Source organism: Hylobates moloch, unplaced genomic scaffold (genome assembly GCF_009828535.3).
Source record: "Hylobates moloch isolate HMO894 unplaced genomic scaffold, HMol_V3 SCAFFOLD_9, whole genome shotgun sequence".
Classification (NCBI taxonomy): domain Eukaryota; kingdom Metazoa; phylum Chordata; class Mammalia; order Primates; family Hylobatidae; genus Hylobates; species Hylobates moloch.
In genome coordinates, this window is record NW_026652284.1 from 54,314,379 (window position 1) to 54,458,557 (window position 144,179).

The 144,179-nt window shown below is 41.7% G+C and overlaps 3 protein-coding genes and 1 non-coding gene across 11 annotated transcripts; 3 read left to right on the top strand and 1 right to left on the bottom strand.

Annotated features, from left to right (window-relative positions):
- Positions 1–4,936: 4,936 nt before the first annotated feature.
- ELOC (elongin C) lies at positions 4,937–30,659 on the bottom strand. 7 transcript variants are annotated; one of them, XM_058444294.1, is made up of 5 exons: positions 30,199–30,238; positions 28,885–28,940; positions 18,052–18,105; positions 14,219–14,362; positions 4,937–5,364 (listed from the first exon to the last, which is right to left on the bottom strand). In XM_058444294.1, exons 3-5 carry the CDS (start codon positions 18,053–18,055, stop codon positions 5,174–5,176), a joined length of 339 nt encoding a protein of 112 aa, XP_058300277.1. In that variant the 5' UTR covers positions 18,056–18,105; positions 28,885–28,940; positions 30,199–30,238; the 3' UTR covers positions 4,937–5,173. The 7 variants fall into 7 exon arrangements, with proteins under 7 accessions (XP_058300277.1, XP_032615754.1, XP_032615753.1 ...); XM_032759863.2 differs by lacking the exons at positions 28,885–28,940; positions 30,199–30,238 and adding an exon at positions 30,574–30,659; XM_032759862.2 differs by lacking the exons at positions 28,885–28,940; positions 30,199–30,238 and adding an exon at positions 30,406–30,509.
- A 3,799-nt stretch (positions 30,660–34,458) lies between these two features.
- On the top strand, positions 34,459–43,476 carry TMEM70 (transmembrane protein 70). Of its 2 annotated transcripts, none has more exons than XM_058444524.1 (4): positions 34,459–34,785; positions 37,053–37,158; positions 39,447–41,563; positions 41,653–43,476. In XM_058444524.1, exons 1-3 carry the CDS (start codon positions 34,576–34,578, stop codon positions 39,911–39,913), a joined length of 783 nt encoding a protein of 260 aa, XP_058300507.1. In that variant the 5' UTR covers positions 34,459–34,575; the 3' UTR covers positions 39,914–41,563; positions 41,653–43,476. The 2 variants fall into 2 exon arrangements, with proteins under 2 accessions (XP_058300507.1, XP_032615757.1); XM_032759866.2 differs by having other exon boundaries at positions 42,695–43,471.
- A 6,063-nt stretch (positions 43,477–49,539) lies between these two features.
- Positions 49,540–87,550, top strand: LY96 (lymphocyte antigen 96). Its single transcript, XM_032758453.2, has 5 exons — positions 49,540–49,719; positions 62,889–62,978; positions 68,413–68,541; positions 85,253–85,305; positions 87,427–87,550. The coding sequence occupies exons 1-5, from the start codon at positions 49,608–49,610 to the stop codon at positions 87,523–87,525; spliced, it is 483 nt and encodes a 160-aa protein (XP_032614344.1). The 5' UTR covers positions 49,540–49,607; the 3' UTR covers positions 87,526–87,550.
- A 26,742-nt stretch (positions 87,551–114,292) lies between these two features.
- On the top strand, positions 114,293–114,400 carry LOC116813943 (U6 spliceosomal RNA). The gene has a single exon (XR_004371067.1). It is a non-coding gene; the product is annotated as a U6 spliceosomal RNA (small nuclear RNA).
- The last annotated feature ends 29,779 nt before the right edge of the window (positions 114,401–144,179 follow it).

Here is a 144,179-nt window from a genome sequence, read left to right on the forward strand (position 1 = left end):
ACCAATTAAAAAAACCTGAGGGTGAAGGAACCAAACTACAGAATAAGGAGGATGTAAACTGAATACTCCACAGGGCATTAAAAATTCATCTTCTGTTTTCAGCTAGAGATCCACAAAGGAGATAAATCATGTATGTGCCTAATTCAGGATAACTTACCACATTAGTACATGAATGCAAAATAAGTTGGAGGTTCACCTGGCATTAAATATATTGGTATGAAATCATAGCATATAAATTTTCCTTTATATCAGCAGTTACTGACAACCAGAGCTAAAACAGGATTTTCTCTCTATATAGCAGGCAATAAAAACAACTACAAGAATTCTAAATTCATCTAGCTGATATATTTAGTAACGACTGTAATATTTCATGCCTAATCCAGAGGCAGCAAAAAGCCCCATTTTCTCTCTAGTTCATAATTCTAATCTGACATCTGCAGTGTTATACAATTTTAGGCTTAAGCAACATCCACAAACACAATCTTGTTCATTAATTTTTTTTTTTTTTTTTTTTGAGATGGAGTCTCACTCTGTTGCCCAGGCTGGAGTGCAGTGGCGCAATCTCGGCTCACTGCAAGGTCTGCCTCCCGGGTTCACGCCATTCTCCTGCCTCAGCCTCTCCGAGTAGCTGGGACTACAGGCGCCCGCCACCACGCCCAGCTAATTTTTTTTGTATTTTTAGTAGAGATGGGGTTTCACCATGGTCTCGATCTAATTTTTTAAAAGTTGGTAAACATTACCTTACAGATAGATGTGCAACCTCCTAATTCTATAGATGTAAAATGGAGGCCTAGGGCCTTGTTCAAGGTCACATGGCTATCAACACAAGATCCCTGACTTTCTCACTCTCAGGTTGGTACGCTAATATACCACAATATTTCTAGGCTAATAAATATTTGTTTAAATACACCATGGCTGGGCGCGGTGGCTCATGCCTGTAATCTCAGCACTTTGGGAGGCCAAAGCGGGTGGATCACAAAGTCAGGAGATCGAGAAGACCATCCTGGCCAACATGGTGAAACTCCATCCTGTTAAAAATACAAAAAAATTAGCTAGGCGTGGTGGCACGCACCTGTAGTCCCAGCTATTCGGGAGGCTGAGGCAGGAGAATCACTTGAACCCGGGAGGTGGAAGTTGCAGTGAGCCGAGATCGCGCCACTACACTGCAGCCTGGCGGCAGAGCGAGACTCCATCTCAAAAATAAATAATACACCATTAGGTTTAATACTTAAGAGTTAAGCCTAACAGGAATATAAAACCTTACAACAAATATGACTGGCCTGGGAATAAACCAGATTTATATATTGCAAATAAAACATAATACACAAAAGATTACTGGCATCTCTACCAGACATTAAGTGTTCTATCAATATAATCTATGTAAACACTCTTCACTTTTAAACAGCAATTTAAAAAAGAATTTATTTTTTTGAGATGGAGTCCGTCTCCCAGGCTGGAGTGCAACGGCGTGATCTTGGCTAACTGCAACCTCCACCTCCCGGGTTCAAGTGATTCTCCTGCTTCAGCCTCCCAAGTAGCTGGGATTACAGACATGCACCACCATGCCTGGCTAATTTTTATATTTTTAGTAGAGATGGGGTTTCACTATGTTGGCCAGGCTGGTCTTGAACTCCTGACCGCATGTGATCCGCTCACCTTAGCCTCTCAAAGAGCTGGATTACAGGCGTGAGCCACTGCGCCCGGCCAAGCATTTTTTTTTCAGAGACAGGATCTTGCTGTGTCACCCCGCTGGAGTGCTGTAGTGTGATCTCAGTTAACTGCAACCTCCACCTCTGCGGCTCAAGTGATCCTCCTGCCTCAGCCTCCTGAGTAGCTGGAACTACAAGCACATGACACTGCACCCAGTTAAGTTTTGTATTTTTAGTAGAGATGGGGTTTCACTAAGTTCACCAGGCTGGTCTTGAACTCCTGGCCTCAAGTGATCCTCCCACCTCAGCCTCCCAAAGTGCTGGGAAAACAGGCATGAGCCACTGCGCCTGGCCATTAAACAATAATTTTATATTATTTCTTAGACTATGTGTACTATTTTCAAATAATGATAAGCTTAGCAAAATTACACTAAGATGACAGCTCCATGCACAGTAAGATGTCTCTAAATGTATTTCTCTGTTAGCATGAGCTGAATTTGCCACCTAAGATAAATTCTTTTTCACGGTATCAACAAGTATCTCTCCACTTTCTAAGCAGAGAGATTAGCTGGGTATGGTGACTCACACCTGTAATCCCAGCAGTTTGGGAGGCTGAGACGGGAGGACTGCTTGAGCCCAAGAGTTTGAGATGAACCTGGGCAACAAAGTGAGACTCTGTATCTACAAAAGATTAAAAAGAAAAAATATTAGCCAGGCGTGGTAGTGCATGCCTGTAGTTCTAGCTACTTGGGAAGCTGGAAGGATCACTTGAGCCCAGGAGGCCAAGGCTGCAGTGAGCAGTGATCACACCACTGCACTCCAGTGTGGGCAACAGAGCAAGACTCTAAAAAACAAAATGAAAAAAATTAAATTAAAAAAGGAAGATTATCTTGATAAAAACTGCATGAAAGCAATTTAAAAAGCATAACCTAGTGTAAAAATGAAATAACTGAACAATACAAAGAATTTTGTGGTAATTTTTTTTTATGCAGAATATAGAATCTGCACATAATTTGAAAAGTAAATTACCAAGTGTCAGAAAACTGTTAAGATTTCGGTGTTGTATCTTAAATTTAACCAAGAAAAAATTTCTGATATTCAAACACATGGCAGAAATGTCCTGAGGCAAAGTTTAATGAATCCTCAGAAAATTAAGGCTAAAAAAAATAAATAACGCTAAAATATAGAAAAAAACAGAAAATTAAGGCAAAAGAAAATTAAGGCTAAGAAAAATCAAACACCAAGTGTTCATCATACCTTTCAGTCACCTCAGCCTTTATTAACATGCAAGTACCATGTGCTTCAAGATATACAGGCTTGCCTAGTCTTTGATTCAGTTTTAATGTCTTGAGGTTACTTCTGATTCCAACACATAAAATTACCCATAAAAACTGGTTAAACTTTATTTCTACTTTTCTTTGTTTGAGACTGAGTTTTGTTCTTGTTGCCCAGGCTGGAGTGCAGTGGCACGATCTTGGCTCACTGCAACCTCTGCCTCCCAGGTTCAAGCAATTCTCCTGCCTCAGCCTCCCGAGTAGCTGGGACCACAGGAGCATGCCACCACACCCGGGTAATTTTTCTATTTTTAGTAGAGATGGGGTTTCACCATGTTGGCCAGGCTGCTCTCAAACTCCTAACCTCAAGTGATCCACCCACCTCAGCCTCCCAAAGTGCTGGGATTACAGGCATGAGCCACCGTGCCTGACCTTGACTTTTGAAATCACCATTCAGGTTTATACTTGGCATTATTTGTCACCAAGTGGCAGAATATAATTCTTGTACTTGATAAATAATCTTCTATACTAAAATATGTACCAGTATAGCTTAAGAAGTTACTAAGGCGGCTCTGGGCACGCTGCCTAGAAGTTAGCCCGGCTCTGCAAGGAGCAGCTTAAAAAAAAGTTACTAAAAATATATAATTTATATTTAACTTCTTTCAATAAGCTGGAATGTATAATGTTTAGGTATAAGAGGAAAAATTACTTTTATGTATGGTTTTTGCAGTTTCCAGAAAAGCTGGTCCATATTAGGCCAGTCTTTTTTTTTGAGACAGTCTCGCTCTGTCACCCAGGCTGGAGTGCAGTGGTGCGATCTCGGCTCACTGCCACCTCCACCTCCCAGGTTCAAGCGATTCTCATGCCTCAGCCTCACAAGTAGCTGGGATTACAGGCGTGTGCCACTATGGCCTAGCTAATTTTTGCATTTTTGGTAGAGACGGGGTTTTGCCGTGTTGGCCAGGCTGGTCTCTAACTCCTGGCCTCAAGTGATCTACCCGCCTCGTCCTCCGAAAGTGCTGGGATTAAAGGTATGAGCCACCGGGCTCAGCCATATTAAGCCAGTCTCGAATAAGCTTAAGACTTAAGTTTATAGACCCTATAATGACAACTTTGTTCTACCTCTGAGATAAAGACCATACTAAACCCATCTCCAGTGCTTCTTTTCCCATGCATAAGGAATGATGCTGTCATATTTTTTCAAAAATTTTTTTGGCTGCTTAATAGTAAAGCTGAATGAGCTTGATTTCAGTAGAAGACCCACTGATTATACGTATATTTATTGGGACATATTTTAATAGAAGATAATTCATGTAGGATATCTTCAATGCATTATAAGGTTTTCACTGTATCTCTTCACATGTTATTCCGTAACATTCTAATTGGATGGAGAAAGACTGGAATAGTTCAGAAAGGTGTAGCTTTTAAGATCTGAATAAAGTTAATAGTGAGTCTTTTAAAACACATTTAAACAACTGGAAGTATAATCACAACAAGGGACTATGAAGGAAGAATAAATATTGCAAACGACGCTTTATAGTCAATGCAAATACAGTGCTTTGAATTACCTGAAATGTATAATGCACAAGAACTCTAAGTCATGTAGTTTACTTGTTGACCATCTGGCTACAGTTCAGTTTCTTCTGCAAAAGCTGTACCTAGTAACCTTCCAAAATTGTTTTTAAATAAAGTTCTTAAATTGTAGCAATAAACAAAAGGACAAAGTACACTTAAAGAATACTGCAGTTTATCAAAAGACTTAAGAAATTTCAACTTATACTTGGAGAGTTATAAAAATCAATGTTCTGGCTAAGTTATAAACATGTTTATAATGCAATTATTTGCATAACTCTAGTAATGCTAATGGCGGCTATAAGGTTTCTAAAAAACCACTAAAAATACTTAGCCTCATTATTACCCTGTAGAACGTATTCATTTACACCTAAATTTCAGTATTTACTATATCATCATTGCTGATTTTAAGTCACATTCAAAGGATAAGGCAAAACCACCTACGAATTGGCATATTTGTTTATTTCTCAGTTTGTGAAAATGTCCTTAATTTGTTGATGTAGCAAACAAATTTCAACTTTGATTGCTATGCAAAAAAACAGAAGATAATCTGCTTTGCAATGAACTTTATATAGTTCAACTGCATACAGGCAACATGCTATATATGAAAAAGTTACTAACTGAACTACAGGTATTAAATACTGAAAAGAGTTAACAGTTTATTATAATTTATTTTATTTAACAATCTAGGAAGTTCGCAGCCATCAGCAGTTCCAGTGCAATTTCAGGTGCAATTGGGAATTCAGGAATCTCGGTGGAGCTGTTAGTGTAGCGAACCTTGTACGTAAAATACATGCATACTTTCGATAGCACATGTGAAGGTATCTCTCTAAAATTGACCTCATTGGTTTCGTTCTCAGCAAACTGACCTGTAAAACAAAAGAATTATGTATGTTATTGGCTGAATTGTGTCCTCCAAATTCATATGTTGAAGTCTTAACCCCTTTTACCACAGAATGTGGCTGTATTTAGAGATAAGTTCTTTAAAGAGGTAATTAAAAAGAGGTCATTAGGGTGTCAATCCAATATGATTGGTGTTTTTTTTTGTTTGTTTGTTTGTTTGTTTGAGATGGAGTCGTGCTCTGTCACCCAGGCTGAAGTACAATGGCGGGATCTCGGCTCACTGCAACCTCCACCTCCCAGGTTCAAGCAATTTTCCTGCCTCAGCCTCCTGAGTAGCTGGGATTACAGGTGTGCAGCACCACGACCGGCTAATTTTTGTATTTTTAGTAGAGACGGGGTTTCACCATGTTGGTCAGGCTGGTCTCAAACTCCTGACCTAGTGATTCACCCACCTCAGCCTCCCAAAGTGCTGGGATTACAGGCATGAGCCATCGTGCCCGGCCATGATTGGTATTCTCTTTTAAGAGATCCAGACAGAGATGGGCACAGAGGGAAAACTATGTGAAGACAGGAAGAACATGGCCATGTACAAGACGAGAAGAGAGCCTCAGAAGAGACCAACTCTACTTTCAACCTCTATACTCCAGAATTGTGAGAAAATAAAGTTCTGTTGTTCAAGCCATCCAGGGGTGGTACTTTGTTATGGCAGCCCTAGCAAACTAATCATCATTAAAATAACCTCAATTAGCACCAAATGAATTATGGAATTCTGATTTTTTTAATATTAACATAATATTTTTTTTTTTTTTTTTTTTGACACAGAGTCTTGATCTGTTGCCCAGCTGGAGTGCAGTGGCATGGTTGCGGCTCACTGTAACCCCTGCCTCCTGGGCTCAAGTGATCCTCCCACCTCAGCCTCCTCGAGTAGCTGGGACCACAGGTGAGCGCCACCATGTCTGGGTAATTCTTGTATTTTTTGTAGAGACAAGAGTTTTGCCACGTTGCCCAGGCTGGTCTTGAACTACTGGACTCAAGTGATGCCGCTGCCTCAGAATCCCAAAGTGCTAAGATTACAGGCTTGGCCACTTGCACCTGGCCAACATTAAAGAAACCTTTACTAAAATAGTACTTGAGGGCCGGGTGGGGTGGCTCACGCCTGTAATCCCAGCACTTTGGGAGTCCGAGGTGGGCGATCACTTGAGGTCAGGAGCTCAAGACCAGCCTGACAACATAGTCAAACCCCGTCTCTACTAAAAATACAAAATTAGCCTGGCGTGGTGGCGAGTGCCAGTAATCTCAGGTACTCGGGAGGCTGAGGCAGGAGAATTTCTTGAACCCAGGAGGCGGAGGTTGCAGTGAGCCAAGATTGTGCCATTGCACTCCAGCCTGGGCGACAAGAAAGAAACTCCGTCTCAAAAAAAAAAAAAAAAGATAGTAAATTGAGATCCATCAAGACTGAATTTTAAAATTCTAATTCTCTCCCTGTGGGTTGGAAACTTAAGTGGCTTTTCCTAAGAACCCTGGTGGTATGACTGGTGTGCAGGATGAAAAAGTAAAATCATTTTTAAAAAAGATCAATCCAGGCAATCAAGTCTTTATGGATCATCAGGATCCCTGTGTTGTACTGAACTGCCATGTAAAAATAAAGTCAGAGCAAATAACAGGTTTTCTGATTTGGCATTTCTGAGAATTAGTGAATATATAAAATCACTTGAATCCAGGAGGTGGAAGTTGCAGTGAGCTAAGATCATACCACTGCACTCCAGCCTGGGTGACAGAGCAAGACTCCGTCTTAAAAGATAAAACAAAACAAACAAACAAAAAACCTATTTAAATTATTTAACTGTTTACCTAAAATAATAAAATACTACTTAAAAGAAATGGGCTGAGCATGGTGGCTCATGCCTGTAATCACAGCACTTTGGGAGACCTACTTGTAGTCTCAGCTACTGGGGAGGCTCAGGTGGGAGGACTGCTTGAGCCTGGGAGTTCGAGGCTGCAGTGCGCCATGATGGCGCCACTGTACTCCAGTCTGGGCAACAGACAGAGACCCTGTCACAAACAAGCAAGCAAGCAAGAAAGCAAAAGAAACATTTCAGGAAAGGAATTCCATTGTTTCCTCCTTCAGTTTTTCAAAATATGATCATGTTAATGAGATCTCTTCACAAGACATTTTCCTTTGTTTAACAGCATTTCATAAACAGTTTTTCAGTCATTCTTCAAAATTTCTGTAGCTACACAAAGGTTGTATCATTTAGCCTTTACACATAGGGATAAAATATTTTCTTAGCAGTCTAGTACTAGCACTGTGTGCTGAATATAAAAGGCATTTCACATCTACAAATATACGTTGAGAATATAGTATTTTAAAATACTAAAATATATACAAAATGCCTTTTATATATCTGTTGGTTGGGGGTACACTGTAGTAGGGAGAAAGGAGTACAGCAGGACTCAGCAAATAATTCACAACAATGAGGTAAATTTTGGTTTGCCAATAACTAGAACTCCTTTTCTTAAATACATGTCTGAAATATTGCCTATAGGCACTTATTAAGACTTTGATACTAGACAAACATCAGTGATTTTTCTAAAAGGTGAGATTTATATAACATAAAATTAACCATTTTAAAGTGTACAATTCAGTGGCATTTAGTATACTTACAATGTTGTGCAACTGTCCCTTCTATTTAGTTCCAAAACATTTTCATCATCCCAAATTAAAACCCGGTAATCCATTAAGCAGTTATTCCTCATCTTCCCCATCCCCCCAGCCTCTGGCAAACACCAATCTGCTTTCCGTCTCTATGGGTTTACCTATTCTGGATATTTCATATAAATGGAATCATACAAACGTGACATTTTGTGTCTGAGTTCTTTTACTTAGCATGCTGTCGAGGTGCATACGCACTGTAGCATGTTATCAGTACTTCATTCCTTTTCATGCAAACAGTAGTTTGAGGCTGAATGTTTTCTGATCTTTCCAAGATAAAAATCTCGTGTTTAAAGATCAAATTTATAAAAAGCAAAAGCTCTTTGTTTCTAGCCTGCTGTTATAAAATAAAATTAATTTTTAATTAAAATTGTTGGCATTTGTGATTTTTTTTCCCCTTAAAGTACTTCCTTGCATTGTCCTGTGGAAAAGCCCAAAAGCAACTCATCAGATTCATCAGAGCCATGTTGTGTGTGTGTATGAGGAGTTGGGGGTACAATTCAACCAAGGAGCAATGAGTATTGTTAGCACCCAGATTGGGGCCCCCAAAATACCATTTTCTACTAAAACAAAACAGGGATTTTTTGAGAAACAGCTGTTTTCGGGATTGAGGAACAATGTTCATAACACGCCTAAGAAATCTTATTACAGAAAGTAGTATAGCTATTCAAGACTAACGGAGCCATGTCAAAAGGACACAGAAGCTAACACAATGTGGCTCTTTCTGACATAAAAATGAAGCAAATGGAACAATCTGAGCACCAGTAAGAATGACTGCAAGACTCAAAAACATGAAATATAAAGTCATGAGTTCATGATGACATGCACTCAAAAACAAAAACAAAACACTCTTTACTACCGGATGATGCTGAAGAACCAATTCATTACTCTGAAAAATTATATTTAAAAGGAAAAAAATCAAGTCTTTATCGTCTTTCCCATATACACTGTATTTCAATGTAACCAAATAATATAGGAAAATTTTAGCTAATAAATGCAAAAAATTTTACAGAATTGGAAAGTCGCTGTTTTGTAATCTCAAAGTAAATCACAATGAATGTGATTTTTTAATGGATGAATCAGCCTGACAACCTGGAACCCACTGATCAAGCCTGACACTGCTAAAAGACGTGATACAACAGGAATACAAGAGTGCTACCTACAAGGTATCCTTTGCTTAGAAAAATGTATCAGAGTCTAATCAAGTCTCTGGAATTTTAACTATGAGTTTACAGAATAAAACTCAAATATAATTCAATATGAAATATGGACAGCATACAAATGACCTTGCTTCTCTGTAAAATTAATGGCCTGCCTGGAAATAAAAGAAAAGGTGCAGGGGAACTATTGCAGATTTTGCAAGTGAAATGGCACAACATCAGGCATGTGCTTGAAATACTCCAAAAAAGTAGGGATAATGACACAATTTAACATTGGCAAAATAGGCTGGGCATGGCGGCTCATGCCTGTAATCCCAACACTTTGGGAGGCCGAGGCAGGTGGATTGCTTGAGGTCAGGAGTTCAAGAACAGCCTGACCAACACGGTGAAACCCCATCTCTACTAAAAATACTAAAATTAGCTGGGCGTGGTGGCGGCATGCCTGTAATACCAGCTACTCAGGAAGCTGAGCGAGGAGAATCGCTTGAACCTGGGAGGCAGAGGTTGCAGTGAGCTGAGGTTGTGCCACTGCACTCCAGCCTGGGAGATAGAGCAAAAGACTGGCAAAATGTTAATAACTATTGAAGCCGGATGATGGGCACATGGAGGTGTATTACACAGTTCTCTTTACTTCTGAGTAGGTTTTAAAATCTTCATCGTAAAAGCATAGAAAAAGAATTGTGGCCACACACAGTGGCTCATACCTGTAACCCCAGCACTTTAGGAGGCCAAGTTGGGAGGACTGCTTGAGCCCAGGAGTTCAAGACCAACCTGGGCAACATCACTACAGAAAATACAATTTAAAAAAAGGTGCATGCCTGTGGTTCCAGCTACTCAGGAGGTTGAGGTGGGAGGACTGCTTGAGCCTAGGAAGGCTTGTGCCACTACACTCCAGCCTGGGCAACAGAGCAAGACCCTATCTCAAAAACAAACAAAAAACCTCACAACAACAACAACAAAACAGACAAAACCAGAAAGAGCTGCAAGGGATCCCAAATAGCCCAAACAATCTTGAAACAGAAAAAAAAAGTTGGAGGCCTCATACTTTCTGATTTTGAAACTTCCCACAAAGCTACAGTAATCAAAACAGTGTGGTACTGGCATAAGGACAGACATATAGATCAATGGAATAGAATTGAGAGCCCAGAAACACACATATCTACAGTCAACTGATTTTCAACAAGGGTGCTATGGGGAAACGGTCTCTTCAATAAATGGTAGTGGGATAGCCACATGCAAAAGAATGAAGCTGATCTCTTACCTCACAGCATAAACAAAAATTAACTTAAGACCAAAGACCTAAATTTAAGAGCCAAACCCAAAAAACGCCTATAAGAAAACACAAGGGAAAACACAGGGTTAGATTTGACAACAGATTCTTATATATGACACAAAAACCAAAGGAAAAATAAATCACACTTCAAAATTAAAACTTTAGGAGGCCAAGGTGAGTGCATCACTTGAGGCTAGGATTTTGAGACCAGCCTGGCCAACACGGTGAAACTCCACTAAAAACACAAAAATTAGCCAGGTGTGGTGGTGGGCACCTGTAATCCCAGCTATTCAGGAGGCTGAGACAGGAGAATTGGTTGAACCCGGGAGGTGGAGGGTGGAGGGTGCAGTGAGCCAAGACTGCACCACTGCACTCCAGCCTGGGCAACAGAGCGAGACTCTGTCTCAAAATAAATAAATATATTAATTAATTTAAAAAATAAATAAATAAAAATAATGGTGGCGGGCGCCTGTGGTCCCAGCTACTCGGGAGGCTGAGGCAGGAGAATGGTTATGAAACTGGGAGGTGGAGCTTGCAATGAGCCGAGGTTGTGCCACTGCACTCCAGCCTGGGCAACAGGTGTCTCAAAAAAAAAAAAAAAAAAAAAAAATCTACGGAATGGGAGAAAATATTAGCAAATCATGTATGTGATAAGGGTCTACTACTGAGAATTAATAAGGAACTCTCACAATTCAACAACAAAAATACAAACCACCCAATTCAAAAATGGGCAAAAGACTTGAATAGACATTTCTCCTAAGGAGACACAAAAATGTCTAGGAAGTGTATTAAATAATGTTCAACATCATTAGTCATTAAGGAAATGCAAATCAAAACCACCAGATAGGCTGGGTGTGTTGGCTCACGTCTGTAATCCCAGCACTTTGCGAGGCCGAGGTGGGCTGATCACTTGAAGCCAGGAGTTCAAGACCAGCCTGGCCAACATAGTGAGATCCCATTTCTACCAAAAATACAAAAAATTAGCTTGGCATGGTGGTGTGCACCTATAACCCCAGGTACTCAGGAGGCTGAGGAATGAGAATCGTTTGAACCTGGGAGGTGGACGTTGCAGTGAGTGGAGATTGTGCCACTGCACTCTAGCCTGGGTAACAGAGTGAGACTATCTGAAAAAACCACCACCACCACCAAACAAACAAAAACCCACCAGATAACCATTTCACACCCATTAAGATAGCAGTAATAAAAAAAAGACAGTGGCCAGGCGCAGTGGCTCACGCCTGTAATCCCAGCACTTTGGGAGGCTGAGGCGGGCGGATCACCTGAGGCCAGGAATTCGAGACCAGCCTGACCAACACGGAGAAACCCCCGTCTCTACTAAAATACAAAATTAGCTGGGCGTGGGGGCGCATGCCTGTAATCCCAGCTGCAAGAGAATCGCTTGAACCTGGGAGGTGGAGGTTGCAGTGAGCCAAGATTGCACCATTGCACTCCAGCCTGGGCAATGAGAGCGAAACTGTCTCAAAAAAAAAAAAAAAAAAAAAATACAATAACAAATATTGGCCAAGATGTATACAAACTGGAACCCTAGGACACTGTTGGTAGAAATGTAAAACAATTCAGCCATTGTGAAACAGTTCTGTGGCTCCTCCAAAAGTTAAAGAGAATTGTCATATGATCAAGCAACTGCACTTCTAAGAAGACTCCCAAAAGAACTGAAAGCAGGTATTCAAACAATTATTTGTACACAAATGTTCACAGAACTATTCATGGTAGCCAAAATGTGTCAACAACCCAAATATTTATCAACTGATGAATAAATAAATTGTGGTGTATTCACATCTGGCTGAATGGAATATTATTCAGCCATAAAAATGAATAAAGTGCTGTGCATGCACCACATAAATGAACCTTGAAAACATGAAAAACAACAAAAGCCAGACACCAAAGGCCATATACTGTATGATTCAATTTATACAAAATGTCCAGAATAGGTAAATTAGAAAGCAGACTGGTGGTGGTCAGACACTGAGGGTAGAGAATGGGAAGGGATAGTGACAGCTAATGAGTATGGAGCTTGCTTTTGGAGTAATAAAATGTTTTGGAACTAGACAGAGATGATGGCTGCAAAATACTGTGAATGTAGTAAACGCCACTAAATTGTACACTTTAAAACAGCTGCTTTTACATTATGTGAATTTTACTTCAAGAAAATAATTTTAAGAATAGAGATTTGCACTGGGTGTCGTGGCTCACGCCTGTAATCCCAGCACTTTGGGAGGCTGAGGCAGGTGGATCACGAGGTCAGATCGAGACCATCCTGGCTAACACGGTGAAACCCCGTCTCTACTAAAAGTACAAAAAATTAGCCTGGTGTGGTGGTGGGCGCCTGTAGTCCCAGCTACTCAGGAGGCCGAGGCAGGAGAATCATTTGAACCTGGGAGGCGAAGGTTGCAATGAGCAGAGATCGTGCCACTGTACTACAGCCTGGGCGGCAGAGCAAGATTCCGTCTCAAAAAAAAAAAAAAAAAAAAAAAAGAATAGAGATTTGGAAGGTAGCAACTTGTATAGATAAACTTTTTATCTAGCTAGGAACACAAATCACCAGTCCGTGGTTAAAAGGCTAAGGGCCGGGCACAGTGGCTCACACCTATAATCCCTGCACTTTGGGAGGCTGAGGCAGGTGCACTGCCTGAGGTCAGGAGATCCAGACCAGTCCGAACAATATGGTGAAAACCCTGTCTCTACTAAAGACACAAAAAATTAGCCAGGCGTCGTGGCAGGCGCCTGTAATTCCAGCTACTCGGGAGGCTGAGGCAGAAGAATCTCTTGAACCTGGGAGGCGGAGGTTGCAGTGAGCCGAGATGGCACCATTGCACTCCAGCCTGGGTGACAAAGTGAGACTCCGTCTCAAAAAAAAAAAAAGGGCTGACTATGGAACCTAATGTAGGGGAAATCAATTCAGTCTTGTTGAAACTTATAGGATAAATAACTGAAAACAGAAAATGGCAGAAATCAATTTTTTTCCCAGTGCAGCATAATCATGCAAAAGGCCAGGCATGGTGGCTCATGCCTGTAATCCCCTCACTTTGGGAGGCTGAGGCAGGCAGATCACCTGAGGTCAGGAGTTCAAGACCAGCCTGGCCAACATGGTGAAACCCCATCTCTACTAAAAATACAAAAGTTAAAGCCGGGCGTGGTGGCTCACTCTTGTAATCCTAGCACTTTGGGAGGCTGAGGCGGGTGGATCATTTGAGGTCAGGAGTCCGAGACCAGCCTGGCCAACAGGGTGAAACCCCATTTCTACTAAAAATACAAAAATTAGCTGGGCGTGGTGGCGGATGCTTGTAATCCCAGCTACTCAGGAGGCTGAGGCAGGAGAATCGCTTGAACCTGGGAGGTGGAGGTTGCAGTGAGCCACGACTGTGCCATTGCACTCCAGCCTGGGCAACAGAGCAAGACTCTGTCTCCAAAAAAAAAAAAAAAGTTAACCGGGGTGGTGGTACACACCTGTAATTCCAGCTAGTCTGAGGCAGGAGAATCACCTGAACCCAGGAGGCGGAGGTTGCAGTGAGCTGAGACTGCACCATTGCACTCCAGCCTGGGCAACAGAATAAGACTCTGTCTCTCTCAAACAAAAAAACAAAAACATAATCATACAACAGTGTTAGAAGACTTATTCTCTCTCTTTAAATGCTGAATCATTAATTCAACTTAAAAACATCCATCAAACATTAAAAGTGAATACATGAAGAAAAAGACAGAACTGTGCTTACCTGGGCCACTTAACATGGCTTTTATCGTGCCTGATGTTAATGCATGTTCTCTTTTTACAATAAATTCATGGCCATCAGATGATATCAATTTGACATACATGGCATCAGGGCCTTCACACCCACCATAGGTTTTCTCCTCTCCATCTAAAGTAAAGTAGTGAAACAACTTTTCAATCACACAATGTACTAAAACTAAACAGGTTTGGCTGGGTGCAGTGGCTCATGCCTGTAATCCCAGCACTTTGGCAGGCTGATCACCTGAGGTTAGGAGTTCAAGACCAGCCTGGTCAAACAAGCCTGTCTCTACTAAAAATACAAAAATTAGCTGCGCGTGGTGGCGCACACATGTAATCTCAGCTACTCGGGAGGCCGAGGCAGGAGAATCACTTGAACCTCGGAGGTGGAGGTTGCAGTGAGCTGAGATCACGCCACTGCAGTCCAGCCTGGGCGACAGAGCAAAGCTCCATCTAAAAATAAAAATAAAAATAAAAATAAAAAATAAACAGGTTTATTAACAAGGTTAATATTTGAAGAACTCACATCAGAAACATTTCTGGAAGGTATTATAATAGTCACCAAGACATTAATAGTTTTTAACTCCTTGTTTTATATTTCTCTATCAACATCTTCCAATATCAGAATAAACTGTAGATTTAAGAATGCTACTTCAGTGAAAATTCACTAGTATTTTTCAAGGAGGTATTAACAGTTGTTTTGTAACCAAAGCAGCCCATTCAAATTTGAAGACTAGGACAAAATATTTAAATAGTATGACTTTAATTCTATCACCTGAAATATTCATTTTTAGAAATAAGATTTATAGCAGATTTATAAATCAGTGTTTATATGCCATGTGAGCTCGACTTCCTTTGACAAGCCCTAAGTTCTAAAAGTTAAGACTTCTTTTACTCAGCATTTCACACTTGATGGTTAAAAATAATGATCAAGTACGTATTTACGCCAGGCGTGGTGGCTCACACCTGTAATCCCAGCACTTTGGGAGGCCAAGGCGGGTGGATCACGAGGTCAGGAGATCTAGACCATCCTGGCTAACACGTTGAAACCCCGTCTCTACTAAAAATACAAAAAAAATTAGCTGGGTGTGGTTGCAGGCGGCTGTAGTCCCAGCTACTCGGGAGGCTGAGGCAGGAGAATGACGTGAACCCAGGAGGCGGGGCTTACAGTGAGCCGAGACTGCGCCACTGCACTCCAGCCGGGGCAACAGAGCAAGACCCCGTCTCAAAAAAAAAAAAGTATGCATTTAAACAATACTCAGTTTAAATGCATGCATTAAAAGTAATTAATATGGACAAAATATTGGTCTTTAAAAAAAACCCAAAGCTGATATGAGGAGACAGAGGGCACAGATGTTACTCTGCTACCGCCATTGCTGCTGTACCGGCTTCAGTCACAGTAGCCAGATATATATAGAGTAAAAGTTACATATGCAAGTAAGAATCTCCTTAATTTTTACAATTTTGTACTGTAACAGAATTTTAATTTTTATAATTATTAACATGTGAAATAAAATAGCTTAAGGTTTATTCTAAGAACTTAGGAAGCCCTAGAAAGAAGGATGAAGCTGAAGTACTGTTCAGCCACAAATATCCATTTGTTAAACAATTAATTCAGAAATCTCTAAAATTAAAATTAATATCAAAATCACTCACGTGCTCCCACTGCCAAAAATGTTTAATTTGAATCAAATCACAAGAAAACAACCAGACAAATTAAAATTGAGGAATAGTCTTTGAAGTAGAAAACTATTTAAAGGAGACTAAAGAGACAAGTTAATGCAGTATGATCATTTAAAAATTTTATCTATCCATCCATCCATCCACCCACCCACCCACCTATTTATTTATTTATTTTTATTTTTTGAGTTGGAGTCTCACTCTTGTTGTGGAGTACAGTGGCACAATCTCAGCTCACTGCAACTTCCACCGCCCAGGTTCAAGAGGTTCTCCTGCCTCAGCCTCCTGAGCAGCTGGGATTACAGGCGCCCACCAACATGCCTGGCTAATTTTTGTATTTAGTAGAGACGGGGTTTCACCATGTTGGCCAGGATGTCTCGAACTCCTGACCTCAAGTGATCCACCTGCCTTGGCCTCCCAAAGTGCTGGGATTACAGGCATGAGCCGCTGCACCCGGACTACTTACTTATTTATTGTTTTTTTTTTTTTTTTTAAGAGACAGGGCCTTGCTCTGTTACCCAGGCTGGAGTGCAGTGGCACAATCATGGCTCACAGTAACCTGCAACTCCTGGGTTCAAGAGATCCTCTTGCCTCAGCCTCCAAAGTAGCTGGGAAATAGGCGTGCTTCACCATGCCTGGCTTTGGTCTTTGTTTTTTAAAAAAGGGCTTCTGTTCCATGTAAAACTTGTAATAAATATTCATCTATGTTATGTCATCTTATGTTATGTAATAAATGTTCATCTATGTTACATCGATTTAATTCTCAGACCCAGCCAGGACCCTAAGAGGACTGAGATGGAGTTTTGCCAACTCTACAATATGAACACACACACATATACACACATGAAAGCAAATTTGGTAAAACGTTAACAATCTGGTGAAAGCTATGTTAGTATCTTTTTTTGTCTAATTTTTCATAAAAAGCGGGAGGACCCATAAAGATGTAAGTAGCTTCTAAATTACAGACTACTCAAGCATATAGATTTTTAGCAGTTTTTGCCAACCTCAAAAAAGAAAAATAAAAATGGTTATTATTTCAATTTATGCTTGTAATATTTTTGGCAACAGAAACCATTTTATGTTTGTCGGGAGAGTTTCAAATTTCTTAAGGTAAAATCACTCACTAAAAATCACAAATTGGGGTTAGCATGATATTATTACCGATCTGCCTGTCAGGAATACAGTCATGCATTGCTTAACGATGGAGATACCTTCCAAGACGAGAAATGCATCATGAGGCAATCTTGTCATGATGCAAACATCCTAAGAGTGTACTTACTAAATCTAGAGTGTACTTTCACCTAGGCTATATGGTGTAGCCTACTGCTCCTAGGCTACAAACCTGTACAGTATGTTACTGTATGAATACTATAAGCAACTGTAACATGATGGTAAGTATTTGTGCATCTAAACACAGAAAAGGTACAGTAGAAATATAGCATAAAAGAGTTAAAAAGGTATACCTGTATAGGGCACTCACCATGAATGGAGTTTGCAGGACTGGAAATTGCTCTATGTGAGTTGGTGAGTGAGTGGTGAGTGAATGTGAAGGCCTAACACATTGCTGTACTACTAGAGACTTCATAAATAATGTACACTTAGGCTACAGTGGATTTACCCGTTGCCCAGGCTGAAGCGCAGTCAGGCAATCATAGCTTATTTCTGCCTCGAACTCCTGGGCTCATTCAAGCAACTCTCTCGTCTCAGCCTCCCAGGCAGCTGGACTATAAGCGTTAGCCACTGTACCCAGCACTATTTTTCTTTATATCTTTGTTCTATATGCTTTTTTCTATTTTAAAAAATTGTAATTTTTGTTCTTTTTAAATTTTTTTGTTAAAAACTAAGATACAATCACACATTAGCCTAGGCCTACACAAGGACAAGATCATCAAGATGTCACCATAGGCCACAGGAATTTTTCAGCTCTATTATAATCTTTATGAAACCATGTCACACATGTGGTCCAACACTGACTGAAACATCATTATGCAGGGCATGACTGTGTAGTAAACGTAAGCTGTTGATGTGGTCAACTAATTTCAGTCTACTGAAATTTTGTGTTCACTGAATTTTAAAGATCTTTGAAACAAAGTCCAGTTTCTACTAGTTACAACATAAAATTAATTATCTTTAGCTTACCCATTTTGTTCTTATGAAATTCTACTTTGCTTCCCCAGGAACTTTAGTAGTTTCCTGAAAATATAACAATATCATATTAAGATTAATGTTGCAGGAGACAAGTTTTCACTCACTGTTATTTAATGTCCTTGGTGTTAAAAGTTTAAGAACTCTCCCTCCTGGTTACATTATGAGCTCACCATTCTACAGCAAAAACACTGCACTTTTATAAAATCAATTGAAGAATACCAAAATGCTTTGTGAGCTTGATCAGCTGGCACTTTTGAATCGGAGAAAGATTACTTAAAATAGAAACATAACATATAATCATTATAAATTGACTGGGGGTGGGGTTGTTGAAGAGGTTGTAAAGTGTGACATGTTAAAAGTAACAGACATGTAAAAATGTTCATCCATTAAAATACATACACAGAACATAATTATCAAGAAAAAACTGCCATGCTGAGGTGTTGTAAGGCAGAGGTCCTTTATTCTTTTTCTGGATAAAGGCCTCTGTCGAAAATCCAAACAAAACTATGGGTCCTATTGTATAATAAAGAATTTGGCTGGTTTTTGATCCTCATTTTGAGAGGTGGCCTCTAAATCCTTGGAATTTCCCTAGTGATACAAGTCTTTGCTATTCTTCATGGGTCCTGGTAGTTTATGTTAACCAGGTAACTCATAGTGGGCCTTTGGATAGTTTAAACTAACAAAAGGACTCAGGACAGAAAGCTTTGAGGTGACTTTTTTGATATCAACATGACCTCCAGTTGGAGGGGTGCTGAAGACTGAGCTCAGCTTGTTGCTTATGACTCATCAATCATGTCTACAGAATGAAACCCCAAGAAAATCCCTGGACACCAAAGCTCAAGTGAGCTTTTGAGGTTAGCAATGCTCTGTACACCTTGCTATGGTACACATGCTGGAAGGATGATGCATACTGACTTAAAACAGTGAGGACACAGCAAGTTCTGGATCTTGTATTTAGTACACAGTGGTAGACAATAAGCAAATATTTGCTTGAATGAATGGCATGATATAACCAAGGACATGAAGTAACTTCCATGAGAATAAAAAAAGACAGGGCTGGGTGCAGTGGCTCACACCTGTAATCCCAGCACTCTGGGTGGCCCAGGCAGGAGGACTGCCTGAACCCAGGAGATTTGAGACCAGCCTGGACAACATAGTGAGATCCTATCTCTAAAATAAATAAATAAATAAGAAAAAAGAGAAGTCTTGCTCTTTACTTAGATAAGTACACATACATGTTTTTATGCTTCCATCTCTTCCATATACAGGCTAAGTTTTGAAATTTAACAATAGTTAAAAATGTACAATTTTTTGAGAAATTATAAATTTGACAAAATAACATGATTGCTAAAGGAAATGGTTTCACTTTCTCAGTAATTGCGTTTTAGTAACATACTACAGTATTTATTCAGAGGATCTAATTCATACTGATACTCTTATTTACATCATTAACAGGAAAAAAGCATTTCCTAACTATCGTGCTCCAAGAAATTCCTGACAAATTTTAGTTCTGGCCTTAAGAGAAGGGTCAAGAAAATGAACCATAACACTTCAACGCATAAAAGGAACTTGCAGGTAACCTCTCTAATGCCTCAGGTTTGAATAATGTCATCCATGTAGAGAGGATAAACAATTTGTTTCAGGTAGTGACAGAGCAGGAGCAGAAATCAAATCTTAGTCTAAAACACTTGCTAAGCATGGAGAGATATTCAAAGTACCATCTCTTTTTTTTTTTTGAGAGGGAGTCTTGCTCTGTTGCCCAGGCTGGAGTGCAGTAGCCAGGGTGCAGGCTGGAGTGCAGTAGCACTAACTCAGCTCACAGCAACCTCTGCCTCCCAGGTTCAAATGATTTGCCCGCCTCAGCCTCCCCTCAAATGATTTGCCCGCCTCAGCCTCCCCTGCCGCCTCAGTCTGTCACCGTGCCTGGCTAATTTTTGTATTTTAGTAGAGACCAGGTTTCGCCATGTTGGCCAGGCTGGTCTTGAACTCCTGACCTCAGGGGATCCACTTGCCTCAGCCTCCCAAAGTACCATTTCTAATTTGAGATAAAGCAGAGAAAACAGGCAGCATTAACAATTAAATCTGATGAACATTTTGCAGGCCTAATACGCGGTAAACACTGTACTAAATGCCTTACATACATTATCTTATTTATTTGAGACAGAGTCTCACTCTTTGGCCCAGGCTGGAGTGCAGTGGCGTGATCTTGGCTCACTGCAATCTCTGCCTTCCAGGTTCAAACCATTCTTGTGCCTCAGCCTCCCGAGTAGCTGGGACTACAGGTGCATGGGACCATGTCTGGCTAATTTTTGTATTTTCAGTAGAGACGGGGTTTCACCATGTTGGCCAGGCTGGTCTTGAGCTCCTGACCTCAAGTGATCCACCCAACTCGGCCTCCCAAAGTGCTAGGAGTACAGGTGTGAGCCACTGTGCCTGGCCTATCTTACTTAAAAACAACCCTTCCACAAGGGAATTATTCTGATTTTAGAGATGAGAAACACTGGAAGAGTCTGCTACTTGCTAAAGGCTTCTACAGCTTAAGTGGCAGCATTAGGATTTAAACCTAGGTAGGTTTGACTTCACAGCCCACATTCCACTCCTTCCATTATTGCCTACTACCACAGTAAAAAATTCTGGCTCCAGTTAAACTTAATTGCCACAATTCCCAACAGCTACTGATGTAAATCCTCAAATAGTTCTCTAAAATTTAAAAATAGTACTGTCATTTTATGATACTACGCAATTTAAAAATTCATGAAAGCCATTATTATTTTCTTTTCATTATACTGCTTTGTAAATACTCTTTTAAAAAACAAAAAAAGAAAAAATGCTAGAAAGCTTGAAGTACAAGAATTTCAAGGGCCAACTCTTCTATCTGGAAAATCTCTAGAATAAAACATTTAGGATGTTTATTTAACTAGCAGTAGCTAAGCAACAATGCAAAGTCACATCTTAGGAGCCCTTTGGGTAGCAACAGTTTCTCTACAGAGTTAATGTAGTAAATCAATTCCATCATTTTATACAACAGAGATTAAGGAGAGGAAGAGGAGACCCACCCTTTCTCCCAATATTGAAAGGGAAAATCAACATTAAGAGTTAAAATTCCTAATTCTTAGGTAGAAGTTAGAAATATTTAAAATATGATTAAGTGTGGAGCTAATCCATAAGTTATCTAAAGAAATCTAAGTTTGAGGAGACAAAAATTTCAGCCTGAACATCTATTCCATGACAGAGCTGAATTCTGGAAATATGAATTGGGCAGGTAAAAGCCAGTCGTAGGGGAACCGTTGGATTGAGAATAGTTCTAGGCAGAAGAAAGAGCATGAACAATGGCCTGAGACGTCATTATGCTTTTAGGGTGTTACATATAAACATTAATCTCTTAAAGTTTTTTTGTGTATGTTTGTGTTTAATAACAAATACTTAAAAAATCTAGGTGAGCCTAGGGCCTACACTGAAATTAAGTGTTGAATCTAGTATCAGTGAATATAAGATATTTGAATAGCCCATCCTTTCTTTGATTTGAAATATTACCTTTATCATATTCTATATTGCTACATGAATTTCTAGACTTATATTCTGTACAGGAATAGTTGGGTAAGTCCCCATTTTATTCTCACATGTTTCTTGTTTGGTCTACTTTTAGGTACTTTTAAGTTTCCATTATGCATGCCATCGGTTTTACTATGATATTTTCTGAAAGGCTATTGCTGGTGTTGCTAAAAGCTTTAAAATGTCCTAAGTTGATTTTGTACCCCGTCATTTTTTTTGCAGAACTGATATTAGTTTTAATAGTTTTTCAGTTGGTTTACTTGAATTACCTAAGTAGATAACAGACACTGCTGCAAAATCTGTTCTTTATATCTTTTTGTCTTTTTACACTGGCTATTTACTTGGATAAAATAAGGTTAGAACAGATCACTCCCAAAAATACACTACAGATTAAAGAGCCAAATGTAAAAAATCCATGAACTCTGGAAAATAGCAGAAAAAAGAATACAACTAGCTTAGACAGGTATAAAAATACTTGATGGGGCTGAGTGTGATGGCTCACGCCTGTAATCCCAGCACTTTGGGAGGCCGAAGGGGGTGGATCACCTGAGGTCAGGAGTTCGAGACCAGCCTGACCAACATGGTGAAACCCCGTCTCCACGAAAAATATAATAATTAGCCGGGTGTAGTAGTGGGTGCCTGTAATCCCAGCTACTCAGGAGGCTGAGGCAGGAGAATGGCTTGAACCCAGGAGGCGGAGGTTGCAGTGAGCCGAGATTGCGCCACTGCACTCCAGCCTGGGTGACAAGAGCGAAATTCCATCTCAAAAAAAAAAAAAGTATTACATATGGTAGTGTGGATTGCAACAGGTAATCACAGTAATGTCAAGTGGGTCCCTGGATAGTGAATGATGGTTCTCAGTTATTTATATTTTGGTGGGCTATAGTTGTTTCATATCAACTTATAAATGGCAAAAAAAAAAAAAAAAAAAAAAGATAAGCACAGATTTCCTGAATCCTTATACTTGAAAAGTGAGTCAAAGTGTATGGCGAGAAAGGACAGTCTCTTCAACAAAGGAAGCTGGAACAATATGCATATGGACAAGAAGCTCACTGTTAAGCCATACACAAAAATCAATTTCAGATGGTTCGCAGAATTCAACTTAAAATGCAAAATAAGGCTACTAGAAGAAAACAAATTATTTTCATCCCTCACTGTAGGCAAAGATTTCTCAGCAGCCAGGTACAGTGGCTCATACCTGCAATCGCAGCACTTTGGGAGGGAGATCACTTGAGGTCAGGAATTTGAGACCAGCCAGGCACTCCAGCCTGGGCGACACAGCGAGACTCTGTCTCAAAAAACAAAACAAGACAAAACAAAACAAAAATCTCAGAAAAGATGCAAAAAGCACAAATTGTAAATGAAAAACTTGATAAACTGGATTTCTCCAAAACAAAACTTCTGTTCATCAAATACCATAGCTGGGCACCGTGGCTCACACGTATAATCTCAGCACTTTGGGAGGCCAAGGCAAGCTGACTGTTTTGAACCCACGAGTTTGAGACCAGCCTGGGCAATATGGTGGTGAAACCCCGTTTCTATAAAAAATAGAAAAATTAGCTGGGCATGGTGGTGTATACCTGTAGTCCCAGGTATTTGGGAGGCTGAGATGGGAGAATCACCTGAGCCCGAGGAGGTTAAGGTTGCAGCAGGCCATGATGGTTCCACCGCATTCCAGCTTGAGCAAGAGTAAGACTCTGTCTCAAAAACAAACCAAAAAAAAAAAAGAAAATCCTCAAAAACCAAAAAGAAAAATGAAAAAAAAAATGAAGCCACGAACTGGAAAAAAATATTCACAACGCATATCTGACAATGGATTTGCATCCAGAATAAATTAAAAAATTCCTGCGTGTCAATAAAAAATCCTATTAAAGTTGGGCAGAAGAATTGAATGAACACCTTAAAAAGTGCTCAACATTATTACTTATCAGTGAAACACAGAACTGCAACGAAATACTACTATACAGCCACCAGTATAGCTAAGATTAAAAAGACAGTGAACATTAAAGGCTGGAGAGGATGTGGAGCAAATGAACTCTCATACACTGCTGATGGGGAGTCCATCATAATAGGAGAATGGATAAATAAGCTGTGGTATATTCATACAGAGCAGTACTATTCACAAAAAGGGATGATCTACTGATACAACATGGAAGAATATAAAAATATTACACTAAGTGGGAAAGCCAAACAAAAAAGTATACACTGTATTATCCGATTTATATAAAATTATAGAACAGGCAAAACAAACCAAGGGTGATAGCTCAGCAGGTGATTAGAGAGCAACATTCTGGAGTGATAAAAATGTCTTGCTATACATTTGTCAAAACTAAATGGTACAATTAGCATTTTACCGTATGTAGGTTATATTAAAGCTAGAATTTTTAAAAAATGATAGCATTTCTGAAGTTTATTTTACCTTAACTCCAAAGATATCATCACTCTAGGATGGTTTTCTGCCTAATTAAGCTTTTGAAAGTGACATTGGTAATAAAATTAACCCAAATTTTCTAGCTATGCAAATGCTAACAGAGGAGGAGTAAGAGTTGGTCGTCCCAAAGAAAGGAAATATGAGACTACAAATCTCCAACAGAAGATCTGTTAAGTGAACAGCTATAAAAGGAAAGTAGCTTTTGATCTGGGTCTTGATGGGTAGAGGTATTTTTACCAGGCAAAACTGGAAAGAGAGGGAGATCCAGGCACAGTGAACAGTATGACCTGAGTCAGACAGCGTGGGGCACACAATTTAACTTAGTGTTGTTGGAAATCAGTTTACAAATTCATTCATTCAATAAATATTTACCAAGGGTTAGTATACTAGATGCTCACCTAGGCACTGGGGACAGAGATGAACATAACAAAGATTCCAACCGAATGGGAAGAATGGTGGGGACAGAAAACCAAAACAAAATAATACATACGGCATGGCGAAGAACTAACATTAACAGAGATCTGAAGAAAGCAAGGGAATGAGTCACGGATATCTGAAGAAGAGCTTTTTATGGAGGGAGAATGGCAAGGAGACCAGTCTGGCCAGAGGAGTGAGTCAAGAAGAGAGTGTAGGAAGATAGGAAAAGAGGTGAGAGTTTGGGAAGTTGGACTTTATCAAAGAAGGGAACAGTGATACATAAGGAGCACACATTGAGATACTGACCAAGCCATGGGTCTTTTTTTTGTTTTTTTGAGACAAGTTCTTGCTCTGTCACCCAGGTTGAAGTACACTGGTGGCGGGGCTCCATGCAGCCTCAACCTCCTGAGCTCAAAGGATTCTCCCACCTTAGCCTCCTGAGTAGCCTGCTACCAAGCCCGGTTAAAATGTTTTTTTTTTTTTTTTTTTTTTTTTTTTCAGTAGAGGTCTCCCTGTGTTGCCCAAGCTGGTCTCCAACTTCTGAGCTCAAGTAAACCTCCTGCCTTGACCTCCCAAAGTGCTGTGACTACAGGGGTGAGCCACCACACATAGCCCAGGACGTGGGTCTTGAATGCCTAATATAATAGTAAACAACACTACAGAAGAATGTATTCCTTCTTTGCTACATTACCCTGTTTCATCACTCCTATCTATCCTTTTGCTGCTTTCTATCATTTCTGAAGACTTGATTTCAGCCCTCCATGTAATGCAGTGCTTAAAATCAGTCAACTCCTAGCTATGTCACTGTGGGAGAACTAACCTACATCTTTCCTTGCCTAGCTTCTTCAACAGTAAAATGAGGATAATACAGCATCTACCTCACAGAGCTGTTCTGAATAATAAATGGCTTTACATATAAAAGCACTCGAATACTGCCTAGCACACATTAAAACATTGGCCATTATCCTATTTTTGAACCAGAGGTTCATTTCTATATGTATCGTGGGCCTACCGTGTGCCAGGCACTGCTCTACATGCTTGGGAGGAATCTGTGGACAAAATAAATCCAACAACCTCTCCTCCACCCGTATCCTGGAATTTACATTTTTAGTGTGGGGGTTGACACACTAAAGGGCCAGAAAGTATTTTTCGCTTAGCAGGCCGTAAGGTCTCTGTTACAACTACTCCAACTCTGCCACTGAGTGCAAAAGCAGCCACAGACAAGATGCAAACGACTGAGTGTGGCTATGATCCAACAAAACTTTATTTATGGGCAAAAAAAGGTAAATTTTATATAATTTGCTTTTTTTTTTTTTTTTTTGAGACACAGTCTCACTCTTGTTGCCCAGGCTGGAGTGCAGTGGTGCAACCTTGGCTCACGGCAACCTCCACCTCCCAGGTTCAAGTGATTCTCCTGCCTCAGCCTCCCGAGTAGCTGGGATTACAGGCACGCATCACCACCCCTAGCTAATTTTTTGTATTTTTAGTGGAGACAGGGTTTCAACATTTGGTCAGGCTGGTCTCAAACTCCTGACCTCAGGTAATCCGCCCACCTTGGCCTCCCAAAGTGCTGGAATTACAGGCGTGAGCCACTGCATCCGGGCTATAATTTTCATGTTATAAAATACACATTTACTTTGAATTTTTGTCCAACTATTAAAAAATTTAAAAACCATTCTTAGCTTGCGGGTAGTATAAAAGCAGGTAGTGGGCCAGATGCGGCCTGTGGTTCTAACTTGTTGACTCTGTTCTAGCAGGTTCTTAATCTGCAGTCCCCCACTCCTCGAGGTTCACAGATAAGCAGCAGAATCCCAAACCTTTGAATCTGTAAGCACGATTTTGTGCCTATGTGCAGTTCAGAGTAAGAGGCATGAGAAGGTCCACAGCTTTTATCACTTATCATAAATTAAGAACTAGCCCGGTTGAATGAAAATCAATGGCTACCTTATATAGACCCGAACCCATCTCCACATCTGAATTTCTACTCTATTAGACATTTCTATCTTGAGACTCGGATAAATTAAGTGACAGGACTTCTATTTCTTCATCTTCCAAATGAGAGAATTGGACTCAATTATGTCCAGAAGTCCATTCTGGCTCTACTATTTCAAGACTAAATCCATCTGAAATTCATCCTTCCCAGACAATCACCTGTAACTCAGCTCCCCATGTTTATTACCCAGAGTTGCCCTCCCACAACACAGAACTTAAGGGCTCCAGAGCACTGCATGTTCTGTCTGTCTGCCTCACCCCTGCAAACGACCTAATTATTCTCTCAAATAATATCTCCAAACCCCCTTGTTTCAGTTTTTAAATTATGAGCAGATATTCCCAACATATGTGTATTAATCATAGATTCTACATATTATAATTAACAGAACCTTTCGAAAGATAGGCTAAAAATAAACTGAAACCAATCACTTCAGTTGCCTTGTCTATCTTCAGCATTCCTGTATTTATATATTTTGTCCACCCTCCTATTTCAAATATTGAATAAAAACTGTCCTTCCTACTAAAGGTCAATCTTTCCACTTAAGCAATGATTGATATCCCCTCACCTAGCTAAAGACTCTGCTATGGCCATTATTCCCATCCACACACCAATCTACCATCTACTTCTTAACCTATTCTGATCAGCCCTTTGGCCCACCAGTCCATTTTAGGAGTTCTTAACAAATTTCAACTACTTCACTTGGTCACATGGTCAATTTTTAATCCTCATTTAGCAGTGTTTCATACAATTGCCTACTCCCTCCATCTTGAAACGTTTCTTCCTTAGTATTCCAGATGTCACACACTCCTGGCTTTTCTGCTTCCATTACTGTATCCTCCTCTTCTGACTGGAGTGCTCCCAGTCATCTACCTTCTTCTCCATTTAACATTCTCTACTTGATGTCCTCCAGACCACAGGTTATCATCTATAAAATATGACTCCCAGATCATCTCCCTAGTTTTTCTCCTGAGTGCCAGTCGTGAATATCCAACTTTTCTACTGCACATATTCTCAGGTGTCTACTAGTTATCGAACTAAGTCCCATATAGAACTTCTGATTTATCAGTCTCAGAAACTGATGCTCCCTTCGTCTTCCCCATTTCAGTACATGCACTGCTGTTTACCCAGATTCTTGGAAAAGTGATTGGTTATTCAAAAAACATTTTTTTTTGTTCGTTTTGTTCCTGGGAAGAAAGCAAAACCCATTTGGCTCCAGCTTCAAATTACATTCCAAATCAGACTACTGCTCACTTTCAACTCTACACTTCTAGTTCAAGCTACCATATCTCAACTGGACATTTGATTTACTTCCCTACTTACCACTCTGATCTTGTCTCCCACCACTCTTCTTCACTAAGCTCCAGTCACACTGGCCTTTTTGGTATTCCTCGAAATCGGTCAAGTTCACTCTTACCTCAAGGTCTTTGCATTTGTAATTGCTCTTGTCCGAAAAGCTTTTACATCCTCATCATTTACGTCTCCAGGTAAAACATCAACTCCTCAGAGAGGTCTTCCTTCCCTGATGATCCTACCAAAATTAGACACCCCCATCCCAGTCACTCTAACCCTTAACCTTGCTATATTTTTTTCACATTTATCACTTCGTGAAACTATACTCGCTTACTTACACATATCCTTTCTCTCCTCAAGTTCCTTGACAGCAGGCCTAGATTAGTGCCTGGCACTTAGTAAATGCTCAATAAATATTTCTTGAGTGAATGTACTATCATTTTCCTAATCGCTGAGGCTTGAAATTCAGGCATTACTGGATGGGCTTCTTCTTACTTAATAACAGAACAATAAAGAATTTAGGATAGCAGTTTAGCTGAAATGCATTAACACATAAATATGACCACAGCTGGCCAGATTTGGTGGCTCATGCCTGTAATTCCAGCACTTTGGGAGGCCACGGCAGGAAGACCACTTGAGCCTCCAAAACAAAAAATTAGCTGGGTGTCGTGGTGGGCACCTATAGTCCCAACTACTAGGGAGGCTGAGGCAGGTGGATGGTTTGAGCCCAGGAGGTTGAGGCTAGAGTGAGCCATGATCGTGCTACTGCACTCCAGCCTGGGAGTGCAGAACTGAGTGAGACTCTGACTCAAAAATAAATATAAGCATAATAGCAAAGATTTCCCTGATTATTTTCCAGCACTAAAAAATCTACCAAAAAAACCAAGATAAACATTTTAGAAGATTTAAACAATTAAATATCACTTTAGAACTTGATGTATAGGACTGACTATAACTTCTGGCTGTAAACTAGTGCCTATTATATTACAGACTTACCATCTGGCAATGCATACACGTATATTTTTTGAATGGTAGTTATCAAATTTCATATTTAAGAAAAAGAGAAACAGTCACTTAATATTAAACAGGGACCCCAAATCATCATTGGCAAGACACAATAAATATCCATTATAGTACGTACCACAGTTGTTTCCTTGCCATTGTATCTCCAGAATGAATAAATCCACATGTAAACTGCTACGTTTCAACAACATGATTATAATGTAAATGAGATCAGACATACGTCATTTTAGGTCACTGAATAGAAAAGGAAACAACTTTCGGGGATCAAAAAGCAAATATGGAGCCGAGCGCGGTGGCTCACGCCTGTAATCCCAGCTCTTTGGGAGGCGGAGGCGGGCAGATCACCTGAGGTCAGGAGTCCTGCCTGACCAACATGGTGAAACTCCGTCTCTACTAAAAAAACAAAAAAACAAAAAAAACCCGAAAAACCAAAATTAGCCGGGAGTGGTGGTGCGCGCCTGTAATCCCAGCTGCTCCAGAGGCTGAGGCAGGAGAATGGCTTGAACCCCGGATGCGGAGGTTGCAATGAGCCGAGATCAAGTCACCGCACTCCAGCCTCAGGACAGAGCGAGACTCTGTCTCAAACAAAAAAAAAAAAGAAAAAGAAAGAGAGAAACAAAAAAGAAAAAAAGCAAATATGGCAGTTAAAAAGTGAGAAAGTGAGGTTTTAAGACATTAAAGAATTTCAAGGCCAGGCGCGGTGGTTCATGCCTGTAAATCCCAGCACTTTGGGAGCCCGACAGGGGGCGGATCACTTGAGGTCAAGAGTTCCAGACCAGCCTGGCCAACATGTCGAAACTCCGTCTCTACTAATAATAGTCAGGCGTGGTGGCATGCGCCTTGGTCCCAGCTACTTGGGAGCCTGAGGCAGGAGAATCACTTGAACCTGGGAGGCAGAGGTTGCAGCAAGCCGAAAACGCACCACTGGCACTCTAACCTGGGCAACAAGAGCAAGTCTGTCTCCCCCGGCCCCCTAAAAAAGAATTTCGGTTTTCTACACTAAAAGCAATGTGGAGTAGAAATGCTCACTCTAAATGGCACAAACTCCACAGTTATATGTTACTAAACAGATCTCAGTTCCTTAAGAGAAACTCAATGGGCACAGTATTTCACACTAGATACCTCCTTACAGACAAGACTGGACGGGCAGTAGATGCACGAAACCCCCAACTCATGAAGTCGAGCACAGATCACCTAACAAGTTACCCAGAAGGTAAACTTCTCGGGTACTGCAGCTAGAAGAAGCGAGAGACCTCTCCTTGGGCTAGGGACTGACTTCAACAAAATAACTAATCTGAGCAGACACGAGGAACAAGCAGAAAGGAAAAGCGACAGGGCTACCATGCTCCTAACTCCACCCTCCCGCGCTCAGCCTCGAGAAGGCCCAGTCTCGTTGGCTGCTGCCCCTCCTTCCACCTCTTTCCAAACCCACCGAGCGGCGCCAGGAAAGGTCCCGCCGCCCTCTTCTCCCCTCCCCCAAAGTAGGGGCTGGGGAGGCCCAGGGAGGTTAACAGCTTCCGTTCCTTCCACGCCCAGAAGGGAAGGGGTGGGAAGTGGGATTGCGAGCTCGTCCCGTCTCGGCCTCCCTCGCCCTCCACCCTTACCCGGAGCTCCGTTTCCGCCCCAGCCCGAGACTCACTCGTCAGTCCCGCAGCCACCGCAGCCGGGTCCCCGCGTACTGCCACAGCCCCTATCCCAGGGCCGCCCCCCCGCCCCCAGCTGCCTGCTCCGGTGGGTTCCGGGGCAGTCGAAAGAATTACTTCCGCTGGGTCAGAGCCGCTTTCTGCGACGCGCGGGAGATCCGTACCTGGTAAGGCGAGGACGCAGAGTGTGTCGTCCACTTCCGTCTGGAGGTAGTGCGTAGCGCCCTATTCTTTTCCCCTATAGTAGGCCAGCCTATTAACGCAACCGGCAAATTTCGACCAATCCGAGTCTAGTTCTTCTGGATTCCCAGCATGCAGCGCAGACCCTGATCCAATTGCTGTAAAGACGCATCCTTAAAGAGGCTCTCGGGAGTCCGGGAGAGCACTGCATTCTGGGATTTGTAGTTTCTCTGGTGGATACTGTCGGCGTTGGGACCGAGGCAGCCCTGCATCCTGGGACTCGTAGTTTCTCGCACTGCGTGTTAAGATTTTGGTGGTTTTAGAGATTGTCCCTGCCTCTCATTTAGGGGTACGCCTGGAGGTGGGAGACTGCTGAGGAAAGATTGAAACGTGGGAGGACAGTTTCTTTGCTAACGAGATCATGCTCTTTATGAAGCAGCATCTGTCCCTGGTGAAAAGTTGCTGTGCGTGCTGAACAGCCAGCACAGCAACGACTAGCGCAATCGGCTGGCCTCATTTCCTCTCTTCCTGGTAGAATTCAATGTTAACTGAAAACTAACCACGCCCCCCAGTCCACCCCCGAGGGTCCTGCCTCTGCCTCTGCCTCTGGGTTAGCTCAGCTATCCTGGATACCGAGCTCACGCACAGAAAATCCAGGCGCCTGCCAACACCGTTACTCAGTTTTGGGGACCTTCTTTCTCATTCCACGCCCCGCTTCCCACCCCCCGCGTTTCCTATGGTAAGATATACAGGCATCTTTCCAGGAAGGCTGAAACAGCTAAATAAAGTTCACCTACCGTTTTCCAGGAGTGTGGCATGAAGAGAATGTATGTAGGGCCAAGACAACATTACAAGTTGCTCAACGAGGCACTTTGTGCGCTCAAAAAATAGATAACAGGCTATCTGGAGTTTGTTGAACTAACTGAGGACTTGCCAGAAAGGCTTTTTTTTTTTTTTTTAATTTAGTTGATTTGGTAGATAAAAGACATTGGTTTTTTATAATTAATTGCAATAATCAAGGAGATTGTCTTGGATAAATTTTTCCAAGCCTTTACAGAAATCAGAACAAAGATTTTTGGCTGTAATGGTAGCTCGAAGTAGAGTTTGGTGGGGAGGACAGGCATGGAGGTGCAGATGAGGAGGCTGTAGGCCCCTTTTCTTTTCTCTTTTCTTTCCTTCTTTTTTATTGAGAGGGTGTCTCGCTCTGTCTCCCAGGCTGGAGTGCAGTGGCGCAATTTCGGCTCACTGCAGCCTCCACCTCCCAGGCCCAAGCAATTCTCGTGCCTCAGCCCCCTGAGTAGCTGGGATTACGGGTGTGCTCCACTACGCCGGGCAACTTTTTTCTGTGTTTTTTTGTGAAGGCGGGGTTTCACTATGTTGGCCAGGCTGGTCTCAAACTCCTGACCACAAGTGATCTGCCCACCTTGGCCTCCCAAAGTGCTGGGATTACAGCCGTGAGCCACTGCGTGCGGCCTAAAAACATCCTTAAAATCATTCTAAAATCCCATTAGTTTATATTTAACAAATGTCTCTAACTTACTGGAACTGGAAAATCCATCTAACATAAATAACAATTCTATGTAAATCTATGGTACAGAGTTTTCAGAATATAATCTCATTTTATCTATTTAGAAATTTTGAGAAATAGATCAAACGAATGTTTTTATTTTCATTTACTTACAGTATTTGTAGGGGGAACAGCTTTACAGAAGATAAAAAAATTTGAGTTCTCTCAATATAGTTAAGAAAAACATTTTTATATGAAAATTTTAAATATATCAGCAAAATAATAGAGTGAATATTGATTGTGGATGAATTACCCTAAACAGAAGAATTTTTAAAATGTAAATAGGCCGGGTGTGGTAGCTCAGGTTCATCTGACACTTTGGGAGGCCTAGGCGGGAGGATCCCTTGATTCCAGGAGCTCAAGACCAGCCCGGGCAACAAAAGGAGACCCTGTATCCACTAAAAATACAAAAATTAGCTGGGCATGGTGACGTGGCCTGTAGTCCCAGGTACTTGGCAGGCTGAAGTGAGAGGAACACTTGAGACTGGGAGGTCAAGGCTGCAGTGACCTTTGATGGTGCCACTGCACTCCAGCCTGGGCGACAGAGCAAGACCCTGTCTCAAAAACAAAATAAAAGGCAGGCACAGTGGCTCACCCTTGTAATTCCAGCACTTTGGGGGGCTGAGGTGGGCGGATAGCTTGAGCCTCAGGAGTTTGAGACCAACCTGGGTTATATGGTGAAACTCCATCTCTACTATTAAAACAAATATTAAAATAAAAAGAAACAAAATGTAAGTAGAAGCTAACTTTTATAAAATAAAGTTATCCATATAGAGGTATTATCATTATCTCCTTCTGAATACTCCCCCCAATAGACAGTATTTGGAGTTGCCAACATGATCATATTGTTGTATTGATTTATTTTTATTTTTATTTTTGAGACAGGGTCTAGCTGTGTCACCGAGTGCAGTGGTGCAATCAGGGCTCACTGCAGCCTCAACCTCTTGGGCTCAAGTGATCCTTCCACCTCAGCCTCCCAAGTAGCTGGGACTACAGGCAGGCACCACCATGCCCAGCTAATTTAAAAATTTTTTGTAGAGACAGGGTCTCACTTTGTTTCCCAGGCTGGTCTCAAACTCCTGGAATCAAGGGATCCTCTCACCTGGGCCTCCATGTAGTATTGGAATTGCAGGCGTGAGCTCCCGCCCCTGGCCACACATTATTTTAGACTATGAATTTGTTCCTCTCCAGTGCAAATAACATGCCAAGTCAAAAACAGTTATAGTTCTGCAGTGGTAAACAAAAGTGTGTCTCTATTACTAAGATGCTCATCCTTCAAGACTGAGCTAAGTGTGAAGCCAGTCTGAAGACATTCTGAGGCAAAATTAATCATGTTCTTCTTTGTACGGCTGTGGCATTTGTTTGTTCTTTTTTTGGAGACACGGTGTCACTTTGTGGCCCAGGCTGGAGTGCAGTGGTGTGGTCTTGGCTCACTGAAGCCTCGACGTTGGGCTCAAGCAATCCTATGATGTCAGCGTCCTGGGTAGCTGGGACCACAGGCACACACTTACCATGTGTGGCTTATTTTTGTTTCAGGTTGGTTTTTTTTTTTTTTTTTTTTTTTTGGTAGAGACGGAGTCTCCCTGTATTGCTCAGGCTGGTCTCAAACTCCTGGCTTCAAGAGATCTTCCTGCCTAAACCTCCCAAAGCGCTGGGATTACAGGTGCAAGCCACCACGGCCGGCCACATTTTGTATATTGCGGTGTCTCAATTATATTACATTATATTCTAGCCAATTTTCAGGTGTTTTCCTCCACTATTTAAGCACTGTGGATTCCTAGTTTAATCTAGTATTTTGTATCCTTTGCTCCTAGCTCAGTCCTGGCAATAGACTCAGTACGTCTTTAACAAGTAATGAATCAGTGTGTATATGGATGTGAATGATTTCTGAAGACAAATCTGATAACACCTATCAATATTACATAAACAAATTCCATTTATTTTCCTCAACCCGATGATTCAATTAAATTATCATTCATTTTTGTTCAAATCGTATATTCTTCCTTCTGTGCCAACAGGCTAGAATCATTTTCCGCAAAGGAAACAGTTTTTAGTGATGTCCACGAGAAAAAAAAAAGATTTAACCCTGGCTTCTGGGCTTTGTCATTCTCGTACAGCCCTCTGCCCCTCCACACTGTTACAAAGAAGGTAAAATTCTAGGAAGGAGGAGCCGCTCAGCCGAGGACAGAGCCGCGGACTCCCAGCTCAGCTGGCGGATAACGCGCGCTGGCGGATAACGCGCGCTGCCGGGAAGGCGGCAGGCGGGCGGTAGATTCTGCGCACGCGCGGGCAGCACAGCTGCCCGTCAGGCGTCCCGGGCTGGGCATGCACCATTTGTGCCGCAGTCGGGTGGGAAGCGGTGTCTCGTAGGGGTGGGCTCCTGCAGGTGGGGCGTCCGCAGCCGCTCGTCACCCGCGGGATGCTGTTTCTGGCGTTGGGCCGCCCGTGGGCGGTCGAACTGCGTTTCTGCGGAAGGAGGACTGCATTGTGTGCGGCCGCCGTGCTCCGAGGTCCCCGGGCCTCTGTCTCCCGGGCGTCCTCCTGCAGCGGGCCTTCGGGGCCGGTAGCCGCCTGGAGTACGGGGCCCTGGGGAACCGCGCGCCTTCTCCGGCGTCCGGGCCGAGCGCAGGTAGGGCGTCCGAGGTCTGGTGTCCCAAGTGAGGCGGGGAAGGCGGGACGTCGCGTCGGGCCTGGGGAGCCCCTGCGGCTCTTTGCGACCTCTCCCAGGTGTCCGTGGCTGGAGCGCGGGAGGAGCCCCCTCTGCGGGGCTTGCAGAAGTAGCCGGCCGAGGGCCCCGGGGTCCTCAGCCTCCGCAAGTCCAGGAGAACGGCTGGAAAGTGCTTACTTTTATGGTGGTTTCAAATCCAGAGGGTTTGTGGTGACAACTATATGTAGTTCCTTTTCTGCCCTTGAGCAGAAGCTTAGAAGTGTTAATTTGTAAAAAATTGGATGCAGCACCTGGAAATAGAACCGAAAGACCCAGGTTAACCTGACTTTGAGCTTGTTCTACTTTTATGAGGTGGCTGTACTTTTAAGAATTTGGTCACTGGGAAAAGGGGGATGCAGATGTTAATTCTTTTATTTTGATCTGAAAAAATTGTTTTCTAATTCTACTCTGTAAAATATCAGGATTGGCAAACCTGGTTAAAACTTGGAAGAAATGCTTAAAATGGAAATTGGAATCTAATTACATTTCAGCATTGAGGAATTAGGCATGCCTTTTACATTTTGAAGTGTATACACTGTGAAACTCATTTTCAGATGTTTGGGGAACTCTTCTGTTCCCTTGAAATTTGATGTAGGATTTCAAGTAAATTTTATTTCTTTTTTTTTGGAGGTGAAGTCTTGCTCTGTCACCCTGGCTGGAGTGCAGTGACGTGATCTTGGCTCACTGCAACCTCTGCCTTCCGGGTTCAAGCGATTCTCCAGCCTCAGCCTCCCCAATAGTTGGGATTACAGGCGCGCTCCACCACACCCCGGCTGATTTTTTTGTATTTTTAGTAGAGACGGGGTTTCACCGTGTTGGCCAGGCTGATCTTAAACTCCTGACCTCAAATGATCCTCCTGTCTCGGCCTGTCAAAGGGTTGGGATTACAGGCGTGAGCCGCTGTGCCCAGCCAAATTTTATTTCTTGTCAAGAAATAAAAGGACCAGGGGATACACGGTATTTACAAGGTCTTTAGAGAAAGAATTGATCTCTTTAATACTATCATATAAATATTTTAGAAGTATTTGTAAAAGGCCTGGAGTTTAAATATAATCTGAGTTTGCGGAGTATTTAACTTAAATTATTTTAGTAAAATTAAATTTTATTTTTTAGAGATGGGATCTTGCCATGTTGCCCAGGCTGGCCTTAAACTCCTGGGCTCAAGTGATCCACCTCAGCCTCCCCAGTAGCTGGGGCTATAGACGTGTTCCATTACACCAGCTAAATGTATTTATTTTTTGGAAAGGTGTTGCATTTAAATAGAATGGAAATGATGTCCTCATTAACAGTGGAATAGAAGAAACTGTTACTATTTTTACTTCTTCAAGGTCACACTAGACCTAGAAACCTGAGAGCTGGGATGCAAAGCTAACAAACTCCAACTCTGCAGTTTTCTACTTGTGACTAGAATTAAGGCAAGCCATTCTGTCAGCCAACTGATTTCTTTAACTCTGTAGATTGGGAGAATTCCTTATGTCACCTCATGTGACAAGTTCTCTTCATTACAATTTTATTTTATTTTTTTGAGACAAAGTCGCGCTCTGTTGCCCAGGTTGGAGTACAGTGGTGTGATCTCGGACCACTGCAACCTCCGCCTCCCGGGTTCAAGCGATTCTCCTGCCTCAGCCTCCGGAGTAGCTGGATTACAGGTGCCAGACACCACACCCGGCTAATTGTTTGCATTTTTAGTAGAGACGGGGTTTCACCATGTTGGCCAGGCTGGTCTTGAACTCCTGACCTCAAGTGATCCGCCCACCTCAGCCTCTCAAAGTGCTGGGATTACAGGCATGAGCCGCTGCTCCTGCATTACAGTTTTAAGAATAAACTTAAGCTGGGCATGGTGGCTCATGCCTGTAATCCCAGCACTTTGGGAGGCCAAGGTGGCAGATCACTTGAGGTCAGGAGTTCAAGACCAGTCTGGCCAACATGGTGAAACTCCGTCTCTACTAAAAATACAGAAATTAGCCAGGTGTGGTGGTGGGCACCTGTAATCCCAGCTACTCAGGAGACTGAGGCAGGAGAATTGCTTGAACCCAGGAAGCAGAGGTTGCAGTGGTGAGCCGAGATGGCACCACTGCCCTCCAGTCTGGGAGACAGAGCAAGACTCTGTCTCAAAAAAAAAAAAAAAAAAAAAAAACTTAAAAAAATTTAAGAAGGTTGGTCGACTATAATGATCCCTGTTTCAATAGATCCCTGTTTGTTGGGAAGGATATGTTCGATGCTTACATACGCCGTCTGACAAATCAGAAGATGGAAGGCTAATTTATACTGGCAATATGGCCCGAGCAGTGTTTGGTAAGTAATTGGAGGTGGGGGTACTTACTTTGTTTTTTTCTCTTTTAATTGTAAAAATATCCTTACCGTATCTTACTTGTTGTTATGGCATCCCTTAATGACAAGACGTAAGGAAAATTGGATTTTCATTTTTTTTTCTCGAGGTGTGTTGATAAGATGTAGAGACCTTTGCATTTTTAGATTTTTATTTGAGACAGAGTCTCACTCTGTTGTCCAGGCTGGAGTGCAGTGGCATGATCTTGGTTCACCATACTCTTCGCCTCCCATGTTCAAGCAATTCTCTTGGCTCAGCCTCCTGAGTAGCTGGGATTACAGGTATGCACCACCACACTTGGCCAATTTTTGTATTTTTAGTAGAGACAGGGTTTCACCATGTTGGTCAGGCTGGTCTTGAACTCCTTACTTCAAGTAACCTACGCACTTTGGCCTCCCAAAGTATTGGGATTACAGGCGTGAGCCACCATGCCCGGCCTCTATTATGTTTTAATATTTGGAAGGGGTAACTTCCCCCCATTGCTTTGTTTATTTTTTTATTTTTTGCTGCTTTTGTTTTTCCAAATAAACTTTATAATCAACTTGTTTAGGATCTCAACTTTATTTTCCAAACAGATGGTGTTTTTTATTAGGATCATATTAAAATTATAAATTAAAGGTAAGGTAAATTTACATTTTAAGTCATTTTTTATTGTGGTTAGATAAACATAAAATTTTTCACTTTAATCATTTTGAAGTATACAGTTTAGAAGCCATTTTTTAAAAATAATTTTATTTTTTAGAGACAGAGTCTCTGTCATCTAGGCTGGAGTGCAGTGGTGTGATCATAGTTCCCTGCAGCCTCACTTGTGGGCTCGAGTGATCCTCCCACCTCAGCCTCCCAAATAGCTAGGACTACAGACGTGTGCCACTACACCTGGCTGATTTTTTTTTTAAGCTAGTCAAATTTAGCAGTGGGGGCATTGTATACCAACTTCAGTGACACCAATGTTAAGTTCTGATAACTCATTACCATCAGACCAGCCTTGGCTAATTTAAAAAAAATTTTTTTCTAGAGACAGGTCTTCCTATGGTGCCTAGGCTGGTCTCAAACTGGTCTCAAGCAGTCCTCCTGCCTACGCCTTCCAAAGTGCTGAGATTACACGCATGAGCCACTGCACTCTGCTAGAAGTCATTTATTTTTAATCTTTCTAAGGTAATAGGTAAAAATGGTATCTCAGTGTTTTATTTGTATTTTTTATTATTTATTTATTGAGACGGAGTTTCGCTCTTGTTGCCCAGGCTGGAGTGCAGTGGCACAATCTGGGCTCACTGCAACCTCCACCTCCCAGGTTCAAGCAATTCTCCTGCCTCAGCACCCCCAGTAGCTGGGATTATAGGTGCATGCCACCAAGCCTGGCTAATTTTTGTATTTTTAGTAGAGACAGGATTTCGTAAGGTTGGCCAGGCTGCTTATCTCATTGTTTTAACTTGAATGTCTTTCCTTACTAAAGAAGTTGAATACCTTTCCCATATGTTTCTCTTTTTTTTTTTGTTCTGAGATGGAGTCTCGCTTTGTCTCCCAGGCTGGAGTGCAGTGTGCAGTCTTGGCTCACTGCAGCCTCTACCTCCTGGGTTCAAGGATTCTCCTGCCTCAGCCTCCTGAATAGCTGGGATTACAGGCACGTGCCACCATGCCCAGCTAATTTTTGTATTGTTAGTAGAGATGTAGTTTCACCATGTTGGCCAGGCTGGTCTCGAACTCCTAACCTCAAATGACCCATCTGCCTCAGCCTCCCAAAGTGCTGGGATTACAGGCATGAGCCAATGCGCCTGGCCGTCCCATATGTTTTTTAACCACTGATTTTATTTCTCTGGTGATTTGCTGTTTTAATCCTGGGCACTTAGCCTGATAGAATTTCCCATGTTTGAATATTTTATGTTAGATATACTGGAGTGCTTGTTAATAGAGAGTTTTGTTTGATAATCTGCTATCTGAATCAACTTTTGTAGTACAATATTAGTAAGGATCTTTAAGTAATATTAACTACTTTATTGTGGAACTGAGGTAGGGCCACTTAAACCCTAAAGCAGATTTCCTGCCTGGAGAGGCAGTGCATTCTAATGGTCAGTGGCAGGGACATTGAAGTCAAAATATGTAAAATCCTTAAAACAGAGCTTGGAATATAATAAGCTTTTTGATTTTGTTGTCTTGAGCTGATACAGTAAGAAGAAAAATGGAAGAATTAATGGGATAGATTGATTCTTTTATAAAATTTAAAAGTATTGATCATCTCTCTTTTTTTCCCATTTAGGTGTGAAATGTTTCTCTTATTCTACGAGTCTGATTGGCCTTACATTTCTGCCATACTTTTTTACACAAAATAATGCTATTTCTGAAAGTGTGCCTCTGCCTGTTCAAATCATATTTTATGGCATCATGGGAAGCTTTATGGTGATCACCCCAGTGCTGCTTCACTTTATTACAAAAGGCTATGTCATTCGATTGTACCATGAGGCCACAACAGACACTTATAAAGCCATTACCTACAATGCTATGCTTGCAGAAACGAGTACAGTGTTTCACAAGAATGATGTGAAGATTCCAGATGCTAAACATGTGTTTACCACATTTTATGCTAAAACAAAATCACTGTTAGTTAATCCAGTGCTCTTTCCAAACCGCGAAGACTTTATCCATCTAATGGGTTACGACAAAGAAGAATGTATTTTGTATATGGAAGAAGCCAGTGAAGAGAAACAGCATAAAGATGAGAAATGAGCCTGTTTTTTAGTGTTCGTGCTTAAATGTGATTTACGTTTTAATGTATAATAATAAAATTTGCCTTTTGCATTCTGTTAGTGACTGATTGTTAAAAATGATTTGAAATTATCAAAGCTTTTAATTTCCAGAGAATGATGTTTGTTTATAATAAAACAAGCTATGTTTGAAAACCAAAACGTAGTATCTACCATTCGTGTTTTAGAAAAAGGTATGTGAATAAATATGTTCATGCTAGTGTAAGAGTTCTGTTACTGTGGTTGATTCTAAACTGGGGATCTGATGTCAGTAGCAAATGGGAGAGTTACTTTATTCTTTGTGTATGGATTTTTCTAAGTGTATAAATATTTTCTGACATTAAAAGACATTTTCTCTTTGAGGAAGACACAGTCATAGGTGGTGTGGAGCTATGGTCCACCTTTTCTTTGCTCTTGCCTGAGGACCAAGTCTGTCAGGAAGCTGGCTAGGAAGCTGGCTAGGAAGCCTTGCAGCAGCCATGGCTTTTAAAGATACCAGAAAAACACCCGTGGAGTCAGAGGTGGCAATTCACCGAATTCATAGCACTCTAATGAGTTGCAACGTAAAATCCCTGGATAAGGTGTGTGCTGACTTGATCTGAGGAGCAAAGGAAAAGAATCAGTGAAAGGACCAGTTTGAATGCCTACCAAGACTTTGAGAATTCACTACAAGAGAAACTTATGGTGAAGGTTCTAAGACATGGGATCGTTTCCAGATGAGAATCCACAAGCGACTCATTGACTTGCACAGTCCTCAGATGGTTAAGCAGATTACTTCCGTCAGTATTGAGCCAGGAGTTGAGATGGAAGTCACCACTGCAAATGCTTAAGTCAACTGTTTTCTTAAATTGATTACCAATTGTTAAAAAAATTTTTTTAAAACCCCAAAATTTCAAGAAATTCACAAATTATGGGAGCAGTTTTAAGTCTTCTTTGGTTCAGAACACAGGTTTTCGCCTAACTCCTGGCATGATTGCCCGTAAGAACATTCATGTACAGTTGAACTGGTGGTTAGCTATAAGGGAAATGGCAAGTAGTGTTGTCTTCAGCAGTCTTAATTTGTTTCTCCAACTGTGCACCCCTCCCTTCGTGGCACCCTATGGGTGTAGGAAAACCACTGTTATTATTAGGTGAAAAATGCCTTGTGTAAAATTGCTGTCTCTATGCTAGCTTTGTCAAGAATATCCACTGTAAGATTTTTACCTCTATTGTAAAGTGGAGATTGACTCTTGCCAAGGATTTTTAGCCAGGAACAAGAGGCCTCAAACCACACTATTTAGATCAGTAGGTATTTACTAAGTGCCCAGTACTGTGCTAGTTACTAAGATCACAGTTAAGAACGAAACACCCCATCTGTCTTTATGGAGCTACCTAACATTGTCTATGGCCACCATGATAGTAAATTTAAACTTTATGGCATACATGTGTATGAGGGAGGTTGATGGGGAAGCAGCAGGAACATCTGTTCAAAGAGATCATTCAACTCCCAGGCTGCTTGAAACTTACTTACTCGTAGGAGATAAGACAGAAAAGCTGTCTTTCTGAGACCTAGAGCCTGCCCTCTGCTTGGATTGTCCAGCTCACCAGACTGAGAATTCCCACCGCCATTCCTCCGTGCCATCTTCTGCTCAAGGTGGGTTTTTGCCTGCTTGCTCCTCTGTCCTTTGTCCCCTAGATGTATCCTAGCAATGAATGAGAGGTGTCTTTCTTTTCTTTTCGTAGCAACCTACTAGATAAGGGAAGCTTGTCCAGCCTGCAGCCCAGGACGGCTTTGAATGTGGCCCAACACAAATTCGTAAACTTACATTTTATTTTTGAGATTTTTTTTAAGCTCATCACTATCATTAGTATATTTTATGTGTGGCCCAAGACAATTCTTCCAAAGTGGCCCAGGGAAGCCAAAAGATTGGACACCCCTAAGATAAGAGATATCTTTCTATAAAAAGTTATTCCATGATCAAATGTTTATTATGGATACATTAGAAAGTAGAAGGAAGAAAGAGGCTGGGTGTGGTGGCTCTTGCCTGTAATCCCAGCTACTTGGGGGGCTGAGTTGGGAGACTCGCTTGAACCTGGGAGATCAAGACTGCAGTGAGCTGGGATTGCACCACTGTACTCCATCCAGGGTGACAGAGCAAAACCCCATCTCAAAAACAAAAAAGGAAAAATCACTCCTAGTTCCCCCTAGAAAAAATAGCATTGTTTACATTTTAAAGATCTCTTCTAATATTACCTCTCTTCATAACTTGTTTTAAGTGCAATATATTTCTTTATGTTATAAATAAAGTTTTGGTGCTGCAAAAGAAATAGCACTCAAATATAAAATTGTATTTTTTTTCTTCTCAGCAAGGCAGTTTACTTCTATAGAAGGGTGCACCCTCACAGAGCAATGCTGAGCGCACACTTGGACAAGGGAGGAAAAGGGGGTCTTATTCCTGACACACGTGGCCCCTGCTGCTCTGTTGTTCTCCTATTGGCTAGGGTTAGACCACACAGGCTAAACTAATTCCGACTGGCTAATTTAAAGAGAGTGATAGGGTGAGTGGTTTGGCGGGAAAAATGGTTGTGGAGAATGAGCAGGTAACTGGAATGAGTCAGGGTGGAGCAGGTAATCAGAAAAGGTTGCTTTACGAGGAAGTTAAGTTTAAAAGTAGAAGGCAAAGAATTGAACATACATATTGATTCTTTGAAGAGAAATTTAGAACTCATATCTAACATTTACATGTTCTATATCCATGTGATCATTTTATCACTGTGCTCTCAGTCCCGCAGCCGTGAAGAGGACGCCCTGCAGACTCACTGCCCACCGGCTCCCCCAGAAGAAATCAAGAAAAGAAAGAAAGCTGTCATTTTTTGTCTCAGTGCAGACAAAAAGTGCATCATTTTAGAAGAAGGCAAAGAGATCTTGGTTGGAGATGTTGATGTAACCATAACTGGTCCTTTCAAGCATTTTGTGGGAATGCTTCCTGAAAAGATTGTTGCTATGCTTTGTATGATGCAAGCTTTGAAAAAAAAGAATCCAGAACAGAAGAGTTGATTTTTTTTTTTGTAGGCACGAGAACTAGCACCTCTGAAAAGTAAAATGATCTGTGCAACATCCAAGGATGCAATTAAAAAGAAATTTCAAGGTATTTTATCACTGTGTAGTGGAGTGAAAAACTTGTTTTTATTGGTTGATATCAGAATAATTCTTCAGAAGACAACTTGGTAGTCTAGGGGGAAAATATGCTTACACCAAGTGGGAAAGGTGACATCTCAAGGGCATGATCCGGAGTGAGAAACTAGGACAGAGAAAGGATCAGCATGCATAGGATAATAGGATGATTCATCACTGAAATAATCAGCAGAACCAACTCAGGCCAAGGTTAGGAGGAGAAACATAGGCACCTCCCTCATGCCACTTTGCTACTACCTCAGGCAGAGTAATCTCAGGAAGACTGGGAAGGTAATGAATCTCTCACTGTCTAGCCAAGGTGAATCACTTATTTGCATCACAAAAGTCACCTATTTGCGTGTGAAAAGGCAGGGTGATCCTAGCTGACATCTGGGTTACATCAGGTAATAACCCCGTTAACAATAAAATATTTCAATCCTTTTCTCTAATGTAGATTTCACTGTACTGAAAGGCTTTTGGAAGCAAAAGTAACAAGATGGCCATTAGATATGAATGACAGTCTTAGCTTGAATGTATTTGTAAAAATTTTATTCTGATTTTTTTAGAACACCTTGAACTTGCTTTTATTTTTATTGAGAATTTCAAACACAAAAGTAGAAGAGTACAGTGAACCTGCATGACTCTATCATCCAGATTCAACAATGACCATTTATAGTCACTATTGTTTCATGTAGACCCTAATCATTTGCCCTCTACTTTTTGGGGAAAGCAAATTCCAGTCATAATAATATTTCTTTCTTAAATATTTACTTTTGTAACTCTACAAGATGAGGACTTCTTTAAAAATGTAGCCACAATACCATTATCAGATCTACAAAATCAAAACCCCACAGCCCTAATGTCATCAATCTATCAGTCTGTTTAAATTTCCAATTGCTTCATCATTTTTTCCCACATTTGGTTTGATTTAAAATTCAAATAATCAGAATAGAATGAAGAGTTGGTTAAAAAATTATATATATATGTATATATCTCCAAATAAGTTTCATATCTTACACACACCAATTGTTTAAATGGTTTTTAAGGCTCTTCTAAAAGACATCTAGAAGACATTTCGACATTGAGTCCACCCCCCAGACTCAAGCAATCCTCCCACCTCAAGCCTCCAGGGTAGTGGGACTACAGGCGTGTGCCACCATGCCTGGCTAATTTTTGTATTTTTTTTGTAGAGACAGGGTTTTACCATGTTGCCCAGGCTGATCTTGAACTCCTGGGTTCAAGTGATCCACTCGTCTCGGCCTCCTAAAGTATTGGGATTACAGATGTGAGCCACTGCATCTGGCCAGGCCTTTCCATTTTCATTTTTTTTTCCCTTACAAATTATCTGTTGAAGAAATAGTTTTTGTCACTTAGATCTTCTCATGGTGTAGATTTTCTACTTGTATCCCTGAGCTGTATTCTAACATGTTTCTCTGTCTTCTATACTTCCTATGAATAGGTAAGTAGATCTTAAAACTTCATCAGAGTGAGGTTTGATTATTTTGGACAAAACTACTTTTATAGATGATCATATTTGTTATCTTGCCGCATAATGAATTACCCCTGAAACTTACAGGCTTAAAGCCACAATAAACATCTCTAATACTGCACAGTGTCTGTAGGTCTGGAAATGAGGAGTGGCCTAGCTGAGTGGTTTTGGCTTTAGGTCTCTCAGGAGGTAGCTGGTGCTGCTGTCATCTGAAGGCTGGACTGGGGCATGAGGAACCCCCACTTCCAAGATGCCTCACTTACATGACTGACAGTGTGGTACTAGCTCTTTGGCAGGAGGCCTCCGCTTCTCACCACATGGATCTCTCTTTAGCACTGCTTGCTTCTCCCAGAGTAAGTGATCCAAGAGAGTAAGGTTATACAATGTGTTGTGTGACCTACATGAAATTTGCACACTGTCATTGCACAATACTTTATTGATTATACAGTCAGCCTTATTTGATGTTGGAGGGGATTCACAAGGACATGTACACCAGGAGGTAAGGCTCACTGGGAGCTATTTGGAGGCCAGTCACCATAATGTTCTCCCATGAAGAGGTACGTAATATTGTTTTGTCTCTTTGTGAAGGTAGCAACCATTGATGCTCAATGCCTAAGTCCACCAATTCATTAGATGTTGAAAAATGGTTATATTCTATTATTCCCTTTTCACTTATTAGCTGAAATACTTCTAAAAATAGAGCTAAAAGCACAAGAAGGCAAGAGAAATTTGCCCCTGTCTGCTATTTGGTAACCGAGTAGTTCAGTTTGTATAGAAAAGTCAGGATAAATGCTTGATTCTGTCCTTTTATTTGCCAGTTTTAAAAATAGATTTGGTTTCCTAGCATCATATATTGATAAGTAGACTTAAAAAATATGTTATGAGGTGGGGCACGGTGGTTCACGCCTGTAATCCCACCACTTTGGGAGGCCGAGGGGAGGATTGCTTAATGCCAGAAGTTTGCAACTGGCCCTGGCAACGCAGTGAAACCCTGTCTCTAAGAAAAAACTGAAAAAATTAGCTGGGTATAGGGGTATATGCCTGTAGTCCAAGGAGGCTCAGGAGGGAGGATTGCTTGAGCTTAGGAGTTTAAGGTTGCAGTGAGCTGTGATCATGCCACTGCCCTCCAGCCTGGGTGAAAGAGGTAGATCCTGTCTCACAAAAACGATAAATAAATATAATGTTAGGAGCTTATGGATTTAAATATATTAAAGTATTTCAACTTATTGCAGTTACTATCTTATTAATGTTCATATAGTTATATAGATAGGCTAAATAATGGCACAAAATGTTCACCTTCTAATCACTGGAAGCTGTGAATATTACCTTACATGGCAAAAGGAATTTTGCAGATGTGATTAAATTGAGGATTTTAATTCAGATTGTTCTGAATTACCCAGCTGGGTCCATTGTAATCACTGGGGTCCCTATAAGAAGGAGGCATGAAATCAGAGCAGAAGGTGATGAAATGGGCTGGGTGCAGTGGCTCAGGCCTGTAATCCCAGCACTTTGGGAGGAGGAGGCAGGTGGATCACAAGGTCAGGAGTTCAAGACCAGCCTGACCAATATGGTGAAACCCCATCTCTACTAAAAATACAAAAAGTAGCTGGGCGTGGTGGTGCATGCCTGTAGTCCCAGCTACTCAGGAGGCTGAGGCAGGAGAATCACTTGAACCCAGGAGGCAGAGGCTGCAGTGAGCTGAGATCGCATCACTGCACTCTAGGCTTGGCGACAGAGGGAGACTCCATCTCAAAAAAAAAAAAAAAAAAAAAGAGGAAGAGTTGACGGGATGATGGAAGCAGAGATTGCAGAGATTGAAGCGATGCGTTTTGAAGATGGAGAAATACAAGGATTGTAGCTCTAAAAGCTGAAAAAAGCAAGGAAACAGATTCTTCTCCTTAGTCTCCAGAAGGAACCACCTCTGTTGACACCTTGACTTTAGTACAGTGAAACTGATTTCAGACTTCAGACCTCCAGAACTGTAAGAGAATACATTTACAGTTTTTTGTTTGTTTTTTGAGATGGAGTCTTGCTGTGTCGTCCAGACTGGAGTGCGGTGGTGCAATCTCGGTTCACTACAACCTCCGCCTCCTGGGTTCAAGCAATTCTCCTGCCTCAGCCTCCCAAGTAGCTGGGATTATAGATGCCCACCACCATGCTTGGCTCATTTCTTGTATTTTTAGTAGAGACAGGGGTTTCACCATGTTGGCTAGGTTGGTCTCGAACTCCTGACCTCAGGTGATCCGCCTGCTTTGGCCTCCCAAAGTGCTGGGATTACAGGCATGAGCCACTGTGCCCAGCCTATGTTGTTTTAAGCCACAAAATCTTTTGGCAATTTGTTACAGCCATTATAGGAAACTAGAAACACCTAGTTCTAGTTTAGATAACCGTCTTCAAATTGGTTATCTAATATAACAAAGTGTTTTAGGCTCATTTTGTACATTTTCTACCCCAGACTCCAAGGAGTCCTGGTTGCTTATAGTGGGAAATGGTATTTTGAGACCACTAACAGTATTCATGGGTTTTTGTCTTTTTTTTCCATCTTTTAAATTTATTTTAAAATTGTGTTTTTTAAAGAATTTACCATCTTACCCAGTTTTAAGCATAGAGTTCAGTGGTGTTAACTATATTCACCTTGTTGTGCAACAGATCTCTAGAACTCTTTCATCTTATCAGCCTGAGACTCTATGCCCATTTAACAACTCCCCGTTTCCCCCTCCTCCCTTGGACTTTTGCCTTTTTGAAAATGGCAGGGCCAAGAGCCATGGCTCAAACCTGTGGTCCCAGCTGAGCCCAGGAATTTGAGGCTGCAGTGTGTTATAATCACACCTAAGAATAGCCATTGCACCCCAGCATGGGCAACACAGTGAGACTTTGTCTCTAAAAAAATGGAAAGAAGCACACTTCTGTTGTAAAATATTTTTACCAACATATGATTATTTTCTTCTTAAGTGTGCAGATTTTTAGGCCAAAACTCCATGCCATTTTTGGCTACTAACCCTAAACTATATCCTATAAAGGATTTCAAGTAGCAAAATATCTAAAGGAATAGCTGTCTTTCTAAAATGGAGTGAGAGTTTTGAAATGAATTACATGTCACAACAAAATGATGACATTTCATTATTAGGACTCAAAATGTTCTCTTGAGCTCTAGCTTGTTGTAGGTGAATGCATTATTAAGACTGGTGGAGTCCCTGCCCACAGCACAGAATTACAGCTAGTGTCCCCTGTTTGGGGTCTTATCTGGCCCTGTTCTGTCCTGTAACTAAACCTGCTGCTGAAAAGAAATAGTTTCCATGAGACTGTTCACTTCAGATCTATAGGTGAAGCTCTCTGGGCCATGATAATTTGATTTGTTGTTGTTATTTTTGTTTTTTGAGATGGAGTCTCGCTCTGTCTCCCAGGCTGGAGTGCAGTGACATGATCTTGGCTCACTGCAACCTCCACCTCCTCGGTTCAAGCAATTCTCTTGCCTCAGCCTCCGGAGTAGCTGGGACTACAGGCACTTGCCACCACACCTGGCTAATTTTTGTATTTTTAGTAGAGACAGAGTTTCACTATGTCGGCCAAGCTGGTTTCAAACTCCTGACCTCAGGTGATCCGCCCACCTTGGCCTCCCAAAGTGCTGGGATTTACAGAGGTGAGCCACTGCGCCTGGCCTGTTTGTTTGTTTCTGAGACTGAGTCTCACTCTGTTGCCCAAGCTGGAGTGTAGTGGCCCAGTCTTGACTCACTGCAACCTCTGCCTCCTGGGTTCAAGCGATTCTCCTGCCTCAGCCTCTAGAGTAGCTGGGATTACAGGTGTGCGCCACCATGCCTGGCTAATTTTTATATTTTTAGTAGAGACGGAATTTCACCATGTTGGCCAGGCTGGTCTTGAACTCCTGACCTCAAGTGATCCACCCGCCTTGGTATCCCAAAATGCTGGGATGACAGGCATAAGCCACCGCGCCCAGCTGAGAATTTGTTTTATAAAGCAGTAGGCCCCATCCTCCAGTAACAGTCCATGGCCTGTTAGGAATCTGGTTGTGGCTTGTTAGGAACTGGGCTGCACAGCTGGAGGTGAACAGCAGGTGAGCGAGCATTACCACCTGAGCTCCAGCTCCTGTCAGACCAGCAGCAGCATTAGATTCCCATGGGAGCAGGAACCTTGTTATGAAGTATACAAACGAGGGATCTAGGTTGCGTGCTCCTTGTAAGAATCTAATGCCTGATGTTCTGAGGTGGAACAGTTTCACCCTGCAACCATCCCTCCCCATCCCCTCAGTCCGTGGAAAAATTGTCTTCCATGAAACTGGTCCCTGAGGCCAAAAATGTTGGGGACTGCTGGTATACAGAGCTGTGGAAGAGAAGAACAATGCAGAGGGAAAAGGAGTGCCTGTCTGTTGAGACTTTCAGGGGGACCTAGGGACTGGTTTTGTTACAGTTGACTGGGAATTGTCTTGTTTATTTTATTTTATTTTTCATTTAAAAAATTTTTTTGAAATGGAGTCTTGCTCTGTTGCCCAGGCTGGAGTGTAGTGGTGCCATCTTGGCTCACTGCAACCTCTGCCTCCCAGATACAAGTGATTCTCCTGCCTCAGCCTCCTGAATAGCTGGGATTACAGGCATGCACCACCACACCTGGCTAATTTTTGTATTTTTATTAGAGATGTGTTTCACCATGTCAGCCAGGCTGGTCTTGAACTCCTGACCTCAAGTGATCCACCTGCCTCGGCCTCCCAAAATACTGAGATAACAGGCATGAGCCACCGTGCCTGGCCAAAGTGTCTTGTTTTATTTTTAAGGCTTTGATCACTCTCATTTACAGTAAGTGTTTGAAGAGTACATTCTAAATCATTTTTCTCTCTTCCTTTACAGGAAGTGCTCAAATGTTAAGCACACACACACATAAAAAGAGGAAACAGTTGGATAGGAACTCAGAAATCATGTGACTGATGACTAAGTTAAATCTTTTCTGCTTACTGAAAAGGAAGAGTCTGATGATTAGTTACTGATCCTCTTTGCATTTGTAAAGCTTTGGAGATATTGAATCATGTTACCATTTCTGTTTTTTTCCACCCTGTTTTCTTCCATATTTACTGAAGCTCAGAAGCAGTATTGGGTCTGCAACTCATCCGATGCAAGTATTTCATACACCTACTGTGGTAAGTAAAACTGCAAAACAAATAATTGTAGCATCAACTATTTTGAGGGTAAGTTTTCATAAGAACCTTACACTGTTGCGGCTGGAACACAGGAAACATCAGTGTGTTCCAGCTGCTGCGGCGGACGCCGCCAGCAGGAAAAGCAATAGCTGGCAGCTGCCCCGTGAGAATGTTCTGGACCACTCACAGAGCTTGCGAGTCTCTAAGCTGTGTTGTGCTTGACCTCCAAGTGCTTCTGTTCCCTGCGTCATCTTTCTCTATCCTGAGCCCAGTTTTGGGTCCTGCCCATTTTTAATAAAACCATCTGCTTCTGAGCTTTCACCTCAGCCTCGACACTTACTAATTCTTCTTCTTGAGATGGTAGAGCAGTCCCAGCTGCTTCCTGGAGTTGATTTCTGCTCTAAGCTGTGACTCTTGAGTGCTCTTGGAATCATCTCCCTAACTGGATGAAAGCCTGGTTCTGTCACTAGCTGTGTGACCTTAAGCAAAGTACTCCAGCCTTTTTAGCACTGAAGTGAAAGTGATTTTATAGTCTACTTGATAAGGGTGTTGTGAGGTGAAGTTTTTTAGCATAGGGTCGCATAGAGACAATACTCTTAATTTTTTTTTGGAGTCAGCCATACCCTAATACTATTCACTGGCTGTATCACTGTCCCCTGCCCCAGCTGCTCATTAGCAAGCGTCCTCGGGTCTGAAGGCACAGTGTCAGGCCTGACAGCTGTTTTGGTTCGGTACTTTCCACCGTGCTGCTTACCATGGATTGGCTGCCCTTTTCCACCCACTGGCAATATCTGGGAGGTTTAAAGTGGTGCTTCCCAAAATACCAGTTCTTTGAGATTCTTTTGGGAAAATAGGATCTATGACCTAATCATCTGGGAGAGATTTACAGATGTACTTTGGGTTCTGAGAAGTTTTGCAATAAAGGCACCTGTTTAACCACATTTTCAATTTCATTTATTGTTTGTTTGTTTGTGTTTTAGTCTGGAGTGTATGTTAACTCTTTTGAGAAACATGCTCTGCCAAATGCTAATATAAAGTGACTTTCGGGAAATTGGGATAATTGCCACATGTGAGGAGGAGACTTAGGAGTGTGGCCAGTCACACATCGTGGCCCTTCTTCTCCTGGTGGGTTGCACTGAATTCCCTCCAAACGTATCTCTAAAATCTCTCCATGCTACCAGATCCTTTTGCATTCCCCTCTTCCAGCAAGGCTGCTACTCTACTTGGCCCCCACTTCCCTCTCTCCTTTGGCTCTTTTGTACCATGTGTGAATTATGCCACTCTGTGTGTGTGTGTGTGTGTGTGTGTGTGTGAGAGAGAGAGAGAGAGAGAGAGAGTTTCGCTCTGTTGCCAGGCTGGAGTGCAGTGGCATGATTTTGGCTCACTGCAATCTCTGCCTCCTAGGTTCAAACGATTCTCATGCCTCAGCCTCCTGAGTAGCTGGGACTACAGGTGCGTGCCACCACACCCGGCTAACTTTTTTTTTTTTTTTGGTATTTTAGTAGAGACAGGGTTTCACCATGTTGACCAGGATGGTCTCAATCTCCTGATCTTGTGATCCGCCCACCCCAGCCTCCCAAAGTGCTAGGATTACAGGCGTGTGCCACCTCGCCCGGCTAATGCCACTCTTTATATGGTCTTTATGGATATAACATTTTGTATTATTATTTAGCCTTCAATCTTTTCTTAACAATAACTCAGTTTGTCTTTTTAAAACATTTCACATTTTATCTTATTTTATCATTTATTTTTGAGACAGGGTTTTGCTCTGTTGTGCAGGCTGGAGTGAGTGGCATGATCTGTGCTCACCGCCACCTCCACGTCCCTGGCTCAAGCCATCCTCCCAGCTCAGCCTTCCAAGTAGCTGGGACTACAGGCACGTGCCACCACACTTGTCTAATTATTAATTAAATAATTTTTTTTTTGAGTTTTGCTCTTGTTGCCCAGGCTGGAGTGCAATGGCATGATCTTGGCTCACTGCAACAACCGCCTCCCGGGTTCAAGCGATTCTCTTGCCTCAGCCTCCCGAGTAGCTGGGATTATAGGTGCTCACCACCACACCCGGCTAATTTTTGTATTTTTAGTAGAGACAGGGTTTTGCCATGTTGACCAGGCTGGCCTCCAACTCCTGACCTCAGGTGATCCGCCCACCTCGGCCTCCCAAAGTGTTGGGATTACAGGCGTGAGCCACCATAGCTGGCCTAATTATTAATTTTTTTGTAGAGATGGAGTCTTGCTATATTGCCCAGGCTGGTCTGGAACTCCTGGGCTCAAGTGATTCTCCCACCTTGGCCTCCCAAAGTGCTGGGATTACAGATATGAGCCACTGCACCTGGCCTAAAATTTCACATTTTAATCATTTTTGAGTGTTTGGCTCAATTGTATTAAGTATATGCACATTGCTGTGAAACCATCACCATTGATGATGGTTTTGATTTGACTTTCTAGTTTTTTTTTTTCTTTGAGACAGAGTCTCATTCTGTCATCTAGGCTGGAGTGCAGTGGTACGATCTCAGCTCACTGCAACCTCTGCCTCCTGGGTTCAAGCGATTCTTGTGCCTCAGCCTCCTAAATAGCTGAGACTACAGGTGTGCACTACCATGCCTGGCTAATTTGATTTGACTTTATGAAGGAGGATCTTCCTTCTTTCTCTCTGAGAAACCCTGTGGTCCTTTCCTGCTGCCCCACTGACAAAGGGACTGTGGGCAAGCCACTGGAATACACATCTACAGCAAGATGCTGCTTGCTGCCATCCCCATTGCCATATGACTGCCTTCCCGGCCTGAGAGAATCCAGGCCAAAAATGCATCACCTGTGGGAAGCACTGATTCCTCTAGGTACTATTGTGAGGGTGTTGGTGACAACAACCTCTGATTCACTGTGACGATGATTTCCATGAAAAAGAAGAGATAGATTTCCATTTGGTCAAGCTGCTGGGCATCTAAGTGTATGTTTTTTTAAACACAGAGTCTTGCTCTGTCAGCCAGGCTGGAGTGCAATGGTGGAATCATGGCTCACTGCAGCCTCAAACTCTGAGGTTCAAGTGATTTTCCCGCTTCAGCCTCCCAAGTAGCTGGGACTACAGGCGTGCACCACCATGTCTGGCTAACTTTTAAGTTTCTTGTAGTGGCGGGGTTTTGCCATGTTGTCCATGCTGGTTTTGAACACCTGAACTCAAGCAATCTTCCTGCCTCAGCTTCCCAAAGTGCTGGGATTACAGGCCTGAGCCACTGATGCTGGGCTACAGTGTCTTAATTAGTTCAGGTGCCATAACAAAACACCACAGACTGAATGGCTTAAACAACAAAAATTTATTTTTTCACAGTTCTGGAGGCTAGAAGTCCAAGATCAAGGTGTCTGCATAATTGGGTTCTCCTGAGGCCTCTCTCCTTGGCTTGCTGCTGTGTTTTGAATTTTGTGCCCTTGCAAACTCATGTTGAAATTTAATTGCCATTGTGATGATATTAAGAGGTGGGACTTTTAAGAGGTGATTAAGCCATGAAGGCTCTTCTCTTGTGAATAAATTAATGTCATTATTGCAGGAGTGAATTTCTTATAAAAGGACAAGTTTAGCCCCCTTATGTCTCCTGCTTTTGCTCCCTCTTGCCCTTCTGCTCTTCCATCATGGGATGAGACAGCAAGAACGCCCTTGTCAGATACCAGCACCTTGACATGGAACTTACCAGCCTCCAGAACTGTGAGAAATAAATTTCTGTTCTTTATGAAGTACCCAGACACCAATAATCTGTTAATAGCAACACAAAGTGGACTAAGACACTCACAGCTGGCTGCTTTCTCACTGTATCCTCACATGGCCTTTCCTCTGTATGCGCACATCCCTGGTGTTTCTTTGTGTGTCCAAATTTCCTCTTCTTATAAGGACACCAACAAGATTGGATTAGGGCCCATCCTAACAGCCTCATTTTAACTTAATTACCTCTTTAAAGGCACTGTCTCCAAATGCAGTCACATTCTGAGGTACTGGAGCCTCAACATGTGAATGGGGACGAGGGGAATAAGGACACATTTCTGTCAGTCGGTAACACACAAAAATGGCAAAAATTGGCTGATTTATTCTCCCAATTTTGGAAAAGGCAAAAAATGTGGGTGTGTGAGTTGGTTCCCAGGGCCTTGGGCACATGTTCTCCTATGATCCTGAGTCATTGGTCTCAGTTCTAATCTTTATTTATTTATTTTTTTTTGCTACAGATGGTTAGAAAATCCAAGGAATTAGTAGATTATTTAATGAAACCAATATTCTCTGAGCATTTAGCATGCACCTACTCTAGGAACTGAGGAGATAAGTGAATTAACAACAAAGACAAAAGTCTCTGCCCTTATGGATTCAGTAAAATATTCAGCATGTCAGATGGTGGTAATTGCTGTGAAAGAAAAATAAGGCTGGGGGGGTGCGGGGTAGAGGGTGCAAAGATGCAAAGATGAAGAAGCTAGGGGGTTGCATTTTAAATCAGGATGGCCAGCCAGATGTGATGGCACTCATCAGTAGTATAGCCCAGCTACTCAAGAGGCTGAGGCAGGAGGATAGCTTGAGCCCAGGAGGTCAAGGCTGCAGTGAACCATGTTTGTGCCACTGCACTCCAGTCTGGGCAACAGAGCAAGAACGAACCTGGCTAATTTTTAAATTTTTTGTAGAGACAGTGTCTTGCTGTGCTGCCCAGGCCAGTCCCAAACCCTGGGCTCAAGCAATTCTCCTGCCTTGGCCTTCCAAAGTGCTGGAATTACATGCATGAGCCACCATGCTAGGCCTAAAACCTGTTTCTTTTTTCTTTCTTTTCTTTTCTTTACTTTTCTTTTCTTTCTCTCTCTCTCTCTTTCCTTCCTTCCTTCCTTCCTTCCTTCCTTCCTTCCTTCCTTCCTTCCTTCCTTCCTTCCTTCCTTCCTTCTTTCCTTCTTTCCTTTCTTTCTTTCTTTCTTTCTTTCTTCTTTTTCTTTCTTTCTTTCTCTTTCTTTCTTTTTCTGACACAGAGTCTTGCTCTGTCACCCAGGCTGGAGTGCAGTGGCACGATCTCAGCTCATTGCAACCTCCCAGGTTCAAGTGATTTTCATGCCTTGGCCTCCCAAGTAGCTGGGACTACAGGCATGCATCACCATGCCTGGCTATTTTTTTGTGTTTTTAGTAGAGATGGGGTTTCACCATGTTGGTCTGGCTGGTCTTGAACTCCTGACCTCAAATGATCCACCCACCTTGGCCTCCTAAAGTGCTGGAATTACAGGCGTGAGCCACTGCCCCTGGTCCCGGCTAATTTTTGTATTTTTTGGGGGATGGGATTTATTTTTTTGAGATGGAGTCTTGCTCTGTCGCCCAGGCTGGAGTGCAGTGGCGCGATCTTGGCTCACAGCAGTCTCTGCCTCCTGGGTTGAAGTGATTCTCCTGCCTCAGCCTTCTGAGTAGCAGGGATTACAGGCGCACGCCACCACGCCTGGCTAATTTTTGTATTTTTAGTAGAGACAGGGTTTCACCATGTTGGTCGGGCTGGTCTCGAACTTCTGACCTCAGGCAATCCACCCGCCTGGGCCTCCCAAAGTGCTGGGATTACAGGCATGAGCCACCATGCCCGGTCTGTATTTTTTTAGTAGAGACCAGGCTGATCTTGAACTCCTGATTTTAGGTGATCAGCCTGCCTTGGCCTCCCAACATGTTGGGATTACAGGCATGAGCCACTGTGTCCGGCCTTTAACCTGTTTCTGTCTAAGTCTTCTCCATCTCATCATCTACCTAATTCCTTAGGCCCCAAACCAGAAGTATCCTTCAGCATCTCTTTCCCTCACCTATTACATTATTGTATTAGTCATTCCTGTTTTCATGATCTCCAGATTCTATTCTATATCCAAGTGCTTCTCAGTGCTCTCTAACACTCATGCCACATTTGTCTCTCCTTGGCCTCTACAAAAACCTCTTAAATTGCCCTCCCTCTGCTTCAGTTCTTGGCACTATACAATCTATTCTTGACACAGAGGCCAGAGAGATCTTTGCAAAATGAAAATAAGTTAGATAATGTGACCCCTCCTGCTTAAAATCCTCCAGTAGCTTTTCACTACAATTAGAGTGAAATCTCAACTTTATACCAAGACCTCCAAGACTCCTCAGGATCTTGAAGCAATACTAACACTACCTAGAGTTACAGTCAGATCCCAACCATTAGGGGGTCCTTCCCACAAGTTTTCTTCCCACATCAGATGCCATGTGCAAGCCCTAGGTTGACACCTGTGGTTCTCACTGGCTATACATCGGAGGTTCCCCTTTCTTGGGTTTGATCATTATTAGACTAGCTCTCCGAACACAAGGGAACACTCATTATGTTTACTGGTTTATTATAAAGCATATTATTAATACAAAGGATACAGAGGAATAGCCAGATGAAAGAGATACATAAGGTAAGGTGCAGGATAAGGGGACCAGAGTGTCCATGTCCTCTCTGGGCGCACCATCCTCCTAGCATCTCCATGTATTCATCAACCCAGAAGCTCTCCTAACCCTGTCATTCAGAAATTTTTATGGGGGGGCTCATCATGTAGGCATAATCGAATGTTAACTCTGTCTGTAGCCCCTCTCCCCTTCCTGCAGGATGGGAGGTGGGGCTAAAAGTTCCAAGCTTCTCATTATGGCTTGGTCTTTCTCGTAACTGGCCCTTATCCAGGAACCCACCAAGAGTTACCATTAGAAGAAAAGATGCTGCTATTGCCCAGGACAGTCCAAGGGACTAGAAGCTCTGGGCAAGAAATTGGGATCAAAAACCAAATGTTAGGACAAAAAATTCTCTTACCACTCCCATTGTTCTGTAAACTACAAGGGTTTTAGGATCTCTGTGCCAGAAACTGGGGCAGAGACAAAATATATATTTCTTATTATATCACAATATCACAAATTCTGTATACATTTTATAGTTATTTTTTTCTAGTTCTGTAAAAAATGTCATTGGTGCCAGGCATGGTGTCTCATGCCTATAATCCTAGTGCTTTGAGAGGCTGAAGTGAGAGGATCACTTGAGGCCAGGAGTTCAAGACCAGCCTGAGCAACACAGTGAGGCCCTATCTCTACAAAAAATGAAAAAAAAAATTCACTGGGTGTGGTGGCATGCACCTGTAGTACTAGATACTCAGGAGACTGAGGTGGGAGCATCACTTGAGCCCAGGAGTTTGAGGTTGCCCTAAGCTATGATTGTGCCACTACACTTTATCCTGGGTGACAGAGTGAAATCCTGTCTCTCTCTCTCAAAAAAAAAAATGCCATTAGGATTTTGATAGAGATTGCTTCAAATCTGGATCTGTAGAACACTTTGAATGGTATGAACATTTTAGCAACATTGTCTTCCAATCTATGAGCCAGGGATATCTTTCTGTTTCTTTTTGTCCTGTTAATTTCTTTGATCAATTTATTTTGTTGTTTTTACTATACAAGTCTTTAATTTCCTTAGTGAAGTTTATTGTATTCCTCCTGGTACTATTGTAAATTTGATTGTTTTTCTAATTTCTTTTCCAGATAGCTTGTTATAATTTTTTTTTTTTGAGGCAGAGTCTTGCTCTGTTGCCCAGGCTGGAATGCAGTGGCGTGATCTCAGCTCACTGTAGCCTCCACCTCCTGGGCTCAAGCAATTCTCATGCCTCAGCCTCCCAAGTAGCTGGGACGATATTCACCCACCACCACACCCGGCTAATTTTTTATTTTTAATAGAGATGGGGTTTCACCATGTTGGCCAGGCTGGTCTCAAACTCCTGACCTCAGGTGATCCACCCTCCTCGGCCTCCCAAACTGTTGGGATTACAGGTGTAAGCCACCACACCTGGCCATTTTAATTTTTTTGAAACAAGGTCTCAATCTGTTGCCCAGGATGGAGAGCAGTGGCACAATCTTGGCTCACTGCTGTCTTGACCTTCCGGGCTCAAGTGATCCTCCCACCTCATCCTCCTGAGTAGCTATAGGCATGCACATCACATCCAGCTAATTTTTGTATTTTTTGTACAGATGGGGTTTTGCCATGTTGCCTAGTCTGGTCTTGAATTCCTGGACTCAAGCGATTCTGCTGTGTTGGCCTCCCAAAGTGCTGGGGTTACAGGTGCAAACCACTGCACCAGGCCTGATAGCTTGTTGACAGTATATAGTAACATTACTGATTTTTGTAGGTTCATTTTATATCCTGCAATTTTGCAGAATTCATTTATTAGTTCTAACAACTTTTTTACATTTTTATTTTCTTTAAAATTTTTTAAAGTTTGTAACAGAGACAGGGTCTTGCTATGTTGCCCAGGCTAGTCTTGAACTCCTGGCCTTATGTGATCCTTCCACCTCTGCCTGCCAAGGTGCTGAGATTACAGGCACGAGCCACCATGTCCAGCCAGCTGTAACAATTTTTAATGAAGCCTTTAGGGATTTCTATATATAAGACTATGTCATCTGCAAAAAGATAATTTTTCTTCTTCCCTTCTAATTTGGATGCCTTTTTTTTTTTCTTGACTAATTGCTTTGGCTAGGACTTCTAGTACTATGTTGACCAAGAGTGGTGAGAATGGACATCACTGCCTTGTTCCTGATCTTAGAGGAAAACCTTTCAGTTTTTCACCATTGAGTATGATGTTGACTGTGGGCTTTTCATATATGACCTTGTCCTCAAAGTCCTAGCCTATCTTAATGATCTATGAAATGCCTTTCAGGTCATTCTCCTATTGTCTTGATGTAGAAGAACACTTGGCTCTCTTCTATCCATACTAATTTCGTTATCGAATTTTACTATAAGTGGCCAAAAGAAGCCATGCAGCACCTTGAGCACTTTCCTGCTTATCTATTTCTTCTACCAGATAGTGTAGATCCTTGCTCTTAAGTTCCACTTTTCACACAGTTTTAGGGAACAGACACAAGTCCATCAAGTTCTTTGCAATTGTGTAGCAAGGATGGCCTTTACTGCAGTTTCCAATACCTTGTTTTTCATTTGTGTCTGAGGCCTCATCAGAATTGCCTTTACCTTCCACATTTCTACCAACGTTCTGATTATGACCACTTAAGTAATCGCTAAGAATTTCCAGACTTTCCGTACATTTCTTCCCTTCTTCTGAGCCCACATCAGAATTGCCCTTAATGCTCTATTCATGGCAATATGGACTTTTTTCTAGCCTGTTCCTCCAAACTCTTCCAGCCTCTGCCTATTATCCAGTTTCAAAGCTGCTTCCATATTTTTAGGTACCTGTTATAGCAACACCTCACCTCTCTGGCACCAATTTTCTATCTTCATCTGTTTTTTGCTGCTATAACAAAACACATAAGACTGGGTAATTTATAATAAACAGAAATTTATTTGGCTCATGGTTCTGGTTGTTGAGAAATCCAACATTGAGGCATTGCATCTAGCAAGGGTCTTCTTACTGCATCATCCCATGGCAGAAGGGCAGAAGGCCAAAAGGGCACTTGTCAGGGGTGGGGAAGGAGGCTATACTCATCCTTTTATCAGGAATCCACATCCACAATAACTAATCCACTCCTGCAACAACAGCATTAATTCATTCACAAGGGCAGAGCCCTCATGAACTGATCACCTCTTGGAGGTTCCACCCCTCAACACTCTTGCATTGGGGATTAAATTTCCAATGCATGAACTTCAGGTAATGCATTCAAACCATAGCAACACCTTATAGTTATGACAGTCTGTTTTAAGCTAATGACAACTTAAATTGAATCACATATAACAACTCTACAATTTAGGAGCTGGAGACTAGCCTGGGCAACAAAGAAAGCCTCTATCTCTAGGCTGGAGTGCAGAGGTGTGATCTCAGCTCACTCCAACCTCCGCCTCCTGGGTTTGAGTGATTCTTGTGCCTCAGCCTCCTGAATAGCTGGGATGACAGGCACGTGCTGTGCTGACACGCCCAGATAATTTTTGTATTTTTTGCAGAGATGGGGTTTTGCTACGTTGGCCAGGCTGGTCTTGAACTCCTGACCTCAAACCATTGGTCTACCTTGGCCTCCCAAAGTGCTGGGATTACAGGCATGAGCCAGCACACTTGGCCTCTACAAATTTTTTTTAAATTAAAAACAAAACAAAACAAAAAACAGGCCACATGTGGTTACTTATGCCTGTAATGCCAGCACTTTGGGATGCTGAGGCAGGAAGATCACTTGAGTCCAGGAGTTCAAGACCAGCCTGGGCAACATAGTGAGACCTCATCTCTAAAAAAAAAAATTAGCTGAGTGTGGTAGTATGCACCTGTAGTCTCAGCTATTGGCAAGAGGATCACTTGAGCCCAGGAGTTAGAAGCTGCAATGAGCTATGATTGCATCACTGCACTCCAGCTTGGGCGACAGAGCAGACCCTGTATTTAAAAACAAACCAACAAACAAAACTATTTCATTGGGCTTCTTGGATTTGCATTTCCATTATTTCCATTATTTCCATTTCTTCCCTAGATTTGGGAAGTTTTCAACCTTCCTTCCTTCCTTCCTTCCCTTCTTTTCTTTTCTTTTCTTTTTTCTCTCTCTCTCTCTCCCTCTCTCTCTCTCTCTCCCTCTTTCTTTCTTTCTTTTTGAGACAGAGTCTTGCTCTTTCATCCAGGCTGGAGTGCAGTGGTGTGATCTCGGCTCACTGCAACCTCTGTTTCCCAGGCTCAACTGATTCTCATGCCTCAGCCTCCTAAGTAGCTGGGATTATAGCCATTATTTCTTTGAATAAACTTTCTGTAGTCTGTTCTTTTTTTCTTCCACTTCTGGAACTCTCCATATATAATGCATATATGGTTCTGGTTGGTGGTGTCTCACCATTACCTTAAGTTTTCTTCACTCTTTTAAATTATTTTTTCCTTTTGCTCCTCTGACTGAATTCTTTTCCAGGGACCTCTCTCTGAGTTCACTGATCCTTTCATCTACTTGGTCTAGTCTGCTGATGAACCCTCCAGTGAACTTTTTTAGTTCGGTTATTGTGTTCCTAGATCCATGATTTTTCTTTTTTTTTTTTTTTTGAGACAGAGTCTTGTTCTGTCACCCAGGCTGGAGTGTAGTGGCACAGTCTTGGCTCACTGCAACCTCCGCCTCCTGGGTTCAAGTGATTCTCCAGCCTCAGCCTCCCAAGTAGCTAGGATTACATGCACATGCCACCACACCCAGCTAATTTTTGTATTTTTTTTCATAGAGATGGGGTTTCACCATGTTGGCCAGGCTGGTCTGGAACTCCTGACCTCAGGTGATCTGCCCACCTCGGCCTCCCAGAGTGCTGGGATTACAGGCATGAGTCACCATGCCCAGCCTTCAGCTCCATGATTTCGGTGTGGTCCTTTAAAATGTTTTCTTTCTTCTTGTTGAAATTCTCACTGCATTCATGTATTGTTCTCTTGACCTCAGTGAGCATCTTTATGAGAGATATTTTAAATTGTCTGTCAGGTAAATCATAAAACTTCATTTCCTTAGCATAAGTGAGGAAGATTTGTCTTGCTCCTTTGTTTGAAACATCTTTGCCTGATCTTTCATTTTCCTTGTCTCTCTGTTTGGCATCTACACATTACAAAGCAGACATCTTTTTCAGTCTTCACAAATTGGCTTCACACAGGAACATACCCACACCTATTGTTGTGGGAATCAGGAGGACGAGAGAGACCTTGGGAGAAAGCAAGAGGATCTTTATTGAATGCACTCAGACCCAGTGGACTTAACATCCAAAAACTGGGCCCCAAACAAGGACAGCACTTGACTTTTATACACACTTCTAAAAGGGGGTGGGCTATCTTGAAGCAGGCTTACAGTGGCATGAAAGCAAGGATATAGAGGCAGAACAATTAATCCAATTGTGACAGGTTCATAACTCAGGACTATATATGAACATTTCTATGCAACCCAGATGTCTGTTATCTAGGTTTTGCTCAAAAGAGCCCTGCACTGGTTTATCTCATAGTCTTCACCATGGTGCCCAGACGGCTGTAGTTCAGGCCTGCTCAGGCTTCTCATGACCTTCGCTGTACTTCTTAGGTAAAACAGAATACTTGAAGTTCCTAGTTACAGAGAACAAGAATCTATAAACTCATACCATAAAAGAAAGGAAAATTTGTTTTTCCTCTCCCTATGTTGAGGGAGTGCTGGGAGTCTCCAGAGCACATTCCTTTGTGTCCTATCTTCTCAGATAGTGTTTATCGAGACTTTTCTTGAGTCTGGGCCTTGCCTGCTACTGCCTTTGAGATGAGTCAGCCTAATACAGGAAAGCTTCTTTCTTTCTTTTTTTAATTTTCTTTTTCTTTCTTTCTTTAATTTCCCACTTCACTATTAGCCTGGTTAGAGATTCTGGGGTCCTCTACCAACTCTTTATCACTTCAGGGAGATGCAGGCAGCTGTGTTTTTTTTGTCCACCTATTCTGTGCTGAGCCAGAGATGGAGTGGTGGAGGGAACTGTGGCATCTACCAGCCCCAGCTGCTGTCTCCATTCCCCTGCCAGGCAGCTAGACTATGCCAGACCTGTCAGAACTCTAGGACTGATGAGAAAGATGTAAGTTTTTTGGGGATCCCCAGAGAAATTGGGATGCTGGATGCATGGATTAACTCTTTCCCTCCCCAGGAGAAAGCTGAGAGCTAAGATTTTTCATCTGCTCACTCTGTGCTGAGCAGAGGGGAGGATTAATGATGCCTATCTGCCCAAGCCACTGCCTTTATTCTCCCCTGGGTGGTAGACTGTGCCAGACTCATCAGAGCTCCAAGACTGGCAAGACAGAAGCCAGTCCTCTGGGAAGCCCTCGTGAAAAGGTTGGGGTTCTGGACATGTGAAACAACTTCTCTCCTCCCATGGGTGGAGCTAGGAGCTGGTGGGGGGGGTCTCTTCCTGATTGTATGCCACCACACCAGGGTAATAATCTCTGGCTAGAGAATGTCCCAAGTCTCCCTACTGGCTTTGTTGAATCTGGTTTTGTGTTCTCCTTGGGTGCAGGAGTCTTTCAATTAGTTTGATTTCTCATAAAGGGAATTTTTCTGTAAATCGTTGTGTTTGTGGAGGCAAGAAGAGTTCAGGGCTTCTGATTCTGCCACGTTGCTGATGTTATTCTTTTGGAGAGATATTTTCAATCATCATAAATTTTTCTTATTTTATAATTCTAATGCAAGATTCATCTTAAAAGGCTGATATTAAGAATACTATACTGACTGGAGATGATTTGCAGTAATTTATTGACATTATCTTTATTGCTTTTAGATAAAATGCAATACCCAATTTCAATTAATATTAATCCCTGTATAGAATTGAAAGGATCCAAAGGATTGTTGCACATTTTCTACATTCCAAGTAAGTTCAAATTTTTGCTTTTATAGACCAATCAAAGGAGTTAAGAAATGTCAGTGATAAATGATTGTGTTTCAAATATACTTGTATTCATTATCTATTGCTATGTAACAAATTACCACAATCTTTGTGGCTTAACACAGCACACATTATATTATCTCATCATCTTTGTTGATCCGTATTCTGGACATGGCTTACCTGTGTCTGCTTCAAGGTCTCCCATAAGGCTACAATCAAGGTGTTTGCCAGGCTGGAGTCCCTTCTGAGGCTCAACTAGGAAATATATACTTCTAAGCTCACGTAGCTGTTGTCAGTATTCAGTTATTAATATTCAGTCCCTTGTTGGCTGTTGGCCACCCGTCAGTTCCTTAACACATGGGCATTTTCAATATGGCTGCTTGCTTTTTCAAAGCCGGCAAGGGGGACAGTCAGCTAGCTAGGCAAGTCACAATCTTACATAGCATAATCATGGAAGTAACACTCCATCATCTTTGCTGGGTTCTGTTGGTTAGAAGCAAGTCACTAGGCCAGCCCTTACTATTGGGAGAGGATTACACAAGAACATGTGTGTAGAAATGGTAATAACTTCAGCTGTCCAACAATCTTACAGGTATATCCTTCGTCAATCATTAGCTATAAGTAATATTGGGTTTCCATTAGTCAAAGATCTGTGTGTGAGCAAGCCAGGACTTTAACATTTTTTTAAAGATGGTCTTTCTAGAGAAAAATACAGTAATAATGGGATGACAGAAGGCCATGTGTTTTGTTTTGCTTTGTGTTGTGTCTTGGTTTTCCTTTCTATGATTTTGCTTGTTACCAGCTTAGAAAAAAGCTAACGCAGGTGGGGTGATAGCATAGGGCTGTATCTCAGTCTCTGTGCAGACACAAAACTTTTCCCTCTCCTACCAGTTACCCAACATTGTTTATTGCCTATAAGCTCTGGAATCCCAGAAAACTTTAGTTTTAATCTTTATTTTTATTTATTTTATTTTATTTTATTTATTTATTTATTTTGAGATGGAGTCTTGCTCTGTCGCCCAGGCTGGAGTGCAGTGGTGCAATCTCGGCTCACTGCAAGCTCTACCTCCTGGGTTCACGCCATTCTCCTGCCTCAGCCTCTCCGAGTAGCTGGGACTACAGGTGCCCGCCACCACACCCGGCTAATTTTTTGTATTTTTAGTGGAGACGGGGTTTCACCATGGTCTCAATCTCCTGACCTTGTGATCCGCCCACCTTGGCCTCCCAAAGTTCTGGGATTACAAGCGTGAGCCACCGCGCCCGGCCTAGTTTTAATCTTTATCATCATCATTATCACCATAATTTACATCCTAGTTTAGATTTGGAGCTTGTTTTACATTAATACTTTACAGAGTAGTTTTACATAAATAAGCTTAAACATTTTCCCCCGATTTTAGTTCTCTGGCTTACCAGAAAAATGAAAAACAGCAACAACAAAATCCCCAAAACTGAGAAACCAGGAATGATAGACAATAAACTTGTGTTTTAATTTTCATGATTCTAGTTGTTCAACCTGTTTTTTTGACACTCTGTATCTGTATTCATTTATTCACTAAAAAAATGCTTAGTAAATTGTAAGTATCGTGCTAGGCACTGTGAATTCATTGATAAGATATTCTCTCTCTCTCTCTCTTTTTTTTTTTTTTTTTTTTGAGATGGAGTCTCTGTCTGTTGCCCAGGCTGGAGTACAGTGGCACGATCTCGGCTCACTACAGCCTCTGCCTTCTGGGTTCAATCTGTTCTCCTGCCTCAGCCTCCTGGGTAGCTGGGATTACAGGCACCCACCACCACGCCCGGCTAATTTTTGTATTTTTAGTAGAGAAGGGGTTTCACCATGTTGGCCAGGCTGGTCTTGAACTCCTAAGCTCAAGTGATCCACCCGCCTAGGCCTCCCAAAGTGCTGGGACTACAGGCGCGAGCCACCGTGCCCAGCCAATAAGACACTCTCTTGATCTTCAGGAATCCATCAGTGCAATAGGAGAGACAGAACTGCCGATAGCATGGTATAAGTGAAGTGACAGCAACAGGGCTTAGTGACAGCACAGAGCAAAGGATGATTAACTCTATTTCCTCCACTTTCCTGGCCAAAGATAAAATAAATAAAGTTTTGCTTGGCTAAGGCTCTACAGTTTCTTCTTTTTTCCTAGGTTCTGTTTTCTGGTCCGTTGGCAGGTTTTACCCCTACACAATTGGCATAAAGAATGATTTACATAATGGATAATCTCACTTTCAAGTGAATCCCTTGCCCTTACACACAGGAAACAGGTTGTATCTTTCTAGGCCAAGATAATAAGACAGTACGAAATCATTTAGTGTTCTCTGAAAAGCAGACACTAAGAAGGAATTAGGCTAGAGATTTCTTGGAGGAAACGCTTGTGAACAATAAAGGGGAGAGGAAGCCAGAGTAGGCTAGAAGAAAATTCAGATTGGGGTGCAGGTCTGATACCTTTGAAAAGAGAGTAGGGAGGAAGGAGAATTAAGTAGGATAATCCTCAGACCAGAATGCATCCCTGAGACACTCTTGGCCTGGGCCAAATTGGAAGCCCCAGAGCAGAATGCCTGTTGTAAGAGTCCCGTGACAGGCGGGAGCAGCCTGGCTCTAGGGTCCTTGCAGTGCTGGATCATTATAGGCGCAGCCTACGAGAGGGTGACCTCTGGCTGAGTGCTGAGATAGATGTGAAGGTACGGCAGCTGCAGGCTATCTGCCAGCTGCTCTCCTCATAGCAGCTGCTTTTGAAGGGAAATTTGAGGGACATACCTCAACAGCCATCACAAATGTTTTATAATTTCTTACTAAATATGACATTTTTATAACAAATTATATTAATTCATTAACAAAATAATTATTCACTCATATTTTTATAGCGCAATTATGTTTCCATAGAATATACTATAATGTTGGTATAAAGTGTGAGGCCACATTCATGGAAATCAACCTTACTTTTATGGCCTCATTTCTACTTGCATTCAGGAAGAGATACAAGTACAAACTTGAACCAAAAATAGGTTGAGAATGGAAATGATATCTTTTGAGACGTCAAAGCCTTGCTAATAAATTATTTGTATATTATTAACTGATTGACAGATAAAACTGGAGCATAAGCTTCCTTCGAGGTTATTTCTGGAAGTTCCTGGAATTGTCTTTGGTAAGCTAAAAAATAGTCTTCTTTTATACCACATGACAGCCACCATGTTTCTTTTCTTTTTTTGAGACGGAGTCTCACTCTGTCACCCAGGCTGGAGTGCAGTTGCGTGATCTCGGCTCACTGCAGCCTTCACCTCCTGGGTTCCAACGATTCTCCTGCCTCAGCACCCCTGGTAGCTGGGATTACAGGCGCCTGCCACCGCACTCAGCTAATTTTTGTATTTTTAGCAGAGACAGGGTTTCGCCGTGTTGGCCAGGATGGTCTCAAACTCCTGACCTCAGGTGATCTGCCCGCCTCGGCCTCTCAAAGTGCTAGGATTACAGGTGTGAGCCACCGCGCCCAGCCCATGTTTCTTGTCTCTCACTCCAACTCCCACATTGACATCCCCGGCCTGCTGTGCCACAAAAGTGGTGTCTCATTGTTGCCATTGTTCATGTTCTTAACATGACCACAGTGCTGTCCAAGGCCAAGGAGTTTCTCACAACGTAAACTATTTAGTTGTCAAAGCAGGACTTCCTTTCCTGGAATTATTGAAGACTGGAATCATGCTGTGTTTCACGAAGAAATGGAAGAAGGTCCTTTGCCCTGCATTGTCACTGGACACCACAGTGGCACTGTCTTGTGCTTCTGTGTCTCCAGGAATTCCTTGTGAAAATGGTCTTTCAACTTCTACACACAGCACTGCTTTTGGAGAAGTTCAAGCCCAAGTCCATGGAGGAGGCCATGGGATCACTGTTTGAAACAGACCCCAGGATATTCTTCTCCACACCCTACCCTGAAAGTTGAGAAGTGAAGACAAGTTAGGAAAGTTGGTGGTGCTTCAGGTTCAGAGCAATGAGGGCCTGCATGAAGGCAGCGCGGTAATGGGGATGAAAAGGAGGTTAGAAAGATTTACTGGGACTGGGAATTCTAGTGCCAACTTGGTGATGAAGAGGAGGAAATCACTTTTAGATCTGTTGGGTGAGGTAACTGGGCAACATTTGAGTAGAGATATTGAATAAATACATGGAATCAATGCTCAGGAGAAAGGTTGAGACTAAAGTTGACTTGAGAATTGTCACCTTATGTGGTACTTGGCCTAAGAGAGTGTGCAGAGTGAAAACTGAGGAGAAGTGAGGATAGAACCTGGAGAAATCCAGGAGTCGATGAAATAGACTGAGGAGGAGGAGTCTGAGAGATTGGAGGACACCTGGAAGAGAGTGGTTGCACCAACACCAAAGAAGGTTTAGGGAAAGGAGCAGGCAGTTCTGTTAAGCATAGCCAAGTTCAAATTAAAGTTAGAAAAGTTGTCTTTTGATTATGGTTACAATGAATCATGGTGATCTTACTAGGAAAATATTTTCAGTGGGGTGGTGGTTGTAAAATTGTTTTCATTATGAAAAGGATTGGGCATCTTTTTTGGCCAGGCATGGTGGCTCATGCCTGTAATCCCAGCACTTTGGGAGGACGAGGTGGGTGGATCACAAGGTCAGGAGTTCAAGACCAGCCTGGCCAAAATGGTGAAACCCCATTTCTACTAAAAATACAAAAATTAGCTGGGCGCGGTGGCAGGTGCCTTTAATCCCAGCTACTCGGGAGGCTGAGGCAGGAGAATTGCTTGAACCTGGGCAGCAAAGGTTGCAGTGAGCCAAGATTATGCCACTGCACTCCAGTCTGTCTCAAAAAAAAAAAAAAAAAAAAAAGAAGAGAAAGAAAAGGATTGTGCATCTTTTTCATTTGGGCCAACTGAATAAGTTGGAAGAGTTGAGAAAAATGCATTGATTACTGGAATTTTTCATGGTAGTTGGAAATAGGGAGATCATGACGAAATTAAAAAATAGCCATACATTTAATTTTCCTCAAAAGATTCTATTTTATTCTCAAGAAATCTTTCATCAGAACTCCTAGAAAGTTGACCGTCTCACTGTATTTCCTTTCCCTTTCTTTTCTTTTGAATTTTCTAGCAGAACCATGACTAGAACTAGACATTTTATGTCTTTATTTGATAGTTTTCTCAACGAAGTTATGAAGGCTTTTCTGTTTTTAGGCAGAGCATGCATAGTTTTACTGTGGAACATTGTATCTGATTATGATTTACTAGTTGCCCTCTCAGAACTTCAGTTTTCTCATCTGCAGAAGAAGAGTAATAATACACATCTTATAGATAGTTGTGATGATTAAATGAAATAATGTAAAAAAAGCACAGGGCCCCTTTTAACTATACAATAAATGTTAATTATTATGTATAAAAGAATCTACTATTTGAGGGCCTAATGGGATTTTTTCTTTTAAAGGGAGAGATTTAAAGCAATTATATTTCAATCTCTATATAACTGTCAACACCATGAATCTTCCAAAGCGCAAAGAGGTTATTTGCCGAGGATCTGATGATGATTACTCTTTTTGCAGAGCTCTGAAGGGAGGTAAGTATTCAGTTCATATTACTTTTAGAATAGGAAATAATTCTTTATGAAAATGTTATGAAAATTAAATACATTGAAAATGGGAAGTTCCTTTTCTGCTAATAATTCTTTTACCATCCAAAGTTTTTACTTTTAGCAGCTTAAATAACATTTTATAACTATATACTTGAACTGTTAAGATGACACCTATATGATTTGTATTATTAATATTTTTCATAGTAACCCACCAGATTTTCTATACAGTCATTGGTTTCTTCAGTGACTTCTGCCTTTATGTTCCTCCTTGGAATTATTTACAAAATCATAACATTCAGAAATTAGGACCCTTACAGAGATCTTACACCAAGGGATAAAAAAATAAAAAATAAAAATGAATAAAAACAAGGAATTACCACTTTGGAGCTATATTCCAGCTTTTCCATTTACCAGCAATGTGACTTTTGGCATGTTATTAATATTTAACCTTTCTTGGCCTCATTTTCCTCAGCTATATATAAAGTGGGAAAGTAAAACACATCATACATAGTTTTAAGAATTAAATTAGAGAATGTGTGTTAAAAAAAAAGCCTAGTACAGTGTTCAGAATAAGAATCCTTCTTTTGTTATGGATTTTCCAGTCCTGTCATCTTTATAATGAGGGAACTGATGTTTGCAGTGGCTCAGTAATGTGTCCATGGTCATTTGGAGAACTAGTAACAGAGCAGCCTCCTGACTCTGACATGACTACTGTGTCATGCTTTCTCTTTGGAAAAAAAAATCCCTTAGCAAATTACTGTTTTTTTAATTGTGCATTTCTTTTACACAATCTCTGTGGAATTACATTGATATTCTACCTGAATCTTCAAAGTTTTTCTTCAGACCTCAGAGGTGTCAGACTCAAATCAGCTTGTCTACTTCTTCTCTCCCTCCTCCCACTTTCTTCCATAAACATTGAACCTAATTTGAGCAGATCATGATTTAGGGCCTGGTTATCTGAAGTTGAATGGTAGCATCTCCTTCCTCAGAAAGTCACTCTGGGGAAAACTGGATTGCCATATGCAGAAAAATGAAACTGGACCCCTATCTCTCACCACATACAAAAATCAACTCAAGATGGATGAACAACTTAAGCATAAGATCTTCTATTATAAACATACCAGAAGAAACCTAGGAAAGATTCTTCTGGACATTGGTCTAGGCAAAGAATTTATGACAAAGATCTCAAAAGCACAGGCAATAAAGACAAAAGTAGACAAATGGGACTTAATTACATCAAAAAGTTTCTGCATAGCAAAAGAAATAATCAGCGGAGTGAACAGACAACCTGTAGTATATGAGAAAAAATTCGCAAACTATTCATCCAACAGGGGACTAATATTCAGAATGTACAAGGAACTCAACTCAACAACAACAACAAAAACAAATAACCCCATTAAAAAATGGGAAGAGTGGTAGGGTGCAGTGGCTCACGCCTGTAACCCCAGCACTTTGGGATACTGAGGCAGGTGGATCATGAGGTCAGGAGTTCAAGACCAGCCTGGCCAACATAGTGAAACCCCATCTCTACTAAAACTACAAAAATTAGCCAGGTGTGGTGGCATGCGCCTGTAGTCCCAGCTACTTGAGAGGCTGAGGCAGGAGAATCGCTTGAACCCAGGAGGTGGAGGTTGCAATGAGGCGAGACCATGCCATTGCACTCCAGCCCAGGTGACACAGTGAGACTCCATCTCAAAAAAAAAAAAAAAAGTGGGAAAAGGACATGAATAGACACTTATAGATACTTTTCAAAAGAACAGATAGAAATGGCCAATAGGTATATTAAAACATGCTCAACATCACTAATCATCAGAGAAATGCAAATTAAAGTTGCAATGAGATATCATCTTACCCCAGCCAGAATGGCTATTATTAAAAAGACAAAAAGTAACAGATGTTAGCAAGAATATGGAGAAAAGAGAACTCATCCACTCTTGGTGGGAATGTAAATTAGTATAGTCTCTATGGAAAGCAGTATGGAGATTTATCAAATAAGTAAAAATAGAACCACCATTCCATCCAGCAATTTCACTACTAGGTATCTACTCAAAGGAAAAGAAATCAATATATCAAAAAGATACCTGCACTCATATGTTTATTGCACTAGTCACAATAGCAAAGATATGGAATTTACCTAAGCGTCCATCAACAGACAAATGGGTAAATAAAATGTGGTATATTTACACAATGGAGTACTATTAAGCCATTAAAAAAATAAAATCATGTATTTTTCAGCAACATGGATGGAACTGGAGGCCATTATCTTAACGGAAACAAACCAGGCACAGAAAGTCAAATATTGCATGTTCCCACTCATAAGTGGGTGCTAAAAAATGTGTACACATGTACTACAGAGTGGAATGATAGTGAAGAGTTGGAAGGGTGAGGGGGTGCATGATGCAAAATTAGTTAATTGGTATATGTTACTTGGGTGACGGGCACCCTAAAAGCCCTGACTTGACCACTACACAACCTATGCAGGTAATGAGATTGCACATGTACCTGGTAAATCAGTATAAATAAATAAAAAAAAAAGTCACTCCGTTCTGGGAAAGACAGTTATAAGAACAAAATTTATAATAAAATTACATGTAATTTTATTGTAAATTGATTACAGGTATGAGCCATCGCCATACAATAAAATTATATTTACATATGTAAATATAACATATGTACATATGTACATATGTAAATATAACATATGCATATATTTACATATGTACATATGTAAATATAACATATAAACATATGAAATATTTATATGTAAATATAGTTTATTGTAAATTTATTGTAAAAAGGTATATGTAAATAACGTATAGTTCTATTAGCAATAGAACTATATGTTACTAGTTTTAACTATATAGTTACTAAATAACTGTGGCAGAAAAACTGGGATAAGGTTTTTTTTTTTGAGACAAGATCTTGCTCCGTCACCCAGATTGGAGTGCAGTGGTGCAATCACAGCTCACTGCAGCCTCAAACTCCTAGGCTGAAGTCATCGTCTAGTCACAGCCTCCTGAGTAGCAAGGACTACAGGCACAGATCACCATGCCCAGCTAATTTTTTTTTTTTTTTTTTGAGTCAGAATCTCACTCTGTCACCCAGGCTGGAGTGCAATGGCACAATCTCAGCTCACTGCAACCTCCACCTCCCGGGTTCAAGTGATTCTGCCTCAGCCTCCTGAGTAGCTGGGACTACAGGCATGTGCCACCATGCCCAGCTAAGTTTTGTATTTTTAGTAGAGACAGGTTTTCATCATGTTAGCCAGGCTGGTCTCAAACTCCTGACCTCAGGCCATCTGCCCGCCTCGGCCTCCCAAAGTGCCTCCCAAAGTGCTGAGATTACAGGTGTGAGCCACCGCACCTGGCCCTAATTTTAAATTTTATTTTATTTTAATTAAAAAATAGAGATAAGGTCTCACCATCTTGCCCAGGCTGGTCTTGAACTCCTGGGTTCAAGCGATCCTCCTGCCTCAGCTTCCCAGAGTGCTGGGATTACAGGTGTGAGCCATTGCTCCTGGCCATTTTTAAATTTTTTGTAGAGACAGGGTCTCACTATGTTGCCCAGGCTGGTCAGACAAGCCTTCAATAGAGTATTTTATTAGAGTCTTGAATCTGAGAACATCAGAGAGTGAGGGGGAAAAACATTCCCTGGAGAGGAAACAGCATATACAAACACATCTAGTCATGAAAGAGTATGGTTTATTTGGAGAGTAGGTTTTCTGTAGTTGGAGCAGAATGTGCTTGTGGGGAATTGCTGGAGATGAGCCTAGAAAAGGGGGCAGTGTGAGCATGTAAGTCATGCACAAAATATTGGCCTGTATCCTATAGTCAGTGGGCAGGGATGACCCACTGAGATTTCCATTTTTGCACATAACTAGCATCCATATGGCAGGAGGTGGGGGTAGGCTGAGGCAGGAAACTTGGGTGGAAGGAAGAGCATCCAGGAGGCTCTGTGAGAGACCATGAGGGCTGAACGAGATGGCGGCCAGGGAGTAGCAGGGAGGAGATGAAAGAGAGCTTTTTGGGAGACAGAATAGGTAGGATACACTGATTTAATGTGGCAGGCAAGGATTAGGTAAAATCAAGACCCTCTTGGGCTGGGTGCCTGTAATCCCAGGACTTTGGGAGGCTGAGGCTAGGAGTTTGGGGCAAGCCTGGGCAAGGAGGTGAAACCCCATCTCTGAAAAAAAAAAAATTAGCTGGGTGTGGTGGTACCAGCCTTTAGTCCAGCTACTTGGGACTGAGGTGGGAGGATCACTTGCGCCCAGGAGGTCTTAGCTAGCTGTGATCCACCGCTGCACTCCCTGACTCAAAAAAAAAAAAAAGAAAAAAAAGCACCACACTTGAGGGCCGGTGACTGGATGTATGGAAGTGCCATTATCTGAGATGATGTGTACAAAAGAACAGGCAGGTTTTTTTTTTTTTTTTTAAAGGGAAACATAATGAGTTCTGGCTTGGGCATGTTAAGCTCAAGGTAATTTTGGAACATTCAAATAAACATGGCCATCTGGCAGCTGAGTATGTGGGCCCAGAACTTAGGACTTTCTGATTTAAGAAACATTGACGTATCAAGAGACCCTTGAAATTTGGGAGTCAAATTTGCAAGTACCATACATATCTATGTTTAAAATAATTTTCCTTTTGGTTGTTATAAAAGTTATACATCTTTATGATATGATATTTAGAAAATATGGACAAGCAATTATAAAGTAAAAGTTACCCATAATCTCACCAGTTTTTACACACACACACACACACACACACACACACATATATCTGTTTCTCTCAAAAACACATTTATGAATCAATGGATGGATATTTCAAAGCATCTTAAATTTAATAAGCCTGGGCTGGGCACGGTAGCTCATGCCTGCAATCCCAGCACTTTGTGAGGCCAAGGCAGGTGAGTTGCTTGACATCAGGAGTTTGAGAACAGCCTGGGCAACATGGTAAAATGCCGTCTCTACCAAAAATACAAAAATTAGCTGGGCCTGGTGGTGCATGCCTGTGGTCCCAGATACTTGAGAGGCTGAGGTGGGAGGATCACTGGAGCTTGGGCAGTGGAGGCTGCAGTGAGCTGTGATTGCACCACCGCACTCCAGCCTGGGCAACAGAGCAAGATCCTGTTTAAAAAAAAATTCATAAGCCTGTAAGTTCTGTTACCAGGATTTTACTGGGGCTGCTGTTACTAAGTACCATAAACTGAATACCTTAGAAAAACAGAAATTTATCACGTAACAGCTCTGGAGTCCAGAAGTATGAAACCAAGATAACAAGGCCATTCTCCCTCTGCAGGAGCTAGGCATGGATCTGTTCCAGGCCTCTCTCCTAGCTTCTGGTGGCCTAAGGCATGTCTTGCCTTGTAGATGGCCATCTTCTTCCTGGGTCCTTTCACTGTGATCTTCCCTCCTATGTTTGTCTATCTCAGTGTCCAAATTTCCCCTTCTTAATAAGGACACTTGCATATTGGACTAGGGCCCACCCTAATGACCTCATTTTAACTTGATTATCTGCAAAGATCCTGTTTCCAAATAAGGTCATGTTCACAGGCACTGGAGGTTAGGGCTTTAACATATCTTTTCGCGGACACAATTCAATGTACAATACCATCTGAGGCTCAGATCCCACCCCCTGCATAGTTGCCAGGAAAACTAGACTGGACCATGAGTGAGCTGCATGGATACCTTTTGGGAAGAGGAGAGAGCCTAAGAAGGGGTTCTGTTCTCCCTCGCCCTGCCTCAGTTCCCTCTTGCCTTCTTCAATGTGGGCAAAGCTTCAAGCTAACTTCCTAAGAAAAGAATGGAAGGGTCCGTTCCAAGATGGCCGAATAGGAACAGCTTTGGTGGGCAGCTCCCAGCGTGATCGACACAGAAGACAGGTGATTTCTGCATTTCCAACTGAGGTACCTGGTTCATCTCACTGGGACTAGTTGGACAGTGGGTGCAGCCCATGGAGGGCAAGCCGAAGCAGGGTAGGGCATCACCTCACCCAGGAAGTGCAAGGGGTCAGGGGATTTCCCTTTCCTAGCCAAAGGAAGCTGTGACAGACTGTACCAAGAAAATCAGGACACTCCCACCATAATACTGCACTTTTCCAATGGTCTTAGCAAACAGCACACCAGGAGATTATATCCCACGCCTGGCTCAGTGGGTCCCATGCCCACAGAGCCTTGCTCACTGCTAGCACAGCAGTCCAAGATTGAACTGCAAAGCAGCAGCCTGGCTCGGGGAGGGGCATCTGCCATTGCTGAGGCTTGAGTAGGTAAACATAGAGGCCAGGAAGCTTGAACTGGGTGGAGCCCACTGCAGCTCAATGAGGCCTGCCTGCCTCTGTAGACTCCACCTCTGTGGGCAGGATATAGCTGAACAAAAGGCAGCAGAAACTTCTGCAGACTTAAAGGTCCCTGTCTGACAGCTCTGAAGAGAGCAGTGGTTCTCCCAGCATGGTGTTTGAGCTCTGAGATCAGACAGACTGTCACCTCAAGTGGGTCCCTGACCCCTGTGTAGCCTAACTGGGAGACATCTCCCAGTAGGGGCTGACTGACACCTCATACAGTCAGTGCCCCTCTGAGATGAAGCTTCCAGAGGAAGGATCAGGCAGCAATATTTGCTGATCTGCAATGTTTACTGTTCTGCAATATTTACTGTTCTGCAGCCTCCGCTGGTGATAACCAGGCAAACAGGGTCTGGAGCGGACCTCCAGCAAACTCCAACAGACCTGCAGCTGAGGGTCCTGACTCTTAGAAGGAAAGCTAACAAACAGAAAGGAATAGCATCAACATCGACAAAAAGGACGTCCACACCAAAACCCCATCTGTAGGTCACCATCATCAAAGACCAAAGGTAGATAAAACCACAAAGATGGGGAGAAACCAGAGCAGAAAAGCTGAAAATTCTAAAATCAGAGTGTCTCTTCTCCAAAGGATTGCAGCTCCTCACCAGCAACGGAACAAAGCTGGATGGAGAATGACTTTGATGAGTTGACAGAAGAAGGCTTTAGAAGGTCAGTAATAACAAACTTCTCTGAGCTAAAGGAGGACGTTCAAACCCATCGCAAGGAAGCTAAACACCTTGAAAAAAGATTAGATGAATGGCTAACTAGAATAAACAGTGTAGAGAAGACTTTATTAAATGACCTGATGGAAATGAAAACCATGGCATGAGAACTATGTGACACATGCAGAAGCTTCAGTAGCCAATTTGATCAAGTGGAAGAAAGGGTATCAGTGATTGAAGATCAAATTAGTGAAATGAAGTGAAAAGATAAGTTTGGAGAAAAAAGAGTAATAAGAAATGAACAAAGCCTCCACGAAACATGATACTATGTGAAAAGATCAAATCTACATTTGATTGGTGTACCTGAAAGTGATGGGGAGAATGGAACCAAGCTGGAAAACACTCTTCAGGATATTATCCAGGAGAACTTCCCCAATCTAGCAAGGCAAGCCAACATTCAAATTCAGGAAATACAGAGAACACCACAAGGTACTCCTTGAGAAGAGCAACCCCAAGACAGATAATTGTCAGATTCACCAAGGTTGAAATGAAGGAAAAAATGTTAAGGGCAGCCAGAGAGAAAGGTCAGGTTACCCACAAAGGGAAGCCCATCAGACTAACAGCGGATCTCTCGGCAGAAACTCTACAAGCCAGAAGAGAGTGGGGGCCAATATTGAACATTCTTAAAGAAAAGAATTTTCAACCCAGAATTTCATATCCAGCCAAACTAAGCTTCACAAGTGAAGGAGAAATAAAATCCTTTACAGACAAGCAAATGCTGAGAGATTTTGTCACCACCAGGCCTGCCTTACAAGAGCTCCTGAAGGAAGCACTAAACGTGGAAAGGAAGAACCGGTACAGCCACTGCAAAAATATGCCAAATTATAAAGACTATTGATGCTAGGAAGAAACTGCATCAATTAACGAGCAAAATAACCAACCAACATCATAATGACAGGATCAAATTCACACATAACAATATTAACCTTAAACATAAATGGGCTAAATGCCCCAATTAAAAGACACAGGCTGGCAAATTGGATAAAGAGTCAAGACCTATCAGTGTGCTGTATTCAGGAGACCCATCTCACGTGCAGAGACGCACATAGGCTCAAAATAAAGGGATGGAGGAAGATCTATCAAGCAAATGGAAAGTAAAAAAAAAAAAAAAAAACAAGCAGGGGTTGCAATTCTAGTCCTTGATAAAACAGACTTTAAACCAACAAAGATCAAAAGAAACAAAGAAGACACATAAAGGTAAAGGGATCAATTCTACAAGAAGAGCTAACTATCCTAAATATATATGCACCCAATACAGGAGCACCCAGATTCATAAAGCAAGTCCTTAGAGACCTACAAAGAGACTTAGACTCCCACACAATAATAATGGGATACTTTAATACCCCACTGTCAATATTAGACAGGTCAATGAGACAGAAGGTTAACAAGGATATCCAGGACTTGAACTCAGTTCTGCAGCAAGCAGACCTAATAGACATCTACAGAACTCTCCACCCCAAATCAACAGAATATACATTCTTCTCAGCACCACATTGCACTTATTCCAAAATTGACTACATAGTTGGAAGTAAAGCACTCCTCAGCAAATGGGAAAGAATAGAAATCACAACAAACTGTCTTTCAGACCACAGTGCAATCAAATTAGAACTCAGGATTAAGAAACTCACTAAAAACTACACAACTACATGGAAACTGAACAACCTGCTCCTGAGTGACTACTGAGTACATAAACAAATGAAGGCAGAAATAAAGATATTCTTTGAAACCAATGAGAACAAAGACATAACGTACCAGAATCTGTGGGACACATTTAAAGCAGTGTGTAGAGGGAAATTTATAGCACTAAATGCCCACAAGAGAAAGCAGAAAAGATCTAAAATCGACACCCTAACATCACGATTAAAAGAACTAGAGAAGCAAGAGCAAACACATTCAAAAGCTAGCAGAAGGAAAGAAATAACTAAGATCAGAGCAGAATGGAATGAGATAGAGACAAAAAACCCTTCAAAAAATCAATGAATCCAGGAGCTGTTTTTTGAAAAGATCAACAAAATAGATAGACTGCTGGCAAGACTAATAAAGAAGAAAAGAGAGAAGAATCAAATAGATGCAATAAAAACTGATAAAGGGGATATCACCACCGATCCCACAGAAATGCAAACTACCATCAGAGAATACTATAAACACCTCTACACAAATAAACTAGAAAATTTAGAAGAAATGGATAAATACCTGGACACATACACCCTCCCAAGACTAAACCAGGAAGAAGTCGAATCCCTGAATAGACCAATAACAAGTTCTGAAATTGAGGCAATAATTAATAGCCTACCAACCAAAAAAAGTCCAGGACCAGACAGATTCACGGCCAAATTCTACCACAGGTACAAAGAGGAGCTGGTACCATTCCTTCTGAAATTATTCTAATCAATAGAAAAGGAGGGAATCCTCCCTAACTCATTTTATGAGGCCAGCATCATCCTGATACCAAAGCCTGGCAGAGACACAACAAAAAAAGAGAATTTTAGGCCAATATTGCTGATGAACATCGATGAGAAAACCCTCAATAAAATACTGGCAAACCGAATCCAGCAGTACATTAAAAAGCTTATGCACCAAGATCAAGTTGGCTTCATCCTTGGGATGCAAGGCTGGTTCAACATACACAAATCAATATACATAATCCATCACATAAACAAAACCAAAGATAGAAATCACACAATTATGTCACTAGATGCAGAAAAGGCCTTCGACAAAATTCAACAGCCTTTCATGCTAAAAACTCTCAATAAACTAGGTATTGATGGAATGTATCTCAAAATAATAAGAGCTATTTATGACAAACCCACAGCCAGTATCATACTGAATGGGCAAAAACTGAAAGCATTCTGTTTGAAAACTGGCACAAGACAGGGATGCCCTCTCTCACCACTCCTACTTAACATAGTGTTGGAAGTTCTGGCCAGGACAATCAGGCAAGAGAAAGAAATAAAGGGTATTCAATTAGGAAAAGAGGAAGTCAAATTGTCCCTGTTTTCAGATGACATGATTGTATATTTGGAAAACTCCATTGTTTCAGCCCAAAATCTCCTTAAGCTGATAAGCACATTTAGCAAAGTCTCAGTATATAAAATAATGTGCAAAAATCACAAGCATTCCTATACACCAATAACAGACAAACAGAGAGCCAAATCATGAGTGAACTCCCATTCACAATTGCTACAAAGAGAATAAAATACCTAGGAATCCAACTTACAAGGGATGTGAAGGACCTCTTCAAGGAGAATTACAAACCACTGCTCAACAAAATAAAAGAGGACACAAACAAATGTAAGAACATTCCATGCTCATGGATGGGAGGAATCAATATTGTGAAAATGGCCATACTGCCCAAGGTAATTTATAGATTCAATGCCATCCCCATCAAGCTACCAATGACTTTCTTCACAGAATTGGAAAAAACTACTTTAAAGTTCATATGGAACCAAAAAAGAGCCTGCATTACCAAGACAATCCTAAGCAAAAAGAGCAAAGCTGGAGGCATCACGCTACCTGACTTCAAACTATACTACAAGGCTACAGTAACCAAAACAGCATGGTACTGGTACCAAAACAGAGACATAGACCAATGGAATAGAACAGAGGCCTCAGAAATAACACCACACATCTACCATCATTTGATCTTTGACAAACCTGACAAAAACAAGAAATAGGGAAAGGATTCCCTATTTAATAAATGGTGCTGGGAAAACTGGCTAGCCATATGTAGAAAGCTGAAACTGGATCTCTTCCTTAAATCTTATACAAAAATGAATTCAAGATGGATTAAAGACTTAAATGCTAGACTTAAAACCATAAAAGCCCTAGAAGAAAACCTAGGCAATATGATTCAGGACATAGGCATGGGCGAGGACTTCATGACTAAAACACCAAAAGCAATGGCAACAAAAGCCAAAATAGACGAATGGGATCTAATTAAACTAAACAGCTTCTGCACAACAAAAGAAACTGTCATCAGATTGAACAGGCAACCTACAGAATGGGAGAAAATTTTTGCAATCTACCCATCTGACAAAGGGCTGATATCCAGAATCTACAAAGAACTTACACAAATTTACAAGAAAAAATCAAACAACCCCATCAAAAAGTGGGCAAAGGATATGAACAGACACTTTTCAAAAGAAGACATTTATGCAGTCAAGAGACACATGAAAAAATGCTCATCATCACTGGTCATCAGAGAAATGCAAATCAAAACCACAATGAGATACCATCTCACACCGGTTAGAAAGGCAATCATTAAAAAGTCAAGAAACAATAGGTGCTGGAGAGGATGTGGAGAAATAGGAACGCTTTTACACTGTTGGTGGGAGTGTAAACTAGTTCAACCATTGTGGAGAACTGTGGCAATTCCTCAAGGATCTAGAACTAGAAATACCATTTGACCCAGCCATCCCATTACTGGGTATATACCCAAAGGATTACAAATCATGCTACTGTGAAGACACATGCACACGTATGTTTATTGCGGCACTATTCACGACAGCAAAGACTTGGAACCAACCCAAATGTCCATCAATGATAGACTGGATTAAGAAAATGTGGCACATATACACCATGGAATACTATGCAGCCATAAAGAAGGATGAGTTCATGTCCTTTATAGGGACATGGATGAAGCTGGAAACCATCATTCTGAGCAAACTATCGTTAAGGACAGAAAACCAAACACCGCATATTCTCACTCATAGGTGGGAATCGAACAATGAGAACACTTGGACACAGGGTGGGGAACATCACACACCAGGGCCTGTCATGGGGTGGGGGGCTGGGGGAGGGATAGCATTAGGAGAAATACCTAATGTAAATGTCTAATTAATTGGTGCAGCAAACCAACATGGCACATGTATACATATGTAACAAATCTGCACATTGTGCACATGTACCCTAGAACTTAAAGTATAATTTAAAAAAAAAAAGAAAAGAAAAGAATGGAAGGTATGAGCAAGATACGAGCTTTCTTGGCAGGCACAGTGGCTCACGCCTGTAATTTCAGCACTTTGGGAGGCCAAGGCGGGCAGATCACTTGAGGTCAGGAGTTCCATACCAGCCTGGCCTACATGGTGAAACCCAGTCTCTACCAAAAATACAAAAGTAGACGGGTGTGGTAGCACATGTTTGTAATCCCAGCTACCACCCGGGAGGCTGAGGCAGGAGAATCACTTGAATGAAGGCAGAGGTTGCAGTGAGCCAAGATCCGGCCCCTGCACTCCAGCCTGGACTACACAGTGAGACTCCAGTCTCAAAAAAAGAAAAACAAACAAAAAAAAGATAGCTTTCTAAGACAGACCAAACAATTGAAAAACAAAAAAAAAGGGGTCTATCCAACAGAAGAGGTTAGAACTCCTTTCACTTACCTGAACTGCTAAGTGTTAGGACAGTCTCCCTTAATAGAAATCTAGGGGTTGTTCTTTTTTTCTTTTTTTTTTTTTGAGACGGGATCTCGCCCTGTCGCCCAGGCTGGAGTGCAATGGCACAATCCTGGCTCACTGCAATCTCCGCCTCCCGGGTTCAATAGATTCTCCTGCCCCAGCCTCCCCAGTAGCTGGGATTACCGGTGCATGCCACCACGCCCAGCACATTTTTTGTATGTTTAATAGAGATGGGGTTTCACCATGTTGGCCAGTCTGGTCTTGAACTCCTGACCTCACGATCAGCCCACTTTGGCCTCCCAAAGTGCTAGGATTACAGGCGTGAGCCACTGCGCCTGGTCTAGGGGTTGTTCTTAATTTCTTTCTCAAATCCTCAAGTCTCATCGATCTTCCTCCCCCGCCCCTTACACAAAGTTGACAGAGTTGGCTTTATGACCAGAGTCCATACTGAAGGGCCCCGTGCTTGGGGTTTAATGCCCTGTGATCATAGTCTTGAAATTCTTAATGATTTTATCTTTGAGTGTGTGTTTTGTGTAAGTGAAATCTAATGAGATCATGGGGTATGAACCCACCTTCCCTGGACTGGTTGTTGGTTCCCATTGCCCACTTCCCTGCTGGCACCCTGGGATCCCCTCCCCTTTTCTGTCCAGTGCAACCTGCTACCCTCTGCTCCTGGTGAAATCCTGGCTACAGGGAGGGTCAGGATCTGGTGTGGGTGCCCTGCAGTATCTTGACTGGGCATGACAGTGGCTGCCCCACCTGGTCTGGCAGCACCACAGCCCTGTTCAGCAGCTGACTAGTTGAGCACACCATCCCCTGCCCCACCCCAAAACAGGTAGTGTGTGGAGGTATTGCATGGAGGTTGCAGTGCCTTGAGAGTCACTGTTGAATAGCAGGCTTGTAGGAAAGAAAGGTACTTGTTTGGACTTCTGCCCCTCACTGGGGCATGGGGCATCTGGCAGTTTGTGGAAGGAGGACCCTGACAGGCAGCTCTCAGGCCCAAGCTTGCACAGGAGCCCCCAGTTGTGGAGGAGCCCCTGGGTGTTTCTACACTCACCTATGCTGCTTGCTGAGGGGGCATTCCCTCAGGCTGTTCCATGTCTTGGGGACCTTCTCTTTCTCTGTTCAAACTTCCTGCCTCTGGCTTGTGTTAGTTTCCTCTGGCCAGCTCGAGGCACCCTCTGGGGATGAGCAGGGAAAGACAAATTATGTAATCTCCGTGATTCTACCTTGAAGTTAAATGCTTTAATATTTGCATTTAAAACTGGCATTGTAGTATAAAAAGATGAATAGTGAAATTCATACTAATAGTTTAAAATGTTCTCTTTATTACAAATGATATTAAATTGCAATAAAAACATCGTGGCAAGTCTAGAGAGAGAAACACACAGAAGAAAGGAAAAAGTTTCATGTTCTAGTAACTTTAACAGGTTTCTCCCATCTTTTGAATAAGCAGCCTCATGTCGCCATTTTGTGCTGGGCCTTGCAAATTATGTATTTAATTATGTAATGATGTATTGCACTACTTTTCATGGCAAAAACAGCAATTACTTTTACACCAACCTAATAGTTGGTCCTGAAGCTGGGTACCGAGAATTAGGTACTAGGAGCCAGATTCAAAAATATCCAAAGCAAAACCCCTGTCCTCATGAAGATTATAGACTAGTGGAGAAAACAGGATCCTAATGAAGTAATAAAATAAAGAAAAGCAGAAAAATAAAATATGATTCAATTTGAGATACTCTCAAAGAAACAAGCAAGTTAATGAGATAGAGCCTATTATTATTATATTATTATATAATATATACATATATGACTAATATATTAATGCATTAATATTCACAAGGTATGTATATGTTATTATTCACAAGATGCCATTGGAAGGAGGGTCTAGAAGGGAGAAGGAATAATATTAAATGTTATAAGTAACATTTAATGGTAATAATATTTAATAAGTGCTATGTCCCAGGCATTGTTCTTAGCACTTAACATGTATTAACTGGTATAGCCCTTGTAATAATCCTGTGAGATGCGTGTTATCACCCATCACCATTTTACTGAGGCGTAGACAAGTTAAGTGACTGGCCCAAAGTTACACACCAAGTAGAGGAGCTGGGATTCAAACCCAAGCCGTTCTGGCCCCAGAGCCATCACTCTTACAAAGGTGTTACCTTTATCCTTACTGCATCTTTCCTATTCCATATTGTATTTGGAATGGTTTCTTCTTATCATTTTGGCGGTCTTTTTTTGATTTTTAAAAATTTTAATTTTAATTTAATTTAATTAATTTATTTATTTTGAGACAAGGTCTCCCTGTCACCCAGGCTGGAGTGAAGTGGCACGAACACAGCTCACTGTAGCCTCTACCTACTGGGATCAAGTGATCCTCCCACCCCAGCCTCTCGAGTAACTGGGATTATAGGCACACGCACCACACCCATCTTTCTTTTTTATATTTTGTACAGATAAGACTCCACCATGTTGCCCAGGCTGGTCTTGAACTTCTGGGCTCAAGGGATCTACCCTCTTTGGCCTCCCAAAGTGTTGTGATTACAGGCGTGAGCCACCGCTCACAGCTGGAATGGTTTCTTAAATATCTATATCGCCAATAGACTTTAGCTCTTTGAGAGAAGGGACAGAGTTGTACTACCATTGTCTTCCCAGGCCCCGGTGGGTAGTAGGCTTTCAATAAGTAGTTGTTGAACTGTTAAATTTTGAATTGGATTGGCCTTGAATGAAAGATCATAAGATTATGAAGACATGATCACTTTACTGAGCTCAAGAAACACCTCAGGTATCAACTCCTTTAGTAAGGATACACCTGGCTAGGTGTGGTGACTCATGTCTGTAATCCCAGGACTTTGGAAGGCCAAGGCGGCAGATCACCTGAGGTTAGGAGTTCAATACCAGCCTGGCCAACATAGAGAAACTCTGTCTCTACTAAAAACACAAAGATTCACCAGGCGTAGTGGTGGGTGCCTGTAATCTCAGCTACTGGGGAGGCTGAGGCAGGAGAATGGTGTGAACCCGGGAGGCGGAGCTTGCAGTGAGCCGAGATTGCGCTACTGCACTCCAGCCTGGGCAACAGAGCAAGACTCCATCTCAAAAAAAAAAAAAAAAAGATACACCCTTTATCTGCTTTAAAGAAAGAGCAAAAAGAAAAGAAAAAACAGCTGGGCGCAATGGCTCATGCTTATAATCCCAGCACTTTGGAAGGCCAAGGTGGGCGGATCACCTGAAGTCGGGAGTTCGAGACCAGCCTGATCAGCATGGTGAAACCCCGTCTCTACTAAAAATACAAAAATTAATCAGGCATGGTGGCAGGTGCCTGTAATCTCAGCTACTCAGGAAGCCGAGGCTGGAGAATCTCTTGAACCCTTGAGGCAGAGGTTGCAGTGAGCCGAGATCACACCATTGTACTCCAGCCTGGGCAACAGATTGAGACTCCATCTCAAAACAAACAAACAAAAACAGAAAAAGGATACACCCAGAAGTAAATAAATAAATGCATATCTGTGAGACTAGAAGTATACATGCAGACATTATTTATTTACTTCTGAGAACAATATTATAGTTTTTGATTTAACTATTTATATTAAAAGTATTTTTGGCCACTGTTTCTTTTGTTTGAGATTCAAAACATACATTTCTATTTTACCCCACCACATTCACTAATTTGTTCTGACTGGAACAGTAGGATGTGGATCTTCCTGCACTTTTGACTCTGGGCTCCACAGCTTGTGTGGGGCCAGGCCCATGGCTATGCACTTGAACAGAAGCTAACTTGAGCTTCCCAGTGGTGTAATTGGGAGGAGCTTCAGTATTCTGGCTGCCTCCAAAATATCTCATCTGTCTTTGGCAAGATTATTCTCTATTATACCCAGCTTAATGTGCATCAATATCTCTGAAAACTAGTTTACAATGCACATATGTAACTTGGTCTGAAGCATATTAGCACTAGCTTGTTCATTGTTTATTCATTATTGAGACCAGCAGGTCTTAATAGTTTGTGTCCCCTAAGGGATAAGATAGGGGCAGGTGTACAGAGAGGCTCTAGGGGTGGAGAAAGGAAGCCACAGAAGAATAGCAGCCAGGGTATGAAAGGTTCATTATTTTTCCACAGTTTTGCTTGGGACTGCCTCTGTCAGTAGTTAAGTGTATGCCATAAAGGTATACTCTATGCTACCAAGAAAAAAATCACCTAACGGTGACCAATAACGTCTTGTATTTTATATTTTGTTTGCAGAGACTGTGAATACAACAGTATCATTCTCCTTCAAGGGAATAAAATTTTCTAAGGTATTGTTCAAGATTTATTTTGTACTGTCTAACCTTTAGCAGTAATAGACATGTTAAGCATTTGAAACAAGCAATTCACAGCTTCTTCTTTTTTTTTAAATGGGATCTCAGTCTGTCACCCAGGCTGGAGTGCAGTGGCACGATCTCTGCTCACTGCAACCTCCACCCGCCAACCCCCACCCCAAGCAATCCTCCCTCCTGCCTTAGCCTCCTGACTAGCTGGGACTACAGGTCCATGCCACAATGCCAGCTAATGTTTTGTACTTTTGGAAGAGACGCGGTTTCACCATGTTGCCCAGGTTGGTCTTGAACTCCTGAGCTCAAGTGATGCACTCCGCTTAGCCTCCCAAAGTGCTGTGATTACAAGTGTGGGCAGTTGTGCCCAGCTGACAATTTCATGAATAGCAATTCAAGATTAAGATGTTCGAGGTTTTTTCTTTCACTTTTATTTAGAATTAGCTTTTTTTTTTTTTTTTTTTTTTTTTTTTTTTTTTGTAACTGAGCCTTGCTCTGTTGCCCAGGCTGGAGTGAAGTGTGTTCTGGGCTCACTGCAACTTCCGTCTCCCAGGTTCAGGTGATTCTGTGCCTCAGCCACCCGAGTAGCTGGGATTACAGGCACATGCCACCATGCCCAGCTAATTTTTTTATTTTTAGTAGAGATGGGGTTTCACCATGTTGCCCAGGCCAGTCTCAAACTCCTGGCCTCATGTGATCCACCCACCTTTGTTCCTGGACCAAACTGAGGGTTGGGCTGCCATTTCTTGCAGCCCAATAACAAGATGCAGATGAACTGGGGAGGAAGAGAGCTTTTATTTCTGTAACTGGTTACAGGGAGAAGGTCTGGAAATTATCACCAGACCAACTCAAAATTACAAAGTTTTCAGAGCTTATATACATTCTAAGGTATATGTCTATGTGTAAGTGTGCATTCATCTGAAGACACAAGTGATTAACTTCTTTTAATCTATAACTAAGGTCTAAGTCCTGAAGACCTTCCTCTGGAGCCTCAGTACCTTTACTTAATCTAAATGGGTCTGGGTGCTGGGGTGATTACCTTTATCTTGTCTCCTGCTAAATCATGGAAGTTTGAGGAGTTCCTTCGGACCCCCAATAAACTTGGTTGTGGAAGCCTGGGGAGTTTCTTCGGACCCACACTAAAACTTGATTGATCCTAAATGGGTCCTATTAAGAATTTCTTAGTTATTTTGTCATGCTTTAAGGCCCAGGAAAGGCCTGGGCAAAACTCCTGATGGGCTTTTGTTACATCCCATCCTTTGCATAAGGGCGCTGGCTTTAAATATTTAACTTAACCACTCGGTCAGTACTGAAACAGTTGTTAGTGAGACCTGGCCTTGGCCTCGCAAACTGCTGGGATTATAGGTGTGAGCCACCGCACCCAGCCTTAGTATTAGGTCTTTCGGTATTTTTTCTTTCTGTAGACTATGGAAAAATTGCACAAAAGGTAGCATTTTTTTCCACTTCATTTTTTTTCCCTCTAACATACATGGGCAAAAGTAATTTGAATGCAAGTGCTCATTACTAATCTGTTGAACAGTCTTCAAATGAAAGCACTGGATGTCCACTGTGTATAAGCCAGTAAATCTCTGTAACTGTTCATGTAAATATAATGTGAACATTGTTTAGGAGAATAAAAATCACATAAATTACAGACTTATTTTGTTCAAGATTTTTTTGGGAACTTAGTCTGGTCATCCATGCCTTTGTAAAAATAATTGCTGCCTCAATGAATAATACCATTGTGATTTTAGATATTTGCGTGACATATCTAGTAATGAAATTTTATGCGTTTTACTTTTGGTGACCATTTTGAAATAAAATTTAATAATGCATATTCTTTCATTATTTTGTTATAAACTAATATCTAATATTTCAAAACCTCTTAGGTTAGTTTTTAAAAATAACATAATCTTATAATTGGGAAATAAATGGGCTTTATGCTCATTTAATTCAAAGACATGGAAAATTTTGTCTCATTGGAAAACTAATAAAATCAATCCAATTTAAATGGCTTTCTGCTAGTAAGAGAAAGTTCTTACAAAGCCTCTGAAATAGTAGCATCTAACATTTTGTATTACTTGTATTTCTTATACTTCATTTTAGGGAAGATACAAATGTGTTGTTGAAGCTATTTCTGGGAGCCCAGAAGAAATGCTTTTTTGCTTGGAGTTTGTCATCCTACACCAACCTAATTCAAATTAGAATAAATTGAGTATTTAAAAAAAAATTTTAAAGGTATTATTCCTGTTTTAAGGGTACCCGGGATTTGTTTTAATCAGATATGGTCGGATAGGAAGACACAGAAATGACTGTCATGAAGAAAGAAGCTTATCCTCACAGATCTCTAGAAAACGGAGGCATGGTGTACCATGCAGAGCCACCTGGGGAAGCACCAGTGTCTGTGGGAACGTGGAGGGAGAGGAAAAATGTGGGCAAGAGTGTTTATTATGTTTTTCCATAGGAAGCAATGGGCAAGGTAGGGTAAGTAATTGATATGGTTTGGCTGTGTCCCCATTCAAATCTCATCTTGAATTGTAGTTCCCATAATCCCCACGTGTCGTGGGGGACCCAGTGGGAGGTAATTGAATCATGGGGGCGGTTACCTCCATGCTGTTCTCATGATAGTGAATGAGTTCTCATGAGATCTGATGGTTTTATAAGGAGCTTTTCCCACCCACCCTTTTGCTCTGCACTTCACCTTCCTGCCACCATACGAAGAAGGACGCGTTTGCTTCCCCTTCTGCCACGATTGTTTCCTGAGGCCTCCCCAGCCCTGCAGAGCCGTGAGTCAGTTAAACCTCTTTCCTTTATTTTATTTATTGTTTTGAGACGGAGTCTCACTCTATCACCCAGGCTGGAGTGCAGTGGCACCATCTCGGCTCACTGCAACCTCTGCCTTCCAGGTTCAAGTGATTCTCCTGCCTCAGCCTCCCAAGTAGCTGGGATTACAGGCGCCTGCCATCACACCTGGCTAATTTTTGTATTTTTAGTAGAGATGAGGTTTCACCATATTGGTCAGGCTGGTCTTGAACTCCTGACCTCAGGTGATCAGGCTCCCAAAGTGCTGGGATTACAGGCATGAGCCACTGTGCCCAGACTAAACCTCTTTCCTTTATAAATTACCCAGTCTTGGGTATTTCTTCATAGTAGCATGAGAATGGACTAATACAGCAGTGTTGACCTAAAAGGAAGAAGCTGAGACAGAATTAGTGTAAGTAGAGAGTTTATTTGGGCCAAGCTTGAGGACTGCATCCTGGGAGCATGGCAACTTGAGTTGCCCTGAATGTATACTCCATAAATTAGCAGCAGTTAAAGAGGGTTTTTAAAGGGAAAGAAGAGAGAGTTTCTGAGTTGTTTACCAAGAATTTACATTAAAAAGGCTGGGTGCAGTGGCTCACACATGTAATCCCATCACTTTGGGAGGCTGAGGTGGGTGGATCACCTGAGGTCAGGAGTTTGAGACCAGCCTGGCCAACATGGCGAAATCCTGTCTCTTCTAAAAATACAGAAATTAGCTGGGCCTGGTGGCATGCGCCTGTAATCCCGGCTACTCGGAAGGCTGAGGCAGGAGAATGGCTTGCAGCTGGGAGGCGGAGGTTGTAGTGAGCCAAGACTGTGCCACTGCACTCTAGCCTGGCGACAGAGGTGTTTTTGGTGAAGTTTATAGAAACAAAAGGATGGGGTCTTTTCTGCTTGGAGACCCCTCTCTCTATATAGAGAAAGCTGTTTCTCTTTCTCTTCTCTTCTGCCTATTAAACCTCCACTCCTAAACTCCTCGTGTGTGTTTGTGTCCTAAGTTTTCCTGGTGCAAGATGACAAACCCTGGGTTTATATTCCAGACAGCGTAGCAGCTTTATATTGGAGGTTCATCTGGGATACCAAAGTTCAACATTCATTGAAACGGTGAGCAGAGGAGCAGACTCCAACTCTGTCCTTTCATTTCAAGGCTGTCAGCCTCCATTTAAGAACCAAATCAAACCAACTACTGGGCCACCTTCAGCCATTTAAAAATGATTAGCATGAGGCCGGGCGCGGTGGCTCACGCTTGTAATCCCAGCACTTTGGGAGGCCGAGGCGGGTGGATCACGAGGTCAGGAGATCGAGACCACGGTGAAACCCCGTCTCTACTAAAAATACAAAAAATTTAGCCGGGCGTAGCTGGGACTACAGGCGCCCGCCACTCGGAGAGGCTGAGGCAGGAGAATGGCGTGAACCCAGGAGGCAGAGCTTGCAGTGAGCCGAGATTGCGCCACTGCACTCCAGCCTGGGCGACAGAGCGAGACTCCGTCTCAAAAAAAAAAAAAAAAAAGAAAAAAAAAAAAATGATTAGCATGGCTGCCAGCCTTGTAAGACTTGGAGGACAGGCTTTCTGGAGAGAACATGGAGAATCCCTGAGTACCCATGGGTTGCTGGGCATATTGGCCCTGTTTGAACCAGCTTATTTTCAGAGAGGACTTAGCTGTTGCATGGGGCTGGAATAGGTTTTGGAGCAACTGAGGATTTCTGGCTGGGGCTACCCCTGGTGTTATCCAAAGGCTTCTGGACTAACCTCAGCTTCCAACCACCTGATAGGGCATCAGTAATAGGATCTCCACCTTTCCTATTGTAATTTCCTCCTTTCCTGTCCATGACCACCACATCTCTCATCCTCTCTGTGTAAAATCCGGAGTATATGCTGCCTGCTGGTCTTTTCTGCTTGGAGACTATTTCTCTTTCTTTTCTCTTCTGCCTATTAAACCTCTGCTCCAAAAAAACAAAAAACAAAAAGACACAAGGATGTGTTTTTTGCTAAAGAAAATGTAATTTTGCTGGGTGTGGTGGCTCATGCCTGTAATCCCAGCACTTCGGGAATCCAAAGCGGGCGGATCACAAGGTTAGGAGTTCGAGACCAGCCTGGCCAGTATGGTGAAACCCCGTCTCTACCGAAAATACAAAAATTAGCCGGGCGTGGTGGCGGGCACCTGTAGTCCCAGCTACTCAGGAGGCTGAGGCTGAGGCAAGATAATTGCTTGAACCCAGGAGGCGGAGGTTGTGGTGAGACGAGATCATGCCACTACTGCACTCCAGCCTGGGCGACAGAGTGAGACTCTGTCTCAAAAAAAAAAAAAAAAAGTAATTTTTTTTAGTTAAGTGACTAAGAATTGCTTTAGAGTAAAGGAAAAATTATACAGATAAAACTAAATGGGTAAAGAGAAAAACTAAGCCCGGGTAACAAAGTTACCTCTGAGACCTGTGGTTACCAAGAAGACAGTCAATGTGGAGGAAGGGCAAAGTGAAGCAACCATTAAAACCAGAGGGTAGCCAGGCATGGTGGCTTCTGCCTGTAATCGCACCACTTTGGGAGGCCGAGGTGGGTGGGTCACCTGAGGTCAGGAGTTCTAGACTAGCCTGGCCAACATGGTGAAACCCTCATCTCTACTAAAAATACAAAAATTATCTGGTAGTGGTGGCGCATGCCTGTAATCCCAGCTACTTTGGATGCTGAGGCGTGAGAATCTCTTGCACCCGGGAGGCGGAGGTTGCAGTGAGCCGAAATTGTGCCACTGCACTCCAGGGTGGGTGGCAGAGCAAGATCCTGTCTCAAAAAACAAAAACAAAATAAAACAAAAAAACAACCAACCAACCAAACAAAAAATCCGAAAAGTCACAGGGTATTGTGTAAAGGAATTGTTTCATTTTGTAGATTGGTATCATCGTCTCCCCAAGAAACCTTTACTACAATTAAGGGAGGAGACCACCCCTCATATTGTCCTATGCCCAATTTCTGCCTCCAAAGGAAGAAGAAGTAAAAACTAAAAGGCATAAATGAAATCCACAGGCAGACAGCCCGGCATGCCTCACCCTGGGCCTGGTAGTTAAAGATCAACCCCTGACCGATTCCAGACATTGTGTGGAAAAGCACTCTGAAAATCCCTGTCCTGTTCTGTTCCGTTCTGATTACCTGTGCATGCAGCCCCGTCACATACCCCCTGCTTGCTCAATCGATCACGACCCTCTTACGCGGACCCCCTTAGAGTTGAAAGCCCTTAAAAGGGACAGGAATTGCTTACTCGGAGAGCTCGGTTTTTGGAGACGTGAGTCTGCCTGGTGCTCCCAGCTGAATAAAGCCCTTTCCTTCCACAACTTGATGTCTGAGGGGTTCTTGTCTGCAGCTCATCCTGCTACACAATAAATTGTAAAAATAACTACTTTAAGGATAGAATCCTTAATTTTAAATGCTACAGAATGAAAGAGCTTGATTGGGTTGATGCAGGACCCACAGCTCACTATTAAACAATTGCTGGCGAATGTATGTGATCCAAATACACAGGAGGTGATCCTGAGAGAACAACCAGCCTAGTGTTTATCCTGAGAAGGAGATTGCCTGACTCGCCCTATAAAATGCCAAGTGGAACACCCCAGATGAAGCAGTTAGTATGCTTCATATGCAAGCCATGTGGGACTGGCTTTATGATGACCCAAATATTCTCCAACAAAAATTTCTATTACCCACGTGATGGTAAATTTTGGGGTTTAGGGGGTCCTTTTTACATGGGCACCCTGGGTGACATTACTCCAGCAGAATCATACGACTATTTGAGAAGCCTTATCAAATTTGCTGTCTCTTGTGGGTCTTACAGATGCTTAATAAAATATCAGAGGTAATTAACAAAAAAAAAGATGGGAAAGGAGAAAGGGAGTAAAAGAGCTCACCCCAGAAGGGTGATAGAATTTTTTGGATGGTTATTAAGAAATGAAATAAATAAAATGAAAATTGAAGGAGTTAAAACAAAGGCCTTTAAAACACTATTTGCCCCAGATTGGAAAATTTAAGAAAAATCCAAAGACAATGGTTATAATGAGAATGCTATGTTGCCTGGGGCAATACTGGGGCAAATTAAGATAAAGACTGACAAAAGGGACTGAGTCCCTTGGCCCAACCCCCTGCTGGGGGCCCATATCCTTTTGATATAGGGTCTTGCTACCTGACGAATGCAAGGAGGAGAATACTTATGAGCAGGGGGCCTCTTTTTCCCCTAGGACTGATTCTAACTATATAGCAGCTGCTAGATTCTGCAGTGCCTGATAGACAGCTCCCATCTAACCAGAGCTGTTTCACTTGTGAAGTTCGAAGGTGAACAATGGACATCTTGTTTGGAAGGCTGCTGCTGTGGTTAAAGAGGAGTCAAGCAAATCTTTTTCTTTTGAATTATTTATAGTTTAGAGCAATTAAGTGAAGAATGTTTTTGTGAGCAAGTTTACTTTTCTCTCTGAGCTCTCCAGAATTCAGAAACTGTTCATGGGTATTCTGATTTTATGACAATATAGTTATTTGCATAAGTGTAGTAAGATTTGTTTCTTTCAAAACAGGACAATTGAAGACACTTTTTTTTTTTTAAACCAGGGCTTTGACTAGAATAACATATTTTTAGGCAAATTTCCAGCAAAGCCAATTTAAAAGGAGCCTATGTGGCCAACTAATTCTTGCTGCACTTTATGTGAATAATCAGGCCAAGTATAATAAGCCTAAAACTTATTTTGCACATAAATTGGTCTTACTATAATTTCTCTTTAGGCTGGGTGCAGTGGCTTACACCTGCAATCCCAGCACTTTGGTAGGCCAAGGTGGGTGGATCACTTGAGGCCAGAAGTTTGATCAGCCTGGCCAACATGGAGAAACCTCGTCTCTATTAGAAAATACAAAAATTAGCCAGGTGTGGTGGTGCATGCCTGTAATCCCAGCTACTCGGGAGGCTGAGGCATGAGAATTGTTTGAGCCTGGGAGATGGAGGTTGCAGTGAGCCAAGAACACGCCACTGCACTCCAGTCTGGGTGATAAAGAGAGACTCTGTGCCTTAAAAAAAAAAAAAAAAATTCCTTAATAGAAAAGGAGAACTAGAGAGAGAGTTTGTTTCAAAGGAGAAGTGTAACACTTTTTATTACATTTCAGCCCCAACTTTTGTTTTTGAGTGCAGATTGAATCATGAATTATACAATCCTCTAAAGAGTGCCAGGTTATCGTTTTTCTTCATATTTTTAGTTGGTGCCTTAATGGAATAGGTTCCTTTTTCTATTCTGACACACAAATACTCTTTTCATTTTCAAAAATATTGTTATTTATTTTTCCTTGTTTTACCTCCAAGGAAACCAGAATCGTGGTATTCTGAAGAGTAGAGATGCGAATCTCCCTCATTTGGCATCACACTGGGTCCAATTTGTTTTTCACTGAAAATGACCTGCTGCTAAGACTATACAAACACCCTCCTTCGAGGCCCGGGGACTGTCACAGAAGGGGTGAGCATGTGAGATTGTAAGGGCCAGTTTTGAGGGATACAATTAAGTCAAGGTCAGATCCTCCAAATCAAGGATGGGTACAAAGATGCCTAAACAGCCAGTAAAACAAGGGACTTTGCCTTCTGAGCTGTTATGTGACACCTTTTCTAATTCCTGTAGAATTAAAGGAAGATAATTACTGACAGGATAAAGATACCTTGTGACAAAGCCTCCTGGGTACAAAACTCCCAGTTATGAGTTGCGAAGATAGGTATATATTTAAAAACTTTTTGTTTCAGAACAATGTTTATATTTTGTATAGCTAATTGCTAAAAGTCTGTAACTAAACCCAAGATTACTGTACTCAAGGCATAGAAGTTAAAGATAAGTCAGTTTTGTAACCTTCCCTTTGGCGTTTTGTTTATTGGCTTTTTATGTAAAAACTTTTTTTTTAAGCGATAATGAATGCCTGTCCACGTCCATTCCCATCTGGACATTCAATTGGCTATAAGTCTTTTGACTCTAAGTCCCTTGGCTTAGAATCCCTTTGACTAAGTCCCTTGGCCATACCAAGGGACAGGATGGACCCAGGGCAGGCAGTCATGCGACCCTGGCAATGTTATGGGGCAAAATAAAGATTTGGTGGCCATCGACGTTGCCTCTGGCAAATCTTGGTCATAAGGGGGAGAATGTAAACCAAAAATAAAATTCTAAAGCCCCCCTCCAACCATCTGAATGAACTCCCTCCTCTCAGCCAGGACACTCCAAAGATAACATGAAAAACTGGTTCAGGCAATGACAGGAAGGGGGGATCCGACATGCCTCAGTATGCCTTCCTCCCTTTTGGAACTCAGGAAATGCCAACCAACATTTAACAGCAACATAGACCTTAAGTCTGATAAAAAACATTTACAATCTAATCTCTCTGAAGCCTGCTATGTAGAGGCTTCATCTGTGTGATAAAAACTTTGGTTTCCACAACTTGTTGTCATAACCCAGACATTTCCTTCTATTGATAATAATTCTTTCAACCAATTGCCAACCAGAAAAATTTAAAATCTACCTATGACCTGGAAGCCCCTCAGCCCCTTTGGGTTGTTCTGCCCTTCTAGATCAAATCAGTGTACATCTTACACATATTGATAGATGTATTATGTCTCCTTAAAATGTGTAAAAGAAAGCTGTGTCCTGATTACCTAGGGCACATGTCATCAGGACCTCCTGAGGCTGTGTCATGGGTGCATCCTTAACCTTGGCAAAATAAACTTTCTAAATTGAGACTCGTCTCAGGAATACTTTTGGGTTCACACCTCCAAGCTGTCCTTGTTTATTCCTGGGTGTAAGCCAAGTTAACTTTGGGAGGAATTTAGGTTATAGTTTAACTTTGAAGTAAGGATGATAATAGTCCTTCCCCCAAACAAATCACCTCCCTGGTTCAGGGGCTGAAGCCACCTTTGTAAAATTAATGAAAGTCCACAAGATTAGAATTATGGGAGGTGCCTGAATTCTGCTAAGAGATAGATGTAGTTTCTGTAATCCCTTACTACTCAGGAGTTGTGGGATCAGAGGTCACAAGATAGGTGTAGTTCTGTAATCCTGTACTGCTAAGGAGTTACATGGCCAGAGATCACAAGGTTTGTGTCTTCCCCAGTTGATCCTATAGGTAATATCACTATTATAGAACCTAAGATGGTTTTTTTTGAGATATTTTTCAGACTGACCCAGACTCATGACTCATGACTCAACTGGTCCTGTGTCCCCACCCAGAGGTGGACTCAGCTCATGAGAATTATTTTTTACACTTCTATACTTTCATCTTCAACCAGTCAGCAGCACCCATTCCTTAGTCCCCAGCCCACTGAATTGTCCATAAAAACTCTAGCGTCTGCGCCTTTGGGGAGACTGATTTGAGTGGTGACTCCAGTTCTCCTTCACATTAATTAAACTTTCCTCACTGCAGTGCCATGGTCTCAGTGAATTGCAGTGGGCAAGAAGAACCCATCAGGCAATTGATTACACATTAAGCTCTCTGAGTAGCTCTGTGGAGTACTTCACTTAGCTTTGAGGTAGAGCAGGTTTTTACCCAACCCTGTTTCAGTCCTTACAGGGAGGGGTTTGGAAACAGGACTCACAGCATAGCTTTCTCTCAAAATATCCTCCGCAAATCTTCTCTCTTAGATTTTCTCTTGGATTAAAGGATTCTTTGATCTTCTTATATACTTGATGTTAGGATAGGGTTCAGAGCTGTGAAATGGGTTATCAGACATGTCCTGTTTCCTGCTCTTGTTCTGATGTACAACACATTTCTACTCTAGGGTGGATCTTGATTTGCTAGGTCAGCCATGTGAAGTATTCCCAGGGTATGGTTATTGCTCTGGTTTGTCACATGACTGAGGTTGGCTCAATCAGAAGGGATGGATTCAAATTCCTTGGTTGTCTCACTAGATGTAAACAAGGAGGAATGTTGCCTGCATTTCTGTGGACAATCATCTGATGACCATAAAAGGGAATTAGCCTCTGGATGAAGCTGATACTGTGAACAGAAGAATGGTGAGTCTAAAAAAATAAGAGCCTGGTGTGGTGGGTCACGCCTATAAACCTAGCACTTTGAGAGGCTGAGGTGGGAGAATTGCTTGAGCCCAAGAATTCAAGACCAGCTTGGGCAACATTGTGAGACCCTGTCTGTACAAAAAATAAAATAAAGGCCGGGCGCGGTGGCTCAAGCCTGTAATCCCAGCACTTTGGGAGGCCGAGGCGGGCGGATCACGAGGTCAGGAGATCGAGACTATCCTGGCTAACACGGTGAAACCCCGTCTCTACTAAAAATACAAAAAATTAGCCGGGCGTGGTGGCGGGCGCCTGTAGTCGCAGCTACTCGGGAGGCTGAGGCAGGAGAATGGCGTGAACCCGGGAGGCGGAGCTTGCAGTGAGCCGAGATCACGCCACTGCACTCCAGCCTGGGCAACAGAGCAAGACTCCGTCTCAAAAAAAATAAATAAATAAAATAAAATAAAATAAAATAAAATAAAAATTAGCCAAGCATGGCAGCACCTGCCTGTAGTCCCAGCTACTCAGGAGGCTGAGGTGAGATGATAGCTTGAGCCCAGAAGTTTGAAGCTTCAGTGAGCTGAGATTGTGCCACTGCACTCCAGCTAGGGCAACAGAGTGAGACTCTGTTTCAAAAATAAAATTTAAAATAATTTTAAAAAATTAAAAAAATAATAACTCAAATTGCAGATACTGTGGAGTCATTGAATCACCCAAGCCTGGGTCTTGCCATACTTCTGGACTTTCTGGTTATTGCTTTAGTGAGTTGGAGTCAGAATTTTATTAGTTGCACCTGAGAGCATTCTAGTTGATTCACAGCTAAATTGTCTGCTTCATCCCATAAGTTAGGCTAATTTCAGATTCTAGCCCTCCCACCATTCCCTTCTGAGTTTTCCCATTGCTTTCAGCCCTTCTGTTGCTAATGGTTGCAGGGCTAACTTATCCATTAGGTAGAGTAAGCAGAGTGCCTGGGGTCCTCAAAAATGTTTTGTTTTAAAAAAAATTTTAATTTTTAATTCTTGTGGGTACATAGTAGGTATATATATTTATGTTTTACATGAGAAATTTTTTAAAATAAAAATAGACTTCCAAGAATACATAAGGTATTTTGATACAGATATGCAATGTGTAATAATCACATCAGAGTAAATGGGGTATCCATCACCTCAATCATTTATCCTTTTTGTTACAAACAATCGAATTATACTTTTTGTCATTTTAAAATATACAATTAAATTATTTTTGATTATAGTCACTCTGCTGTGCCACCAAATATTAGGTATTATTCATTTTTTAAACTATATTTTTTGTACCGGTTAACCAACTCCACTCCTCTGTGCCACCCCCCGTTCCAAGCCTCTGGTAACCATCCTTCTACTCTCTATCTCCATGAGTTCAGTTGTTTTAATTTTAGCTCCTATAAATAAGTGAGAACATGTGAAATTTGTCTTTCCGTGCCTGGATTATTTCAATTAGCATAATGACCTCCAGTTCCATTCATGTTGTTGCAAATAATAGGATCTTATTCTTGCTCTTGTTTTTTAATTTTTAATTTAATTTTATTTTTACACAGAGATGGGGTCTTACTATATTGACCAGGTTGGTCTTGAACTCTTGGCCTCAAGGGAGGCCTACTGTCTCAGCTTCCCAAAGTGCTGGGATTATAGGTATGAGCCGGTGCACCCAGGATCTCATTCTTTTTTGTGGCTAAATAGTATTTTATTGCGTAAAGGTACCACATTTTTTAATCCATTCATCTGATGATGGACATTTATGTTGCTTTCAAATCTTGGCTATTGTGAATAGTGCTGCAATACACATGGGCATGCAGATATCTTTTTGATATACTGATTTCCTTTCTTCTGGGTAATCCAGTGGTATTGCTGGATTGTACGGTAGCTCTATTTTTAGTTTTTGGAGGAACCTCAAAACTGTTCTTGGTGGTGGAGCCAAGATGGCCGAATAGGAACAGCTCCGGTCTACAGCTCCCAGCGTGAGCAACACGGAAGATGGGTGATTTCTGCATTTCCATTTGAGGTACCGGGTTCATCTCACTAGGGAGTGCCAAACAGTGGGTGCAGGACAGTCGGTGCAGCACACTGTGCGCGAGCCGAAGCAGGGCAAGGCTTTGCCTCACTCAGGAAGCGCAAGCGGTCAGGGAGTTCCCTTTCCTAGTCAAAGAAAGGGGTAACAGACGGCACCTGGAAAATCGGGTCAGTCCCACCCTAATACTGTGCTTTTCCAACGGGCTTGGAAAACGGCACACCAGGAGATTGTGTCCCACACCTGGCTCAGAGGGTCCTATGCCCACAGAATCTTGCTGATTGCTAGCACAGCAGTCTGAGATCAAACTGCAAGGTGGCAGCGAGGCTGGGGGAGGGGCGCCTGCCATTGCCCAGGCTTGCTTAGGTAAACAAAGCAGCCAGGAAGCTCGAACTGGGTGGAGCCCACCACAGCTCAAGGAGGCCTGCTTGCCTCTGTAGGCTCCACCTCTGGAGGCAGGGCACAGACAAACAAAAATTCAGCAGGAACCTCTGCAGACTTGAATGTCCCTTTCTGACAGCTTTGAAGAGAGTAGTGGTTCTCCCAGCACGCAGCTGGAGATCTGAGAACAGACAGACTGCCTCCTAAAGTGGGTCCCTGACCCCTGAGCAGCCTAACTGGGAGGCATCCCCCAGTAGGGACAGACTGACACCTCACTCGGCCAGGTACTCCTCTGAGACAAAACTTCCGAGGAACTATCAGACAGCTGAATTTGTGGTCTCATAAAAATCCGCTGTTCTGCAGCCACTGCTGCTGACACCCAGCCAAACAGGGTCTGGAGTGGACCTCTAGCAAACTCCAACAGACCTGCAGCTGAGGGTCCTGTCTGGTAGAAGGAAAACTAACAAACAGAAAGGACATCCACACCAAAAACCCATCTGTACATCACCATCATCAAAGACCAAAAGTAGATAAAACCACAAAGATGGGGAAAAAACAGAGCAGAAAAACTGGAAACTCTAAAAAGCAGAGCACATCTCCGCCTCCAAAGGAACACAGTTCCTCACCAGCAACGGAACAAAGCTGGACGGAGAATGACTTTGACGAGTTGAGAGAAGAAGGCTTCAGACGATCAAACTACTCCGAGCTACGGGAGGAAATTCAAAACAATAGCAAAGAAGTTAAAAACTTTGAAAAAAAATTAGACGAATGGATAACTAGAATAACCCATGAAGAGAAAGGCTTAAAGGAGCTGATGGAGCTGAAAGCCAAGTTTCGAGAACTACGCGAAGATTGCAGAAGCCTTGGTAGCCGGTGCGATCAACTGGAAGAAAGGGTATCAGTGATGGAAGATGAAATGAATGAAATGAAGCGAGAAGGGAAGTTTAAAGAAAAAAGAATAAAAAGAAACAAACAAAGCCTCCAAGAAATTTGGGACTATGTGAAAAGACCAAACCTACATCTGATTGGTGTACCTGAAAATGACGGGGAGAATGGAATCAAGTTGGAAAACACTCTGCAAGATATTATCCAGGAGAACTTCCCCAATCTAGCAAGGCAGGCCAACATTCAGATTCAGGAAATACAGAGAACGCCACAAAGATAATCCTTGAGAAGAGCAACTCCAAGACACATAATTGTCAGATTCACCAAAGCTGAAATGAAGGAAAAAATGTTAAGGGCGGCCAGAGAGAAAGGTCGGGTTACCCACAAAGGGAAGCCCATCAGACTAACAGCTGATCTCTCGGCAGAAACCCTACAAACCAGAAGAGAGTGGGGGCCAATATTCAACATTCTTAAAGAAAAGAATTTTCAACCCAGAATTTCATATCCAGCCAAACTAAGCTTCATAAGTGAAGGAGAAATAAAATACTTTACAGACAAGCAAATGCTGAGTGATTTTGTCACCACCAGGCCTGCCCTAAAAGAGCTCCTGAAGGAAGCACTAAACATGGAAAGGAACAACCGGTACCAGCCACTGCAAAAACATGCCAAATTGTAAAGACCATCGAGGCTAGGAAGAAACTGCATCAACTAACGAGCAAAATAACCAACTAACATCATAATGACAGGATCACATTCACACATAACAATATTAACTTTAAATGTAAATGGGCTAAATGCTCCAATTAAAAGACACAGACTGGCAAACTGGATAAGGAGTCAGGACCCATCAGTGTGCTGTATTCAGGAAACCCATCTAACCTGCAGAGACACACATAGACTCAAAATAAAGGGATGGAGGAAGATCTATCAAGCAAATGGAAAACAAAAAAAGGCAGGGGTTGCAATCCTAGTCTCTGATAAAATAGACTTTAAACCAACAAAGATCAAAAGAGACAGAGAAGGCCATTACATAATGGTAAAGGGATCAATTCAACAAGAAGAGCTAACTATCGTAAATATATATGCACCCAACACAGGAGCACCCAGATTCATAAAGCAAGTCCTGAGTGACCTACAAAGGGACTTAAACTCCCACACAATAATAATGGGAGATTTTAACACCCCACTGTCAACATTAGACAGATCAACGAGACAGAAAGTTAACAAGGATATCCAGGAATTGAACTCAGCTCTGCACAAAGGGGACCTAATAGACATCTACAGAACTCTCCACCCCAAATCAACAGAATATACATTTTTTTCAGCACCACACCACACCTATTCCAAAATTGACCACATAGTTGGAAGTAAAGCTCTCCTCAGCAAATGTAAAAGAACAGAAATTATAACAAACTGTCTCTCAGACCACAGTGCAATCAAACTAGAACTCAGGATTAAGAAACTCACTCAAAACCGCTCAACTACATAGAAACTGAACAACCTGCTCCTGAATGACTACTGGGTACATAATGAAAAGAAGGCAGAGATAAAGATGTTCTTTGAAACCAACGAGAACAAAGACACAATGTACCAGAATCTCTGGGACACATTCAAAGCAGTGTGTAGAGGGAAAATTTATAGCACTAAATGCCCACAAGAGAAAGCAGGAAAGATCCAAAACTGACACCCTAACATCACAATTAAAAGAACTAGAAAAGAAAGAGCAAACACATTCAAAAGCTAGCAGAAGGCTAGAAATAACTAAAATCAGAGCAGAACTGAAGGAAATAGAGACACAAAAAAACCCTTCAAAAAATTAATGAATCCAGGAGCTGGTTTTTTGAAAAGATCAACAAAATTTATAGACCACTGGCAACACTAATAAAGAAGAAAAGAGAGAAGAATCAAATAGATGCAATAAAAAACAAAAAAGGGGATATCACCACCGATCCCACAGAAATACAATCTACCATCAGAGAATACTACAAACACCTCTACGCAAATAAACTAGAAAATCTAGAAGAAATGGATAAATTCCTGGACAAATACACCCTCCCAAGACTAAACCAGGAAGAAGTTGAATCTCTGAATAGACCAATAACAGGCTCTGAAACTGTGGCAATAATCAATAGCTTACCAACCAAAAAGAGTCCAGGACCTGGTGGATTCATAGCCAAATTCTACCAGAGGTACAAGGAGGAACTGGTACCATTCCTTCTGAAACTATTCCAATCGATAGAAAAAGAGGGAATCCTCCCTAACAAATTTTATGAGGCCAGCATCGTCCTGATACCAAAGCCTGGCAGAGACATAACCAAAAAAGAGAATTTCAGACCAATATCCTTGACGAACATTGATGCAAAAATCCTCAATAAAATACTGGCAAACCAAATCCAGCAGCACATCAAAAAGCTTATCCACCATGATCAAGTGGGCTTCATCCCTGGGATGCAAGGCTGGTTCAACATACACAAATCAATAAATGTAATCCAGCATATAAACAGAACCAAAGAGAAAAACCACATGATTATCTCAATAGATGCAGAAAATGCCTTTGACAAAATTTAACAATTCTTCATGCTAAAAACTCTCAATAAATTAGGTATTGATGGGACGTATCTCAAAATAATAAGAGCTATCTACGACAGACCCACAGCCAATATCACACTGAATGGGCAAAAATTGGAAGCATTCCCTTTGAAAACTGGCACAAGACAGGGATGCCCTCTCTCACCACTCCTATTCAACATAGTGCTGGAAGTTCTGGCCAGGGCAATCAGGCAGGAGAAGGAAATAAAGGGTATTCAATTAGGAAAAGAGGAAGTCAAATTGTTCCTGTTTTCAGATGACATGATTGTATATCTAGAAAACCCCATTGTCTCAGCCCAAAATCTCCTTAAGCTGATTAGCAACTTCAGCAAAGTCTCAGGATACAAAATCAATGTACAAAAATCACAAGCATTCTTGTACACCAATCACAGACAAACAGAGAGCCAAATCATGAGTGAACTCCCATTCATAATTGCTTCAAAGAGAATAAAATACCTAGGAATCCAACTTACAAGGGATGTGAAGGACCTCTTCAAGGAGAACTACAAACCTCTGCTCAATGAAATAAAAGAGGATACAAACAAATGGAAGAACATTCCATGCTCATGGGTTGGAAGAATCAATATCGTGAAAATGGCCATACTGCCCAAGGTAATTTATAGATTCAATGCCATCCCCATCAAGCTACCAATGACTTTCTTCACAGAATTGGAAAAAACTACTTTAAAGTTCACGTGGAACCAAAAAAGAGCCCACATCGCCAAGTCAACCCTAAGCCAAAAGAACAAAGCTGCAGGCATCACGCTACCTGACTTCATACTATACTACAAGCCTACAGTAACCAAAACAGCATGGTACTGGTACCACAACAGAGACATAGATCAATGGAACAGAACAGAGCCCTCAGAAATAATGCCACACATCTACAACTATCTGATCTTTGACAAACCTGACAAAAACAAGCAATGGGGAAAGGATTCCCTATTTAATAAATGGTGCTGGGAAAACTGGCTAGCCATATGTAGAAAGCTGAAACTGGATCCCTTCCTTACACCTTATATAAAAATTAATTCAAGATGGATTAAAGACTTAAATGTTAGACCTAAAACCATAAAAACTCTAGAAGAAAACCTAGGCAATACCATTCAGGACATAGGCGTGGGCAAGGACTTCATGTCTAAAACACCAAAAGCAATGGCAACAAAAGCCAAAATTGACAAATGGGATCTAATTAAACTAAAGAGCTTCTGCACAGCAAAAGAAACTACCATCAGAGTGAACAGGCAACCTACAGAATGGGAGAAAATTTTTGCAACCTACTCATCTGACAAAGGGCTAATATCCAGAATCTTCAATGAACTCAAACAAATTTACAAGAAAAAAACAAACAACCCCATCAAAAAGTGGGCAAAGGACATGAACAGACACTTCTCAAAAGAAGACATTTATGAAGCCAAAAAAGGCATGAAAAAATGCTTATCATCACTGGCCATCAGAGAAATGAAAATCAAAACCACAGTGAGATACCATCTCACACCAGTTAGAATGGCCATCATTAAAATGTCAGGAAACAACAGGTGCTGGAGAGGATGTGGAGAAATAGGAACACTTTTACACTGTTGGTGGGACTGTAAACTAGTTCAACCATTGTGGAAGTCAGTGTGGTGATTCCTCAGGGATCTAGAACTAGAAATACCATTTGACCCAGCCATCTCATTACTGGGTATATACCCAAAGGACTATAAATCATGCTGCTATAAAGACACATGCACACGTATGTTTATTGCGGCACTATTCACAATAGCAGACTTGGAACCAACCCAAATGTCCAACAACGATAGACTGGATGAAGAAAATGTGGCACATATACACCATGGAATACTATGCAGCCATAAAAAATGATGAGTTCATGTCCTTTGTAGGGACATGGATGAAAATGGAAAACATCATGCTCAGTAAACTATCGCAAGGACAAAAAACCAAACACCGCATGTTCTCACTCATAGGTGGGAATTGAACAATGAGAACTCATGGACACAGGAAGGGGAACATCACACTCCGGGGACTGTTGTGGGGTGGGGGGAGGGGGGAGGGACAGCATTAGGAGATATACCTAATGCTAAATGACGAGTTAATGGGTGCAGCAAAACAACATGGCACATGGATACATATGTAACAAACCTGCACATTGTGCACATGTACCCTAAAACCTAAAGTACAAAAAAAAACAAAAACAAAAAACTGTTCTCCATAGTGGGTATACTAATTTACATTCACAGCAACAGTGTATGAAGGTTCCCTTTTCTCTACATCCTTGCCAGCATTTGTTATTGCCTGACATTTAGATAAAAGCCATTTAACTGGGGTGAGATGACATCTCATCGTAGTTTTGATTTGCATTTCTCTGATGATCAATGATGTTGAACACCTTTTCCTATGGCCTGTTTAAGTGTGTCTTCTTTTGAGAAATGTCTATTAAAGTCTTTTGCTCATTTAAAAATTAAATTATTAGATTTTTTCCTGTAGAGTTATTTGAGCTCCTTATATATTCTGGTTAGATGGGTAGTTTGCAAATTTTTTTTTTTCATTCTGTGGGTTGTCTCTTAATTTTGTTGATTGTTTCCTTTGCTGTGCAGATCTTTTTAACTTGATGTGACCCTATGCAGCGTCCAGCCCTAGGGGGCTTAATGGGTGTTTTCCACGTGTGTGGAGATGAGAGATTGTAATAAATAAAGACACAAAACAAAGAGATAAATAGAAAACAGCTGGGCTCCGGGGGACCACTACCATCAATATGCAGAGACCGGTAGTGGCTCTGAATGGCTGGGAGCGCTGATATTTATTGCGTACAAGACAAGGGGGGCAGGGTAAGGAGGATGGATCTTCTAAGTGATGAATAAAGTGAAGCAAGTCACGTGATCATAGGACAGGGGGCCCTTCCCTTTTAGATAGCCGAAGCAGAGATAGAAGGCAGCATACATCCGCATTTTCTTCTATGTACTTATAAGAAAGATCAAAGACTTTAAGACTTTCACTATTTCTTCTACCGCTATCTACTATGAACTTCAAAAAGGAACCAGGAGTATGAGAGGAACATGAAAGTGGAGAAGGAGCGTGACCATTGAAGCACAGCACCACAGGGAGGGGTTTAGGCCTCTGGATGACTGCGGCCAAGCCTGGATAATATCCAGCCTCCCACAAGAAGCTGGTGGAGCAGAGTGTTCCCTGACTCCTCCAAGGAAAGGAGACTCCCTTTCGCAGTCTGCTAAGTGATGGGTGTCTTCCCAGGCACTGTCATTACCACTTGACCAAGGAGCCCTCAAGTGGCCCTTATGCGTGTGTGACAGAAGGCTCACCTCTTGCCTTTTAGGTCACTTCTCACAATGTCCCTTCAGTACCCGACCCTATACCCGCCGGTTATTCCTAGGTTATATTAGTAATGCAACAAAGAGTAATATTAAAAGCTAATGATTAATAATTATTATACTAATGATTGATAATGTCCATGATCATCTCTATATCTAATTTGTATTATAACTATTCTTATTCTAACTAGTTTCTTTATTATACTGAAACAGTTTGTGCCTTCAGTCTCTTGCCTTGGCACCTAGGTAATCTTTCACCCACAATCCTATTTGTCCATTTTTGGTTTGGTTGCCTGTGCTTGTGGGGTATTACTCAAGAAATCTTTGCCTAGACCAGTGTCCTGGAGAGCTTCTTCAATGTTTTCTTGTAGTGGTTTCATAGTTTGAGGTCTTAGATTTGTCTTTAATCTATTTTGATTTGATTTGTGTACATAATGAGAGATAGAGGTCTAGCTTCATTTTTCTGCTTATGGATATCCAGTTTTCCCAGCACCATTTATTGAAGAGACTGTTCTATCCCCATGTATGCTCTTGGTAGCCTTGTGAAAAATCAGTTCACTGTAGATGTATGAATTTATTTCTGGGTTCTCTATTCTGTTCCATTGCTCTATGTGTCTGTTTTGTTTGTTTGTTTGTTTGTTTTTATTTATTTTTGAGACGGAATCTCGCTCTGTCACCAGGCTGGAGTGCAGTGGCACAATCTCAGCTCACTGCAACCTCTACCTCCCGGGTTCAAGCGATTCTCCTGCCTCAGCCTCCCTGTCCTCCCAGTCCTAGCTGGGACTACAGGCACATGCCACCACACCTGGCTAATTTTTTGTATTTTTAGTAGAGATGAGGTTTCACCAAGTTAGCCAGGATGGTCTCGATCTCCTGACTTCGTGATCCACCCGCCTTCTTGCAACTTTTCTATAAATTTGAAACTATTATGAATCTGAAATTATTTAAATATTGATTTAAAATTAGTGTTGCGGGAAGTCAGGGACCCCAAACGGAGGGACCAGCTGGAGCCGTGGCAGAGGAACATAAATTGTGAAGATTTCATTTTAATATGGACATATATCAGTTCCCAAATAATACTTTTATAATTTCTTATGCCTGTCTTTACTTCAATCTCTGAACATAAATTGTGAATATTTCATTTTAATATGGACATTTATCAGTTCCCAAAATTAATACTTTTATGATTTCTTATGCCCGTCTTTAATCTCCTAATCCTGTTATTATCATAAGCTGTGAATGTACATCACCTCAGGACCACTACTGTGTTAACTGTACAAATTGATTGTAAAACGTGTGTTTGAACAATATGAAATCAGTGTACCTTGAAAAATAACAGAATAACAGCAATTTTCAGAGAACAAGGGAAGAGAACCATAAGGTCTGACTGCCTGCGGGGTCGGGCAGAATAGAGCCACATTTTTCTTCTTGCAGAGAGCCTATAAATGGACATGGAAGTAGGGAAGATATCGCTAAATTCTTTTCCTAGCAAGGAATATTAATAACTAAGACCATGGGAAAGGAATGCATTCCTGGCGGGAGGTCTATAAACGCCACTCTGGGAATGTCTGTCTTATGTGGTTGAGATAAGGACTGAAATACGCCCTGGTCTCCTGCAGTATCCTCAGGCTTATTAGGGTGGGGAGAAAACCCCCCACTAGTAAATTTGAGGTCAGACTGGTTCTCTGCTCTCGAACCCTGTTTTCTGTTGTTTAAGATGTTTATCAAGACAATATGTGCACACAGCTGAACATAGACCCTTATCAGTAGTTCTGTTTTGCCTTTTGTCCTGTTTCCTCAGAAGCATGTGATCTTTGTTCTTCTTTTTGCCCTTTGAACCATGTGATCTTGTAACCTACTCCCTGTTCTTGCACCCCCTCCCCTTTTGAAATCCTTAATAAAACTTGCTGGTTTTGCAGCTCAGGTGGGCATCACAGTCCTACTGATATGTGATGTCACCCCTGGAGGCCCAGCTGTAAAATTCCTCTCTTTATACTCTTTCTCTTTATTTCTCAGCCAGCTGACACTTATGGAAAATAGAAAGAACCTACATTGAAATATTGGGGGCAGTCTCCCCCAGTAAGTTAGCTAAAAATAAACATTTTTATGTTAATTAAAAATAACAAAGGCATGCATGCATTACTATATACCTTTCTAGTCAAACTAACAGAATTCGAGACTGGGGCTGGGCACAGAGGCTCACGCCTGCAATCCCAGCACTTTGGGAGGCTGAGGCGGGTGGATCACCTGAGGTCAGGAGTTCGAAACTGGCCTGGCCAACATGGTGAAACCCTGTCTCTACTAAAAATACAAAAACTTAGTCAGACGTTGTGGCAGGTGCCTGTAGTCTCAGCTACTTGGGAGGCTGAGGCAGGAGAATTGCTTGAACCTGGGAGGTGGAGGTTGCAGTGAGCCGAGATCGTGCCTGGATGACAAGAGCGAAACTCCATCTCAAAAAAAAATAATTTAGGATTGGACTCACTCAAAATTCTGCTTTTTTACACAAGAGCACCAACATCTTCCAACACGAGCATAAGCACTGAGGTAAGAGGTTATGTTAGGAATGAATGAGTGCTGGAATCTTGTAGAGGCAGTTTCTTAATTTTAGACAAACCAAACAAAACCTGTTTGTAAAGAGGTCTAGGTTCTAGTCTTTAGTAGTCCTTAAGAGTTTGTTAAGATTTAGCCTTTAGGATCTGGGGAACTTTTGGTTTGTTACCTTTTTTTTTTTTTTTCGAGACGGAGTCTCACTCTCCTGCCAGGCTGGAGTGCATTGGCATGATTTCAGCTCACTGCAACCTCCACCTCCCAGATTCAAGAGATTCTCCTGCCTCAGCCTCCCGAGTAGCTGGGACTACAGGCCCATGCCACCATGCCCTGCTATTTTTTTGTATTTTTAGTAGAGATGGGGTTCACCATGTTGGCCAGGATGGTCTCAATCTCTTGAACTCATGATCCACCCCCTTTGGCCTCCCAAAGTGCTGGGATTACAGGCGTGAGCCACCACACCTGGTGGGTTTGTTACCTTTTAAAGAAGAAAAGGCCCACAGGAGGGTTGATACAGCAACCACATCCCTGTCATTCACCAATGCTTAACGTCTGGCACATAGCAGGTGCCAGTGAATATTGAATGATTAGGATCAGTAACTCAAAATAAGTCTACAGGGCAATATAGGAACAGGGGTAGGGAGGTGTGGGCCAGTGAGATATGCTAGCTGAAGTGATTCTCAGTGAATGAAGAGGTTGTCAATTGGGACTAATTCTGAAGTCCTGTGTGCCACAGATGTGTGAAGATTGTGTTCTGGCTGTCACAATTCTGTAGGGCTTTATTCAGGGATTTTGAGAGGTAAGATGCAAGCTTAGACCCAAAAGCAATGAACTGGAATACTCAGCCAGGGACTGCAGCTGGGATAGACCATGCAGCAGTGGTGGGGGCACTGCCATTGCCAGTGATCTTTTTCCAGGTTGAGGTTGACTGGAATTTGCTCATATTAGTTGCCAAGGAGGTTGACACATGTATATTTGTCATTTTTTAATTGGCCTTATCTGCTTCAGTTGGCATATCTGCTTATTGTTGGATACTTGGATTACATACACTGGTTGAAAATCTAAACAACACTATGAAGATCTTAATATAAATTAACTTAAAAAATTAATGGTATAAATTAGCTCTTTCATCATTTAATTGAGATGATAAAAATTAATGAATGCCTAATTAATTAAAGGAGGATACTTAGGCATGTAAAATTAAAAATGAAAGTTTTAGCATTCTAATATTGTTTTATTTTTATCTTTGAGACATGGTCTGGCTGTTACCCAGGCTGAAATGAGATGGTGCCATCATGGCTCACTGCAGCCTCGACCTCACGGACTCAAGTGATCTTCCCGTCTCAGCCTTCCAAGTAGTTGGGAGGTTTCCCAGGCTGGTCTCAAACTCATGGGCTAAAGGGATCCTCCTGCCTCAGCCTTCTAAAGTGCTGGGATTACAAGCATAAGCCACCAAACCAGATCAGCATTGTAAAGTTTAAAACAATGGCCAGTGCCAGAGCAAACACGAGAAAGGTAAACAACACTTAGTAAGCAAGGTGGAAACATGTATGTTATTTTCTTTTTACATTAAAAAAAAATTTTATTTCTTTTTGTTTTTTTTTTAGGGTCTCACTGTCGCCCAGGCTGGAGTGCAGTGGCATAATTATATCTCACTGTAACCTCCAACTCCTAGGCTCAAGTGATTCTTCTGCCTCAGCCTCCTCAGTAGCTGAGACTACAGGCATGCACCACCATGCACAGCTAATTAAAAAAAAATTTATTTTGTAGAAATGGGGTCTTGATAAGTTGCCCAGGCTGGTCTCAAATTCCTGAGCTCAGACAATCCTTCTGCCTTGGCCTCTTAAAGCTGGGATTATAGCTGTGAGCCACTGTTCCCATCCCAATGTATGTAATATATTCTTACAGCTTAGCCAGAGAGGCTGTATAATGTGAGTCAAAAATTAGATAAAATCAAGATGTTGGCAGGGTAAAAAAAAATTAGAGCTGATCAGAGCATGAGAAGAGGGCAAAGCAAATGGAGATGGTGGTGAGGGACCTTCAGAAGCTGAGGGGCTCACAGACTAGCATTACCTCTTCATTCTTTTCTCCTTCAAAAATTCAAAGATGAACAATTTTTTTTCTCTGAGCAAATTATCCCATTTAAACATTCATGAATTAACCACATTAACCTACTTTCAATGCAAAGAAGAAAAATGGTTTCTGTCTCATACATTTCAGCTGTCTTGTCAGTGGGTTGTCAAGTTGAAGGATTTCTTTTACATTCCTATGAATCCCTTATTCTCTATGAAAGAAACTTTACTTCAAAATGGAAAGTAGGTTTGGGTTCATCTCTGACTTTTGACTCACATTATACAACCTCTGTGGTTAAGCTGTGGGAATGTATAAAATTCCTGTCAGCCATTGCTGGGGCTTCAGAGCATGACTGGGTAGTGCCCAGGTGGGCAGAGCACTGTCTGATAATCTTTGCTCCCTAATAACTGAAATCCAGAATAGATGATATTCTCCATTCATTCAAAATGTCTGTCCTGTGCTTCATGCAGAGGATACAAACAGAAGAACACTTGGTCCCTGTCTTCAGGGCATTCACAGGCTTGTCAGTCCGGGCATTAGAGAGGATAAAAAATGAACCAAGCAATAATCAATGGGAAAAAGCTGTTTCATGCCTTAACATGACATAAATATAAAAACCATGCAGGGAACAACAGATGAAAAAAAAACACAAAGGCTACAATAAATGCCAGTGACAAAAACAAAGGCACTGTTCAGTTCTACTTAACAGCAGACAGATTTAGGAATCAAACCCTGACACATTTTACGGTTCTAGGTCTACTGTTTAAAAAATCCAAAAAATGTTATCCAAGTCTGAATACATTAACGAGACACTGTAAAAGCTTTTAGCTGTAAGGTATTATTACTGTGTCAGTCAGAGTCCTTGAAGAAAACAGAAGACACATTTAAACTGGGATTACTTAAGGAGAGTTTAATAAAGGGAATGTTTACAGAGGTGTGGACGAGGTGTAGGAGACCATGAATAGTGCAGTTCCCCAGGGCTAGTAGCAGTGGGGCCCCATTATTGCTCTAAGTCTAAAGGGTGAAGGGTGGGGGAACCAGGAGACAGAGGGGCCTGTCTGACAGAAACGAAAAGCGAAGACTGCCCCCCCTCACCTCCTTTATGTAACTAGACCAGCTGGAAGTAACCCTACAGGGAGGGATTGCACTGCTACACCCTCAGATCTCCTGCTGGGCTCCCCATTGCTGGACCCACTGTAACCAGAAGACAAGGGAGCCAGCTCACCCAGTCTATAGTGGTCAGCTTCCCAGAGCACAGAGGACAGTGGAGAAGGGTAGAGAGCATCTGGAGGGGTGAATGGAAGATGTCCAGAACCAGGCTGGGCATGGTGGCTCGTGCCTGAAATCCCAGCACTTTCAGAGGTCAAGGCGGGTGGATCACCTGAGGTCAGGAGTTCGAGACAAGGCTGGACAACACAGTGAAACCCCGTCTCTACTAAAAATACAAAAACTAGCTGGGTATGGTGGTGTGCACCTGTAGTCCCAGCTACTTGGGAGGCTGAGGCACAAGAAATCACTTAAACCCGGGAGGCAGAGGTTGCAGTGAACTGAGATTGTGCCACTGCACTCAGGCCTGGGTGACAGGGTGAGACTCCTTCTGAAAAAAAGATGCCCAGAACAACTAAGTGACCAAGAATCTGACAGTCAAGTGTTCGCAAAGACCTTTGCAACACCTTCCCAGTCAATATTTGACAACTCTTAGAACTGGTAATTTAACGGTTACTGAATGTGGATAACAAAACCTTAACAGCACACCCACCAAAAATCTTGCTATTTATTAGGAACACATTTTTCAAGTTAGTAAGGCAGTGTAAGTTGAAGAAGAAAATTCTGCATGCCAAAAAGTACTCTTCTGTGTTTTTTCAAAACAGAATATAAATACGCACACCCCCCATACAAAAAAACCCCAGACAGGATACATGAACATTTTCTGATATTAACAATAAACAGAAAGCCATCCTGAACTTGTTTTTTGGTGGCATACGATCAATCACAAAGACCGAGAAGGCTATACTAAGAAACAAAGGCTATTCTTAAATAACGCACCCTCTGCTAATTGTGAAGGGTAAACTGTGAATTTATCTTCATAAGCCTTCACCTTCTCTTCCAGCAATCCCCCTTCTCTTTCCTACATGAATGTTTTTCTAAATTAGAACTTATCTCTTATGGCTTTTTGGGGGAGGTGAACATTTTTCCTGACCCATCCATTCTCATTCTCATACTTTTTTTTTTTTTTTTTTTTGAGACTGAGTCTCGCTCTGTCACCTAGGCTGGAGTGCAGATGCACGATCTTGGCTCACTGCAACCTCCATTTCCTGGGTTCAATCCATTATCCTGCCTCAGCCTCCTGAGTAGCTGAGATTACAGGCACACGCCACCACACCCAGGTAATTTTTGTATTTTTAGTTGAGACGGGGTTTCACCATGTTGGCCAGGCTGGTCTCAAGTGATCTGCCCGCCTCAGCCTCCCAAAGTGCTGGGATTACAGGCGTTAGCCACAGCGCCCGGCCCTGACGCACTCATTCAACATGGATTTTCTATATAAAAAGATTTGGTCCTGAATTCGTGGAAGAGCCCGTTTTCTGCACTAGAGGGACTATTTCTTCCTTAATATGCTTTCTGGCACCATAGCACAGACTCGAACATCATCTGACTTCTTTGCACAGCCAAGAAGGTGTGCTGGAGTCTGTTTCTCACACTTGGCTTCTGTCCCCACAACTTACGGGTAGACGTGGAGGCAGAAGGTTCAGGAGCATTTCTCCACCAGAGTCAGTGTACAGGAGGAAGAATATCTTAGCAGATCAAGTTGGCTGTCTACTTTGAAAGCTGGGTAAAGCATCGTGCCCAGTAATATAATCCTTGTGTACAAGATACAAGAGAAAAGCTATTCTGCTACCCCAGTGCAATGCCAGGGGACTGGTAAATAAATTAGGGCAATGCTGGTAGAACACTCTCTGACCTGGCTTTGCGTCCTGGCTCAGCCACTAATTGTGTGCCTAGAGCCAGAGTTTTCACATCTCTAAAATACAGTTAATAATAATACTTACCGGCCGGGCACGGTGGCTCACGCCTGTAATCCCTGCACTTTGGGAGGCCGAGGCGGGCGGATCACGAGGTCAGGAGATCGAGACCATCCTGGCTAACATGGTGAAACCCCGTCTCTACTAAAAATACAAAAAAATTAGCCGGGCATGGTAGCGGGTGCCTGTAGTCCCAGCTGCCTCCGGAAATGAGGCAGGAGAATGGCGTGAACCCAGGAGGCGGAGCTTGCAGTGAGCTGAGATGGCGCCACTGCACTCCAGCCTGGGCGAGAGCGAGACTCCGTCTCAAAAAAAAAAAAAAAATAATAATAATACTTAACCACCTCAGGTGGTTGTGAATTTCTTTCTAGACTGCTGCAGTATTATCCAAACCACAATCCTAACCCTAATCCCAACTAGACCAATGTATCTGAAACACAAATCTGATAATATCATTACCCTGCTTAAAATATTTTAACCATTTCCCACTGTTTTATTTTATTTTATTTTTTTAATGAGACAGGGTCTCATTCTGTCTCCCCAGGCTGGAGGGCAGTGGCATAATCACAGCTTACAGCTCACTGCAGCTTTGACTTCCTTGGCTCAAAAAATCCTCCCACCTCAGCCTCCTGAGTGTTTGGGACCACAGGTACACACCACCACACAGCTAACTTTTCTTTTGGGTGAGGGTCTGCCTATGTTGCTCAGGCTGGTCTTGAGATCCTTGGGCTCAAGACCCCCTGGTCTTAGAATGAAGACTCACATCTCTGATACGGCCTTCAAGTCCTTGAAGCCTGGCATCACCTCCCATCATTATTTTAATACATTCTTACTCTAGGCTCTAAGCCACAGTGGCCTTCGTTTAGTTCTAATTTTTTGTTGTTGTTGTTGAGACAGAGTTTTGCTCTTGTCGCCTAGGCTGGAGTACAGTGGTGCGATCTTGGCTCACTGCAACCTCCACCTCCCAGGTTCAAGCAATTTTCCTGCCTCAGCCTTCTGAGTAGCTGGGATTACAGGCATCTGCCACCATGCCCAGGTAATTTTTGTGCCCAGGTAATTTTTTTAAATCCAGGTGGGCCTAAGCAGCCCAGGACTTGTCTGGAGGCTCCGATGTTGGGAATCCAGGACCCTTCTGCCTTGTTGGGCTCCCTAGCATGCTTTGGGAGAATGCTCTGCCACATCCACATTCCAGACAGAGGAAGGAAGAAAGAGAAAATGGAGGAAACAGCTGCTCCTTATAAGAGCATGACCCAGGAATTGCACTCATTACTTTTACTCAGCTTTTACTGATCAGAACTTGGTCACGTGCTCACTTCTGTAGCACATATACTAAAATTGGAACCATACGGAGAAGATTAGCTACAGCCCCAGCGCAAGGATGACATGCAAATTTGTGAAGTGGTCCATATGAAGGAAGGAAGGAAGGAGGGAGGGAGAAAAAGAAAGAAAGAAAAAAAGAAAGAGAGAGAGAAAGAAAGAAGAAAAGGGGAAAGAAAAGGAGAAAGAAAGAAAGAAAAGGAGAAAGAAACAAGGAAAGAAAAAGAATGAACGAATGAATGAACTTGGTCATGTGGCTACACTCAGCTGTAAGGGAGGCTCAGAAAAGTAGCCTTTATTTTAGCTGCCTTGGGCATAGCTGTGTACCTGGAGCTCTGTTATTGTAGATAGAGTGAGTGGATATGAGGACACCTAGTGGTCCCTGGAGCAGAACGCCCAGCTTAGATTAATTAGTGTGATTATTGATTAATAGCTATCTACCCCCAGTAGACTGTATCTCCACAGGAGCAGGAACCGTATGTGTTTTTGCTCACCATTGTATCCTTACCATCTATGCCGGTGCCTGGTACACAGTAGGATCTTAATAAATATTTGTTGAATACATGAGTGAATGGATCAGGTCCCTCCCTCTTGCTATCCCTGTCATGCTTGACACTCCAGCCAGACCACACCACTTGTGATTGTCTAGCAATGTATTTATTATCAATTAAAAAGAAATCACTGCTAATCCGGTAAACAAACATAGTCATCTCCCTGTTGCTTACATTTCTTTGCTGAGTTTTCAGGTGATACACATTTTCACGTCTTTATTTATACTTCTCATTTTGAGATTAGACATGATAGCATGTCAGTTCTGGTAACATCACCTGAGGTACATGAAGAGGTTGATGTGGCTGATTTCAGTCAAAAAATAAGGGCAAAAGGAAAAAAAGTGCGAAAAGAAAAAAGCAAACAAACAAAAAGGGCCAAGTTAGACAGCACACCCAGGGACTTGCTTGCTGAGGAGTGAAATAGATACTTGAATTAGGGCATTCATGCAATTCTACAAGAGTGCTGTTTCTCAAACCTTAGCCTTCCATGAGAGTTGGGAAGCAAAGAGTTAAATGTTATAATCTCTGTTTAGAATCTAGAAGGATGGTATTTTAAGTTGCTAATTAATGGAATATCCATGAGTTGCAGCTGTCAATAGAGATTAATATTGTATTGATCAATTAATAAGTTTAATTTAGACTTGGTGGAGCCCGGCATCGTGGTGTGCATCTGTAGTCCCAGCTACTCTGCTGTCTGAGGCAGGAGGATGGCTTGAGCCCAGGAATTTGAGACTGCAGTGAGCTATGATTGCACCACTGAACTCCAGCCTGGGCAACAGAGCAAGACTCTATCTTTTAAATAAATACATAAATAAATGCAATTAAATAATTAAGTATGACCGGGCATGGTGGTTCACGCCTGTAATGCCAGCACTTTGGGAGGCTGAGGCAGATGGATCACCTGAGGTCAGGAGCTGGAGACCAGCCTGGCCAACATGGTGAAACCCCATCTCTACTAAAAAACAAAAATTAGATGGGCATGGTGATGGGCACCTGTAATCCTGGCTACTCAGGAAGCTGAGGCACAAGAATTGCTTGAACAGGTGAGGCAGAGGTTGCAGTGAGCTGAGATAGCACCACTGTACTTCAGCCTGGGTAACAGAGCGAGACTCTATCTCAATTAAAAAAAAAAGTTAAAATAAATCAAGTATGAATTAAAATATTAAAAAAAAAGACTTGGTGTGAATGATGGCCACTTCACCCATAACACATACCCACCCGCCCACTCCACCATCCGTCACCGGGTACAGATGTTTTGCTTATCATTATCATATTGTAATAATAAGAATATAAAATAATATATTTAATATGGACACTCTTAATGAAGCCATATGAAAAATGGAAGTAGTATGTGAAAGTGGTGGGCTTTCAATTTTATTATTGTTATTTTAACTTTCTTCTTTAACGTTGTTTTCATATTGTTGCTAATTAAATGAAATTATAGCACTATTACCATCACCAAAACATAATTACCACCACCAATCCTGTTAGCAATGCTCTTTTAAACGTTATCTAAGACTCGGCTGGGCACGAGGGCTCATGCCTGTAATCCCAGTACTTTGGGAGGCCGAGGCGGGTGGATCACGAGGTCAGGAGTTTGAGACCAGCCTGACCAACATGGTGAAGCCCTGTCTGTACTAAAAATACAAAAATTAGCCAGGCGTGGTGGCACGCACCTGTAATCCCAGCTACTCAGGAGGCTGAGGCAGGAGAATCGCTTGAACCCAGGAGGTGGAGGTTTCAGTGAGCTGAGATCGTGCCACTGCACTCCAGCCTGAGCGACAGAGTGAGACTCTGTCTCAAAAAAAAAAAAAAAAAATTATCTAAGACCCATGAGATACTATTAGTAATAGAGGAAAGAAGATGGGGTTGTTCTAAACATAAGGACGAATGTGGCCAATGGGCAGAAGACACATTCTCCTGTATAAGATTCATTTATAATTCTCAGAGCCAAGAGAGGAAGCAGTAATTCAAAGCAAGGGAAGTGAAGAGCTTCTGTTTCCTTAGTGTTCATGAGCCAGCCTGATCTGGATATAACTGCTAATGAGAACAACATGCTTTCAGGCAAAAAGTACACACCAGGCTTTGGTGTGCACATAACCAAGGATTAGTGCTCGAGAATTCAGTTGTTTTGCTCTTGGTGTAACTTGGACATGAGATAAAAGACTGAGAGTAACTTCTTAAATTGTCCAGTGACTGCTCAGAAATGCATTTGACTGTAGGTAGGTTCTCCAATCCACATGTACTTCTTAGTAATTATCTTAGTAATTCATGCTTCTCTCTCATGATGCTGAAATTTTTAGCAGGTACCATGGACTGAATGTACCCCCAAATTCATTTGTGTGGCTTCCCCCAAAATTCCTGTGTTGCAATCCTAATCCCCACTGTGATGGTATTAGGTGGCGGGGTCTTGGGGGAGGTAATGAAGTCGTGAGGGTGGAGCCTTTATGAATGGGATTAGTGCCTTATAAAAGAGACCTCAGAGAGTGCCCTTCCCTTTCCAACATGTGAGGACATAGTGAAAAGTTGGCTGTCTATGAACGAGGTAGTCGGCCTTCAACAGACACCGAATTTGCTGATGCCTTGATCTTGGATTTCCTAGCTCCAGAATTGGGAGAAATAAATATTTGTTGCTTGAGCTGCCCAGTCTATGGTATCCTATTATAGCAGTTCATATATACTAAGACAGTGGGGTTCAATTTTACTCCTTAATTCAAATTATTGAAGTTTCAAGTTCAACTCCTGTATGAGTAAAATTTATTCCTATACATGTTTAGTGCAGCTGTGTAAGTAAAATTTATTCCTACAGATGTTTAGTGCAGCTGAAGGTGTAAAACAAGAAAAAAGAAAGGAAAAATAAAAGAAAAAGAAAAATACTTGGCAATATTGTTCATGAGAGAAGAGGTTATTTTGGAGAAGGGAAGGAGGTTTTGGTGGATGGAAGGTTTTTGCCAGTAGAAGGGGACTGTGTATGTCAGCACGTGCCATGAGTGTGCATGTGGGAGGCCCACAGGGGCTGGTGGGAGTGCTAGACAACAGGGGCTAAGAAAAGAAAGTAGAAGTGTGACATAACTGCCTCCGTCACAGTTTCATTTAGGGTGCCAGGCAACCCTGTGTGCACGCAGATACTTGGAAGAAGGGCTGTAACCTTTAGCTTCCCCCACTTTAGCCCGTTGGCTTTGTCTAGGCTGGTCTGTTTCTGACTCTTCCTTTCCTCATCTAATATAGACCTACTCTTCTTTTATTGGAAGTAGGAAGAGGAAAAATAGACAAAGGAAGAGAAAAATACTAGATTAAGGCTCAGATATTATAGGCATCAGATATTATAGGAAACTGGAGACTCCTTTTGGGACAGAGTTGTAGCAGCAAGCCCAACTATAGAAGAAGGGAACTGTGGCCTGTTGGTGGCATGGTGACCAGAGATTTTGGTGTTGGTAAGCTAGTGGCAGGAGCTCTAGCCATACCTAGGAAGTAAGGTATATGTGAGTGATGGGAACTTGATTCAGGGGATGATGCTTAATTCCAGCACATCAATTGCATACATTAGAGGGACTGCAAATTCAGATCTAAGGGGACCAGATAGAGTAGGATGGATAATAGCTGGATAGTAAGGAGGGGTATGAATGTGGTGAATAGAAGAACACACACAGAGTTTACATTTACCATGTGGGAATATTGAACCAATGCTATCAGATCTTCTGATTTTTCAAAAGATGGGGTAAATTAGATTTTTATGTGAAAATTTAATCATAAAATGTTGGCAATTGATTTTAAAAGTTTAACAGCACCATGTGGGACATTATTGTACCTGCCAAGCAACCCTTGCACATCCCACGGCCCCTGAAACTCCACATGTCAAAAATGGAACTCCATCTGTAGTCCCTATTTCAGCAAGTGGTGCCACAGACTGCCAGGAACCCAAGCTAGGAAGGTGGGCATGAGCCCTGACTCCTCCTCTACTCTACTCCTTATTTTTGATACATGACTTCGCCATGTGGATTTAGCCTCCTGAAATCTCTGTCTCTTATATTTGTCCCCTTTTTTTATTCCTACTCTCAATGTCTTTTAGATTTTCACAATTTCTTTGCTGATCTAACCCATATCTCAGTCACTTCTCACTCATTTCTAATCCTTTAGTGACCTGTCTAAAATAAAAATTGAAGCAAGTCATTGCATTGAAGCCCTACCTTCTAAATTCCCATCTTCCCCCACTCCCTATAGAATAAAATCAGTGTGATTTAGCATGTTTAGCTCCATATACTGACTTCTGCCTGCAACTTCAGCCTCATTCCTTGCAGTGCCTTCCTCCTTGTCTGTGCTTCAGATACTGAATCATCCACAGCTCCTCTAGGGGTCAGGCTGTTTCATTACTCTCTATCTTTACTCTCATTGCTCTTCTTACCTAGAATGAATACCCTTTCCTTTCTGTATTAGGATGTGTTCAGTTGTAAGTAACACAAACCCCAACTCAAATGGACTTAACTAATGCTACGATTTGAATGTGTCTGCCAAATTTCATGTGTTGGAAACTTAATCTCAGAATTCATAGGTTGATTGGAGGTAAGCCTTTTGGGAGGAGTGTAGAATTAAATAAGGATGTCAGGTTAAGACCCCCATGATGAGACTGGTGGCTTTGGAAGAGGAAGAGAGCTCTGATTTGACATGCATGGACTTTCCCTCTTGCCATGTGATGTCTTCCGCCATTTTATGATGCAGCAAGAAGGCCCTCACCAGATGCTGGTGCTGTGCTTTCGGACTGTCCAGAATTGTGACTTTGGACTGTCCAGAATTGTGAGCTAAATAAACTTCTTATTTATTTATTTAGACCAGGTCTTGTTCTGTCATCCAGGCTAGAGTGCAGTGCTGTGAACAGGGCTCTCTGCAGCCTCAACATTCTGGGCTCAAGTGATTCTCCCATCTCAGGCTCCTGAGTAGCTGGGACCACAGGTGTGTGCCACCGTGCCCAACTATTTACAAGATGTTTTGTAGAAATGGGGTCTCACCACATTGATCAGGCTAGTCTCAAACTCCTGGGCTCAAGCAGTCCTCCCACCTCAAGCCTTCCAAAGTACTGATATTACAGGCATGAGCAACTGTGCTTGGCCAACTTCTTTTTAAATAAATTACCCAGTCAGTAGTACTCAGTTATAGTAGCAGAAAACGGACTAAGGAGACTTATTATCTTATGTAAGTGGTAGGGCAGGCTTCAGGGTTGGTCTGATTCGGCGACTCAGTGATGTCACCTGGAACCGAGATTCCTCATTTTCTTTTTTTTTTTCCTTCCCTTCCTTCCTTCCTTCCTTCCTTCCTTCCTTCCTTCCTTCCTTCCTTCCTTCCTTCCGTCCCTCCCGCCCTCCTTCCTTCCCTCTCTCCCTCTCTCCTTCCTTCCTTCCTTTCTTTCTTCTTCCTTCCTTTCTTTCTTCTTTCTTTCTTTCTTTCTTTCTTTCTTTCTTTCTTTCTTTCTTTCTTTCTCTTTCTTTCTTTCTCTTTCTTTCTTTCTTTCTGCTTTTTCTTTCTTTCTTTCTCTCTCTCTGTCTCTCTCTCTTTCTTTCTTTCTTTCTCTCTCTCTGTCTCTCTTTCTTTCTTTCTCTTTCCTTTTCCTTCTTTCTTTCTTTCTTTTTATTTGAGATGGGGTTTCACTCTGTCAACTAGGCCGAGTGCAATGATGTGATCATGGCTCACCACAGCCTCAACCTCCTGGGGTCAAGTAATCCTCCCACCTCAGCCTCCTGAGTAGCTAGGACCACAGGCATGTGCCACCATGCCCAGCTAATTTTTAAAAAAATTGTTTTGTATGTTTCCCAGGCTGGTCTCTGAAGTTGGGACTATAAAAAAATCATGCACCACTCTATTTATAAAAAATGTTTGATGCAGGGTCTCATTCTGTTGCCTAGGCTGGAGTGCAGTGGCCTGATCATGACCTACTGCAGCCTTGACCTCCCCAGGCTCAGGTGATCCTCCCACCTCAGCCTCCTGAGTAGCTGGCACTACAGGCCAGCACAATCATGCCTGGCTAATTTTTCTACTTTGTCTAGAGATAGAGTTTTGCCATGTTGCCCAGGTTGGTCTCAAAATCCCTAGCTCAAGCAGTCTGCTCGCCTTAGCCTCCCAAAGTGCTGGGATTACAAGTGTGAGCCACCATACCTGGCCATCATGCATCATTCTTAAGGGCACAGATACTATGTCTGGCTGAATTTTTATGTCCTGTTTATACATAGATGGAAAAGCCTGTATGCTAATTATTTATTTATTTTTTTTTGAGACAGGGTCTCCCTCTGTCCCTCTGCATTTGAAGCTCACTAGTGCTAGTTAAAAATTGCATGACCTTGGGCAAGTTATTTAAGCTTTTTTCCTTGGTCCCTATCTGAAAGATGGTTATGATATTCAAAGTGCCAGTCATAAGGTTTTTGTGAAGTTTAAATCAATTGCTGTATGTAGAGCACTCAGGACATTATGTGGCACAAATGGGAGACACACTATGCATAGTAGACAGAATGGTCCCTCAAAGATACCCACATCCTAAGCCTAGAGTCTGTGAATATGTTATGTTACACAGCAAAAGGGACTTTGCAGTTATAATCAAGGTCATAGGTTTTAAGACAGGGAAGATCACTCTAGATCATCCAGGTGGCACAATCTAATTACATGATCCCTTAAGAGCAGAAGACTTTTGCTGGCTGGCAGCAAAAGTGATAGAGCAGAAAGAGAAGTCAGATTCCAAGCATGAGAAGCATTTGCGTCAGCACTGCCGGCCCTAAGATGTAGGAGGCCATGTGGCCATCTGCAAGGACTGGCCCCTTTTGGCTCTCTGAGCAGCATGATGGTGGTTGGCAAGAATAAGTGCTTTACAAAAAGCAGCAAAAATGAAGCCAAGAAGAAAGTGGTTGATAACATTTTCTAAGAAGATTGGTACAATGTGAAAGCACCAGCTATGTTCAATGTAAGAAATATCGGTAGAACGAGTCCCAGGGATACGAGGAACCAAAACTGCATCTGTTGGCCTCAAGGGTTGTGATATTGAGGTAAGCCTTGCTGAGTTGGAGAATGATGAAGCTGCATTTAGAAAATTCAAACTAATTACTGAGAATGTTCAGGGCAAAAACCACCTGCCCAGCTTTCATGGCATGAATCTTATCCATGACAAAATATTTTCCACGGTAGTTCATGACTGAAGCTCATGTTGATGTTCAGGCTACCTGTGGTTATTTGCTTCATTTGTTCTGTGTTGAGCTAGCAATCGGTTTGCATTATGCTTATGCTCAGCACCAACAGGTCTGACAAATGCAGAAGAAGATGATGGAAATCATGATCCCAGAGGTGCAGACAGATGTCTTAAAAGAGACAATCAATAAATTGATTTTAGACAGCACTAGCAAGACATGGAAAGCCTTGCCAGTCTAGTTACCCTGTCCATGAGGTCTTCATTAGAAAAGTAAACATGCTAAAAAAGCCCAAGTTTGAATTGAGAAAACTCAGGGAGCTTCATGGTGAAGGGAGCAGTTATGGAAAAGCTACTGGGGATGAGACAGGTGGGAGAGTTGAACGAGCAGATAGATATGAGCCACCAGTTCAAGAACCTGTTTAATATTCAGACTTTTAACGGTGACAAAAGCCTTGCTTGTTGTGTGTGAGGAGGAGAACTGGAGAGAGTCCCCTAGGAGCTAAAGGCAACACTGGCTGGCAGGCAGTGAGGAAACAGGGGCCTGAATAAGTTTGGAAGTGGATTTTCCCCCTAAGCCTTCCAGGGAAGACTCCAGGCAGGTGGACAACTTGATTTTGTCCTTGTAAGACTCTGAGTGTGGAACTAGTTGAGCTCACTGGATTTCTGACCCCATAGAACTGCAAGGTAATAAGTCTGTGTTGTTTTAAGCTGCTAGTTTTGTGGTAACTTGTTATGGCAGCGACAGACAACTAAGTTATCATGTAAGCATTAGCATTATATAGTAGCATCAGCATCACTTCCATTTGGCCCAAGCACAGACTCCTAGCTAACAAAAATGGCAGGGATCAAAAGGAGAGAGTTTGTATGCAGAAAAGCTATCTTGGAAAACACATGATGTAGTTTCGGCTTCTTGAAGATTAAATCACACTCTCCATACAGAGAGTGATTTCACGTAGCGCACCTTTCCCCTTGCAACACTAAAGAATTGAACATGCATATCTCCTCATCAGTTCCCATTTTCTAAGGCTATGTTGGGAAACGCTCCTATGTTTGATGGCCTCAAAAGAAGCCTGCAGGCTTTTAAAACTTTTGGGATTTTACTGTTGAGTACTCTGGGGATTACGATACCTTAACACAAATGGCAAACATATAGAGATTACAAAGTTTAGAAAATATCATAATGTTCTTATAAATGTTAACTTAACTTGTATTGGATCATCCTCAGAAGGTAACTGGAAGGTCATTTAAATTTGATTCTTTTATCACTTTTAGAAAAAGAATATGCTGACTCCCTTATTCTAAGACAGCTCTCAGAGGCTTTTCAAACAGAGCCATGTCTCATGTAGGTGACTCACATTTCTGAGGAACTCTGGAACAGGCCCAATTTCACTGTCCCCTGCCACACAGAAATCATGATTGTTGGGGCATATCTTCACACTCCCACCTAGGTTTCTCTTATCCTGCTAAGGCTTCCTTTAGGTCATTGATATGGATTAGTTTTAATTTGAGTGGTCTGAACTCACTAAAATGGTGACTCGGTGGCCAGGCTCACACCTGCAATTTTACTCTAACAGCTTAATTCCCTTACCTTACATTTTATTCTCTGTTAAAGTAATCCAGGGCATGAGGTGTTAGCATAAGTTATGCTTCAGTATAAAAATGTGGAATGGAAAAGGGCAGTGAACATCTGTGGAGTAGCAAAGGGCTCCAGCTAGAGGTGAAAGCATGCATTCACTTTCTGGGATCCAGCCTACCGTGATTACCTTCTTAGGCCATCAATACTTCGTGAGCCTAAAGGCAGCTAGTAGTCCTGTTTGAAGAGAATACTTCTCCAGGTCTAGACTTGAACAAATATGCCTGGGAGACTCTTATGACTCTAGCGTATTAGATAGATGTTCCAAGAAACACTAGGACAGCTTTTCTTTTGATTTCTTGTAAGGGTGAAAAAAAAAACTAAAATATTACAACACAGATTATGCTGAACACATTCCCATTATCTTCCAGAGTGGTCCATTAAAATGAATTTCCATTTTATTTTCTTCATGATAGTTTTAATTATATTAAGCTGATCCAGAGGAAACTTCTGGGTTATAACTTTAATTTCTACCTTAAACCTAAACTTTCTGCTACTCATGAACTTTAGCTTTTGAAAATATCATCCATTGCAAAATCTTTATAGAGAAAAATTTAAGTTTACTAGAGAATGTATTAGTCAGGGTTCTCCAGAGAAACAGAAGCAAAAGGATACTTATATATCTACACCTATCTATCTATCTAGAAAGATTTTTTTTTTTTTTTGGATGGAGTCTTGCTTTGTCACCCGAGCTGGGAGGCAGTGGCGCGATCTCGGCTCACTGCAACCTCCACCTCCTGGTTTCTAGCGATTCTCCTGCCTCAGCCTCCAGAGTAGCTGGGATTAAAGGCATGTGACATGATGCTCGGCTAATTCTTGTATTTTAAGTAGAGATGGGGTTTCATCATTTTGGCCGGGCTGGTCTTGAACTCCTGACCTCAGGAGATCCACCCACTTCAGCTTTCCAAAGTGCTGGGATTACAGGCATGAGCTACCGTGCCCGGCTGAAAGAGACTTATTATAAGATATTGGCTCATGCAATTATACAGAATGAGAAGTCCCACAGTTTGCTGTCTGCAAGCTGGAGACCTAGGAAAAGCCAGTGACATAGGTCAAGGCCTGAGAATCAGGAGTGCCAAGGGCAGGAATTGATGTTTCAGCTCAAGCAGTCAAGCAGAGAGAGGATAATCCAAACTTCCTCCACCTTCTTGTTTTATTTAGGCCTTCCACGGATTGAATGATGTTCACCCACATTGGGGAAGGCCATCATCTTTACTCAGTCCACCAATTTGAGTACTAACCTCTTCTGGAAACACCCTCATAGACACACCCAGCAATAGTGTTTAATCAGATATCTGGGCATCCTGTGGCCCAGACAAATTGGTACATAAAATTAACTATCACCAAGGATATGAAAGAACAGCTGAAGAAATGAAGAAATCTAACATATTTATGGAAGCAAATGCTTGATAGAAAGATGTGAATTCTCCATAAATTAAATTATGAATTTAATGCAGTTCTAATCAAAATCCCAACATTATTGTGTGGAACTTAACAAACAGATTCTAAGAACTTCTAGCCAAGACATTCTAAAAAAGAAGCAGGAGGTGGGGATTTCTCTATCAGATATAAAGACATTTTTAAAAAGTTATATAAATAAAACTGTACTATTGACACAGAATAGATAATTAGATCTGGGAACAGATTCTATTTATAGGAACTTTCCATATACCAGTTGGAAAAGGGTAAATTCAATAAATGGCATTGCCAAAATTCACCTTCCTTATGGAAAAAAATAAAATGAAATGTCTAATTCACATTTTTTAGTAGTTAAATTTCCAAAAAAGTTAAACTTCAAACGGATTAAAGGTCTAACTGTGAAAAGCAAAACTTCAAAACTATTATAAGAAAATCTACTTAAAACTATTAGGAGAACAGCTTTATGATCTCAGGGCAAAATATTAGGCAAACAAGACACAAACAACAAAAGTATGAAATAAAAAAAGAGATACATTTTGTTACATCAAAAACTTCAAACTTTGCCTGGGCACAGTGGCTCAGGCCTGTAATCCCAGCACTTTGGGAGGCTGAGGCAGGTGGATTACTTGAGCTCAGGAGTTTGAGACCAGCCTGGGCAACGTGGTGAAACCTTGTCTCTACTAAAAATACAAAAATTAGCTGTGCATGGTGATGTGCACGAGTGGTCCCAGCTACTCAGGGGGCTGAGGTGAGCCCAGGAAGCAGAGGTTGCAGTGAGCCAGGATCATGCCACTGCACTCCACCCTGGGGGAGAGAGCCAGACCTTGTCTCAAACAACAACACCACCACCACCACCAACAACAACAACAACGAAAAACTTCCAACTTTTATTGTCAAAAGAAAAAAATACCATTAACAAAGGTAAAAGTTAAGTGTCTGGCCGGGCACGGTGGCTCACGCCTGTAATCACAGCACTTTGGGAGGCCAAGACGGGCGGATCACGAGGTCAGGAGATTGAGACCATCCTGGCTAACATGGTGAAACCCCGTCTCTACTAAAAATACAAAAAATTAGCCGGGCGTGGTGGCGGGCGCCTGTAGTCCCAGCTACTCCGGAGGCTGAGGCAGGAGAATGGCGTGAACCCAGGAGGCGGAGCTTGCAGTGAGCCGAGATCGCGCCACTGCACTCTGGCCTGAGCGAAAGAGCAAGACTCCGTCTCAAAAAAAAAAAAAAAAAAGTTAAGTGTCTGAGAGGTGTTTTCAGTTATAACAAACTATTGATATCCAGAAAATATTTTCTTAAAATTTTATAAATCAATTAGCAAAGTTAAAAAAATCTAATGGGATAGGCAATAGGCCATTCTTAGCCTTCAGGTCTTGGAGCCCTGACTTTCAGTCAGGGTAATTATATCACAACACTTTTCACTCTTAAATCATTTTTCCTTGTTGAACACCTAGACAGTAAGCTCCTAGAAAGGAGGAAACAAGTCTGAGGTGTTTTTTTCTCTCCACTTTTGAGTCTCAGTTTCTTGCACATAATAAGTGTTCGATAAATATATGTCGTAAGACTGATGGAGTAAATGAATAAACCTGAGTCCCTCCTTGACCCTTGTGTACTGCACAGGCATAGCCTCATCTTTGCTGTGCAAATCTAGGGGGTGGGTGTTGGAATTCACAACCAAATTCATTTCAGGTAGTAAGCTGAGGGGTAGTCTGGTCACTCCTTGCCCTCAGGTTTTCTCCTGTAGCCTAGGAGATTATGTTTCCTCAGGAGAAGTAAACTGATCTATTTATTTAACACTTGGGGGTAGTTCCAGGCCCACGTGGTCCTTCCAAACCTCTTTCTGGTAATCCTAATCCAGTTTTCCAGTTGCTGTGGCAGGTTCCGAGCTTTGTTATTTGCTATCAAAAATACCATCCCTACTCAACAATGACAAAATGTTGAGCATTTCTATATCTTTGTGTCCTGGAGAATGGAACCTCTGTTTGTGTTTAGAGATATAATGCTATGTATTTTTTCTACTGCTTATAGGATGAAGGTCAAATTCCTTGGCATGCCAAATCAAGCCCTTCAAGGATCTGGTCTGCTCCCTTCTCTAGGCTCCTGTGCCACTTGATCGCTGTTATAGACTGAATGTTTGTGTCCTTTCCCATTTTAAAATGTTGAAACTATAACCTCCAATGTGATGGTTTTAGGAGGTGGGGCCTTTGAGAGGTAATTAGGTCTTGAAGGCGGAGCCCTCATATGAATGGGATTAATGCCATTATAAGAAGAGACTTGTAGAGCTTGTTTCCTCTCTTTCTGCTCCCCAGCACACTGGAACAAAACAAGATGACTGTCTGCTTTGCAGAAAGACGGCTGTCACCAGACACCAGATGTTCACTTTGATCTTTGACTTCTCAGTCTCTAGAACTGAGAGAAATATGTTTCTTAACAGAAATGAATGTTCGGGGGATGGAGGAAGAAACAAGGAGATGGTTAAAGGGTACAAAGTTTCAGTTAGACAGCAGGAATAAGTGTGTGAGATCTGTTGCACAGCAGGGTGACTATGGTTAATTATAATGTATATTTCAAAGTTGCTAAGAGAGTAAATTTTTAATGTCTCACCACAAAAAGTGCTAAGTGGAATTTTTTTTTTTTTTTTTTTTTAAAGAGGTTATAGAATAATGGGCAGCGCAAGTCTATGTTTTGTTATTCAGCTAAAACCTTTTTTTTTTTTTTTTTTTTGAGGCAGAGTCTCTCTTTGTCGCCCAGGCTGGAGTGCAGTGGCGCAATCTCGGCTCACTGCAAGCTCCGCCTCCCGGGTTCACGCCATTCTCCTGCCTCAGCCTCTCCGAGTAGCTGGGACTACAGGCGCCCGCCACCACGCCCGGCTAATTTTTTTTGTATTTTTAGTAGAGACGGGGTTTCACCATGGTCTCGATCTCCTGACCTCGTGATCCACCCGCCTCGGCCTCCCAAAATGCTGGGATTACAAGCGTGAGCCACCGCACCCGGCCGCCCAGGTAAAACCTTAGTTGTGCATTTTCAACTTTTCTTGTATTGTCAAATTGCTCTCCAAAATGGTTGCCCCAATTTATACTAACACCAGCAAACCACAAAAGCTCTCATGTTCTACATCTTTGCTAACATTTAATATTGACAGAGCAATTCCTATGGGAAGGGTAGAGGGAGGGAGAGGATTTTTCTGTATGTATTTTGTTATTTATTCTTTAAACTTTTGGATTGAAGTACAGTGCAGACAGAAAAAAGCCCTCCAGTCAGACATGTACTTTTTGGTAAATTATTGCAAAACGAGCATGCCCATGTAACCACTACTCAAGCTAAGAACTGATACTTTTTGCCAATTTTATGGGTAACAAATGGTATCTCATTTTGCTTTTAATTTGTTTCCCTGATTTATAGCAAGGCTGAACATCCTATTTGACATTCAGATTTACTCTTTTGTAAATTAGTAACAGCAGGTAACATCTCTCGGATGTACTGGTGGCCAGGTACTCTTTCAGTATCTTTTTTTTCCTGCTAATTTTTATTTTTAGTTCTGGGGTACATGTGCAGGATGTGCAGGTTTATTACATAGATAAATGTGTGCTATAGTGGTTTGCTGCATCTATGAACCCATTCACCTATGTATTAAGCCCAGCATGCATTAACTATTTTTCGTAATGCTCTCCCTACCCCCACCCCAACCCCGGACAGGCCCCACTGTGTGTTGTTCTCCTCCCTGTGTCCACGTGTTCTCAATGTTCAGCTCCCACTTATAAGTGAGAACATGTGGTCTTTGGTTTTTTGTTCCTGCATTAGTTTGCTGAGGATAATGGCTTCCAGCTTCATCCATGTCCCTGCAAAGGACATGATCTCATTCCTTTTTATGGCTGCATAGTATTCCATGGTGTATATGTACCACATTTTCTTTATCCAGTCTGTTGTTGATGGGCATTTGGGTTGATTCCATGTCTTTTAGTATCTTTAGCTGTATCAACTCAATCTGTATCAATTCAATCCTCACAGTGGTCCTATGTGGTATGTTGCTAATATCCTTAGTTTACAGATGAGTAAAATGAGTTAGTCGCATGACTAGTCACTGGCCATAGTCATATGGTTAGTCAGTGTTGAAGCCAGAATTTGAATTTGGACAGTCTGGCTCAGATCTTGTGCCCTTAGTCACTATGCTATTAATGTACAACTTCCTGCATTAGTTATCTATAACAGCATAATACATTACCACTAAGCTTAGCAGCTCAATGCAGCAAAAATTTAACTCATAACTTCTGAGTATCAGAAATCTTGGAGTGTCTCAGCTATGTCATTCTGTATCAAGATCTCTCATAAAATTAAAGTCAAGATGTCAGCTGGGTCATCTGAAGCCTTGACTGGGGCATAGAATCTGCTTCCAAGATGGCTGACTCATATGGCTATTGGCTGAAGTCACATGGACCAACCCATAGGGCTGCTTGAGTGTCCTCATGACATAGTGGTTAGCTTACTCCAGTGTAAGTAATTCAAGAGTGTGCAAGGAGGAAGCCATGATTCCTTATATGACTTATTAGAAGTCACACATATTATCTTATTTCCATCTTATTCTACTTGTTCAAATTGTTACTAAATCCAGATCATACTCAAGGAGAGGAGAATTAGCTCTGCTTTTTGAAGGGAATATAGACAGAATTTGTTGACATTTTAAAAACCACCACCTATATATTGATGATCCCCTTATGTTTTAAAAAAATTTGTCCTGTGGTATTTTTTATATATTCTGGACAATCATTTTTGTTGGATATTTGAATAACAAATATTTTCTCCAAGCCTTTGGCAGTCCTGCTGAGATCGTGATTGGAATTGCAATAAATTTACATCTGTTCACCTAGAAGGAAACTAATACCTTTACAATATTAAGTTTTTCTATACATGATTACAATATATCTGTTTATTTAGATCTATGATGCACTTTATAAATTTTTATGATTTTCTTCATAAAGATCTTGTATATCTTTTGTAAAATTTGTTCCTAATTATTCTTAAAATTTATATTTTCCCACCTGTTTTGCTATAGTGTAAGAATGTAACAAATACTTGAACATTAAGTTTATGACCAGCCACTTTTGCTGTGCTCTTATTAAATTTTTGTCTTGTCAAATTTTGGATTGTTTATACAGTTAATTAGATTGACTGTAAATATTGGCAGTTTAATTTCATCCTCTCCAATCCTTGTGACCTTTTTTTTCTTTTTTGAGACGGAGTCTTGCTCTATCGCCCGGGCTGGAGTGCAGTGGCGCGATCTCGGCTCACTGCAAGCTCCGCCTCTCGGGTTCATGCCATTCTCCTGCCTCAGCCTCTCTGAGTAGCTGGGACTACAGGCACCTGCCACTACGCCCGGCTAACTTTATTGTATTTTTAGTAGAGACGGGGTTTCACCGTGGTCTCGATCTCCTGACTTCATGATCCGCCTGCCTCGGCCTCCCAAAGTGCTGGGATTACAAGCGTGAGCCACCGCGCCCGGCCAATATCCTTGTGACTTTTTTTCCCCTGTCATATTCTGTTGGTTGGTACTGCTAACACAATAATCCATATATTGCAGCTTAGGGAAAATAAGTATTTACTAAGAGAGATTCTTGCACAGCTGCATAAGAAGCCATTAAAATAATTTATAGTAGCCTTTGTTTCTAGTCAAAAAAAGGCAAAGACACAAACAAAAACCAAACAACCAAAAAACCAATATAAAACAAAAATCAAAACAAGAAACAAAAAGCTGATAATGATGACAATGTCCATTAACAAGAGAATGAATGACTACATTATGATACAGTCATTAAATGAAAAATTATACAGCAGTGAAAATGCATAAATAAACCTATATATGTAATATAGATTGGATATTTGTCCCTTCCAAATCTCATGTTAAAATGTAATCCCCAGTGTTGGAGGTAGGGCCTAGTGGGAGGTGTTTGAGTCATGGGAGGCAGATTCCTCATAAATGGCTTGGTGTCATCCTCATCCTTAAGAAAGTACTCACTCCATTAGATCACAAGAGAGCTGATTGTTTATTTTAAAAAATTGTTTATTTATTTTTTCACCAGCCGACTTTAAGATTCAGAGAGCTGGTATTTTAAAAATGCATGGCACCCCTTCCCCACTTTTGCTCCCTCTCTGGCCATGTCACACGTGAGCTCCCCTTCTCCTTCTACCAGTATTGGAAGCTCCCTGAAGCCTTCACCAGAAGCAGGTGGTGGTGCCAGGCTTCCTATACAGTCTGCAGAACTGGGAGCCCAATAAACCTCTTTTCTCTATAAATTACCCAGCCTCTGATATTCCTTTATAGCAATACAAAATAGACTGATATAATGTATCAACATGGGTAAGTCCCAAAAATGCAAAAAGTGAGAAAAATGTAAATCACAGAAGAATACACATAGTGTAATAACACTAATATGTTTAAAATATGAAGTAATATTGTACATTGTACACTCTACATAAGCTGTACATTAGTGTGAAGGATAAGAACTCATTAGGGATAGAGGTTTGGTGAAGAAAATGTTACTGGGGGTGTAAACCAAAAACAAAATTCTAAGCCCCCAACTGACTGAATGGACCCCTTGTGGTCCAAGCGAAACCTGAAAAACTGAATTTCCAACCGTGATGCCCAGCCATGACTTCAACTCTTTAGACAAAGCTTAACTCTTAATCAGTTGCTCATCAGAAAATCTTCGAATCCACCCATGACCTGTAAGATCCCACTTCTAGATGTTTCACCTTTCTGGGCCAAACCAATGTATACCTTACATGTAATGATTTATATCTTTGCCTGTAAATTCTGTCTCCTGAAAATGTATAAAACCAAGCTATAACCTGATTACTGCAGGCACACATTCTCAGGACCTTTTGAGACTGTTTCCCAGGTCGCAGTCACTCATATTGACTCAGAATAAACCTCTTTAAATATTTTATAGAGTTTAGTTCTTTTCATCAACAGGCTTCAGCTATATTTGCATTGTATTTCTTGTAGGTGTGTACATGAATTTTGGTTGTATTATTCTTATACCTTATTCTAAGACATCACATGAGGAAAAGAAACAAGAGTTTCACAAGTTGTAAAGTATTATGCAAACATGAGTAGTTGTTGAAGTACAAAGACTTATCCTGTGGGCTTTGTAGTGAGGTTATTTGAGTTCAAATTCTCGTGCTCCCCCACTTATTATATAAACTTGACCTGGCTCTGTAACTTCTCCATGCCTTGGTTTCCTCATCTGTAAATGAAAATTACTAACGTTACTTATCCATTAGGACAACTGAGATGATAAAGACAGAGTGTATATAAATCACTTAACCCAGTTAGCATTGAATTACAGTAGCTATTAAGACAATCTTCACAACTGAGACAGAAACACATTTCTGAGGCATTTAAATTAAGAGGGAACATTCTGCCATACTCTGGGAATGGAGGAATGCTCTTGGAGTTGAATGCAAGCCCCTGAATTATATTGGTGAGTACAAAGGTGAAATTGTTGACATGTTATACATGGCATACTTTGGACGTGCAGGACAATTCAAACCTATCTGGACATTCTATGTCTTTATTTGCTAAATCTGGCAACCTTGTATGTGAGGGAAGGGTACCATCTTAGTCTGGGTTGCTATAACAAAATACCTTAGACTGGATAATTTATAAATAATAGACATTTATTTCTCATAGTTCTGGAGGCTGGGAAGTCCAAGACCAGTGCACCAGCAGATTCAGTTTCTGGTGAGGGCTCACTTTCGGCTTCATAGATGGCACCTCTTGCTGTGTCCTCATATGGCAGAAGGGGTAGTGGTAGAAGAGACCAGCAGAATCCCTCCAGTCTTTTTATAAGTACACTAATCACATTCATAAGGATGGAGTCCTCATGACCTACTCACCTCCTGAAGGCCCCACATCTTAAGAGTTTTGCACTGAAGTTTAAGTTTCAACATGAATTTTGGAGGGACACAAATACTCAAATCATAGCTGGCACCCCAAGCAGAGGACTCACATGTGCAAAGATGTGGAGACATGAAGGAGAAAGGTGTCTTTGGGGATTATCAAGGAATTCAGTACGGTGGTAGGATAACGTGGGTGTGAGGGAAGCAGGTATGCATATGTATTTTGTGGGGGATGGGTGTGGAGAAAAGAAGTATAAAATAAAGCTGAAAAAATAGGTAGAGTCCAGGCTTTTAAAGACTTATATTGAGGATTTGTGCTTTAACCTGTCAGCTTTGATGAGACGTTGACAGACTGTAGCAGGGAAGAAATAGGAGCAGATTTGTGTTTTTAAAGATTTCCCTGGAGGCAGGATGGACCCAAGGCAAGAGACTGGAGGCAGGTGGACCAGCAGCTACAATCTAGTTAAGTGAGGATGAAGATGTCAATCTAAACAGAGGGAGATTCTCCAAAGTTATATCCAAATATTTATCCAAAGATTTATTTGGTTGTGCGCAGGGGATTTGCAAATGCAGAATGTGTGGGCTTTGGGGACCACATATCTATCTAAAGAGGTTCAGGCAGGGGTAAGCTTTTAAGGCAAAAGAGAGAAGTACAGGTAATTTGTTTTGAAACAAAAAGAACAATGGCTACAGGGGCTCATCATAGGAGTTGACACTAGTTCATTAGTGGAGACAGTGTGTCAGGCAAGTGTTCTTGTGCATCCGGCTAGCCATCCTTGTGACTCATGTAGCAAGCTGCAGTTTGGAAAGTCCTTGGCAAAAGTTTTGGTTATAGGCATATGTGCATAAAGCCCTTCAGGGAGTCTTTGTAATAGGTCTTATCATAGGTATATGTGCATGACAGCCCTCCCTTCTTAACCTCCCGGCTTTATTTACTGTATGTGTATATGTATGTATGTATGTATGTATGTATGTATGTATGTATGTATTTATTTTTTGAGACAGAATCTTGCTCTGTCACTCAGGCTGGAGTGCAGTGGTGCAATTACACCTCACTGTAGCCTCAACCTCCTGGGCTCAAGTGATCCTTCCATCTCAGCCTCCCAAGTTACTGGGACTGCAGGTGTGCACCACCATGTGTAATTTTTAATTTTTTGTAAAGATGGGGTCTCACTATGTTGCCCATGCTGGTCTCGAGGCTTCAAGTGATCCTCTTGCATTGGAAATTGCTGGGATTACAGACGTGAGCCACTCCGCCTTCCATGTGTTTTTTTTTGTTGTTGTTAGAGTTTGACACAGTGACTCCATTTTGATCCTGACAACTTTCACAAAAGCAGAAGTGGGACTAGAGAGGACCACCCAAATTTAACTGATACTCAGTAGCAGAATTGTCAGAAGTTGACAACCATTTGGATATGGCAATGGTGAGGGAGATGGAGGCATTGAGGTGTATTCTGAGGTTAATGCTGAATTTTGAAAAAAAAAAAAAAATCTTTGCAACCAACATCACAATCAAGATATAAAACATTTCCAGACTGGGCGCAGTGACTTACTCCTGTAATCCAGCACTTTGAGAAGCTGAGGCAGGCTGATCACCTGAGGTCAGGAGTTTGAGAACAGCCTGGTCAACGTGGTAAAACCACGACTCTACTAAAAATACAAAAATTAGCCAGGCATGGTGGCACATGCCTGTCATCTCAGCTACTAGGGAGGCTGAGGCAGGAGAATTGCTTGAACCCAGGAGGTAGAGGTTGCAGTGAGCCGAGATCGTGCCATTGCACTCCAGCCTGCGTGACAAGAGTGAAACTCTGTCTCAAAAAAAAAAATATATATATATATATATACATATATATGTATGTATATATATATGTGTATATATATATATACATAGAACATTTCCTTCATCTCCCAAAGGTTTTCTTGTTCTCTTTCCGGTGAGCATCTGCCAATCTGGGTCCAAGAATCCAGCAGTCTGTCTTCTGTTTCTGTATATTAGATTTATTTTCCTTTGCTAGATTTCATATAAATGGAGTCATATAGAATGCACTCTTTCACTCAGCATAATCCTTTGAGATTTATTCATGTTGCACGTATTGGGAGTTTGTTTCTTTTTATTGTTGAGTATTGTTATCTGTTATAAAGATACACAATTCATTTACCTTTTGACAGACATTTGGGTAGTCTTTGGTTTTAGCTCTTATGAATAAAGCTGCTATGAATACTCATGTACATATCTTTGTGTGAACAGATACTTTCTGAGTAAATACCTAGGAGTAGAGCTACTGGGTCATATGGTTAACATATATTTAACTCTGGTAAATTTTCAAAATGATTTCCAAATTAGTTGTACTTTACATTCTCACCAGCAGTGTATGGTTACTGTACATTCTCTCTAATACTTGATATTGTCAGGGTTTGGTTTTGGTCATTAGGAGGTATGCAGTGGATGGCATTGTGGTTTTAATTTGCAATGATGTTGAGAATTTATTCATATCCTTATTGGTCATTCATATGCAATATCTTCTCTTATGAAGGATCTGTTAGAATCTTTTGCCTTTAAAAAATTGGTTTTTTTTTCTTATTACTGAGTTTTAATAATTCTTTTTGAGACAGTCTCACTCTGTCACCCAGGCTGGAGTGCAGTGGCACAATCACAGCTCATGCATCCTCTGCCTCCCGGGTTCCAGCAATTCTCGTGCCTCAGCCTCCCAAGTAGCTGGGATTACAGGCACACGCCACCATGCCTGGCTAATTTTTGCATTTTTAGTAGAGACAGGGTTTCACCACATTGGTCTCAAACTCCTGACCTCAAGTGATCTGCCTGCCTTGGCCTCCCAAAGTGCCGGGATTACAGGTGTGAGCCACTGCGCCTGGCCAGAGTTTTAATAATTCTTTAGATATTATGGATACAAGTCTTTGTCAGATAAATATATTGTGAATATTTTCTCTCTGTGATTTATCTCTTTTTTAAACAATGTCCCCTGAAAACCATAAGTTTTAGATTTTCCTGAAGTTTAATCTATTTTTAAAAAATAGTTTGTGTCTTATGCCTTTCCCAAGGTCGTGAAGATGTTCTCCAGTGTTTTCTTCTAGCAGTTTTATCCGTTTAGGTTTGGGTCTGGGATTTGTTTTGAATCAAAGTTGTGAAGTGGACATTTTGTGGCTAGCATAGGTCAGAAGTGTGCCCTTCATGCACATATCCTCAGGAGACCAGGGAAAGGAAGTCTCGTTCCTGTGATGGGCAGTGATATTCACACACGTGACCAGGAAGAAATCTGTGGTGTTTTCATAGCACCATTTGCATGTTCAGTTCCCCATCTACCATCCACCTAACACTTTTAAACTTCATTAATCAGCAACCAATCAATTTATTTATTTATTTATTTATTTTTATTTGTTTGTTTTTTGAGACAGAGTCTTGCTCAGTTCTCCAGGCTGGAGTGCAATGGTGCCATCTTGGCTCACTGCAAACTCTGCCTCCCGGGTTCAAGCGATTCTCCCCTCTCAGCCTCCTGAGTAGTTGGGATTACAGGAACCCAACATCATGCTCAGGTAATGTTTGTATTTTGTAGAGACTGGGTTTCACCATGTTGGCCAGGCTGGTCTTGAACTCCTGACCTCAGGTGATCCTCCTGCCTCGGCCTCCCAAAGTGCTGGGATTATAGGCATAAGCCACTGTGCCCGGCCCATTTATTTGTTAGAAAATGAATCAGTAATTTCAATTAGGAGCTGTGAAATAATGAGTTTATTTTATTTTTTTTTTTTTTTGAGACAGAGTCTCGCTCTGTCGCTCAGGCTGGAGTGCAGTGGCGCGCTCTCGGCTCACTGCAAGCTCCGCCTCCCGGGTTCACGCCATTCTCCTGCCTCAGCCTCTCCGAGTAGCTGGGACTACAGGGGCCCGCTACCGCGCCCGGCTAATTTTTGTTGTATTTTTTTAGTAGAGACGGGATTTCACCATGGTCTCGATCTCCTGACCTCGTGATCTGCCCACCTCGGCCTCCCAAAGTGCTGGGATTACAAGCGTGAGCCACCGCGCCCGGCCAATGAGTTTTAATTGATTCAGTTATTCTTCTACACTTCTTAGTTGGCATTCTTCTGGAAAGTAGGGCTGGCTGGCTCTCCTGAATATATTTCATATTAGAAAGATAAGATGAATGCTTAAATCTTTCCCTTTGCCAATTTTCAAAACAAGAATGTGGTTTAATAGCTTCTTTAGATGGTGACAAATGAGTCTCCCCCACTCCAGCTTTATCTTTTTTCAGTATTGTAGACTTTTGGGTTTTTATATATCTAGTGTATGCCATTTAACTATGATCATTATTCTTTTTGATGCTTATGTTATTACAATTATGTCAGTAAGTTCCCCTTCAACTGACTCCTGTGTCTCTTTGTTATGAGTCCATTCATCTTTGGAAATTTCCTTGTTTTTGAGCGTTACAGAAATACCCCAGGTTCACCTCGTGTCCTTATCGTCCTACCTCTGTAATCAGTTCTCCAAGGAGCCTTGCTTTTTTTTAAAAAAAAAAAAATTATTATTTTTATTTCCATAGGGAATGGCACTAGACATCAAAATCAGGATACAAGGGGTTTTTATTTTCTTGACATTTTATGGATACATTTTTAAAAAAATTAAAAACGTTTTATATGGCATGATTTTGTTTTTTTAAGCAGAAATGTTCTGGGTACCTTGTGCACTATATTGCTAGAAATGAAAATGTCCTTACTGAGTATCCAGTGTCAAGCATTTTACTACACAATTAAAGCGTTTAATTCTCACACTAATGAAATTTGCTAGGGCGCTTATTCTCATCCCCATTTTAAAGATGAGAAAAATGAGACTGAGAGACTAGTAACTTTCCTCGGTCACACAGCTAGCAAGCATAGGGCAGGTGTCGGAGCCAGGCAGTTGGACTCCAGAACATGGGCTTATTAGCACCATACTATGATGCTATTCAGTTGCTCAGAAGCATTCCTCATAGGAGACGTGGCAGGAAGTATCTTAAGCAGGATCCATTGTCTTACAAGGACTTTTTTTTTTTAGAAGCAAAACTTTTGAAATATGAAGAAACAGGGTTAGAAGAAACAGAAAAATGTTTTTTTGTAGAATCAGAAAATAGTTCCAAATAGTTCTTCTTCTTTCAGTCTTTTATATTGCCAGCAGAGTTAACTCTTTAATGTAGGGTACTGCAACCAGTTCTCCTCTGGCCACCCTCAGAGTTGAACCCATCTGACTCCAGAATGCCTTTTGTAATAAAAAAATTGATAATATACATGAGATTATATGTAACATCAATATTAGTTATTAAATATAGTAATATCACAAATACTGTGAACCACTTCTCCACCCAAGACTAGAATATTTCCAAAATTTTCTATCTACCAGTGTATATTTTCCCTATCCCAGTCCCCTGCCTCTCACCTCCAGGCCTACCTAGAGGCTTGCCATCCTATTGCTTTTTAAGCAAAAATATGGTTTTGGCACTAATATTTGTCTAAGAACTATATTGCTCACCTTTGCTTGTTTTGAGAATTATGTAAATGATATGTAGTTATCTGTTTCTTGTCTTTCCTTCCTCAACATTATGTTACTAATATTGATTCACATTGTGTGTAGTGGTGGTTCATTTTCTCTGCAATATCATGTTGCATTGTGTGGATATACCACAATGTATTTATTTATGCATTTACCTGTTGATGTCCATTTGACTTGTTTCTAGTTTTTTGCTACTGCAAACATTACTAATGGTCTTGTATATGTCTCCTGTATGCCAGGTGCAATGCCAAGCACAAACATTTTTGGAGAGAAATAGTTAGGAATGGGATTACTGAGCTGGAGTATATGTGGATGTTCAACTTTGCAAGATAACACTAAATAATTTTCCAAAGTGGTTGTACCAGTTTTGACTCTACCATCCATTGATCGATATCATTTTTAATAGATATAGAAATGAATATAAACTTTAAATTTATTAAAATTCATTTTGAATTAAAGCTGTGAAGTGGACATTTTGTGGCTAAATGTCCACAAATTTTAAATTTTGCCAAACTAATGGGTATAAAATTGTTTATCTTGCAAGCCTGTTTGCATTTCTGTAAGTCCTAATGAAATTAAAAATTTTCCATATTTTATGGGCCATATCTGTTTTCTGTTCTGTGAAAAACTTGCTCTTTGCAATTTATTTGTTCTTTTGCCACTTCTAACTGATGCATTATAATCTAACATATGGTTAAAATATAATTATTAGTCCTCTGTTGTTGGACATTTAATTTTTTCCCAATATTTTGCTATTATAAGTAAAGCTGACCTGATAATGTTTTGTGTACCTTCAGGATTTCTTTCTTTCAAATAAATCTTAGAAGTGGAGTAGGCTAAGGAGGCAGATATGCTCATTTTGGAAAATATTTTGATAATACACTGAAAAATTACCTCCTGAAATAGTGCCAATCTACCTGATGAGGTTTTTCTCTTAACCTATGAAACATATAAGCAGTTTTATGGCCTTTGACAAAGTTGGAATAAAAGAGGAAAAGCCTGAAAATATAGGGAGGTCCTGGAAAAAGCTGGGAGGGGAGGAGCCACACTCGGCACAACTCTTCTGAGAAAGGCCGGGAGCCTGCATGAGTTCAGAGGTGAGCATGTGGGTGCCTCAGTCAGGGTCCAACCAGGGAAGCAGAACTGCCGGCAGATATATATATACACATATAAGAATTTGGGTTTTTGCAACTCAAGAAGTGGGTTAAGTGGTCTCTGTAAGGCTGTTATCCCTGTGTCTGTGTGAGACTGGAGCTTGAAGTCCATGATGCAGGTAGTCAGGCATAAAAGACAGATGGAAATTAGAGGAGACTGAGGGCAGGTAGGACTCTGCAAGCATGAGCTAAGCCCACACAAACAGACTGAAATCCGTGTCATGTCTTGTTGCCTCTGACCTTGATAGTGTGGCCATTCTGTCTGTAGAAGCCTGGGTCCTTTATCGAGAACCTAAACACATACACCTGGCTCAGGAGAAGAAGATGAAGGAGGGAAGGGGAAGGCAGAGCAGTTGCAGGTTCTGCTGTGGCTTCCTGCCACCAGGTGAGTCAGTAGATCAACAGATGTATGTGAGGGAAGGAAAGAATTTACAGCCATAAGCATCCAACAGCGTGAAAGGTGCTTTCTCACAGATGATCTCATTCAGTCCACACAATAGCCTGTGAAGTTAAAAGTGTAAGCATTTCTAATGCACATGTGAGTAAACTGAAATGCCAGAGCTCACTCATGTAGCAGGCAGGGATGGAGATGGGACTGCAAATTTTTTCATTTCTATAATCAGATACTCAAGGGTAGGTTTACAGTTCTAATCCACGCAGTTTCCCACAACCTGTGGCTGCTCAAGTTGGCCCTTGATTGATTAGGGTAAAAAAAGAGATTGATGAATTTATTTATTTATTTATTTATTTTGAGACGGAGTCTTGCTCTGTCGCCCAGGCTGGAGTGCAGTGGTGCAATCTCGGCTCACTGCAACCTCTGTCTCCTGGGTTCAAGCAATTCTCCTGCCTCAGCCTCCTCCCTGGCTGAGGCAGGACGCCACCATTCCTGGCTAATATTTGTATTTTTAGTAGAGATGGGGTTTTTTCCATGTTGGCCAGGCTGGTCTTGAACCTCTGAGCTCAAGTGATCCGCCCGCCTCAGCCTCTCAAAGTGCTGGGATTACAGGTGTGAGTCACTGCGCCCGACCTGATGAATTTATTGTTAACTTAAATATGACCATAGTTTTATTTTATTTTATTTTATTTTTTTTTGAGACAGAGTCTTGCTCTGTTGCCCAGGCTGCAGTGCAATGGCACAATCTCAGCTCACTGCAACCTCTGCTTCCCAGGATCAAGCGATTCTCCTGCCTCAGCTTCCTGAATAGCTGGGATTACAGTCTCCCACCACCAAGTTCAGCTAATGTTTTTGTAGTTTTAGTAGAAACAGGGTTTCATCATGTTGGCCAGGCTGGTCTCGAACTCCTGACCTCAAGTAATCCACCTGCCTCAGCCTCCCAAAGTGTTGGGATTACAGGCGTGAGCCACTGTGCCCAGCATGACCATAGTTTTAAAAAGAGAAATCTACAATTTTTTAACACTGAAATTTGAATTTTCAATTATTTTATGTGTCATGAGTATTATTTTTCTTTTGATTCTTTTTCTTTCTTTTTTAAAATTTTATCTTTTCAAAAAACCAGCTTTTAATTTTGTTGATGTTTTATATGTTTATTTCAATTTTATTTATTTATGCTCTGATGTTTATTATATCTTTTCTTCTACTAATTTTGAGTCTGGTTTGCTCTTGCTTTTCTACTTGCTTAAGATGTATTGTTAAGTTAATTACATGATGTTTTTCTTCTTTTTTGATGTAGATGCTTATAACTATAAACTTCCCTCAGTACTGCCTTCTCTGTATCCCATAGGTTTTGGTATGTTGTGTTTCTATTATCATTTGTTTCAAGAAAATTTTCAGTTTCCTTAATTTCTTCATTGACCCACTAGTCATTCAGGAGCATATTTTCTAATTTCCATGTGTTTGTATAGTTTCCCAAATTGCTCTTGTTATTGATTTCTAGTTTTATTTCATTGTAGCCAGAGAAGACACTTGACATTATTTCAATTTTTCTGAATGTTTTAAGACTTGTTTTGTGACCTAACACATGATCTATCCTTGAGAATGATCCATATGCTGAGGAAAAAAAAAGTGTATTTTGGAGCTGTTGGATGATATGTTCTGTAAATACCTACTAGTTCCATTTATTCTATAGCATAGATTAAGTCTAATGTTTCCGTGTTGATTTTCTGTCTGGAAGATCTGTCTGATGCTGAAAGAGGGGCGTTGAAGTCTACAGCTATTATTATATTGGGGTCTATCTCTCCCTTTAGCTCTAATAATAGCTTATACATGTAGATGCTTCAGTGTTGAGTGCATATGTACTTACAATTATTATATCCTCTGGCTGAATTGACTCCTTTATTATTATATAGAGAATCTAGACTTCTACTGTGGCTTTAAAAAATTATTTGTATTTTTCATTTTCTGAGACAGAGTCTTGCTCTAATGCCCAGGCTGGAGTGCAGTGGCACAATCACAGCTCACTGCAGCCTCGAACTTCTGGGCTGAAGCGATCTTCCTGCCTCAGCTTCCTGAGTAGTTAGGACTACAGGCATGCCCTACTACAGGTAGTTTAAAAAATTTTTTTTTGTAGAGACAAGGTCTTGCTATATTGTCCAGGCTATTCTCAAACTCCTGGCTTCAAGGGATCCTCCCGCCTTGGCCTCCCAAAGTGTTGGAATTATAGGCATGAACCACTGTGCCTGGCTTATTGTGGTTTATTTTGGTGACACCAGCAACTTAATGGAAATGTATTGATATAGTTTACCTATTTTAGAAGATAAAGTGAGACTTTTAAAATATATTGTATTTATCTTTAATTTCTTTTGATTAAATAATTAGAAATTCCTATTAGTGAAAATGAGAATGTTTGGCTTATAATTTTCATTCTTGAGAAATGATTGTGGGAATGCTGAAAATCATGTTTTAAATATAAAGTCAGTCCTAGTTTCTTCAACGAGTAAAGGGTATGAAAAGAAAGAGATGAGAACTGTTGCAAATTGGATTCTCCGGAAGCAGATGCTGACACACGGTTTGGGTGCAGGATGGTGGTAAGGGGCAGTGTCTATAAAGGGAAGGTGCTAGACGGAAAAGACCTGTTGCAACGCAGGCCTGGCAAAACCTTGGCAAACCCAGAGTGGCTCTGTGAGCAAATATTGTTTATCAGAGTTGTTCTGTGTCAGGCCAATAGCTGGACCTTTTTACCCCTCTTTTCTCAGTCGCTGAATGTGGGTCGCTTGGAGAAGGGTGTGACCTCAGCTCTCAGCAGCTGATGCTGACCTTGAAGGAGCTGAGAGCTGGAGGCTGTTTGCTGACCCCACACCTCGCAGTTGGGATTCAGGTTCTTCTTGAAGGGTATCTCGGTGATGCCCTTCCATGTCTACCCCAGGAACCATTATAGATTAAGAAAGGCTTAAGGGACATCCATCAAATGCCAAGGATTCCTGATTCCAACAAACAACCAAGATACATTATTATTATTTTTTTTTGAGATGAAGTTTCACTCCTGTTACCCAGGCTGAAGTGCAATGGTGCAATCTTGGCTCACTGCAACCTCCACCTCCCAGGTTCAAGTGATTTTCCTGCCTCAGCCTCCCGAGTAGCTGTGATTATAGGCTTGCACCATCACACCTGGCTAATATTTTGTATTTTTAGTAGAGACTGGGTTTCACCACATTGGCCAGGCTGGTCTCGAACCCTTGATCTCAGGTGATCCACCTGCCTTGGCCTCTCAAAGTGCTGGGGTTACAGGCATGAGTCACCGCGCCTGCCCCAAGATACTTTTGAGATAATTGCGGGAATATAGGTATAGACTGGGTATCCAATGATAGTAGGGGATTAGTGTTAATTTTTTCTTGGGGGTTGAGAAAACGTGCTGTTTTTATTCACATAACACTTCTGACACTAGATGTGTGGGTTTTTTCCCCCCACACCAAGCAATTCTCCAAATCTCTGGATCCCAGCTGGGTGTGCTACAACTTAATCTAATTCTGAGACTATCTACCTGAAGTTTGCATCAGAACCCGTAAGTTAAAGGGCTCGGTTCCTCAAGACTGCCCCTACTTCAGATGTTAATCGCATGTCTGGGGCTCTTGCAGTTCTGAATGACCAGCTTTAAATTGGGGGTTCCCATAATGAGTTTGATAATTTGCTACAATGACTCATAGAATTGAGGGAAACACTTTACTTACGTTTAGTAGTTTATTATAAAGGACACACCTCTAGAAAATCTAGAGAGAAGAGATGCATAGGGCAACATATGGGGCCGGAGAGTGGTTTGTGGCTCTTCTCTTCTCTCTCTGGGCACGCCACCCTCCCAGCACCTTGATTTATTCACCAACCTGGAAGCTCATCAAATCTCATTGTTCAAGAGTTTTTATAGCACTTACTCTGAGTCCGCCCCTTTCCAGATACTTCATTAGCATAAACTCAGGTGTGATCTAAAGAGGCACTTTATGAATAATAAAAGACACTCCTGTCACTCAGGAAATTCCAAGGGTTTTAGGAGTTTTGTGCCAGGAACCAGGAATGAAGACCAGATAGCCTTATTTATACTACAGGTGTGATGATGGAATCATGGTTATGTAAGA

Coding starts and splice junctions, on each gene's coding strand:
- LY96 (XM_032758453.2), top strand. CDS start 49,608: ATGTTACCATTTCTGTTTTTTTCCACCCTGTTTTCTTCCATATTTACT. Junction 68,542..85,252: donor TTGCAGAGCTCTGAAGGGAG/GTAAGTATTCAG, acceptor TTTTGTTTGCAG/AGACTGTGAATACAACAGTA. Junction 85,306..87,426: donor AGGGAATAAAATTTTCTAAG/GTATTGTTCAAG, acceptor ACTTCATTTTAG/GGAAGATACAAATGTGTTGT.
- ELOC (XM_032759863.2), bottom strand. Junction 5,365..14,218: donor AGCCATGTTAAGTGGCCCAG/GTAAGCACAGTT, acceptor TTTGTTTTACAG/GTCAGTTTGCTGAGAACGAA.
- TMEM70 (XM_058444524.1), top strand. CDS start 34,576: ATGCTGTTTCTGGCGTTGGGCCGCCCGTGGGCGGTCGAACTGCGTTTC. Junction 34,786..37,052: donor GGCGTCCGGGCCGAGCGCAG/GTAGGGCGTCCG, acceptor CTGTTTCAATAG/ATCCCTGTTTGTTGGGAAGG. Junction 37,159..39,446: donor TATGGCCCGAGCAGTGTTTG/GTAAGTAATTGG, acceptor TTTCCCATTTAG/GTGTGAAATGTTTCTCTTAT.